General features: G+C 35.5%; 1 protein-coding gene across 1 annotated transcript; it reads right to left on the bottom strand.

Annotated features, from left to right (window-relative positions):
- Nucleotides 1-14,630: 14,630 nt before the first annotated feature.
- Nucleotides 14,631-82,144, bottom strand: LOC123560682 (fibrocystin-L-like). The gene is made up of 20 exons (XM_053516952.1): nucleotides 82,141-82,144; nucleotides 80,409-80,581; nucleotides 78,665-78,806; nucleotides 76,049-76,212; nucleotides 71,236-71,361; nucleotides 68,545-68,659; nucleotides 65,868-66,128; nucleotides 63,425-63,561; nucleotides 60,206-60,466; nucleotides 50,718-50,815; nucleotides 48,316-48,445; nucleotides 38,078-38,192; nucleotides 37,320-37,502; nucleotides 32,185-32,276; nucleotides 26,081-26,159; nucleotides 21,147-22,646; nucleotides 20,356-20,499; nucleotides 18,321-18,486; nucleotides 16,858-17,011; nucleotides 14,631-14,822 (listed from the first exon to the last, which is right to left on the bottom strand). The coding sequence occupies exons 1-20, from the start codon at nucleotides 82,142-82,144 to the stop codon at nucleotides 14,631-14,633; spliced, it is 4,236 nt and encodes a 1,411-aa protein (XP_053372927.1).
- Nucleotides 82,145-121,896: the final 39,752 nt, after the last annotated feature.

Below are 121,896 nucleotides of genomic sequence, written 5' to 3'. Positions count from 1 at the left end.
TGAACAATATTGGTAGAGGACCACAAGGCAATGCTACATACCACATATCAAAGGCCTAGGTCTTGTGGTTTATGTCAAGAAGATTTTTAAAGTCTTTTCCTATATAAGTCTATGTAAAACTTGGGATCCCCGGGGTGGGGCCTCTTTTCACCCCAGAGGCATAATTTGAAAAATTTTCATAGAGGACCATTAGATGATGTCACACGCCAAATATCAAGGCTCAATGCCTTGCAGTTTTGGACAAGAAGATTTTTAAAGTTTTTTCCTATATAAGTCTATGTAAAACTTGGGACCCCCGGGGAGGGGCCTCTTTTCCCCCCAGAGGCATAATTTGAACAATCTTCATAGAGGACCATTAGATGAAGTTACATGCCAAATATCGAGGCTCTATGCCTTGCGGTTTTGGATAAGAAGATTTTTTAAATTTTTCCTTTCGGTTGCCATGGCAACCAGAGTTCTGTGTGGAATTCAATTCATTGAACAATTTTGAAAGGGGGCCACCCAAGAATCATTCCTTTGAAGTTTGGTGTAAATCTGCCCTGTGGTTTTGAAGAAGAAGATTTTTTAGAAATTGTTGACGGACACACGACGCACGACCCACGAGGGACGACTGACGATGGACATCAAGCGGTCACAGAAGCTCACCATGAGCATGTGGCTCAGGTGAGCTAAAAACTTATCCCTTCCACTAGTGGCTATGTATAATAACGACAACAGAATACATTTATTGACCGGCAAGGTATTCTATCAGTGTTTTATTACATTAATTCAGAAATATGTTTTCATATTATTTACGTTATTTTGCCGGTGCAGCAAACACGCCTGACTGCGGACCTGCCATTTAAACAAGAGGTCATGGAATAATGAATATTATGAATGCCGGTCTATAGTTTGTGCTATATGACTGGTCAATATACATCACATGTTTACTTGGGTAATAAATAAAGAAGTTAGAAATAAAACTGTGAAAATTAATTACTTATGTCATGTAATAAACATTAAATTTTATTAAATGGCTTGCCAGTGAATAGTCAAAATTATAAACCGAGGTCTGAATCTGGTCACTTGGAGCTCTATATGATATAATTTCATTTTCGTAGTTATGCAATGTGTTAATCTAGCAGTCATTTACTTGAAATAACTAGAAACGTGTCCATGGGACACAGATGCCTCAACTGCATGACATTAAAATGATAATTTTTTCCCAGGTCAGGGGCCATAACTCCTACAATACTGAATGAACCCGGACGCGAAACCCCAGGTGCACAACTACATATGCTGACCAACATTCCTGTAAAACTTTGGTGACTCCAGGTCAAATACATTTGGAGCTACGCGCAACACAACATTAAAATGACCAATTTTTAACTAAGTCAGGGGCCATAACTCCTACACAACTGAATGAATCCGGACGCGAAACCCCAGGTGCATAACTGCACATGCTGACCAACATTCCTGTAAATTTTGGTGACTGTAGGTCAAATACTTTTGGAGCTACGCACGACAAAACATTAAAATGACCAATTTTTAACTAAGTCAGGGCTATAACTCCTACAATACTGAATGAATCCGGATGCAAAAGCCTAGGTGCACAACTGCACATGCTGACCAACATTCCTGTAAACTTTGGTGACTCTAGGTCAAATACTTTTGGAGCTATGCACGACACAACATTAAAATGACCAATTTTTTACTAAGTCAGGGGCAATAACTCCTACATGACTGCATGAATCCGGACGCGAAACCCCAGGTGCACAACAACACATGCTGACCAACATTCCTGTAAAGTTTTGTGACTCTATGTCATATACTTTTGGAGCTAGGCGCGACACAACACTAAAATGACAAATTTTTACAAAGTCAGGGGCCATAACTTCTACAAGATTGAATGAATCCGGACGCGAAACCCCAGGTACACAATTACACATGCTGACCAACATTCCTGTAATGTTTTGTGACTCTACGTCAAATACTTTTGGAGCTAGGCGCGACACAATATTCTCGGAAGGACGGACAGACGGACAAGGGAAAATCTATATGCCCCCAGCCCCCAAAGTGGGGGCATAAAAATCAAATATTGACAACTGAATGTCTATGTCAACAAGAAGATTCGATAGACATGTTTATAATAAACTTGTGAATGTTGCTATAAATGTATTGTCATTAAGGTAGTATTCCCATAATGACACTCGGCAATTTCCATGATATTCCGTATCTCAAAAACGGAAGGAGATTGGGGACGTGAGGTATGGGAGCGGGTGACGTGATATTAAAAGAAACACAAAAAGCTGATTATAAGAAAAAATATTTGAGGAGGGAAAGTAATGTTGGCGGAGTTGGATGATGAAATACTAAGAGACAATACTAAAAACACAAGAAAGTAAAATCAGAAAATAAACAATGGTCTCTGTAATGATATGACATGCAGTACCATGGTTCAGTAATTCTATTTTGCATTTTTACAATGTTATGCCCCTTTCTTTGATTTAGCAATTTTTGGTTAAGTTTTGTATGTAAGCTGGTGTCTCAGTATCCGCTAATGGAAATTGATTGAAATTAACACATTAGTTCACTGTGGTGATCTGACATGCAGTACCCGGCCAGGTTCAAAATATCTATTTTGCATTTTTACAAAGTTGTGCCCCTTTTACAATTTTTTAAAGTTTTTGTATGTAAGCTGGTAGTGCAATTTGAGACATAACTTTAACTTTCCGTTCATTTCAGTCTGATATGTCTATGGACGGGCCGTCAAAGGAGGTAACCAGAGTCATGGATTGGGACTAGTAGGCTGGTATCTCAGAATCCACTGAAACTTCATGCAGTGCACAGGATTCATAACATTTTGTATTTTTTTTCACAAAGTTATGCCCCCTTTTTCAACTATTTCAGCCATTTTTTTGTGTTACCTGTTACCTCATTAAGCACCATAAGAGGGGAAAGATGTTGCCGCCCTTTGTAATTTTTTATGTCTATATTTTCATTATTACCCCGCCCCCACCCCAATCCAAAACAAAATGTTTAAAATGTTATACATTAGAGTCCCTTTCTGCTGGGGCCTAAATCATTGTCTCAGATGTAAGATAAAACTAAGTACAAAAAGGGAAATTAACTTCAAGTTATTCAAGCTACGGTAGTAACTGTTATAGTTTTTGTTCTTTACACCTCTAGTTATTGTCTACTATCATTGTTAATATTCCACTCTTGGAGGAAAAGGAACTGTCAGCATAGAGCTGTACACTACCTCACATATTTGCATTGTATCAAATAGAGTTAAGGTAATGGACCCTTAATAGTGTACCTCCTTTTTGAAGATCGCGAGTATTCAATTCCTACCATAAACCTACTTCAGATAATTTTTCAGGAGGGCGAAGGTTCAAGCCCCACTAGGACCAAACTGTTTTTCTTTATATTTCTTTTTTTCTAGTAAGTTAAACTGTTTTTGCAAGACTTGCTATTGATTTAGTGTACGAAAACCAGCATTTTTCATTTGATGTCATTTTTCGATGTTTAAAGTGAATTTTACCTCTAATACAGAAGGGTGCATCTTTGAAAATACTGAGTTACATGCGGTAAAAGTTCTTTATTTTGCCTTTACCCTTTAGTTTACATATTGTAGAAGGAATACAGGTAGGTTTTACTTCTGGCCCATGGTTATTTTTCAATGTAGAGAGCAAAATTTACAAGAGAGTCATGATGACCCTGGATCGATCACCTGAGTAATATGAGCTACATAATTCAAATGTCAAACTGATGATAAAATATTAAGAAAGTCAGTAGATCAGATTCATGGTCAATGAAATTCAGTTTTACGATTTGTGTGCAAAACTGTGTATGTCATCAAAATTTCAAGGACATAAAAACAAGAAAGTAGGCCAGTAGGTCAAGGTCACAGTCCAGTGACATCATATTACTTGGGGTCATCAGGTAATTATAATTAAACAGTCTTGGAAATAGGATCAGATGATTGTTTAAGTATTTTTTTTCTATATAACTCACATAATAACTAAATGACCCCAAAACCTTTCAATCCCAGGGGCATAATTTGAACAATTTTGGTAGAAGATTTCTAGACAAAGCATCATACCAAATATCAAAAGCCTAGGTCATATGGTTTCAGATAAGAAGATTTTTAAAGCTTTTTCCTATATAAGTCTATATTAAACTTGGGGGATAATTTGAACAATCTTGGTAGAGGACTTCTAGATGATGCTACATATCAAATATCAAAGCCCTTGGCCATGTGGTTTTGTACAAGAAGATTTTCCGTATACAAGTCTATATAAACAATATGACCCCCGGAGCGGGGCCATATTTGACCCTAGGGGGATAATTTGAATAATTTTGGTAGAGGACCACTAGATGATGCTACACACCAGATATCAAAGCCCTAGGCCCTGTGGTTTTGGATAAGAAGATTTTTAAAGTTTTTCCTTTCGGTTGCCATGGCAACCAGAGTTCTGCATTGAATTCAATTATTTGAATAATTTTGAAAGGGGCCCACCCAAGGATTTTTCCTGTGAAGTTTGGTGTAATTCTGCCCAGTGGTTTTCAAGAAGAAGATTTTTTTAGAAAATGTTGACGGACGCACGACGCACGACGGACATTGAGCGGTCACAAAAGCTCACCATGAGCCTTTGGCTCAGGTGAGCTAAAAACAGTCTCAGAGGACTCGGCAACAATTTTTCAGTGTTGGAGCTAAACTTCTGTCCGATTAAATCCTTTTACTTGAGGTTCCCCAGAAAAAAATGATATCAACAGTTTTATTTAGTGTTTTATAATTTTTAACTAATACTTTGAGGTTTCTTTTATCAAAATTATTGGTATAATATATTTTCTGCAATCGTTTTACACAGTGATTATCAAATTCAAAGTCTCTATTTAATCTTGAGAAAATATCAAAGATTATATAAAATTTTGAAAAAAAACACCACATGGTAAAAGTTGTTTAAAAATTGCAATACAGTGCAAAACAATGTTAACTTTAAGACTGTATCAAGTTAATGCAATTTTTAAACATTACTATTACGGGTCCACTAGCTTAAACAGTCTTCATAGAATTTAAGAATTAAAATTTAAATGTCTATTTCTGCAAGTATAAATTAGTTTGTGAGATAGAATATTCATGATGTATGGCCAGCTTTTGTGGAAATACACCCGACCCCATCCACGCTCTATTTGACCACAGCTTACAGAACCCTCCTTTTGATATTTTCAATTTTATCCAAAGTTTCACTTAATTTCATTTGAAACTTGATAAATATCACCTTAAAGAGTGTTATGTATTTATTTTTTCTCACGGGTTTTATGATCATTATATTCCTTATTTCTCATTTTACAGTTTAATTGTATCAACTTACATTAAATTCTCTTCAATGAATTAAAATTGAAAGACTTTAATGTGGAAAGCCAAGTACAAAAAAGAGAATATTTTTATAAACATCATTCCAGATACAATTATGGTGATTGTGCTGGACATTTCCCCTCATTTCCATCTTCATATTGTCAAGCAACGTTAAATTCCCCTTAATGGATTCTAAGTTTTTATCTTGTTAAAAATTAAGTAAAAAAAGGGACATAACTCTCAAATAATTCAAGATAGAGTTATGGTTCTTGTGCACAACACAATCATTACTATGTTACTAAAATTATATTATATTCCATTCAGCGATGTCAAAATGTTTGTCTTAAATGTTGCTTAATCCTTTAAAATAACACCCCCATCCCTCAAATATTTTTATGCTGCATATATCTCAAAAAGTATTTAACCTAGATACTTAAAACTTTGTAAGTGATTACGGAGAGAGGTAGAGGTTTATAAATAAACCAGAAGGAGGGTTTTTGTACACACCACACTACAGATTCAAGTTTGCTAAACTTTGGCTAAGAACAGTTCTAGTTAGAGAGCGGACAACTTTATGGCCGCCGCCTGCTGCGGCTGATGCCATATTATTCCTGTTTCTCGAACGTATAAAAACGAAACAATCTTTGCAAAATATGAGCTTAAGTGTAATGTAACTAACAGTCAATTGAGGTACTATGACATCAAAGACATGTCTGAAGTTTGAATGCAATTTATCCAGTAGTTTCTGAGAAACCTGCTTACATGCAAAACTTAAAAAGGGAGGCAATGTTCTTCTTATGTTAATTCCATTTGCCAGGATTTCTTAAATCTTTTAAAGAAGTGAAAGAATTGTCAAAATTGGCTTAAAAATGAAAAAATGTTAGCATCAAAACTGGCGGCCATTTTGTTTCCGTAGCCATGAAAAACAAAATGGCAGACTTATTAAATTTCCAGATACATATTTGAACAGTGTTTACTTATTTCTGTAGAGTAATTTCTCTACTAGTTCCAGCTATAATGAAAGAAATTACCATGTTTTACATCTTACACTGAAGAAACATGTGAATTTAATCTTATAAATTATTTGCTAAATATAGTATTCAACAGTGTGTAAATGACGTCATAAACACACTAAAAAGGCTGCCTCCATAATCAGCGATTTTCTTAAATTTCAAACTGTCATATCTTTTTCAACAGTGGTCTGATTTTAAAAACTTTTTCAGCGTTATGAAAAGCTTGAGAATGGCCTTCATATCAAATTAACTCATTGTAAGGCATTCCTTGTCCTTTAAGTGTCACCACTGTGGATACTGACAAAAGGTTGAAAAAATAGCTCTTCCTTTTGAAATATGCACGGCCTGCCTAATACTTGCGGACATTAAACGCTACTGTGAGACAAGTCATGAGGCAATATCTTAAAGGGGAAAAATGTTGTAGGAAATTTTCCCCCATATCAATATTTTCAAGGTGAGTGGGGGAAGACTTCCTGGGAAATCTGCCCCCGTGGGGAATGTGTCCTAGGAAATTTCCCCTCCGTAAGTGCGGGGATTTTAAGTGGGGGTAGGGATGCTTTCCTGTTACACCGGTTCCAGTTGGTTTAAGAAACAAGAGGGCCATGAAGGCCCTGTATCGCTCACCTGACCTATTGACCTAAGATTATCAAGATTAACATTCTGACAAAGTTTCATTTAGATATGGTCATAAATGTTGTCTCTAAAGTGTTAACTAGCTTTTCTTCTGATCTGACCCGGCGACCTAGTTTTTTACCCCACATGACCCAAATTCGAACTTGACCTAAAGATCATCAAGATTAACATTCTAAGTTTCATAAAGACAAAGTTATAAATGTGGCCTCTAGAGTGTTAACAAGCTTTTCCTTTGATTTGACCTAGTAACCTAGTTTTTGACCTCACCTGACCAAGATTAAAACTTGACCTATAGATCATCAAGATTAACATTCTGACCTAGATTCAAGCTTGACCTAAAGATCATCAAGATTAACATTCTGACTAAGTTTCATGAAGATAAAGTTATAAAGATAAAGTTATAAATGTGACCTCTAGAGTGTCAACAAGCTTTTCCTTTGATTTGACCTAGTAACCTAGATTTTGACCTCACCTGACCCAGATTAAAACTTGACCTATAAATCATCAAGATTAACATTCTGACCAAGTTTCATTAAGATATGGTCATAAATGTGGCCTCTACAGTTTTAACTAGCTTTTCCTTTGATTTGACCTGGTGACCTAGTTTATGATCCTACATGGCCCAGATTCAAACTGGACATTGAGACCATCAAGATAAACATTCCGACCATGATTCGTGAAGATACAGTCATAAATGTGGCCTCTACAGTGTTAAGAAGCTTTTCCTTTGATTTGACCTGGTGACCTAGGTTTTGATCCAAGATAACCCAAAATTGCACTCCTCTAAGATTTAATTCTGTGTAACATTCTGAACAAGTTTCATTAAGATTGAACTAAAATTGTGACCTCTAGAGTGTTAACAAGCTTTTATATTTCATTTGACCCGGTGACCTAGTTTTTGTTTCCAAATAACCCAATATTGAACCCTTCCAAGATTTAATTAAGAGTAACATTCTGACCAAGTTTGAATAACATGGGGTCAAAATTGTGACCTCTAGAGTGTTAACAAGCTTTTCCTTTGATTTGACCTGGTGACCTAGTTTCTGACCCAAGATGACCCAATATCGCACTCCTCTAAGATTTATTTGATAGTAACATTCTGATCAAGTTTCATTAAGATTGGGCCAAAATTGTGACCTCTAGAGTGTTAACAAGCTTTCCTTTTATTTGACCTCGTGACCTTGTTTTTGACCCCAAATGACCCAATATCAAATTCGTCCAAGATTTTATTGAGGGTAACATTCTGACCATGTTTCATTAAGATTGGGCCAAAATTGTGACCTCTAGATTGTTAACAGTCAAATTGTTGACAACGGACGGACGGACCACGACGGACGACGGACACAGGGCGATCACAAAAGCTCACCTTTGAGCACTTCATGCTCCGGTGAGCTAAAAATGCGTGCTTATATGGACTTAGGTTCAGGAAGTTTTAAGTTTTAAAAAAAAATACCTGCATTAAAACCCTCTGGACATTTTTCTATTTTTGTTTCCCAAGCGTCTTCACTGCTGCCTTTAACCACCACATTTCTTGTGAGTAATCCGACTTCAGCTCTGTACTGTAGCTTCACGCTGCTCCCGTCTACATGACTGACAAGAGATAAGGATTAAATTACCAGATTTTCTTCTCACAGGCTTAACGTCAAAACAAGATATCTCCATCTTCTGGGGATAAAAATTTAATGGTATACTAATAAAAAGAGACATGCCTATGGCAGGATAGTCAACAACATGGTTAAAAAATATTTTACCTCGCTTGAATCCTTTACTCTATGAATTTGTCAGAAATGGTGAAAATTGATACGTTATTTCAATTATTAATCGATACCATCATCAAATGAATTGCATGAAAATGATTAAATTAGTTTTTAAAGCACATTTGCTCGTTAGCAACTCAATATGTTTGGTTAGTTGACCCGGTCTATAATTCCATTATTATTATGAATATATTATGATTATGAATTTCCAAAATATTGACAAAAATTATCTTTAAAGCTATCAAGGATCTGACATTGAATTTCTATTTTGCTTGTTGTGTTTATTCTGCTGAATAAAGTTCAGTTAAGAATCTACTTTATAAAGAACGTCCTTTTCTTAAAACGAAAAAGACATTTCACTGAAGTTTCTCAGACAATAGTGAAAGCACTCACCTATACTCTTCCTCACTCCCCAAATGCTTGAAGTCTAAAGCCTTGTCCAATGTTATTTGTCCTCCAGAAATTTGCATTATCTTCCGTTTTTCGTTTTGATTGAAAGAATTATGTCCACCAGTAGTAGCAATAACAATTTCGTCATTAACCTGCCAGTCATCGATCGATCCCTAAAATTTTGAAATTTAACTGACAAAAGGCACTTTTTGGAGAAGTCTGCTCCAAATGTTAATTTTTTTCGTCTGTTCATTACTTCAAAATGTTCATGAGACTCCCACAAGTCACCTAATTTCACTCTTTTTTAATATGATCAAAGAAGCCGTTAGTTCTATAAATATTCCTATTGCAGTGTATTGTACATGTATTAAGTTTTTTTCTTTGATTGCGTAATAAAATCTTCTTTTTCATAAAGTACTCAATTGTGGCAAAAATCGATCCATGCAAAAATTGAAAAGTTAATCATGTAGTTCCCTGATAATTATATAAAAACATATATACCATCACTTTGATAGAAGTTGCGCCTTTTTGGGCTGTTTCTGCTAGCGTCGTCCATGTATTTTTAATCTCACGACCTGAGAAAAAAAATGTTGTTTTCATATCACTATTTTTATCATTTACACGTAGTTATAAAATTTTGCAAATGAAATCAGTATAATCTAAATTTCACTAGAAAGTAGGAATGGCGAAATGGTGAAAAAAGAAAATATTACCATGGAGTTCTAAACTTCCATTTCTGACTCCCAAAACCTTAGATCCATAGACAGGAAGCTCCATCTCCCTAGGGTGACCATGCAGCTCAATGGTAGCTTTCTGAGTATGTGGTTTATCCTCCGTTCCAACCTAGTAGATCATAATGAGTAAGAAAAGCGAAGTTCATCTCTTGCTTTATTCACATTTTACAAATTATATCAAGATAAAACAAGAGGGCCATGATGGCCCTATATCGCTCACCTGAAAACCATTGCTCTTAATGATAAGATCAAGTTTTGACAAAGATCATATAGGCATACACATTAAATATCATCAGGATAAATATTTTCTTGTAACAATCCCTTTTTTATTGTTGTTGAAGATATTTTGCCAGTTTGTATCAAATCAAACCATAAATGAAGTCTCTTTATGGCTGCAAAAGCCAAAATAGCAAATTTTGGCCCTTTAAGGGGCCATAACTCTAGAATCCATGATGGGATCTGGCCAGTATTCGAAAGGAACCTAGATATTATGCCAATACAAGTTGTGTGCAAGTTTGATTAAAGTTGATTGCAAAATGTTGTCTCTATCGTTTTCACAAGCCAAAAGTAGCAAATTTTGGCCCTTTAAGGGGCCATAACTGTGGAACCCATGATGGGATCTGGCCAGTTTTTGAAAGCAACCAAGATATTATGCCAATACAAGTTGTGTGCAAGTTTTATTTAAAGTTGATTGCAAAATGTCGTTTCTATCATGTTCACAAGCCAAAAATGGCAAATTTTGGCCCTTTAAGGGGCCATAACTCTGGAACCCATGATGGGATCTAGCCAGTTTTCGAAAGGAACCGAAATATTATGCCCGTACAAGTTGTGTGCAAGTTTGATTAAAATCAAATACAAAATGTGGTCTCTATCGTGTTCACAAGGAAATTGTGAACGGACGGACGGACTAAGGGCGATCACAAAAGCTCACCCTGTCACTACGTGACAGGTGAGCTAAAAACACTGATGCTGGTCTTTTTCCACCCGTACAGGTTCTTAAAGTTATATCAAGACAATTAAAACATTTTATTTCCACTTGTCAACATTATTCAATTAACAGAATATCATGAATCATATTTAGTAAATGTATGTCCACCTTTTCTAATGTCTATATTCAAAACAGTATGCCATGATTATTGGGAACTGGATGTTCAGTTTTTCTGCCTGTCGACATTCTAAACAATATGCCGTGCTTATTGAGAAAATGGGTATATAGTTTTCTACTTGTCAACATTCTAAACATTTTGTCATGATTTTGGGAAAATGGATGTTGTGATTTCTACTTGTCTATACTCTCTATATTATATGAAAAACGGCGTTAAATCCAAAACAAACAAACAAACAAACAAACAAATATTATATATATATTACTGAGAAAACGGATGTTCAGTTTTTCTACTTGTCAACATTCTCAGTATTATGCCATGATCATTGACAGAATGGACTTTCAGTTGTTCTACCTGTCAACATTCTAAACAATATGTAATAATTTATTATTGAGAAATCGATGTTCAGTTTTTCTGCCTGTCAACATTCTAAAGATTATGTTATAATAATTGAGAAGATGGATTTTTTCCAATCTGTCGATATTCAAAACGCCGTTTAATGACTAATGAGAAAACAGACGTTCAGTTGTTCTGCCTGTAAACATCCTGAACATTTTACCATGATTATTGAGAACGGCAATCTGACTAAGATACTCGATCTTCCTAAAAGTTACATCTGATAACAACCCATTCAAATGCATCTTTCTGTATAATTGGATTTCTAGTATTGCTCTAGTCTAGGAGGTAAACTGCCTTAATTAAAAAGCTTTATATTTAACCAACCGTAAGTGGCATACTGGCCGAGAACGCAGGAAATTTTTATTGCCGCGGCGGCCCTGGTTCGATTCCAGACTCGGGCGTGATTTTTTCTTGATTTTACATTAATATTTTACACTTATTCTTCGGCCATTTCGGTGTTGTAGACAATGCGGAGTAGATTCAGAAGGTCGATAAATTGAAAAAAATAATCGACCCAATTAATGATTATTAATGTTAGTAAACGATTTAAATAAATACTAATTTAGATTATTTTTAATAAAAAGTAGTCATGATTGGTAAGTAGTAACATAGTATGGTATCATTTTCTAATATGATATACCTGTAGTTTTCCACCATTTGTGATTAAAATACGCCGTGCTTTAAGTGTCACATCTGCTTTATCCGAAAAGATGAGGTCACCTGTGAAGAAAATCTTTCGTGAAAATTTATTTTTTAACTGATTTTTCCTACCTGTGCTTCATTATTGTTTTCAAAAAACATTCAAATAAATATTACATAATATTGTTAAACCATATTTATTTATAACATTTTCATGATAAACTCGTCCAACAGGTGGTACTTCATCCTCTACCAGTACAGATACAGTGCGATCTAACCTGAGGGACAGCGCGAGATTAAACATTCGCCCTTCACCCTATCCCAAGTAGAGATAGAAAGAGAGGGTGGGGGCTAACTCAGCCTAGCTATTTGTGAATTGACAGCATGGTACTTTAATGTACCCAGTGTAGACATCTGAAACCCAGTTCCTGGGAAGAAACAGTACTCTCGTCTTTGTTGGTCGGGAGCCAGTAAAGAACTTCTTTGAAATTTTCAGTGCCTGGATCAGGATTCTGATGCATGCATTTTATATTAATCGGCCGATCGTCATCTTAACTAATGACAATTTTACGACACACCTGGCAATTTGATACATGCATTTTGCAGGAAATTACGTCACCGTTACTGCCATTTCTGTTTACGTTACACTTGGCAGTTTGTATGCATTTTGCAGAAATCAAGTGATGTCACCACTGCTTGTCATTGTAGTTTTCTATATACTTGTTATTTGCAGTAATCATGTGATAACGCTTTTAAGACTGCCTCTGCAGTTAACAATGCCCTTGGCATTTTGTTGCACGCATTTTGCAGTAATTAAGTGATGATGACATTACTTACCATTACAGTTAACGAGACACTTGACATTGCAACATGCAATGGTTGCACCTCAAAGCAGTTATAATAAGACCACTTAATCAGAAGTATACGGAGAGGTATCCTACTCATCCTGGCGTCGGCGTCTGCATCTACATCTTGTTTAAAGTTTTGATGCATTTTCTTTTTATCTCTATTATTTCTTGATGGATTTGATTCAAACTTGACAATATTTGTTCCACATCACCCACCACATTACAAGACGCAAGGTCCATAACTCTGTCACACATTTTTAATGAATAATGTCTCATTTCACTTAGAATTGTAGGTTTATTTTGATGCATTCTAATAATACCACTGTTATAACAAAGGGATTTGATTCAAACTTAACACAATTTTTTCTAAATCAACATACAGTCCCCAGACTTGTTCGGACATACGAACAATATTCGAAATTGCATAAATATTCATTTTCAGCGCACGCTGTTTTAGAAATTGTTCGAAACTTTTTGAACATTTCTCAAATGCATACAGTTCCCAGATTTGTTTGCACGTACGAACAAATGTGAGAACTGAAAAAGGCTGTTTTAGAAATTGTTCGGACGTCTGAACATTTTTCAAATGCATACAGTCCCCAGATTTGTTCGTACGTATTCAAATTTTCATAAAGATTCTTTTTCAGTTCTCACGTTTGTTCGTACGTACGAACAGCGCAGGCAGTTTTAGAAATTGTTCGGACGTCTGAACATTTTGCAGATGCATACAGACCCCAGATTTGTTCAGACGCACGAACATTATTCCAAATTGCATAAAGATTTTATTTCAGTTCTCAAATTTGATCGTACGTACGAAAAGCATAGACTGTAATAGAAATTGTTCGGACGTCTTGAACATTTTTCAAATGCATAGTCCCTAGATTTGTTCGTACGTACGAACAAATGCAAGAACTGAAAATAATCCATGCAATTTGGAATACTGCTCGTACGTACGAACAAATCTGGGCTGTTCGTACGTTCGAACAAAATGTGAGAACTGAAAAAGAATATTTACATATAAATAAATTATTTCAAATATGAGCAAGAGTGTATTAAAATTTTTGATTTTATGTTGCCATGGTCTGCGATTTCTTCGATTTTTGCTGTGATTTTCACCGGCAAAAACCCCCATATATTGGCAAAAAAGAGGGACAGACCGCAAGATCCTCTTTTATTCGGGAAGCAGATTATTTCTCTTGCTTATTGCAGTAGGTTTGGTGACTAGGAAGCCTTACTAGGTAAAGTTTCAATTCAATACTTGCACCGAAATGTGATGCGGCCAACAACGCCGGATCCAGGGTGATTAGAATAACTCGTGCTGTTCTTCAAATAGTCCATCAAAAAAAGTAGAACGGCACCTCTCTTACTTCAACACCAGTACTCCTCACGATTGTCCTAGACATGGCTTTTAGTTTCCTGTGGTAGCACTGTTATTGCTAGTATGGTACCTTTCCTTATAGTGCAGTAAGGATGTGGTAAGGGAATGTAATACAGACTATGTTACTTCAAGACTTAAGGGTTTGGGACAATGTATTTATAAAAAGAATTGGACCTACTGCCTTACATGTGCATGACCACATTAGGCAATTAACAGGGTCTGCATACTTGGTTTTGTTGTATCTCTGTGAATCAGCAGGTACAGACGTCTTCATTTCATACTTCATATAAATGAGATGTGGAAATAAAATGTTTAGTCCTTTTTGGCGCCATATAACCTGTTATGTGTTGGTGTGTCGTAAAACCAAAATCAACAAATCAACAGCAAGACTGTCAGAAATGAAAATTAAGGGCTTTACCTTGTATCAACAACATTTCCAAGATGTTTGTATCAGTATCAAGAAGAATGCTCTGTCCCTCAGGAATGACTACCATTTCACCTTCGGCCGGAACCGGTCCACCACCCCATGTAAAAGTGGAGTTCCAAACATCCGCATAAAGAAATCGGAGTATATTATCAGTAGCCTGTAGATATCAAATATACATTAAAAAACACAGGATAGATACCGTAATAAGAGCTTTCTGTGTACTTTGATGCCATAATATTCATATGTGCACCAGTAAGGAGTACATGTAAACAATGGACTTTTTATCAACTACAATTATAGTTAGTCATAATACTGAATACTGATGATTTTGTGTGGAGCAGGGACGCCTTACAACTAAAATTCTATGAATGTTAAATTTTAACAAACAACATCGTTGTTTCACTGTCCGTCTTCTGTTAAAAGGGCAACTTTAAAAGACTCGGTATAAGTTATATTTGACTGGTACTGCCTGTTAGTAAGTTCATACTCTAAAAACGTGTCTGTGAAATTTGGGCAGTTTTGGCCCATTAGAAATGTTGGAAAAACTAGATTATACATTTTGTTTACACGAAAATTGCCATAAGCTAACACAGTCAATAAACCACTAGTACGGAGTACCCTGAAAAATTCACTGAGAAAGATTGTTCCAGTTCACTTAACCATTAGCCTGCTGGCGGCCACTGATTATGCCTTTGCGGATGTGCAGGCTGATCTTGGTCTGCGTTGTTCGCTATTCAGTCAGTAAGTTTTCAGTGAACACCCCTTCGAATAATGAATGGTATTGTCCAAATTGAATGACGGACCAGGCAATTTTAGAAATTTAGCAGGGTAAGGTTTAATATAGTTTTGTAAAGTTTAGGGGTGCACTCGCACTTCCTAGCTATAGAAACTGCTGTTATGAGTCAGAGTGGGTGCGAATTGCGGTCAACCCTTAACTATTATATCAGACTGCTCCTCTGTTCTATGGATGCGCAGGCTCGTCTGGACCCATGCTGGTCGCAAATGCATTATGTTGGTTTTCTCATGGTGCGGCTCAAATTGTGTGGCCACTGTTTTATGAATTGTGAAAATAGAACAACTTTACTTAAACTGGCAATCTTTTGTAAAAATATCATGTCTAGTTCTAGATAATTTGCTAGTTTTGGGGTAATGGACCCGTAATCAAACGTGGTAATAACCAAGTGTTTGCTTGTTCTTCTTGGGTGGCTCGGCATTATTTGGGTGTAGAAGTTGGATTATTTAGAGAGTTTATAGTTTGCCAGTTGTGGTTACGGGTCCACTACCTTAATAACATTTCTCATCCTCCTCGTACATTGTTAACCATAATTACATCTTGTTTAATATGCCATGTTGTTGTATGATATGATGTTTATGTCAGATGCCCATAAGGGCCTTGACTTCAAATAACTTTGTTCAACAATCCAGATCACTGCTGAATGAAAAATCAAATACATCAAAATTGAAAGTATCCAATATATTATGTTCGATACATGTTTCTGTTCCACTTGTTAAGAAGAGTTAAAATGCCTTGATCACAACATTTTCTGTTATATTATATCAAATATAAAATGCTTATAACTAAGTAACTATAGATTTATTTCTGAGAAATATTACACATCTGCAGAAATTTCAAAGCTTTTGAACTTCATACCTTTGACTTGTAAAACTTAGGTACTGTATCTACATGGCAGAAGTTTTAAAAGATTTTGATACATGGAGTAAATAAATTGATTTTCAAAATGATAAATGTCTGTTGTATTGACATGATATATTTCAATGAAAATGGAAGTTTCATGAATGATTTCTAGAGTCTATCTACATACTTGCGAAAAGTGTTATGAGTCTTATAAAAGATGATACAATATATAAAAACATTAGTAATGTTTAGCCTCTCAAAACAATCTGGTTTTTTTTGTGGTACAGATGATTCTAGTTATTCTTTTTTAAATCCTTGACTGCAGTATAGCAAATATATAGAACTTTGCATTTTGGACAAAAAACGAAGTTACTGATAGAATGAGCTCCCACAGTACTGTCCCATAAACTGATCAGGTTCCAAGCTGTTTGTACTCTGACAATATTTCTTCCAATTTTGGAGCAAACTGAATGAACTTTACAATTTTAGCAGACGACATTTCCAGCAGACGACAATTTATCTAGCATGCTAAAGGTTAAAATAAAACGGTACTCACAGCAGTTGCTCGAAGGTTATTTACAAGCACAACGACTTCGGAGAGTTTAGTTCCATTGTGTGCTCCTGTACTGCAAACGATCTGCGTTAGTGTCGATGACGTCACTTCACAAGCTACACCGTCAACTTCCACTGACACTTCCGATTTAGTATCACTGTCATAAGATTTGATAAAAGAATGTACTGGAATTGCTCATTGCTTTAGTGTGTGAACTATTTGTGACGGTATTCACTTTTGCTTATTTATAAGGAAACATTTATCTTCGCTACCTTCGGTACTGAAAAGTCATTTTTGCATGCAGTACTTCAACATGGCGTTATAAACAAATACAATTATCATTTCAAGTCGTAAAATTATTTTCTCTTAAATGTTGTGTGTTAGAATCCTGTACGGACTGCAGTGTTTTTTCAATGGATAAATCTCTCCAGTTAGTTATTGAAGGCCAGTGGTTCTACCATGTTACCCGATATTCTTGAAATGATACCAGCAGAGGCGCCTGGCCTCTTCTCCCATTATTTAGAAATAACCTGAACTCGTCCCATATGACTCCAAAAAAACACAGCACCAAGAATGATGTTTGTACTTAATGACAAGTGTCACTTAAAATGCTGATATAGATCTAATGAATACAAGCCAAATATGTATATGTTCACTTTATGTTGCCAAGGGAAACCAAGTTCCACTTGAATCGGATTGAACCTGTAGGAGAAGTTGAGTACACGAGGTAAAATGGTTAAGCCCAAAGAGGGGGCATTATTAAAAAATAACTATCGGACTTGGATGTCCTTGCAATATTTGCAGATTCACATCATATTGATGACGTATACAAAGTTTCTTTTAATTTGGATGAATACAAATGGAGGAGTTGAGTACGTCGTGAAGTATGCCAGAGGGACAAAAAGACGGAGTGACTAACAGCATAACAGTTCAAATAATATATGCCTCTCAGCTCTTCAACTCCGAGTGCATAAAAAATTAAAGTGGCCAAAATAAGATAATTTCAATTCAACCAAGTTAAACCTGTACCTGCAACAGGAAGTTCCTGAAACTCTTTTTGTAAAATGAGAGTAACATTCATACACTACGTTATGACAGAAATATCATCATTAAATTATTCTCCGTTATCTCCTGACGATAGGGTATCCTTTTAGTCTGAAGTAAGTTATAATGATAATTATCTGCAAGCTGAGGGTTCTTAATTCAACATTCGAACATTACCGGAATCAAATAAAGTATATTCCATACATATGCAAAAACCAATACTTGACTTTCGATAGTGGTTTTTGAATAAACGGTAGTTAGATTTTTTTACTGTGGCAGTCATTTGGCGCCATTATGCTAGTCAGCATTAAAGATCGGCCGATTAATCGGGCATAACACACAATTTTACTTCAGATACTTGGAAGTAAGTTAAAATGATAATTATATGCAACTTTATTGGTCATTATAGATTTGTGCGTTACCTAAATCGTTCTCCTGTTATAGTCATGTCTGTATTTCCTCCAGTGCCTCCGCCGGATGGATCAATACCTGTCACCGATGGTGATGCATTATTAACATAGATGTAATCTGTGGGCGCTTCTACGGGGCTAGCACTTCCTTCTGTCACTTTAACCTTACATTGTCCAGCTGTCGAAAAAATATTTTTGTATAACCTCACTTCAAGTCAGGATAGATTATATTTATAGTGCAAATCTTAAAACAACAGAAGTACTACGAATTTACGTATATACGAGTACTATTACAAAAAATTCTATTATAAAATTACTTAAAGTAAATAAATACGAAACAAAAATTACTGACCAGCTTAAAATAGATTTATAAATTAATACTATTTCATGTGACAAATAACACAGATGCACATGAATGAATAAGAACAGGAAAAAAGGATTGATGAAAACATGGTTAAGTACTTAAGAACCCAGATTATAATTCCGTATGCAGTTTTTTAATAGACTGCCACGTTTGTTTGATAAAAAATAGCGTTGGCCAGCATCAAAAAAAGTTTATTACTTTTTTTAATCTTCTTTTTCAGCCGTTTAGAAATTTGTAATAATGCCGCATGTTCGCAAAAATATTTGATATCCTGATATCCTATATGTTGTTTTTAATTGTCCATGTATGTGCACTCATTACCGAAATAAATCTGTCTTATCTATCTATCTACCCTATCCAATCAGAAAGCTGCAAAATTGTCATGTGACAGATTCGTATAAATGCCATGATTCCTTTTTGTATCTCTAAAACCTCATATATTTTTCACAGAGATCGGGTCACCAAACAAGAGAACTAAGTATGATAAAGTCGAAAAAAATAATTATACCCCGAAAACATACAGGTTTACATAGTAGTTAATATTACCACTGGCACCAGATCAGAAAGAAAATGCCTCCGTACGTGTTATACCCTACCCCTAGGTATTCTATAAGAACCATGGTCATGAACGGGAAAATATACTAACCCGTTTCAATCGCGCATTTCATACCTAAAACACGCAGTGCGGTAAATGTGTACTATGGATATCAAACAAGTGGTAATTTATCTTCCATTGAGTACCGGTCACATTTCTTTAATACATCTTATCTTAGAAAAACAACGCGTAGTTTATAGTAATTTCAACGTAACACAAAAAACTTGCTTGAACTTCCCTGGTGAAGTTCCGTTCTAGATTAAAAAACCATTCCGATTGGCTGTTGTGAAAATGTATGTCAATCGTCACTTTACTACACGTGTTCGCTAAAATGTGAAAATGCAGCATTAATGTGCAAAATGAATAAAATAAACAGAACAGATGCAGACCAATGTACGATTTCAAATTAAATATCGTATACAAGATGAATTTCATTCATCATTTCGAGTTTTAGTGTAAAATTGTGATTTTTTTTAAATTCTGTTTTTGTTTGTTTACGTTTCGCCAAACATGTGCACACTGTCGTGACCTCTAGACCGGATGTTCATTAGGGAAGGTCAAGCAAGTTTTTTCTGTAACGTTGACGAAAGCATAAAATATGTTGATAATCTCAGCAATATGGAATATTGAGACAATGTGTCTGGTGCACGATGGAAGATAAATTATCGCTTGTTCAATTATGCTACATACCCATTCACCGAACTGCGCGTTTAAGTTGAGAAATGTACGATTGAAACGGGTTAGTATAATTTCCCGTTCACGACCATGGTTCTTATAGAATACCTAGGGGTAGGGTATAACACGTACGGAGGCATTTTCTTTCTGATCTGGTGCCAGTGAATATTACTACATGTAAATGTCTTCGAAAATCTCGCAAAAGGTCATTTTGTTCTAATTTTTAATCCAAAACAGTCGTATATCACGTATATGTCATGTGTATTTCATTTTTTATGTCGTTAAGGTATACTAAGTATCAGAAAAAATACTATTTGATTGTCTCAAGATATTTGCAAAATATCAAATGGCGGGCTAGCTGTTTTGATCAATACTTTAATTCTTTTAATCGAGAAAATTATATATTTATATACCTGTGCCTTTTGGTGTCACACACAAATATTGGCTGGATGACAATAATTTGTGAAAGCTGCAGACATTATCACACACTGTAACCTTCATGGACGCAGTGAATCCATTTCCATTTAACGTTAACAACTGGTTTCCGCCCGAATCCCCTGAACAAAGATAAAACTTTGTGACTTGTTCAACCATACAAAATTTATACGCAGGAATATTATCATTCTTGTTATACAACAGTTATTGCATCCTTAGCACCATACTTACATACATGTACATACAAAATAAATTCAAGATGCCATCTCCTAAGTTTCTTTCAATATCTTGATCCTATATCAGACTTATTTTGAAAATAGCACGGTATCTGTCTCACTCTCGGTCTCTCTCTCTCTGTTTTGAATCACTTGTTCTTCACCTCTCTGTGTTCTAAAAACTAGCTTAGGGTGTAGAGGAAGGAATTCACTTACAGCTGGCATAAGAAGTGGATCTGGTTCTAGCCAGGTTACGTTAGTGCCCGATCAAAATCTAGAAAGTTGCAAGGTTCCTAAATTGTGTCAGTTTGACAAAACTCCTAACAAAGGAAACCAACCAAAAAATCAATCACGGTACAATAAAGTGAATTAATGATAATACAATCGAACCAAGTCTGTTACGGGACCAGTTGTATTAAATAATGAACTGTTCAGTTCCTTTTCGTCTTTTGGACGAACAAATTGTATTGTATTAAACAGCGCAGTTAACAATTGTGTTGCAAGACACAAATTTATAATGCAAGTTATACTGTGACTATATAAAGCATATTTACCTGTCAGAGGGTTAAATGATGTTACCGTAACCTCGTATGTAAAGGTGGTAGTGTTAGATCTTCCTTTACCAGTCACCTGAACTACGGTGTCATAGGTACCACTCGACTGAGCACCCGTTGTGCAAGTTATGTCGCCTTCTGATAAGCTAACGTCTATGCATTCTGCATCACCAATGTATACTTTAATATCAGCGCCATTTGTTCCAAAGTGATTTCCACTGATAGTTACAGTTGTGTCAACCGCTCCGCTTGTTGGATTAATAGAATCGATAGTTGGAGAGCTGGCAGCAGAAAATTCAAAATCAACAGCATCGTAAGCAACTCCATTACTTGTTACAATAATTGTGACCGCTCCTGCACCACCATGGGCTTTTGTCACACATGTAGCAGTGGTCAAACTTTGAACGTCTGTTTTCTCACAAATATCCACACCATTTACTTGAATGCTTAGGCCTTCAACAAAGCCATGGCCTGTTAAAGTCAGTTCTGTGTGTCCATATATACTTCCAGTACTCGGAGATACTGACGCAGATGCGTCGCCAGTTACTTCCACATCAGTTGAAGCGTCTCCGACACCAGAAACTGTAAGTTTAACAGCATTTTTACCGGCAGGAATCGCATCTACATAACAGCTGACACTTGTTTCATCGGTTACTATATTGATGCCGTAACAGTTCTCGCCGCCAACTGTGACTGATAATTTACTGGAATCTGTTCCGAGTTCCTCACCGGTAAACGTAAGACTAGTTTTTGCCGATACTGCGGTTGGTGTTACCGATGATACAGTTGGTGTTATAGAGGCATTGTAATTAAAGTTGCATTGGATGTTAGAGTCACACACGGCCGAGACTCCATCAATCCTCACGGCAATAGGCGCAGAGCCAGTCGACGATTTATATGGTGTTGTACAAACAAGTTTTGACTTTTCAACATCACTGCAGTCTGCATCTGTTCCGTCAAAAGAGACTTGGACTTTAGTTGCGTCATTAGTAAATGCCTTTCCCGATATTGTGACAGTAGTTCCACCCTTTGCCGAGCCGGATTTGGGGGTAAAACCTGTTATCAAAGGCAAGAATGCTACGGATCGATCGATCGTTTTCTCAATATTCACAAGTGCGTATCCATACTGATTAACCCTCAGTGACAATGCTTGGTAGACTCTAGTATCATATTCACAACTGGCTATCGGGGTACACACGAATGATGTGGAAGTTGATGTATCTACGTTACAGGCGCAATCCCCAATTTTCGCTTGGTTAGCACAATCACTGGAGGCAAACCCCTTCCCGGAGAATGTTATAGGTGTCGTCATAAGAGCAGAATTTTCAAGAACGTTATCAGCTTTCTGGAAAGTTATGGCATTAACAATAGGTGTTTTGAGGCATGAAAAACGAAAACTGAATTTCGAAGAATCAGGAACACTTGCTGTTTCAGTGTCACAACCCACTATATCAGCGATGGCTAGACTGCAGCCGGAAGTGCTAGTAGGATCGTCTTGTCCTGAAAGGTATAAATGTGTACTTTTAAGAAGAAATTCCTCTGAAAGCATAGCATCGCACGTATACAATTAAATGTGTTAAGAATATAAGGTACTTTCACTAGGTGTAGACAGGAATACCGACTCGAGGACAGTCTAATTGTTTGGGGTGAAGCTATATATTGAAGATTTGCATGTATTGAATAATTATATGTCTGTTAAAAGTTTGCATGAACACTTGTAAATTAATATATTCAGCAACTTGGCATTCTGTTCCAATTGTTGAAATATCCTAAAATTAAAATGCAAATTTAAAACAAGAAATTACTTTGAAATAAAAAGAAGTACTCAGTTCTTTTAACTGATTTCATATCAAAGTCAAGTAACAAAATTTTATAAAACAAGAGCTGTCGGAGAACAGCAACGCTCGACTATTAAACAGCCTTGTCAATTGAAAGAATACAAAAGCTAATAGGTAAGGGTAGATTTCTCGGAAGCACAGAGTACCAAAAACACAGCCCCAGAGCCACGCATTTGCCAACAACAAAAAGAAGATGTAATGGAAAAATATTTCAGACGGATTGCTTCAAACATCGAACAAGTACATATTAATTCATGCAAAATATTGATGGAGGGGAAGGAAATGGTATAGGGCGAAATGGGGTCGGGGTGGGGGGAAGGAACCTAAAGGGGAAAGTTGAACAAGGACGAATATACAAGGGAATGCCATGTTCTTTAGAAAAGGTCGCACTACAACGTAAACCACAATAGCGCAGACACTCATGTACCAAAGATAAACATACAACTACGGTCAACTGAACAACATAGAAAAACGACCAAGCAACACATAAGAAAACAGTAGGACACCGTTATAGACTCACAAGCATACAAACGCACCCACATAAGTAGGAAAAAACAATCAAGTACCATCTTAGGATTCGGCTGCCAAAACAAAGGGGAGACATCAAAACTTACTAAAAGTAAAAGGGGAGGGGATGCAAAAAGTAACGTAAATGCAAAGGAAAGGAGCGGGCAATAAGGGGAGTGAGGCGCAGGGAAAACGCTTACAACAAACAAGAAAACTTATGCAACAGACAATTCAAGACAGACAAACCAGTTGAAAATAGGGGCACCGCCTTGATACGGTCAGTAACCTACATAAAGGAAACTGGGGGTTTAAACATGTTTAGGACAGACCAACCTCGCACTTACCCTATTTTCAACAAGTTAAACAACACAATGTAAGTCAACAAGGGGCATAATTTTGAAAAAATGCAAAACAGGGTTATGGAACCTGCACAGTACTTATCAGCTCACAGCAGTGGAAAAATGTTTGAAGTTTCAATCCACTCCCATTAGTGTGTACTGAGATACAAGCCCACATATAAAAATTTAACCAAAAACTGCTATGTTGAAAAAGGGGCATAATTTTGTAAAATGCAAAGTAGAGTTATTGCACCTTGCACTGGATGTCATATCATGACAGTGAACAAGTGTGTGAAGTTTCCATTCTTACCAGTGGATACTGAGATACCATCTTACATACAAAAACTTAACCAAAACCTGCTAAGTCAAAAAAGGGGAATAATTGTGTAAAAAGCAAAATAGAGTTATGGAACCTCTGCAATGTAAGTCAGTTTATCATAGTGAATAAGTGTGTGAAGTTTCAATCTATTCCTGCTGGTGGTTATTGAGTTACAAGATTACATACAAAACCTTAACCAAGTCTGGACGCCAATGCGGACACCGACGCGTACACTGGCACAAGGGAGAGTCCAATATCTCTAATATTCTATGAATATCAAGCTAATAATAATAGAACAAATTCTAGCGTTGATCTAATTCTGTGTAACCTGTCATTTCCCCTTTAAATTAATCTCTAACATAATATGCAAACTATTGCTTAAATGTGAAGTACCACCTTGAATAACTAAATGCTTTTACATGAACTAAATCACTGTTTGTTTGTTTTGGGTTTAATGCCGTTTTTCAACAGTATTTCAGTCATGTTACGTCGGGCAGTTAACCTAACCAGTGTTCCTGGATTCTGTACCAGCACACACCTGTTCTTCGAAAGTAACTGCCAACTTCCCCACATGAATTATCAGAGATGGAGGACGAATGATTTTAGACACATTGTGTTTTATCAAATCGTCAAGAAGAACATACGCCCAGCCCGAGGATCAAACTCGCGACCCCGTGATCTGTAGACCGATGCTCTCCCTACTGAGCTTAGCGGGCGGACTGAACTAAATCAATGTTAACTGCTTTGAGATTATGAAGTAACGTCTCTTTATCAATTGTTTTTTTTTACTCATTATGAACTGATACTCTATGAAGAGTTTTAAAGAGAATTCCTACAGTTTTTTTCTTTTCATAGAATTTTTTTTAAATTCACATATATGATAGGAAAATGTCTGCTAAAAACAATGAACAAATAAAAACAATAGCTCAGCAGGCTTGTTTTTGTGAAAAATTGTTTTGAACACACCCACTGTTGCTGAAACTGACAGCGATTTTCAACATTTTCATAATTTTCTGCTTTTTTATTAATACCAACCAAAATATACATCCAGGCAGCACAATATGGTTTTTTCTTTTTACAGATTTTATTATATACTTATTTGATATCATAGTCATATTTGTAATACTCTATCATTACAATAATGGGTACAAATGAAAAAAATACTGTTTCATATTTACTTTTGTGAACTTTTTTCAATGAAAAATACACATAGTGAAGATTTTTTTTTTTAATTTTGAAAAAACTCTTTCATAGAATTTTTTCATTTTCTTCTTGTGTATAGATAATTGTATTTTGAGCATAAAAATGGCTAAAAATGTATGGGTCACCAGGCTAAATTTTATGTTAAGACCGCTAGAATACAACACCTGTTCTGACGGAAATGGCGCGAGCCTGGCCAAATTGATTACATGTATGTCTGCTAAAAGTTAAAAAAAAAGTTTTAAAAATTCTTAATTCTTTCTGTAATTGAATACTAAATAATCTGAAAGGTGATATTGTCTTATCAGTACTCAGTCAATTATCTTACATTATATGAACAACAGTCTTTGTACTAAAATGCGATGTGAAAACAAAACCACAAAAATAGCAAGATACCTGTCAGGCATGATACTTGTCAATACAACAAAAACCAGTATCAACATTTGATTACTGATATAACTTATCAAAAATGTTAATTCATTCAAAATTCCTCATATTTAAGATTGTCTGTAACATGTTTCAACAAATGTTGACTTCAGTTCAGTTTTCCATAGAAAGTGTAGGCTGCGCAGAAAGATGCGCATAAAAAACTATAGGAATTCCCTTTAAACAAGTTTTTGAAAGATGGAAATAAAAACATGTTAAGACATTTCTGTCTTGCTTTACATACTCGTTACTTGTCACACTGTTACTTGTATAAAAATCTTCAGTTTAAACTAATGAAACACGCACCTGAACTGACATTATAGAAAGCCTCTTGTCCAGCAACAAACACTGATACGGACTTTGTTTCCGCTGACCGAGGTTCAACCTGAATAAGATATTATAAAAATTCGAAATATGTAATAAAATGCAGTTGGGTATTTGTTCAATTATTCTCACTATCTGTAGATCTAATATGAAACAAGTAAAAAGGAACAAGTGCATATTCTTAAAGGAATTACACTTTGATTTAAACCTTAAAATATGTTTCTATATGCACTTTTATTGCTAACAGTTGGGCCTAAAAAATTCTTTTTCCCGGTAACATGCTAAAACAAATTAGGGTAGGTCGGAATTTTTTTTTTCATTAAGTGAGACTTATCAAAAAATGAATACAAATATGGGGGTTATGCCTTTAGAGCATCAATAAGATGATCTCTAACATCACTGGCCATGTTTAAAGCATAAAATGTGCAGTTTTGCAACTTTTTGTTAAAAAGTTGAAAAAAATACTCTCCAAGGCCATAAAACATTTAGGGCCGGACCAAAAATTTAGAGTAGGTCGGGATACCGTAAACAAATTTTTTTTTACACCTTTGGGATCAGCTATTATGCTGATACTTAGTTACTGTAAACTTGTTTATGCATTCATTTTTATCGCTTACAGTTAGGGATAAGCTATTATGCTGATGCTTGGTACCTGTGAATTTAATAATGCATTATTTATTGCTTACAGTTAGGTATCAGCTATAATGCTGATACCTGGTACCTGTAAATTTGATTATGCATTTTCATTGCTTTCAGTTAGGGATCTGCTATTATGCTAATGCTTGATTACTGTAAACTTGATCATACATTTTCATTTATTATATATATAATATAAATGCATTGTTAAAGTAACTTTCATTATTGCAGGGATTCAGAAATGATTTTGATAATATCTAGTTGCGCCCTTATTTAAGCTTAACACATTCAACAAGAAGCATTACAAAAATAAGAGCGTCATGATGACCCTGGATCGCTCACCTGAATAATATGAGCCAAATATACAAGTGTAAAAGATCATGTAAGAAAGTCAAATATAAGTAAGAATGGAAATCTTTTCACAGTTTTGTGAACATGTATCAAATATCAAACGGATGCTAAAATATAAAGAAAGTAGGTCAGTAGGTCACATTCATGGTTATTGAAAGTCAGTTTAAAGATCAGTGTGCAAAACTGCATATGTCATTTAAATTTCAAAGCTGTTTCAACAAACAAGAAAGTAGGTCAGTATGTAAAAGTCGCAGTCAAATGATCCCTTATTACTTGGAATCAGGCGATTATAATTAAATAGTCTAGGAAATATGATCAGATATTTTTAAAGTATTTTTTCCCATTAATCTCATATAAATAATAAGTGGCCCCGGGCTGGAGCTTTAAATGGACCCTGGGTTATGATTTTAGTAAAGGACCAATAGACACCTGGGTAGAACCACTGACCTTCCGTAAACCAGCTGGACGGCTTCCTCGCACGAAGAATTCAACTATAGGGAAGATAAGCCTCGCACCCTTGCGGCCATGTGTTTTTACCGAAATAGAATGACATAAGCTATTTTGGTAGAGATTCACCAAATGTCCATCCAATAGGCAACCACAGTTCTGAATGGATTTTAATTCTTTGGGCAAGTTTAAAGGGGACCCACCCAAGCATTATTTATGTGAAGTGTATGTTTGCCCGTTGGTCTTGCAGAAGAAGACTCTCAAAATTTACAACATAGCGAAAATAAGCCCCGCTCCCTGGTGGCCATGTTTTAACCTAAACAGAACCGATTAAGCAATTTTGGTAGCGTCACCTGGAGATCTTTTCCGCAAAATATTTTGTAAATCTAGCTAACAGTTTCTGAGAAAAGGATTTTTTTCCCTTTCGGTTGCCATGACAACCAAAGTTCTTCAATGATTTCAATTCTTTAGGCAGTTTTGAAAGGGGGCACCCTAGGATCATTTCTGTGAAGTTTGGTGTAAATGTGACTTGTGGGATTGAAGAAAAGATTTTTTAGAAATTGTTGACATACATTGGATGACAAAGGATGATGGCACACAATGGGCGACGGACATCGAGCGGTCAAAAAACTCACCTCAAGCCTTTGGCTCAGGTGAGCTAAGAAAAACAATAAATGGACCCTGCGCACAAAAACGATTAGATTTTACAAGATGTTGATATGCATTTATGCTGTTATGCTGGCAGGCAGCCGATACATTCAATCAGTGCTTTAAAAACTGTTGATACAATATTTCTCTTTTATAGACATTAGATTTACATTCAAAGGACGTTTTTTTCCAATCCTTTTTCAAAAAGATATTTCTAGACATTTGGGGGGAAAATCAAATGCCAGATTTAAGTTTCGAAGTAACAAATTACAATTTAGGGCTAAAACTATTCAATTTTTTTTCGGTAACATGTTAAAAAAATAGGGTATGTAAGTTGTAATTTTTTTTTTGAATTTTTTTTTTTGAAATTTCTTATTAAGGGACTTTTCGAAAATTATTTTTGTCTCCAAAAATTTAAACAAAAAAAGGTTATGTCTTTAAAGCATCAGTAAGTTGATTTCTAACATAACTGACCATGTTTAAAGCATAAAAAGTGTAGTTTTGGAACTTTCTGTCAAAAAGTTGAAAAAAAATCCAAGGCCATAAAACAAAACTTTTAGGGCTGGAACAAAAATTTAACGCAGGTCTGGATACTGGAAACAAACAAAAAAATATTATACTGAAATGAAATTACTTTTGGCATTAATAAATAATGCATATATAATACACTGTTTAAAAAGAGATGATTTTGAGAAAAGCGCATGTCTCCCACAACTGCCCCTATGAAAAATGTCTAAGGACTTCGGACACTTTCTATATGAATTTGCCTACTCCAAGAGTGAAAAATAAACCACTGAGAAATAAGTATTTAATTACATATACCATCAAAATACATATTTGAGATTATTTCTTAAAGTCAAATTTTTCAATATTTGTTTCATAAAATGGTAATTTTTGCTCTAAATAGAATTACGTACCCTGTTATATACATATAAAAGCTATTTTGCTTTAAACAACATTGTTCCCCCCCCCCCCCCCCGTGCATCAAAACCATATTTGGCCAGCATATGTAGATATTAATTATACACATTATCTGTGACTATTGTGTTGATGCAAGGGGTGGAGCAGTACTTTTAAACAAAAAAATATAACTACAGGGTGTTCCCAAATGTAAAGTAACCAATACTTTTTATATTCATTTTTAATAATTTGATAGTCACATATTTTCACTTCTGTTTGTAACTCAAATACTATACAAATGTTTGAAAGGGCACATATAGGCATGTTATACATGTATAGTAGTGAGAGAAGCAAATACTGTGAATTCATTATTATTCGTTGGGTTAAATTTTCATTGGCTTATCCTGGTTGTTTGTTGCAGTAGATTGGCAAATGTGTGCTGTAAAATACTAGCAACACACCAGGTAATCTTCTGCATGTCCTCCTCGCAACACGCACGCCACTAGCGATGATGTAATTTGCTTTCCATTTTGTTTTTATTATTTTTTGTATTTTTTTGTATATTTTTCTTTTCTTTATTTCTTCATCTTCTTCTGTGCATTTATATTTATTTCTTTTAGACACATACTAAATGTCACACGCATTCATTACTTCATGTTCTTCTTTTAGACACATACTAAATGTCACACGCATTCATTACTTCATGTTCTTCCTACTGTGAAAACTGAATTGAAGATTGTTCTTTGCAGCGGACTAGGCCTAAACACAACAAAAAAGAGGCAATATGTGCACAGCAGTTAATCTGATCCTGACTATAGTCTATCCAACAGAAATAACGCTTGGCATTGATATGCGTAGGTCAAGAACATTAGCTTCTTGGCAGGTCATATCGGTGACGGTTTCACACACAGTGTGATGCCACGAAAGTGATGTGTCAAGTCGCTTTCCATGCAGATGGCATATACAAATACGGCTAGATGCAAAAACGAACTAAACGGTCCAGCCGAGTTTCAGGTGGAATTTTTATGCAGAGACCTGTTTCTACTTTAGCCCTACAGATGACACATTTCGAATATGTTTTGCCAACAACTTCAGCCCTGAATAGACAACATTATCTATAGATGGGTTGTTGTCAGACTTATCCCGATTTAACTTTTTCCGAACCAGCTTCCTTAGGCAAGCCTCAGAAAGAACTTTCATTTCGGATACATTTTTATTACATGTTTAAGCGAAATGAGCCGTGCCATGAGAAAAACAACATAGTGGCTTTGCGACCAGCATGGATCCAGACCAGCCTGAGCATCTGCGCAGTCTGGTGAGGATCCATGCTGTGCGCTTTCAAAGCCTATTGGAATTAGGCAAACCGTTAGTGAACAGCATGGATCCTGACTAGACTGCGCAGATGCGCAGGCTGATCTGGATCCATGCTGGTCGCAACTGCACTATGTTGGTTTTCTCATGACGCGGCTCAAATATTATCTTTGCCACTGGTACTTACCCCAAGCAAGAACGCACCCTACGGCCTTGATAAGATTACTGCCTTTTCTTAGTATTAATGTTATACAGCACACAAATATCTGCCATCACTTATAACAGAGCTATACAGACATGTACATGTACTTAAATAACTACCTGAACCACTGTAATAAAACTGACCGGTCACTTATACATGTATACCTATTCACACATGTAATGCATCAATAACTTTACATTACGAACAATGTATAGATAAATCAAGTACAGGTTGTTTGCAAAAATATCGTTCTCTTTTTTATTTATTTATAGGATTTTAATCTTAAAATGTTATTTTTCCTTAAATAAACAGATTTTATCACTTTTTTCGACTGGAATTCATATATTTAAAACTTCCGTAAAGTGATGACATTATATTTTTATGGAAATTAAACATTTTATTTTTTCAAGAAAATATACCCTGGCCCACATAAAATAAGAAAAACATCTTCATAGGAACAGATGCAAATCAGTTTCTGCTGTAATAAATTAACTAATACATTGGTTTATCATTGACTCGAAACGATTTGGGTATTGTTCAAATACTTAATGAGAAATTTGCATTTAAAATGTAGGCTAAGAGCATATGATAGTGTCCGAAGTCCTTTCTCTAGATGGTTTAGACGAGTGGATCCAGTTAGATGGTCTGGATGGGTGGATCCACTCAGTAAATCAAGGGCCATAAATCAAAAGTGCCTGGGCCGATTTGGCTAGTTATCGAACTTGGCTATGGTCTTATGGCCAAACACATTTTGTTCAAGTTTGGTGAAGATCAGATGAGAAATGTTTGACTTAGAGAGCGTACAAGAGTAAAAAGGTGGATTCGGTAATTCATTGGCCATAACTCCAAAATATCTGGACCGACCTGGCTAGTTACCAAACCTGGCCGAGGTCTCATGGTTAAACACATTTTGTTCAAGTTTGGTGAAGATCGAATGAGAAATGTTCGACTAGACAAGAGTAAAAAGGCTGATTTTTGGTAATTCAAGGGCCATAACTCCAATACGCCTGGACCGATTTGGCTAGTTATCGAACTTGGCCAAGGTCTCATGGTCAAACACATTTTGTTAAAGTTTGGTGAAGATCGGATGAGAAATGTTTAAAAGTACAGACAAGAGTTAAAAGGCCGATTTTTGGTTATTCAAGGGGCATAACTCCAATACGCCTGGACCGATTTGACTAGTATTGGAACTTGGCCGAGACACACAGACTGGAGTAAATCAATATGTCTCCCACAACACTGTGTGGTGGGAGACATAATAATACATAATATTTAGAACTCATGTAACAGGTTGAACTGTAGCGGTAGCAACCCTGGTTCGATTCTTGGTTGCGGCTGATATACTAACTAGTGTTCAGACTAACTAGTGCTCAGTGTCAGGTGATATACTTTCATCAGTACTGTTTATTGCACTTTCATCCTAGATTAATCGCTGGCTAGGTTAACATGATACTTGCCACGTGCTCAGCTAGAAATAAGCTGATACATTCATTCAAGATTGGTTCGTCCCCAACCTACATCAAATACAAATACTTTTCCTTTACATATATTTCCAAAAATCACTTTTCAACAAATCATCTATAAAGTTTACCTTGACAGTCATTCGATAGAATTTTCTATTGTAATCCACATATGTCCAGAAATAATGGTCTCGAAGTTCAGTGAATGTCTGGATGAATTGTCCTGAAAAAGGAAAACTAAACAGTTATACGTTTTGTGATAAACTAAAACTGCTGAGACAAAACTGTAATATGTTACTGCACTCGTTGTGGAGATTTCTTTTTCTTAACATTTAGCCTGCTGGCGGCAAGTGATTCTGCCTTTGCGACCAGTGCAGACCAAGATCAGATCATGGTCTGCACTGTTCACTATTCAGTTAGTAAATTTTCAGTGAACACTAGGGCTGTGTATTGATTGGAAAAAATCGATACGATATGTATTGCAATAAAGAAGGATCAATACACAATACGTATTGATGATTCAATACTACAGCTAGTAGGACCTATTACTTCAAAACTGCAATACGACTGGTCCAAAATAATTGCTTGTTTCGGAAAAAATGACCGTAAGAAACTGAAACTGTCTAGTTGTGTGGGCTCAACAAAATTTGAACTCATTTAGATTGTTAAAGAAACATTAAGGCACGTTTTTTTTTTATCTCATACATGTATCAGTCTATATTTCAAAATTATACGTCAGGAAAATGCATAAATTTCTGCTTTAAAGTCGTAAATTTCGACTGAGAACTTATGCAAGGCCTTTAGTATACCAGAACTTTACGTTTGTTTCATATTTACTTGCTTCTTTTATTATTAAGATTGTTGAAATTAAAACAGCATACATGCGGTAACAACATCTGTGTAAATTAAGTAACAGGTGCGCCCGAAAAGGAAAACTACCAGCGTAACTTATGGATTTCATTTCATTTCATTTTAGCGGGTAATATCCAGTCAGTGCAAAAATAAAAACAAGAGGGCCATGATGGCCCTATACATCGCTCACCAGAGTTGATCTGGCCTACTGACCTAGTTTTTGACCCCACATGACAAAGAGTTGAACCTGACCTAAAGATCATCAAGGCAAACATTCTGACTAAATTTCATGAAGATTTGGTTACAACTGTGGCATCTACAGTGTTCACAAGCTTTTCCTTTGATTTGACCAGTGACCTATTTTTTGACCCCACATGACCCAGATTCGAACTTGGCCCATAGATTATCAAAACAAAACATTCTGAATAATTCCAATGAGTTTCAAACTTAAATTGTGGTCTCTAGAGTGTTGAAAATAATTTCCTTTGATCTGGCCTAGTGACCTAGTTTTTGACCCCACATAACCCAGATTCATACTTGACCTAGAAATGATTAAGACAAACATTCTGACTCTGTTTCATAAAGATTGAGTCACAAATGTGGCCTCTCAAGTGTTCACAAGCTTTTCCTTTGATTTGACCAGGTGACCTAATTTTTTACCCCACATGGTCCAGATTCAAACTTATCCTAGAAATCATCAAGCCAAACTTTCTGACTAAGTTTCATAAATATTGGGTCACAAATGTGGCCTCTAGAGTGTTAACAAGCTTTTCCATTGATCTGACCTACTGACCTAGTTTTTGACCCAACATGACCCAGAATCAAACTTGACCTAGAGATCATCAATACTAACATACTGATTAAGTTTCATAAAGATTAGGTCACAAATGTGGTATCTACAGTGTTCACAAACTATTTATTTGATCTAATGTACTGACCTAGTTTTTGACCACACATGACCCAGTTTCGAACTTGACGTAGAGATCATCAAGACAAACGTTCTGATAAAGCTTCATAAAGATTGGGTCACAAATGTGGTCTCTAGAATGTTAACAAGCTTTTCCTTTGATTTGACCTACTTATCTACTTTTTGACCCACATGACCCAGTTCGAACTTGACCTAGAGATCATCAAGACTAACCTTCTGACTATGTTTCATAAATATTGGGTCAAAAATGTGGTTTCTAGAGTGTACACAAGCTTTTCCATTGATCTGACCAACTGACCTACTTTTTGACCCCACATGACCCCGTTTCAAACTTGACCTAGAGATCATCAAGACAAACGTTTTGACCAAGTTTCATAAAGATTGGGTCAAAAATGTGGTTTCTAGAGTGCTCACAAGCTTTTCCTTTGATCTGACCTATTGACCTAGTTTTTGACTCCACATGACCAAGCTTCGAACTTGACCTAGAAATTATCAAGACTAACATTCTGACTAAGTTTCATAAAGATTAAGTCACAAATGTGGTATCTAGGGTGTTCACAAGCTTTTCCTTTGATCTGACCTACTGACCTACTTTTTGATTCCTAGAGATCATTAAGACTAACATTCTGACTAAGTTTCATAAAGTTTGGGTCACAAATGTGGTCTCTAGAGTGTTCACAAGCTCTTCCTTTGATCTGACCTACTGACCTAGTTTGTGACCCCACATGACCCCGTTTCAAACTCGACCTAGAGATCATCAAGACAAACATTCTGACCAAGTTTCATAAAGATTGGGTCACAAATGTGGTCTCTAGAGTGTTCAAAAGCTTTTACTTTCATCTGACCTACTGACCTAGTTTTTGACCCCACATGACCCAGTTTCGAATTTGACCTAAAGATCATCAAGACAAACATTCTGAACAAGTTTCAGAAAGATTGGGTAAAAAGTGTGGTCTCTAGAGTGTTCACAAGGCAAATTTTGACGGACGACGCAAGACGCACGTCGACGGACGCCGGACAATGACCGGTCACAATAGCTCACCTTGAGCATTTTGTGCTCTGGTGAGCTAATAAATAGCCAATGAAAAGCGGGATTGCCTTAAATCATGTGCTTGATTTACATGAGATGTCATGCATGTCGGTGGATGTCTTTGAACTTAGCTGTCAAAACAAAAAGTGGCTTACACAATGACTGTTTTGGGGTATAATGGCGGCCCGGGGTTACAGAATTGTACTTTTCATAAATTTTCTCTTAATACTTAATTGCAAAGTCATACAAAATGAAGAAGTATAATTTTATTTTGTGATACACGAAGGAAGTCGATATACGTATTGGTGTAAACATGAATATTCAATTCATATCGATATACCGGTATACTTATCCAGCCCTAGTGAGCACCCCTTCAAATAATAAATTGTATTGCAAAAATTGAATGATGGACTAGTCCATTTTAGAAATATAGCAGGCTAAAGTTTAAATACGAAATTGTTTTTTCCTTTCTACAAATATTGTCGCAATCTGTGAAACGTAAAGCATGTCTTGATAACAGTTAAAATAATAAACGCAAACTATTCTGCATGAATGATAGCACAAGATTACATAGTTAATACAAACAACAGTACCGGCCTTCAATAGTAGAAAGGTACCGGGGAGATACCCACTTCATGATAATATGGTTTGAAAATTGTTTGAAATTTGTACACTGTACTGTAATATTTTGATAATAACCCAGCAAGCAGAAACATTTCAGACCAGTCTAATTTTTAATATCGGCCAAACCATCTGTTTTACATATTTATCACATCGACAGATAGGGCTAGATGTTGATGCCTGATTTGTGATAAATGTGGGCCAATATCATATTCTTCTTCGAATACTGGTCCGGTATAGCAATTGTTTACTAAGAAACTTGCTAAGGTTGCTCACTCACATGAATGTTGCAATGTAACAAGGGACAATACTTTCATGAGAAGAACGTTTTATTCTAACTGATTTATTTTCCAACTGATTGATGTTCTGAGGAACAGTGGGAAGGACCGTAAGGAGAAATAAATTAAGTTGTAACGACTAAAATGGTTTGATGGGATGTGGAGGAGGATGAAAATCGAGTTATTATAAAAACTACTTTGTTTCATAAATATTTTCTTCTTTGAAAAAAAAAATGACTAGAAGTACATTGTCTTGTGTTTAAACTGTATGGTTAACAATTTGCAACAAGGGTTTTGGTTTTCATATGTACATATGACTTTTAGGGGGATTTATCAAACTGGGAAAATCTTGCCTTTTGGAGAGGGAACAGGACAGAAATTTGGCCTTAACCACAGCCTCAAATAACTGTCTGAAACAAGAAACAGATTTCTAACTCGGGAAGCTATAAAATTTAGGAATTAAATCAGAATCTATTGGGACATTAAAGCATTTTGAGGGATAAGGAATTTCAAGTTCACAGTTTGCGTATCATTTAATCGTAGCATGCATATTCCTAAGGACCAAGCTTTTTAAATGAAACAAATGAAAACGATGACTTTGCTCCCCAACAGATGTTTCCCGAACGGTAAGTTTCCCATACCCAACAATGTTTTCTAAATTTATCAGATACTCTCATGAAGGTTTAAATGTGTGCTTCTTGTTAAATGAGGCGCAACATGAGAAAAACAACAAAGTGCATCAGCCATCAGCATGGATCCAGACCAGCCTGTGCATCAGCACAGTCTTGTCTGGATCCATGCTGTTGTTTTCAAAGCTTACTGCAATTAGAGACACCGATAGCGAACAACATGAATTCTGACCAGACTGCGTGGATGCACTGGCTGGTCTGGATCCATACTGGTCGCAAACGCACTATGTTTGTTTTCTTGTGGTGCGGCTCAAGTTTTGTTTTGAAGAACAATTCCTTTAATTCAACGTCACTGGGGGACTTCAATCTGTGAAATATGACAGAAGAAAGTTACTCATACCTTTGAAATGTATGTGTTTTTACCACAGGAGTGAAATAAAGCAATTACATTAATTAAGTATTACACTGGTGTAATAAAGCTTTGATGTTGACGTCTAACTTACCAGGTCTATAGTAGGTAATGAAAGAAGAAATACAATGTACTTAGGTTTCAGTGGCTAAAGCATACATGTAATAAAAAGGTATTACAGTTGTGTCCTTCCACATTGAAAGTATTACTCTTGATGAATAAACTTGCTTAAATGCAGGACAGAGTCTTGCATTTTATTATTTTATTCAACTTGTATGTTAAATTCAATATGAAAATACACGCATGTAACATATGTAGATTATGTTTTATAGAAATATCATTTTCAAGAACTAAATTACATTAAATACCTTAAATCATAATACCAGTAACTTAGCAAATCATCGCAAATCTGTAAACGACAACTTTAAGCTTTTAGGTCCATTTCAGATTCCTCAAACTTTATCGTTAATGAGTTATTTCGTTAAACATTTGAACTTGTTCTCATATTCTTTGAGTTACCTTGTTGTGTTTTTTCACCACTAGAGATCCCTCCTTTCTTATCTTCCACGGAGTCCAGGGTTTCGGTCTCGGCAATTCCGTGCTTGACGTCTACTAACCAACTCGGTGTTGTCCATTGCCATTGGACAGCATCCCCCTGTTGCACTTTTACAACTAACTTGTCGAATGAGTACGGGTATTGCTCTAAACATTTAAAGATATATTATTACTAATTTTTCATTAAGATATTTTATATTTAGATATTAACTTAAAATGCAGATACTCCGTGTTGATATGTAATTTTCTTTCGAAAAATTCTGTCCGAAGAGAAAATCTAGGAAATCTAGGAAATGTCTAAATATAATGTTTACAAGGGGTTGAAAATTGTAAAAATAACTATAATACATAAGTTGCATAAAGGTATCAAAGAAAAACCTTAAAGTGTTAAAATCACGTTTGACATTTTGTAAACCAAATGACTGTCATTTATTTGCATAATATCAACATTTAACAAAATAGTAAATATTTGAAATAAGATTATGGAAATATTTGGAGTCCATAAACATTTGGATTAAATTGTTGGACTAAGGGGCCTCCGTGGCCAAGTGGTTAAGGTCGCTGACTTCAAATCACTTGCCCCTCATCGATATGGGTTCAAGCCTCACTCGGGGCGTTGAATTCTTCATGTGAGGAAGCCATCCAGCTGGCTTACGAGAAAGTCGGTGGTTCTATCCAGGTGTCAGTTCACATGACATCATAACGTTAAAATACTTGCTTACCTCCCGTTGTACCATTATTAAAGACATAATGTGTTTTGACTGTAGATTCAATATCGCACTTAATTTGATTGTCCGTCACACTGTCCACAATACATTTGTAGTCGCCAACAGATACCTAAATTTTAGCAAATAAAAAACATTATAATTTACTCAAGAAATAATATATAGAAGAACAATATTTCATGATATCAAGAGATGTTTATATGCTGTAAAGGATCTCTGAACGCGACCATCAGAAAATAAAAATGACAATTGTTAAGTTACTGTAGCCAGAACTAGGCTAGTGTTTAATTATCCATACAGTCTGTTTGCATTAAGTTTAATGTCATTCTTTTATTTATCATTTTGAATCTTGAATAAACATCTTTCTTAAACACTATTTTTAGGTGACTGTATGTCGCTAAACAATATGCTAAAGTGACGTCATTATTGCCATGTTTAAAAGAAATTGTGCAAGTATTTTTTTTATTAGAAGTCCTGTTTCATTCTTTAAAGTTAATTTCCCTTAATCTACACAAATATGCTTCACCTAAAAATGGTAGCAATGCATTTAGGTAGTCACTACCAAAATTTGGTTGAGTTTTGGTAGTCACTATCAAAATACGTTACACTCAACACAATTTGGTAGTTTACAAAAATATAGTACCAAAATGCGTTGGATATGTGCACATCCAATGCAAAACGTAATTACTAATAATCTAATGATATACAAAAAGAATATTTTGTGATAAATGGACAATATTATTTCAAAGAGAGATGGAACTTAGTCACTCATCCGACCTTGACCTTTTGACTTAGAAAATATAATGGACCTAGATTCAGTCAAGCTGGACCATGGAACATACGTGAGAGAGATCAATGCAACTCTAACTTTGACAAACATCGAGAGCTATTGAACGAACTTGGCACAACACTTACTGTTCACCACATTTTTTGTTTTGTCGTTCAGATGACCCTGGTACAGGTTTCATAAACGCCCATAATTAAGTATAGACAAATATTTCAATGTTGTTTAATATAGTGAAATACAATTAGATAATCCAACCCGGTAGTCAATTTAATTCAGATGGTTATTGATAAATATATTCACCGAGACTAACTGAGGTTGGTCGAGTAACTATCAGGCACTCGTATTTTTGTTTAATGGACATAACTTTCTTGTATTTTCACCTGCTGTATTTATACACTAAAATAAAAATCTAAATCTAACGATGGAGAATTTAGTTTATAGAAAATTATACAAGTAAGCCCATGCCAACATTTTACAATGCTTTTATGTTGTTTTTCAAAGACCCATAAAACATGCACAGAATTCACCATTTATGTTTATGTGGGATATTTTAATAAATATCTAGGTGGAGGACCTACCTGCTATCCTCACATTTATACTTCGTTTTACAGAATTCAACATTTTGTGCTTTAAAAAAATATTGGTGGGCTATCCCTCCTACAACATTAGCACATTAAAACAATAAAACAACTCAATGTTATTGTATAATAGCACATTAAAACAAGAAAACAACACACTGTTATTGGACAGGAAGAGACGTTTGAGACCCCTTTCACACACTCAAGAACCTACATTTTGCTTTTTTATATGAAATCAGAAGCTACATTTTGCGTGTTTTTATATGAAATCTTTATCTTGGGAGGGGAACTCCTAACCCCTTTCCCCACCATTCCTTCCTCTTATTTTCCTCTTTTGTACGTAATGTAAAATGTGTAGAAAAACTAGAATGTGTCTGTAGGATACAGGGTGTGCCCCCACTGGTACATTTGTCACAAATAAGTGGCAAAAACTCAAACGTTTGCAATCGGGGGCACCTGGGGGCTTTTCCCACCTCAAAAGCCGGAACATTTAGGATACATCATTATTTTTTGTTTGTTTTGGGGTTACTGTAAAATCATTTACTTTCGTGGGCATGAAATTTCGTGGTTTTGGTCCAAACAGCAATTTCGTTGGGATATGAATTCGTGGATTACAACTTTTGAACATAAAATGAATGGGAATTTTACTTGTTCGTTGCGATTAAATTTCGTGGATTGACTCAACCACGAAATCCACGAAAATTAATCCCCCACGAATATTAATGATTTAACAGTACTTTAAACCCAACAAAATAAAATGAATATATCCGTTCTGTTTTCTGTTTCTTTTTAATTTAAATGAATACATAAAAGGTATTTATTTGTTTCCTTGAACGCCGTTAAATGCTTCTATCAAAATCAAATGGAACTTATTAAACATTTTACACATGAATTGAACATGCTCATGTTGTCAAGACTAAATGTATTTTTTTTTGTTTTGAGTATTGGCCCGTTTTAGCTCACCAAAGCAATGCTCAGGTGAGTTTTTGTGATCCATCGATGTCCGGCGTCCATTGTCTGTCTGTCGTCTGTCTGTCAAACCTAGCTTGAATACATTTTGAGTAATTGTAGGATCATATATTTCTTCTAGAAAATGTTCACTGTTGGAACACACTTTTGTGTGTCATTGATATTTTAGAGACATTAACTTCTTTTTCATCCCCGTTTGTTTCTAGTGTTGTTTCGACGATATCAGTTCTACATACGAATCTTACATTGTCAAAATGGCCTAACCCTTAATACACAAGGTGCATATGTAGTTGCGCTTATCTAAAAAAGGGCATTACTTAATAAAAATAACCAGACATGCACTTCCAAAAAATATACTAACGTTCACTTCATGCTGATGGCATATACAAAGTTGCATTTTAATCGGATGGAAACTGTACAGAAAACTGATGTAGTTAGTTCAAAAGGGATATAACTTGAAAAAGAAAAGTACCGGACATTTAAGTCTGAACAATATGCCTTTAGGTGCCGATGATGCATGCTAAGTTTCACTCAAATCAAGCTTTAGGTGCTGATGATGCATGCTAATTTTCATTCAAATCAAGATATGCAATCTTTAGAAGTTGAGTACAAAAAGTAACACTATAATTATAATATGGTAAAGACAAAAAAAACCGCAAACTTCATGAACAATAATTGGACAAGACAGTCCCGAAGATATGCGCATGTCCAACCAATATAAAGGATGTATACCGAGTTCCTTCTAAATTATATTAAAACTAAAGTAGAAGTTGAATACAATAATGCTTGGAGGCAGTTGTAACATTTTCAAATCCTAACAAGAGCACCGCCAAGCGGGGCAATATACGCCCGAAGGGTTACATCACAGGATGGGAGCAAAATTTAAAGAACATGACTGTTGAAGACCAAAGGACAGGAACAACAAGAAGAAGAAATTCAAAAAAAAATAATAAAAATTATGTCCACAAAAAAATTCTTACCAGGTAAAGTTATGTCAAAATACATCTAATAATTGGATGTACCATCCATGTTGTACCACAGAAAAGTGGTCTCGGTTTTTCCCTACAGCCAATAATAAAAAAGTTTCAAAATAAGCTATATATAGTAACAAAAAAGGGGAGTAATTAAAAAAAAATATTGTAAGAGAACAAAACGGGATCTGCCAAATAAAACAAGAGCACTGCAGTGCATAGCAATAAATACAAAGCAAAGTCATATATGACCTTTGACCCCTAAGTGTGACCTTGACCTTGAAGTTAGTCATCCAAAACAAGCGCATTGCACGTCGTCTCAGTGTGGTGAATATTTGTGCCAAGTTTCTTTGAAATCCTTCAAGCAGTTCAAGAGTTACAGAGCGGACACAGCAAAGTCATATATGACCTTAAACTCCTAAGTGTGACCTTGACCTTGAAATTAGTCATACGAAACAAGCGCTCTGCACGTCGTCTCAGTGTGGTGAACATTTGTGCCAAGTTTCTTTGAAATCCTTCAAGCAGTTCAAGAGTTACAGAGCGGACACGAAACACACTCATATGACCTTTGACCTCCAAGTGTGACCTTGACCTTGAAATGAGACATCCAAAAGATGCGCTCTGCACGTCCTCTCAGTGTGGTGAACATTTGTGTCGAGTTTCTTTGAAATCCTTCAAGGGGTTGAAGAGTTACAGAGCGGACACGAAATTGCTAACGGACGGACACCGGGACCATAACATAATACGTCCCTTCGGGCGTATAAAAAGGTGCATAACTAATATACTTAGAATACAAGTTTTAATGTATGCATGTCGACTTTATATTGATAGTTTCATTTGAACTGGATGGAAACTGTAAGCTGAGTTGAGCACACGAGTTCAAATGTAGTTTTAATATAATTGTCTGGTTCAAGAAAAGGGGCATAACTCCTATCATAGAAATAAAAGTAAGAAATGAAAGTACTAGTAATATGCATATCTCGTTTTCAGATGTTCAGTTGAATAACGTATGTCAGCTTACAGTGGCATCCAGTATGGAAATGTTATAAATTCTCATGCATCTAATACGAAAAATCTAATACAACAAGAGCACCGCCTTGCGGGTGCTGACGCTCATCTGACTTTTTTTTTTGTATAATAGAAATATTGTCCTACCCATGATTTTCTAAGTCTATAAAGGGCCATCATTCTTGCAAAAAGTAGGATAGAGTTATGTTTCTTGATGTACAGCGTCCGCTTATAATGATGAAAAACTGCTGCAAGTTTTAAAGCAATAGCTTTGATAGTTAATGAGAAAAGCTGACTTAAACATAATACTCAACCAAGAAAACTGATTTTCTAAGTCCAAAAGGGGCAATAATTCTTGCAAAAAGCAGGATGGAGTTATGTTTCTTAATGTACAGGGTCAGCTTATGATGGTGAACAAGTGTTGCAAGTTTCAAAGCAATAGCTTTGATAGTTTCGGAGAAAAGTTGACTTTAACATAAAACTTAACCAAGAAATCTGATATTTTCTAAGTACAAAAGGGGCCATAAATCATGCAAAAAGCAGGATGGAGTTATGTTTCCTGCTGTACAGGGTCAGCTAATGATGGTGAACAAGTGTTGCAAGTTTCAAAGCAATAGCTTTGATAGTTTAGGAGGAAAGCTGACCTAAACATAAAACTTAACCAGGCAATGCCAACGCTGACGCCGATCAAGTGATGACAATAACTCATCATTTTTTTCCAAAAAATCAGATGAGCTAAATATGTATAACGAGATCATTAATGTGTAGAAATTACTAATCTAGGGTTAGGGCAGAAATTCACAAATTCAAGGAAACCAAAATGTATCCGCATATAGACGCCTAAAATGCTAAAGCGAAAGAATGTGTGAATTGAACTCATATTTAGGTAACCGAATTCAGCCCGAGAAGGTGAAGTTGTTATTTTATTTATTTTTATTTATGATCTTTTTTGCTAATAGTAAAAGTCCTACAGGATCCTCGCACAATTCTTAAACAAACATGTCATATTCCCCAGGTTGTAGAGAAAATCACATTATACCTTTTTAAATCTCCGATAGAAATTTAGGCATGGTCATTTCACGTGTAGCCTTATTTTTACCTAGCAATTCGAATAACATTTGGCATACATGTGAAAGCCCTAGCCGATTCCGAAATGACAAAGAAGAGATAACTAGAATGTGTCTGTAGGACACAGGGTGTGCCCCACACTGGTACATTTGTCACAAATAAGGGGCAATTATTCAAATGTTTGCAGTCTAAATGGGGTAAAGCATCAACAAACATTTTATGAAAAGGATTCATTATTCTAGGCCATTTCAGGGGTCATAACTTTAAAAATAGGGGGTGAAGCCAGCCAAAAAATAAGAGGTGTGCAAGTTTATATCATAATAAAGACTTATGCAAGTTTTGAACCACAAATAATATTAAAAACCTTTTTAGCTAGGTGCTCACTTTTTGTCTGGTTGGGGGAGAGGGGGTGGGAATGGGGGTGACCGGGTGAGGGTACAAAACATCACATGTTGATTATAAATATTGATGGAAAATCAAAAATGAAAAAAAAAAACAAGAGGGCCATGATGGTCCTATATATCGCTCACCAGCTGATCTGGCCTACTGACCTACTTTTGTACCCCACATGACCAAAAGTTGAACTTGACCTAAAGATCATGAAGACAAACATTTTGACTAAATTTCATAAAGATTTGGTTCCAACTGTGGCCTCTAGAGTGTTCACAAGCTTTTTCTTTGATTAAACTGGTGACCTAGTTTTTGACCCCACATGACCCAGCTTCGAACTTGACCTATAGATTATGAAAAGAAACATTCTGACTAACTCTCATGAGTTTCAAACTTAAATTGTGGTCTCTAGAGTGTTGAAAAGATTTTCCGTTGATCTTGCCTAGTGACCTAGTTTTTGACCCCACATGACCCAGATTCAAACTTGACCTGGAAATGATTAAGAAAAACATTCTTACCCAGTTTCATAAATATTGGGTCACAAAGGTGGCCTCTAGAGTGTTCACAAGCATTTCCTTTGATTTGACCAGGTGACATAGTTTTTAATCCAACATGACCCAGTTTCAAACTTGACCTAGAAACCATCAAGGCTAGCAATCTGACCAAGTTTCATAAAGATTGGGTCACAAATGTGGTCTCTATAGTGTTCCCAAGCTTTTCCATTGATCTGACCTACTGACCTAGTTTTTGAACCCACATGACCTAGATATCATCAATACTAACATTCTGATCAAGTTTCATGAAGACTGGGGCAAAAATGTGGTCTCTAGAGTGTTCACAAGCTATTCCTTTGATCTAATTTACTGACCTAGTTTTTGATCCCACATGACCCAGTTTCAAACTTGACCTAGAAATCATCAAGACAAACATTCTGACCATGTTTCGTTAAGATTAAGTCACAAATGTGGTCTCTGGAGTGTTCATAAGCTTTTCATTAGGTCTGTCCTACTGACCTAGATTTTGACTCCACATAACCCAGTTTTAAATCAGATCTAGAGATCATCAAGACTAACATTCTGACCATGTTTCATAAAGATTGAGTCACAAATGTGGTCTCAAGAGTGTCCACAAGCTTTTCCTTTGATCTCAACTACTGACCTAGTTTTTGAGCCCACATGACCAAGTTTCAAACTTGACCTAGAGAACATCAAGACTTACATTTTGACCAAGTTTCATAAAGATTATGTCAAAAAATGTGGTCTCTAGAGTGTTCACAAGCTTTTCCTTTGATCTGTCCTACTGACCTAGTTTTTGCTCCACATGACCCAGTTTCAAACTTTAACTAGAGATCATCAAGACTAACATTCTGACCAAGTTTCATAAAGATTAGGTCACAAATGTGGTCTCTAGAGTGCTCACAAGCTTTTCTTTTGATCTGAGGTACTGACCTGTTTTTCACCCCACATAACCCAGTTTAAAACATGACTTAGAAATCATCAAGACTAACATTCTGACAAAGTTTCAAAAAGATTGGGTCACAAATGCGGCCTCTAGAGTGTTCACAAGGCAAGTGTTGACGGACGACGCACGCCGAACGACTGACAACACACGACACACGCCGGACCGGACAATGGCCGGTCACAATAGCTCACCTTGAGCACTTTGTGCTCTAGTGAGCTAAAAAAGGGTGGTGGTGGTGGGGTGGATGCATGATCCGGGTGGTGGGCATGACTCAGCGGGGTGGAGGAGTGAAGTGGGGGAACAGTACAACTTTGCATGTTGATAAATATTCATGGAAGGTTTGAAAAAAATAATAAAAAGGAACGAATTTTTTTTTGAAGAATGGGGAGGGGGGGGGGGGGGGGGGGGGGGGGGGGGTCGAGGATGGGTGTGACCAAGGCAAGGTGGTGAACAGGTGTGGGCACACAACTTCACATGTTTATAATAAATGTTCATGGAAAAGAATGGAAGAAACTTAATGAAATTCTACCAGTTGGTTGGTTTGTTATGTATAAATCTGTAGATTTTTAAACAATTAAAGGGCAACAACTCTAAGGAAAATTTACCAATTAAAAAAAAATAACAGGCATCATCGAAGTATGTTGGTTCATATTTATTTCAAGTTTCATAAAATTCTACCAGCTTGTTACTGAGAAATGGCTGCAGAAGTGGATTTTTCATTAAATCAAGGGAAATAACTCTAAGGGAAGTTGACTAATCAAGAAAAAAAATTGACGGGCATCATCGCAGTAGGTTGATGCATGTTTATTTCAAGTTTTATGAAATTCTACCTGATAGCTACTGAGAAATGGCTGCGGACGGACATTTTAGGGCAGTTTTCATTTAATCAAGGGTAATAACTCTAAGGGAAATCGACTAATAAAAAAAAACTTGACGGACATCATCGCAGTATGTTGGTCCATGTTTGTTTCAAGTTTCATGAATTTCCACCTGCTTGCTACTGAGAAATGGCTGTGGATGGACATTTTTGGGCATTTTTCATTAATCAAGGGCAATAACTCTAAGGGAAATTGACCAATCCAAAAACAACTTGACGGACATCATCGCAGTATGTTGGTTCATGCTTATTTCAAGTTTCATAAAATTCTACCTGCTAGTTTCTGGGAAATGGCTGCGGACAGACCCACGGACGGATGCACGCACGAATGAGCACACGATTGGAACCTTAGGTGGTAGGAGGTGTGGCCTAGGAAATAAAAATCCTTTGTATTCATTCCGTAACCACTTAATTCTTTTGTTCTTAAGTAGTCATTCTATTGTTTTCAAACAATGGAATGACAACCTAATACATGAATCGTATGGCCACACCTCCTACCACCTAAGGTACCAATCGTGTGCTCATTCGCACTGACGGATGGACAACGCCATTTCAATACCCCCTCGCGATTTCATCGGCGGGGGATAAAAATAGGAGGTGCCCAAGTTCATATCATGATTAAGACTCATGCAAATTTCATGAATCTATATCATATACTTTTTGAGCTAGGCGTGTCACAAGGTGAAAATGTGCATTTTTAACTATTTCAGGGCCATAACTCTGAAAATAGGGGGCAGAGCCACACGAAAAATAAGAGGTGCGCAAGTTCATGTCATGATAAAGACTCACGCAAGGTTTAATCAATTTATATAAAATACATTTTGAGCTAGGCACTTCACAAGATGAAAATAAGCAATTTTGACTATTTCAGGGGCCATACACAAAATGAAAAATAAGAGGTGTGCAAGTCCATATCATAATTAAGACTTATGCATGGTTTCATGAATCTATATCAAATACTTTTTGAGCTAGGCATGTCACAAGGTGAAAATGTGCATTTCTGACTATTTTAGGGGCCATAACTCTGAAAATTGGGGGCGAAGCCAGACGAAAAATAGAAGGTGTGCAAATTCATATCATGATAAAGACTCATGCAAGGTTTCATCAATTATATCAAATACTTTAGAGCTAGGCGTGTCACGAACTTCGGACGGATGCACAGATGCTCTGACGGACGGACGCCAGACGCCAGACAAGACCAAATCTATATACCTCACCACTCATGTGGGGTGGGGGGCACAAACTTGACTTTTCTGAGTGCATGACTCTGAATTAGAGCTTTGTCAGTAAACAAATGTTCAAAGTTACAAGGGACATTACTCTCAAAATTCAAATCAGAGTAATGGGGATTGTTTCTCCTGGTGTAGACTTTGATAGTGAATAACTATTTTAAGTTTCAAGTCAAAAGCTTTCATAGTAACAGAGATATTAGACGTTATCAAAAAATTTAACAAAACATTCCAAGTTAAAAAGAGGCATAATTCTGTCAAAATTCTAATCAGAGTTATGGGGATTGTTTCTCTAAGTGTAGACTTTGATAGTAAATAACTACTTTTAGTTTCAAGTCAAAAGCTTTCATAGTAACAGAGGTATTTGACTTTATCAATAATTTTAACAAAACATTCCAAGTTAAAAAGGGGCATAATTCTGTCAAAATTCAAATCAGAGTTATGGGGATTGTTTCTCTAAATGTATACTTTGATAGTAAATAACTATTTTAAGTGTCAAGTCAATAGCTTTGAAAGTAACAGAGATATTTGACTTTATCAAAAACTTTAACCAAAAATTCTAAGTTAAAAAGGGGCATTTGTCAAAATCCAAATCAGAGTTATGGGGATTGTTTCTCCTGGTGTAGACGTTGATAGTAAATAACTATTTTAAGTTTCAAGTCAATACCTTTGATAGTAACAGAGATATTTAACTTTATCAAAACCTTTACACCGACGCTGACACCGGGGCGAGTGCAATAGCTCTACTTTTTCTTCGAAAATTCGAGCTAAAAAGGTTTCTGTTAGCACTCATTTCCCGTCTGGTGTGTATGTGAAACCTTGGGCAATATAGTGAATATACATGTATTTGACGTCTGACTGGCAAGCTTTCTTATAAAATGTATGATATAAACTTACAACTGCATCTGCTTTAATACTTCCAAATCCTTCCCCAATAATAGTCAATGGCGTTCCGCCGAATTTAGAACCAGCAGTTGGGTAAATCTTAGAAACTGTAAGTATAACATCAACCGTAGGGATGCTATTTCTAAAATACAAAAAGAATATTATTCAGTAAATCATGCATGCACTTAGCAGCTTTAATTGTTTGCTGTAGTGGAATTTCTACAATAATTTATAAAGAATATTAGATAATTAGTAATATTAGTAACAATTTTCGAATAAATAATATAGGGTTAAAAAATCTTAAACAAAGATCATGATAACTAGAAGAAAAATGATACACTTTCAAACAATATAACTATCAAGGTAATACAGATCAAAAGCCTCATAACAACCATCAAGAGCATTTGTTTTGATTTTTCTAAATATGCCGTGTTGACTTTTATTTTTACACAGTGCTAGGCATCAGCTGATCAATAAGACTGTGACTTCAAAGCTACGTTATCAGAGTAGGAATAAAACAAGAGGGCGAAGATGGCCCTAGGTCGCTCACCTGAGAAACAAACCATAACAGTGTAAAAATGTTTGACCTAGTGATTTCATGGAAACAAATATTCTGGTCAATTTTCATTAAGACTGGTCCAAAAATGTGGTCTCTTGAGTTTAAAACAAGTATTTCCTTAGATATGACCTAGTGACCTAGTTTTTGACCCAAGATGACCCATATTCAAACTTGACCTAGATTTTATCAAGGCAATCATTCTGACTACATCTCATGAAGACCAATTGAAAAATACAGCCTTCATCACATACACAAGTTTTTTCTTTGATTTGACCTAGTTTGTGCCCATTGATGACCCATATTCAAAGTCATCCTAGATTTCATTAAGGCAATCATTTAGACTAAATTGCATGAAGATCAACTGAAAAGTGTAGCCTCTTTCGCATACACAAGGTTTTTTTAGATATGACCTAGTGATGACCCATATTCAAAGTCATCCTATATTTCATCAAGACAATCATTCTAACTAAATTTCATTAAAAATAATTGAAAAATACAGCGTCTATTGCATACACAAGGTTTTTCTTTGATTTGACCTAGTGACCTAATTTTTGACCCCAGATGACCCATATATAAACTTCATCTAGATTTTATCAAGGCAATCATTCCTACCAAATTTCATGAAGATCAAATGAAAAATACAGCTTCTATCGCATACACAAGGGTTTTCTTTGATTTGACCTAGTGACCTAGTTTTTGACCCAAATGACCCATATTCAAACCCTACTCAGATTTTATCAAGGCAATTATTCTGACCAAATTTTATGAAGATCAATTGAAAAATACAGCCTCTATCGCATTCACACGGTTTTTCTTTGATTTGACCTAATGACCTAGTTTTTAATCCCAGATAACCCATATTTAAAATCGGCCTAGATTTCATCAAGGAAATCATTCTTACTAAATTTCATGAAGATCAATTGAAAAATACAGCCTCTATCGCATACACAAGGTTTTTCTTTGATTTGACCTAGTGACCTAGTCTTTGACCACAGATGACCCATATTCGAACTCGACCTAGATTTTATCAAGGCAATCATTCTGACTAAATTCCATGAAGATCAATTGAAAAATACAGCCTCTATCGCATACACAAGCTAAATGTTGACAGACAGACGACAGACAGATGGACGCCGGACATCAAGCGATCACAAAAACTCACCTGAGCTAAAAATAAAATAAAAATCACTTACTGCCAGTAACACAGAATCGTATGTCAAAAAATGAATAACTGTTATCAAATTTGTTCTCAATTTATATGCTTAAAAAAGTTTTCTTTGGATTTTTAGTTTATTATTCCAATCGGGTACTTTCCGATAGTATTGGCAATACTTTATAATTTTATAATAAAACTAGAGATGCTTTTGAGAAAAACGCATGTCTCCTACAACTGCCCCTATGAAAAATGTCTAGTTTCTCTAGATGGCTTAGATGAGTGGACCTAGTTAGACGGCTTGGACGAGTGGACTCAATCAGTAATTGAAGGGCCATAATTCAGAAGTGCCTGGGTGGATTAAAAAATTGCTAGTTATCGAACTTGGCCGAAGTCTTATGGGGAAACACATTTTGTTCAAGTTTGGTGAAGATCGGATGAGAAATGTTCGACTTAGAGTGCAGTGGGGACAAGCTTTTTGACAGACACACACACAGATTGACACACAGACTGGAGTAAATCAATATGTCTGCCTTTACAAAATGCTGTAATTTTCAAATCTTTTAAGGAGTCAATATCTTTGCAAGAACAACTAATTGTTTAAACGTACGACTTTAAAATGACACCGCTGGTTCCGATGAATACAAGAACTGGAAGATTTTTCCCACTCTGCAAACCTCGCGGTGTTTTTGCTTTTATTACTGTATCATTTCGAAATATAATTTCCAGTTTAGTCTTTCCAATAAAAACATCTCCTGTGTTGCCCATCCCATTACCAGTGATTGTAACAATTTGACCTCCTGAAAAAGGCAGAAATTAACATAAGAAGTTACATAATTTGGTAGAGTAAAATGAATATATCCCTATATCATTATCTTTTGTGTAACAAGAGGGTCATGATGACCCTGGATCGCTCACCTGAGTAATATGAGCTACATATTTTTAAAGGTCAAACTGATGCTAAAATATTAAAAAAGTAGGTCAGTAGGTCACATTCTCGGTCACTGAAAGTCAGTTTTAAGATTGGTGTGCAAAACTGTATATGACATCCAAACTTCAAGACTGTATCTTAAAAAACAAGAAGGTAGGTCAAGGTCACAGTCAAATGACCCCTACTTTGGATCATCAGGTAATTTTAATTAAACAGTCCAGGAAATATGATCAGATAATTTTTGAAGTATGTTTTCTTATATATTAACTCATATAACGAGTAACCCCGAGCGGGGCCTCTTTTCACCCCAGGGGCAAAATTTGAAAAATTTTGGTGAAGGACCACTAGGCAATGCTACATACCAAATATCAAAAGCCTATGCTTTATATTTTCAGGCAAGAAGATTTTAAAAGTTTTTTTCCTACATAGGTCTACGTAAAACTTTGGACCCCTGCGGCAGGGCCTCTTTCCACCCAAGGGGCATAATTTGAACAATTTTGGTAATGCAAGGCAATGCTACATACCAAATATCAAAGGCCTAGGTCTTGTGGTTTCAGACAAGAAGGTTATTAAATGTTTTTCCTATATAAGTCTATGTAAAACTTGGGACCCCCGGGGCGGGGCCTCTTTTCACCCCAGGGGTATAAATTTGAACAATCTATATAGAGGACCATTAGATGATGTCACATGCTAAATATCAAGGCTCTACGCCTTGTGGTTTTGGACAAGAAGATTTCTAAATTTTTCCTACATAAGTCTATGTAAACCATGTGAACCCCCAGGGCGGGGCCATATTTGACCTTAGGGGGATAATTTGAACAATCTTGGTAGAGGACCACTAGATGATGCTACATACCAAATATCAAAGCCCTTTGACCTGCGGTTTTGGACAAGAAGAGTTTTTTTTAAGTTTTTCCTTTCGGTTGTCATGGCAACCGGAGTTCTGTATTTAATTCTTTTCTTTGAACAATTTTGAAAGGGTACCACCCAAGGATCATTCCTATGAAGTTTGGTGTAATTCTGCCCAGCGGTTTTTAAGAAGAAGATTATTTTAGAAGACGATGGACGACTGACGGACGACACACACCACACGACGGACATTGAGCGGTCACAAAAGCTCACCATGAGCCTTTGACAAAGTCTGATCATTTACAATGAGGCAGATTCTACAGGGATAGGATGAACTGTCTCAGTTTATATATATATATATATATATATATATATATATATATATATATATATATATATATATATATATATATATATATATATATATATATATATGAAACAGTGTACATGTAAAGACAGACAGGGTTTATAAAGAAATCTACGTATGCATAGACAATTTTTTTTTAAAGAAGACTATGTTGATACGCTAAATCCATTCCTCTCACAGGTCGTTTCAATTAGAGATTGTCTATATATGTTTATACCATATATGAACAAGAAATATCTAACTAGAATGTGTCTGTAGGGCACAGGGTGTGCCCCCACTGGTATATTTGTCACAAATAAGGGGCAATAATTGAAATGTTTGCAGTCTTAAGGGGGTTTGGCCTCAACAAACATTTTATGAAAAGGATTCATTATTCTAGGCCATGTATTTTTGAGCTATGAGCATCACAAACAAAATATCCACTATTTTGGCTATTTCAAGTGCCATAAATCTGTAATAAGCACCAAACTCCAAAGAAGAATGCCAAGTGTGCAAGGTCATATCATAATAAAGACTAAAGTTTAGGTTTCATGAATTTACATCAATTACTTTTTGAGCTAGGCACATTATTGGGGAAAAATGTGCCTTTTTGATTATTTCAGGGACCATAACTTTAACAAGAGGGTTTTTATGACCACATATCGCCCACCTGAGTAATATGAGCTACATTATATATCAATGTCAAGCTGATGCTAAAATATTGAGAAAGTAGGTCAGTTGGTCACATTCATGGTCACTGAAAGTCAGTTTTAAGATCAGTGTGCAAAACTGTATATGTCACACAAATTTCAAGGCTGCATCTCAAAAAGCAAGAGGGCCATAACGGCCCAATATTGTTCACCTGTTATCATTGCACTTAAGGACAAGGTCAAAAAATCATAATCAGGATCAATCAAAAGAACTATGAGAAAATATACTTGAAAGTTTCTTAAAGTTGCTTCAAATACAATCGTTTTCAAATCAGGCCAGTAGTTTTATAAAAGAAGTTTTCTGAAAATCCTTATAGGAAAATGAACCTCTCCCCCAGGCGGCTACTTTTTCAATGGATCAAAATTATTTGAAGGAATTCGGTAGAGGGTCACCCAAGAAACATTTGTGTAACATTATTTTGAAAATGGACCAGCAGTTTCTGACAAGAAGATTTCCAAATTTGTATACAGGCATATAGTCTATGTTATACATGCCATACTTTTTCAGGACATTTCCGGGATTCTGAGTTAAAATTTCTGGGATTTTCACCCTTTGTCCGGGACATACACCGTGACATTGGTATTCGCCTGTTTCATGCAAAAATATCATAAAATTACATGTAGTTTCCTGAGATAAACATTATTCACTCGCTTATCGTAAGTTGCTGCAAATGTCGTCTAGCTTTCTAAGGGAGGCAAATACGGGTCATACACATCTATAGTTCGGCACGTGAATTTACTGCAAGGTGAACAGAAGTAGGCGATGTAGTAGAGTTACTATATACGAAGAATTAATCTAGTCATCGTGATTTAGAATTTAGCTAATTGGATATCATTCTAAAGCTTAAATGTTTATCTAATAATACAAATTGAATCCTTAAAGAGAATTCCTATAGTTTTTTTCCTTTCATAGAATTTTTTTAAATTCACATATATGATAGGAAAATTCGTGCTGAAAACAATGAGCAAATAAAAACAATAGGTCACCAGGCTTGTTTTTGTGAAAAATTGTTTTGAACACACCCACTGTTGCTGAAACTGTCAGCGATTTTTCAACATTTTCATAATTTTCTGCTTTTTTATAAATACCAACCAAAATATACATCCAGGCAGCACAATACGGTTTTTTTCTTTTTACAGATTTTATTATATACTTATTTGATATCATAGTCATAATTGTAATACTCTATCCTTACAATAATAGGTACAAATGAACAAAATAATTGTTTCGTATTTACTTTTGTGAATTTTTTTCAATGAAAAATACCCATAGTGAAGAATTTTTTTTTTAATTTTGAAAAAACTCTTTCATAGAATTTTTTCTTTTTCTTCTTGTGTATAGATAATTGTATTGTGAGCAGGCTAAATTTTATGTTAAGACCGCTAGAATACAACACCTGTTCGGACGGAAATGGCGCGAACCTGGCCAAATTGATTACATGTATGTCTGCTAAAAGTTAAAAAAAGTTTTAAAAATTCTTAATTCTTTCTATAATTGAATACTAAATAATCTGAAAGGTGATATTGTCTTATCAGTACTAAGTCAATTATCTTACATTATATGAACAACACTGTCTTTGTACTAAAATGCGATGTGAAAACACAACCACAAAAATAGCAAGATACCTGTCAGGCATGATACTTGTCAATACAATATAAACCAGTATCAACATTTGATTACTGATATAACTTATCAAAAAGGTTATTTCATTCAAAATTCCTCATATTTAAGATTGTCTGTAACATGTTTCAACAAATGTTGACTTCAGTTTAGTTTTCCATAGAAAGTGTAGGCTGCGCAGAAAGATGCGCATAAAAAACTATAGGAATTCCCTTTAAAGGAATAAACTAAATCCTCATGATTACCTAATAAAATAGTCAGTGGTAAATAAATGGATTTTCAAGAAAAATTTGCATAATTTTTTATCATTTTTTTGTTATTAAATGCACCTTACATGTCTGCATGATTAAAAAAAGAAACAAATCCTATTTTCCACATAAAGCCGTAAAAGATGAGAGGAAAAAATAGGTCTGAAAAATCTAAATAATAAGTCAAAATAAAGAATAACCGTTCTACCACTGCTGCAGACAAAAAAAAGTTCAACATGTTCCAGCATATTCCACTCAAAACATTATTTTCAGTTGAATAAATGAGCAATTGAATATCAAGCAACACAAATTTTAACAAAGTGTGTGAAGTTGGCGAGAAGTTCGACATTTGACATTGAACATTGGATAAGAGAACGATATTAAACATTTAAAGCGTGAAGTTGGCCATCAGTTAAACATTCGACATTGAACATCATATTTCAGAATGACAATGGACATTCGAATCAAAAACAACATTGGGTATTCGAATCCAAAACGACATTGGACATTCGGTTTCAGAACGACACTGAACATTCGAACACAGAACAACATTGGACATTCAAATCAAAAACAACATTGGACATTCGATTTTAGAAAGACATTGGACTTTCGATTTCAGAACGATATTGGACATTCGATACCAAAACGACATTGGATATTCGATTTCAAAACGACATTGGACATTCGATACCAGAACGACATTGGTCATTCGAACCCAGAACGACATTGGACATTTGATTTCAGAACGACATTGGACATTCGAACACAGAACGACATTGGACATTCAAATCCAAATCAACATTGGAGATTCGATTTCAGAACGACATTGGACATTCGATTTCAGAACTATATTGGACATTCGATACCGGAACGACATTGGACATTCGATTTCAGAACAACTTTGGACATTCGATACCAGAACGACATACGACATTCGAACCCAGAACGACATTGGACATTCGAACCCAGAACGACGTTGGACATTCGAATCATAAACGACATTGGACATTCGAATCAGAAACAACATTGGACATTTCAGTTCTCAGAACGACATTGGACATTCGAACCCAGAACGAGATTGACCATTCGAACCCAGAACAACTTTGGACATTCGACACCACAACGGTATTGGACATTCAAATCAAAAACGACATTGGACATTCGAACCAAGAACGACATTGTACATTCGATACCAGAACGACATTGGACATTCGAACACAGAACGACATTGGACATTCCAATCCAGATATATATTGGACATTCGATTTCAGAACGAATTTGGACATTCGATACCAGAACGACATTGGACATTCGATTTCAGAACAACATTGGACATTCGATACCAGAACGACATTGAACATTCGAATTCAAAACGACATTGGACATTCGAACACAGAACGACAATTGACATTCAAATCCAAATCACCATTGGACATTTAATTACAGAATGACATCGGATATTCGATTTCAGAACGACATTGGACATTCGATACCGGAACGACATTGAACATTCAAACCCAGAACGCAGTGGACATTCGAACCTAGAACGACATTGAACATTCGAACCCAGAACGACATTGGACATTCGATTCCAGAACGAAATTGGACATTCGAACCTAGAACGACATTGGACATTCGAATTCAGAACGACACTGGACATTCGAACACAGAAGGACATTGGACATTCGAATCCAAATCAACATTAGACATTTGATTTCAAAGTGACATTGGACATTCGATTTCAAAACGACATTGGACATCCGATACAGGAACGACATTGGACATTCAATTTCAGAACAACTTTGGACATTCGATACCAGAACGACGTTGGACATTCGAACCCAGAACGACATTGTACAGTCGAATCAAAAACGACATTGGACATTCAAACACAGAACGACATTAGACATTCGAATCCAAATAAACGTTCAACATTCGATTTCAGAACGGCATAAGACATTCAAAACCAGAACCACGTAGGACATTCAAACCCAGAACGACATTGGACATTCGATTTCAGAACGACATTGGACATTCGATTTCAGAACGACATTAAACATTCGAACACAGACCGACATTGGACATTCGAATCCAAATCAACATTGGACATTCAATTCAAAGTTGTTCTGAAATCGAATGTTCAATGTCGTTCCGGTATCGAATGTCAAATGTCATTCTGAAATCGAATGTCCAATGTCGTTCTAAAATCGAATATTTAATGTCGTTCTGAAATCGAATGTCCAATGTCGTTCTGAAATCGAATGTCCAATGTCGTTCTGAAATCGAATGTCCAATGTCGTTCTGTGTTCGAATGTCCAATATCGTTCTGGTATCGAATGTCCAATGTCGTTCTGGTATCGAATGTCCAATGTCGTTCTGAAATCGAATGTCCAATTTCGTTCTGAAATCGAATGTCGAATGTCGTTCTGAAATCGAATGTCCAATGTCGTTCTGGTATCGAATGTACAATGTCGTTCTGGAATCGAATGTCCAATGTCGTTCTGGTATCGAATGTCCAATGTCGTTCTGAAATCGAATGTCCAATGTTGTTCTGAAATCGAATGTACAATGTCGTTCTGAAATCGAATGTCCAATGTCGTTCTGGTATCGAATGTCCAATGTCGTTCTGTGTTCGAATGTCCAATGTCGTTTTTGATTCGAATGTCCAATGTCGTTCTGGGTTCGAATGTCAACTGGCGTTCTGGTATCGAATTTCCAAAGTTGTTCTGAAATCGAATGTCCAATGTCGTTCCGGTATCGAATGTCCAATGTCGTTCTAAAATCGAATGTCTAATGTCGTTCTGAAATCGAATATCTATTGTTGATTTGGATTCGAATGTCCAATGTCGTTCTGTGTTCGAATGTCCAATGTCGTTCTGAAATCGAATGTCTAATGTTGATTTGGATTCAAATGTCCAATGTCGTTCTGAGTTTGAATGTTCAATGTCGTTCTGAAATCGAATGTAATATGTCGTTCTGGGTTCGAATGTCCAATATCGTTATGGTATCGAATGTCCAATGTTGTTCTGGTATCGAATGTATAATGTCGTTCTGAAATCGAATGTCCAATGTCGTTCTGGTATCGAATGCACAATGTCGTTCTGAAATCGAATTTCCAATGTCGTTCTGAAATCGAATGTCCAAAGTCGTTCTGGTATCGAATGTCCAATGTCGTTCTGTGTTCGAATGTCCAATGTTTATTTTGATTCGAATGTCCAATGTCGTTCTGGGTTCGAATGTCCAATGTCGTTCTGGGTTCGAATATCAACTGGCGTTCTGGTATCGAATATCCAAAGTTGTTTTGAAATCGAATGTTCAATGTCGTTCTGTGTTCGAATGTCCAATGTCGTTCTGGGTTCGAATGTCCAATTTCGTTCTGATATCGAATGTTTAATGTCGTTTTGGTATCGAATGTACAATGTCGTTCTGAAATCGAATGTACAATGTCATTCTGGTATATAATGTCCAATGTTGATTGGATTTGAATGTCCAATCTTGTTCAGTGTTCAATGTCAAATGTCGTTCTGAAATCGAATGTCCAATGTCGTTCTGGAATCGAATGTCCAATGTCGTTCTGAAATCGAATGTCCAATGTTGTTCTGGTATCGAATGTCCAATGTCGTTCTGAAATCGAATGTTCAATGTCGTTCTGGAATCGAATGTCTAATGTCGTTCTGAAATCGAATGTCCAATGTTGTTCTGGTATCGAATGTCCAATGTCGTTCTGAAATCGAATGTCCAATGTCGTTCTGAAATCGAATGTACAATGTCGTTCTGGTATCGAATGTCCGATGTCGTTCTGAAATCGAATGTCCAATGTCGTTCTGGTATCGAATGTCCAATGTCGCTCTGAAATCGAATGTCCAAGTCGTTTTGAAATCGAATGTCCAATGTTGATTTGGATTCGAATGTCCAATGTCGTTCTGTGTTCGAATGTCCAATGTCGTTCTGGGTTCGAATGCCCTATGTCGTTCTGATATCGAATGTCCAATGTCGTTCTGAAATCGAATGTCCAATGTCGTTCTGGTACCAAATGTCCAATGTCGTTCTGAAATCGAATGTCCAAAGTCGTTCTGAAATCAAATGTCCAATGTTGTTTTGGATTTGAATGTCCAATGTCGTTCTGTGTTCGAATATCCAATGTCGTTCTGAAATCGAATGTCCAATGTCGTTTAGGATTCGAATGTCCAATGTTGTTTTTGATTCGAATGTTTTATGTCATTCTGAAATCGAATGTTCAATTTCGAATGTTTAAATTATTGCCAGCTTCACGATTTAAATGTTCAATGTCGTTCTCTGATCCAATGTTCAATGTCGAATGTCGAACTTCTCGCCAACTTCACACACTTATTTTAACAAGCAAATTATAATTAATTGGTATCCCCCGCAAAATGAATTTGTGGAGAGGAACGGCAAAGAAATATGTCAGGCAAATAGTTAAGAATGTTACTAAGACGGACGGACGAACGGTCAGGACAATCACTATATGCCTCCCGCATCAGTAGATACTGGGGGCATAAAAATTGTGGAGTGCGGAGGGGGAAGAGGTGAGACCAGGGCGTGGGGTGACCATGTACACAACTTCACTTATTGAAAATAAATGTTTATGGAAAAAAAATGAAAAAAAGTGTAATGAAATTCTATCAGTTGTTTGGTTTGTTATGTACATATTTATGTGGAATTACATCTTAGATGTAATTCAAGGAAATATTTATATCTGGTTTTCTAGTAATTTATTGGATAGGAAGACAAAAATTGGCTTACATCTTTGGCACTCACAGTCGTATAGACAACTTACGGATATACTTCGGGACCAGTATTTATGTTGCCTTTTAGTCATTGTCCATCTTACTGTTTTAAGCAAGCATAACAATAACTGACGTTCTAGTTATAACATATCGAATTCGCAAAAAGACAGTACTTGGTTATTAGACTGCCACAAATGCATTTGTTGTTTTAAATTTAAGGAGTGCTTCCAGTCAGTCATTCCAGGATCAATATTCCTGACTCAAATTCACCATTCTTCCTCTATCCACTTAAGATAAGAGACCACTAATTGTTTTTCCTCTAGACTTGCATTATAACATACATTATAACATGGCGTGTACAGCCTTCCCTAAATCGAAATATGTACATGTATATCAAATTACATGTTTCTCAAGCATTATCTTACTTCTATCAAAATATTGGATGAAAAACATAAATTATGAATAATGATAGTACTTTATTTAAATAATTTTCATATGAATGAGATGATCCCCTGTTTACACCGTTGGCATGGCGGGAAAATTTGTTTGATAAAACCTCTTAGCAGTACATATAAAATATAGCAAATTTTGTAAAAATGTATGATACTCAGTTCACTGTAAATGCAAATAAATTAAAAATCTCAATTTTGAAAAAAATATATCACTTTTTGGGTTTGTTTACAGTTCTGACCGATCAGAACGCATAGACGTTACCTTATTCCCAGGTATACACATACCTTATTCCAAGTAAGGAATTTAACGTTGAAGTAACTGTTTTCTTTTTCCGGAAATGCTTGAAAGAATAAACCTTTGAAGAACCTACCCTGGACGGTGAGTTTAGCGGCTGTAGATCTTTTTCGTCTTTGTCCTTCGCCAGCGCTGATTAATATATCGGAAATCTCAGCACTGGTGTAAGCATAGGTAAATGTAAAAGTTGATGTCGTCTGAACACCCTTCGTAGTTGCAGAGACGATCACTGTCTGATTGCTTGTTACACTCTGAATATTACATTTTTAAGAAAATGTTAATACAGTTACACTCTAAACAATTTCATTGAAATAAATTTATTCAGTTACACTCTAAAAATAATTTCATTGAAATAAATTTATTATTTTCTCAAAATATTCCAAAATGAAAAAAAAGTAATATTTGCAGAAGTGCTTGAACTATTTTATCACCTCTAGACTGGACTAGCCGCTAATCATATTTAAATTCAAAGATATTATCTGTTTACATACAGCATCTTTACAGGAATTTAAATCTTGCATACCTTTATCAGATACATTTAATTCAATTGAAACAAAACGGATTCTTTGATTTTCTTCTCATGATTTTTGCCCGCAAAATAAGTAAATAATTTGCTTTTCATTTTCCATAAATATCATGCTTCAGCTTTATTTACAGACAATGTAAAATGCAGTTATAACGCACAACTTTTTCCTGTAATTTTCATTGGCAGAGCGACAAGTAGTCGACTGGAGCAATTGCACCAATGTTTCCCGAGAGTTTCTGCAAACGCAACAATGTGATATCTTTTATTGCATAAAATGCGTCAAAAACTGAAACTTACTTTTATATTTCGTTGACCAGCTACAGTTAAGTGTTCATTTAATGTATCTGTTCTTCAACTTTTTCTGGGGATGTCAAGTGTACCACGTAATAGACCCATGATACTAGCATACAAACATGCTAGTGTAAAATCGTTCTTATGATTTGTAAAATGTGTAAATTATCCTGGGATATATTCGTCGATGTGGCATATATTTACTAACTTGAACAAAATAAGCGCATCGTTTACATTGTAACAAGGAACACGAAAATGTTAATAGGTGGGTTAAAGAATTTCAGAGAAAAAAGCAGCTTGTTTAGATTCCTATCAATATTTGTATCTCATATACTGTTACATAATCAAAATGTTCTATTTGTAACTTAAAACTGTTTCCAAAACTCTACGGCATACCCAGATTATACAGATTTAGATTTCCCGTGGTTACGTCGATCCGCTTTATAATGACTGTTTAATATCTCAAAAAATAAAACTAAATACATTTAGATTACAAAATATTTTTAAAAAAGAAATTTTTCTACAAAATTCAGCACGTGAAACATATAAACAAGCATGATTAGATGAAATATTCAAGGATTATGCTCCTTTATGCCCCTATATAATTTTGATACGTCAATCTAAAGACATTGATTTTTGTGTACATTTGAACTTTACGCACGGGCAATTCACCGTTTTGTCACAAATAATTTGACTTTATTTTTTGTCACCATTCATAAAAATATTAAAAGAATGCAATGTAATTAATATTTTTCAAATATCATTACTGGTACTGATGATAAATCCGGACAGATGATAAAGTCGACCACCTTGGAATTATTCGATTGCAATCGGCTATTTAAAAAATGGAACACACCATCTAATAGCAACCACTTACAACACAAACTGGTGTAAACAAAACCAAAATTGGTAAATATTCTGTATAAAAATGACTTACATTTATCTGTATAACAAAACATGTAGCCAAAATTACTGGGGAAGAGGATGTTTTTTACGCATGGCCACTGGCAATACATAAAGGCTTGACATTTTATATACCCCTTTCAGGGCCTCGCTTCGTGTGAGTTTGCTTATTAAATATAAATTTGAATTATGTGAATTTTTCAGCAAATGTTAAGCTTTATTTACAAATCATAAATAACAATTTGCAGAAATAGACAAGTTACAGGTAAAAAAGCTCATTTTCTGTCTTGGTTTATCATCAGTACCAGTAGAAGAAAATTAATTAATGTATATCTATGCAAATGTATTTTCTTTTTTTGAAACTGTTATTTCACAAAAGCGATACATTAACATATAATGGATAATTTTGGCCTTTTAGATGATTTCTCGACAGTAAAAGCGAAACTAACATGAGGATATCTGAGATATTTTGTTTGAATACTCTACTCAATAAAACAATAAATGTGTGCCAATTCATTGTACCTACATAATTACCTATGCATACTTTAACTATTATTAGGTTAATGTCAGGGACCTCAAACATCACTGAGGTCAGGTTTTGTAACCTCGAATAACTGCATTTTCTTCCCCCCTCATTTTACACTCTGTAGTGAGTACTGGGCCCTAGAGAACTTGACCTTGAAGAAATGAGTATGTTTTGGAATAGTGTTAAAAATATAATGTACTTATAAAATCCTCTAGTATAAGTCTAACTGCCCTTTGGTGAGACACTTCCTGGCAGTGGCCTCGATTACATTTTTCACATTGTGTCCTAGTGATATCTTATATCGTTTCTTGGTTTCCCTCTGTCGCCCAATTTATGTCCCCATCCATTTCTTACATTAACTTCTAACTTTTGTTTAAGACTACATATACGCCATCATCCAAGTTTAAACTCTTTAACCAACGCGTCCACCGACGCCTAATCCCTCCTCCTCCTGTTTTGTTACATTTCTCATGCAGTTCATATTTTTACTATCTCTCCTACCCTTCTCTCAAACTTCTATCTCCCGCACTTTCCCCCCTTACATGCCCTTCACTACACCTGTCCCATTCCCATCATCCTTAATATCTTTCTTAACATTTCTCTCAGAATGTTATCTCGCGCATCTCACACTGTCACGTTCCAACTTTCCTTCATATTCCATTTTTATCAACCAACCAACAAAAATACACTTCGCATACGAACTAAAATGACATAATTATTATTTCTCAGTATCTCTGACACCCATCCCACAATTCATCATTGTATCCGCCCTCAGAGCACATTCGCTCCGCACACATTGTATCCCTCCTCCCAGTACACTCATAGAAAGAACGTTTCGCTATGGAACACAAATATATACATGTAAAAGCAAAAGAATTGTTTAAACAACAAATGAATTCCTTTTCATAGAACTTCTGTTTTTAATGCTAGACGTAGAATAAGAGCAATTGTAAAGGAACATACAAGATCTGTATAAGGCGGGACTTGGCAGTTTATTTCCACGGGTATTCTAATATCTGTTTTAATACACTCTTCTGTTCCAATCATCACAACAGTATCATCTGAAAATCCCTTTCCGATGACAGTGAGATTTACATAGCCTGAAATAAGAAAGAAATAGAACAGAGTATTACATAATAATCACAGCCAATAGCTGTGCTACTGGCCGGCCTATAAATCAATACAAATTCTTATACTGGCTTTTCAGGTGCCATAATTCTGGAATCCATAACGAAATCTGGCCAGTTTAAGAAAGGAGCTGAGATCTTATGGTGATACAAGTTGTATGCAAGTTTGGTATCATGTATCAAATCATAAATAAAGCTGCTATTGTGCAGACAAGGTCAAAATAGCTAATTTTATCATTTTCAGGGGCCATAACTCTGGAACCCATAATGGGATCTGGCCAGTTCAAAACAGGAGCCAAGATGTTTTGGCGATACAAGTTGTGTGCAAGTTTGGTTAAAATAAATCTATAAATGAAACCACTATTGTGCAGACAAGAAATTGTTGACGGGCAGACGTACATCCGGTCGAAATGAAAGATGGGCTTTTTCTTTTATTTTCTTTTGTTTGAATAGGTGGGGGGGGGGGGGGGGGCTGGCCCTTTATTCTATTGTTAACGGATTGAAGCTGTTGTTCTCTTTTGTTCTCTTTAATGTTAGATTTCAGTTGCCCGGACGCACGCACGGACGGACGACGGACGAAGGGTGATCTCAAAAACTCACCTTTTCCCTATGTGACAGGTGAGCTAAAAATGCAAGGCAGAGTTATGGGACCTATGCATTGCGTGTCATATCATGACAGTGAAGAAGTGTGTAAAGTTTCAATCCATTCCAATTAGTGGATACTGAGATACCAGCTTACATACAAAAACTTAACAAAAAAAAAACTGCAAAGTCGAAAAAGGGATATAAATTTAAACAAGAGTGTCATGTTGACCCTGGATTGCTCACCTGAGTAATATGAGCTACATGTTTCAAATGTCAAACTGATGATAAAATATTAAGAAAGTCAGTAGATCACATTCATGGTCAATGAAATTCAGTTTTACGATTGGTGTGCAAAACTGTGTATGTCATCAAAATTTCAAGGCTGTACCTTAAAAAAACAAGAAAGTAGGCCAAGGTCACAGTCAAGTGACAACATATTACTTGGGGTCATCAGGTAATTATAATTAAACAGTCTTTGAAATAGGATCAGATGATGTTTTAAGTTTTGTTTCCTATATAACTCACATAATAACTAAGTGACCAAAGGGCGGGGCCTCTTTAAACCTCAGGGGCATAATTTGAACAATTTTGATAGAGGACTATTAGACAATGCACCAAACCAAATATCAAAAGCCTAGGTCGTATGGTTTCAGACAAGAAGATTTTTAAAGTTTTATCCTATATAAGTCTATATAAAACTTGAGACCCCCAGGGTAAGGCCTACTTTTCACCCTAGGGGTACAATTTGAACATTTTTTGTCGAGGACCATAAGACAATGCTACAAACCAAATATCAAATGTCTAAGTTTTGTGGTTTCAGACAAGAAGATTTTTAAACTTTGTTTCCTATATAAGTCTATGTAAAACTTGGTAGAGGACCACTAGATGATGCTACATACCAAATATCAAAGCCCTAGGCCGTGTGGTTTTGTACAAGAAGAGTTTCCTCATTTTGATCATTTGTATCAATAGATTTCAAAATATGCCAATCGATGAGGACGTTAAAGACTGTACAAGCAAGCTGTATTGTCCCCATTGTTTTACCTCTATCCTCTAAGTTTGCCCTTGACCGTTCATTTAATTATGTGGTTTTGCTCGTGGCACCTTATCTCATTGTGATCATTTAAACCAAGTTATTTTAAAATCTTTTAATTAAGAGGATGCTGGATACTTGGGTTTCATGATTCCGACAGATATTATTATTGGAAATTCTATTCCAACAGTAAAGAATGTCTCATAGAATTGTGTGAATATGTCACAAATTTGTGAAATTTATGTTCCTATCAAAGCAAAAAAGATATAAGTCACATCTCTGATATTTTTGGCCGTATTTGTAACGAATGTGTAATCAATTCGCATGAATTCTTCCCTCGTGTGACGAATTTATTTCTGTGAAATTTACGCTACAACAGAGCTTGCCATAAAACATTAAGATGAGTCAGTCACATTTAAATTGAAGAACACATACACTTTACAATATACATCATGTTCCTTCTATATTTTGGTCAATATTTTCATATATCAGCACAAACTGTTGGCAGTTTCAGTTACTATATAATCTATACAATGCAGTTCTGCTCATTGAATTTCTTAAATTTGTTAATTTCTTTAATAAGTTCTGCCAAATAAAACTTTTAAAAGACGTAAAGTAACAGACACAAACTAACTCATTAAGGAAAATATTACTGTCTTACCCCCAAGAGTACTCCATTCTGGCGTGATGTCAGTCATGTCAGTTGTATACGTGAAATTTTTATTCCCGGAGGCTATACCTTTTCCAGCAACCGTTACTTTTACAGGATAAGTATTTAGCTGCCCTCTTCCAACAGTGCATTTTATCTTTGTTTCAGATGAAAAAGTCACTTCACATGGAACGCCACCTATTGTCACTATATTATTAGTACTCGTAGTACTGAACAAAGTTCCTGATATTTCCAATGTATCGCCTTCATTTCCTACAAAGAAAGATATTTACTATTATATGTGTTAACGTATCTCAGGATACACAGTGGTCATCTCCTTCAAACTCGTGATCTGATTACCAGGAAGCCAGAGTCACATAAATTAATATTTATATTCACTATATATTTTGTTTAGAAAGACAAAAGCTTATATTCTTGTACAAAAAAATATTGGCATAATGAGATCAAGGAAGGCCCTGTCAGCAAGCTTGCACACACAATCTCATCTCATTGACATTTCATTAACAAAATGGTGTCGTTCGAAAATTTCTTTCAAAATTGGACATCAAAATTTCAAAAACAACAGTAAATTACATGTATATCTAAAACTATTTTTTCTGATGGATAAGATCAAGACTGAATAAAATCTGAAAAGTAGATCCCTCGGAAGCACCGAGAACAAGGCAAACAGTGAAAATTGCAGACTCGGTTTGATTGAGTCTGTTCATGAGCAGCAATGGAAAATGCAACAATGCCCACGCCCCCAAGCACCGGCTTAAGCAATATTCAATCTTCAAATCTAAATGAGTTAAAATCAATGCTCCCGAAGGACCAGACAATATAAGCCACACATGTATATGATTTTTAACTTGCTTTAGCGCTATCTTTAATTAAAGTAAGGAATTGTATTTTGTTGGAAGGAGAATTGCGGGTCTGTCTGGCAGTTCTGTATAGATGTTGAAAAATTTCGATATCTGATGTTCATTTAATATTCTGGTTCTCACAAAATGAAAACCGCTTATTTTTGTGGAAAGCTACTGTAAAAGATGCAACACTATTCATGGATACAAGAAGTGTTCTTTACACCTGTATAAATGCACAAAACAGCATATAATTCATTAATAAGACTAACAGGAAGTTTGATTAATGTACTGCTAGAAGAAGCATTTTAATAAATGTACTCCTAGAGGGGGCAATAACTGTGGGAAGTTTGTTGAATATACTTCTAGAGGAAGCATTATATTTGAGAAGTTTGATGAATGTACAGCTAGAAGAACTGTTCACTGTGAGAAATTTGATAAATGTACTGCTAAAGGACATACTCACAGTGAGACATTTATTAAATGTACTGCTACATAAGGCAATCACTGTGAGAAATTTTATTAATGTACTGCTAAAGGAGGCAATCACTGTGAGAAATTCACTTTGGAAAGTTTGATTAATGTACTTCTAGAGGTGGCCATCGCTGTGAGAAGTTTGATTAATCTACTGCTATAGTGGTTGCAGACACAGTGCAAAGTTCAACAAATGTACTTAAAAAGTTTGATAAATGTACTGCTAGTGGTTGCAATCACTGTGTGAAATTCAATTAATGTACTGCTAGAAGTGGCAATCGCTTTTAAAAGTTTGCATAATGTACTGCTAGAGGAGGCAATTACTGTAAGAATTTTGCATAATGTACTGCTAGTGGAGGCAATCACTGTTAGAAGTTTGCATAATGTACTGCTAGAGGATGCAATTACTGTAAGAAGTTTGCATAATGTACTGCTAGTGGAGGCAATCACTGTGAGAAGTTTGCATAATGTACTGCTAGAGGAGGCAATTACTGTAAGAAGTTTGCATAATGTACTGCTAGTGGAGGCAATCACTAGGAACATTTTGATTAATGTATTGCTAGAAGAGAAATCACTGTGAGAAGTTTGCATAATGTACTGCTAGAGGAAGCAATCACTAGGAACAGTTTGATTAATGTACTGCTAGAAGAGAAATCGCTGTTGAAGTTTGATTGATGCAATGTAGGAGTAAATAATCACTAAAAGTAGTTTATTTCAAGTACTGTTGAAGTGGCAATCACGGTGAAAATTTCATTAATGGACTGCTAGAGGAGACAATCACTCTGTGATGTTTCAGTAATGGACTGCTAGAGGAGACAATCACTCTGTGAAGTTTCAGTAATGTACTGTTAGAGGGGGCAAGTGTTCTGTAAACTTTTAGTAATGTACTGCTACAGGAGACAATCACTCAGTAAAGTTTCAGTAACGTACTGCTACAGGAGACAATCACTCAGTAAAGTTTCAGTAATGTACTGCTACAAGAGACAATCACTCAGTAAAGTTTCAGTAATGTACTGCTACAGGAGACAATCACTCAGTAAAGTTTCAGTAATGTACTGCTACAGCAGACAATCACTCAGTAAAGTTTCAGTAATGTACTGCTACAGGAGACAATCACTCAGTAAAGTTTCAGTAATGTACTGCTACAGGAGACAATCACTCAGTGATATTTCAGTAATGTACTGTTAGAGGAGACAATCACGGCCATTTCTAGCCAAGATATGGTGTCTACTCTATTTAAGGCCTGTTAAACTGCTGAAAGAAACATTTCCTACAGAGCATACCCCTGGTTAATTCAAAACTGAGTACCGGTATTTATCAGGTATCTTTATTTGCTTATGAAATTTAAGAAATACCTTCTGTGATGCTAAGCTGGGTAACTGTTGGTGTTGCATCCGTCGACCAGGTGACTGTACAATTATGACCTGTCAGCTCACATTTTGTTGGAATACCATTGATATATACACGAACCTAGGGTTGAATTTTAGTCAGATGAAACGTTGTTTTCACAAATCAGTATTTTAATTTACTTAATCAGCAAGAGCTCGTAGAATGCAAAATGCCCCCCTTGATGCATTCAGTAATTGCACAAGGAACAGAAATGATTTGGTCACTGTACACAGAAGTTCTACTATACTGGGTCAATGTGACCTTGACCTATGACCTACTGACCTCAAAACCAATAGGGGTCATCTGCTAGGTATGTTCAACCTCCCTATTAAGTTTTCTGATCCTATGCCCAAGCATTCTTAAGTAATCGTCCTGAAACGGTTCAACAGTTCCAGAACACTTTGACCTTGACCTTTGACCTAACGACCTCAAAACCTATAGAGGTCATCTGCAGTTTAGTGATCCTAGGTCCAAGTATTCTCAAGTAATTGTCCAGAAATGGTTTAACTGTTCCAAGTCATTTTGACCTTGACCTTGGACCCACCAACCTCAAAATCAAAGGGTCATCTGCTGGTCATGACCAACTCCCTATCAAGTTTCATGATCCAAGGTGCAAGCATTCTTGAGTTATCATCCGGGAACCGTTTAACTGTTTCGGGTCGCTGTGACCTTGAACTTTGACCTACTTTCCTAAAAATCAATAGGAGTCATCTGCTGGTCATGATCAACCTTCCTATCAAGTTTCATGATCCTAGGCCCAAGTATTCTTCAGTTATCATCCGGAAACCGTTTAATTGTTACTGGTCACTGTGACCTTGACCTTTGACCGACTGACCTCAAAATATATAGGGGTCATCTGCTGGTCATGGCCTTGTCAACATAATTTGACACATTTTCAATATCCCTTCCAGTTTAAATATGATTTTTGAAGAGGTGAATGGAATAAATAGCGTACTGGTAAACATGCTGGACTAAGTACTCTGTCCTGTGATCTGGGTTCGATTCTTGGTCGCAGTTGATAACCATTCAGTGATTTATTGAAATTGGTACTATTTCCAGCAGTATTGACTAAGACCAGATGCTGGAGAGGTTAATATTGTACCTGTCGTGGTGGGCCCGACTAAAAATCCATTCATCAGTTACCCACACTAAATAAGAAACACATACCTTTTAAGGAGCTGGAGTTTAACATTTCTAAAACTTCAGATATACTTAATCAAAATTAATCAAGATTGTAAGGCTTATGTATACTGCTGCCAAATATATAAAAGATTGTGTCTGTCCAAAAAATGGAAAAAATTAACGAAGAAGCTGATTTTGAACAGAGGCTGATGAGACACTAAGACTCTTGCCGAGTGTTTCATGTTCAGGTGAGCTAAAGAACAATCAACGGTAATATTTATCTTCATGTATGTCTCCTCAAAACTACTAAGAAGTCTTCATATACCAGGCACCTGTGAGTTCTCTGTAAAAATTTAGATTCATGTCAAAAATGTATGCCAACTAGATCTAATTTTCATTATTTATGTGAGGCTCAGTGATTTATTAAAAGATACTCATATACTTTACCTGAAACTCTGATGTGCCATGTAGATGCAGTGTCAAGGCATTCACCCGAAAATGTATGTGCAATGTAGAAACTGTCAAAGCATATACCCGAGGCTCTAAGTGCAAAGTAAAAACAACTAGAGTTGTCACAACCTCCCTATCAAGTTTCATGACAATACGGCCTTGTCACAGAGCTAAGCCAATGTTGAAGCCAAACTTGCTTGACCTTTAACCTACTGATCTCAAAGTCAATAGGGGTCATTTGCTGGTCATGATCAATCTCTCTATGAGGTTTCGTGATCCTCAACCCAAGCAATCAAAAGATATTGTCCGTAAAAGGTTTAAATTTTCAGGGTCACTCTGACCTTTGACCTTTTGAACTCGAAATCAATAGGGCTCATCTGCTGGTCATGTGCAGCCTTCCTATTAAGTTTCGTGATTCTAGGCCCAAGCTTTCTCAAGATATTTCCAAAAACTGTTTAGATGTTCCGTGTGACCTTGACTTTAGACCTACTATCCTCAAAATCATTAGGGGTCATCTGCTGGTCATGACCAACCTCTCTATCAATTTTCATGATCCTAGGTCAAAGCGTTCTGAAGTAATCATACGGAAACTGTCTAACTGTTACAGGTCATTGTGACCTTGACCTTTGACCTACTAACCTCAAAGTTAAACTTGCCCTGCATTTAATCATGTTACACCTGTGTACAAAAAATTATGATTTCAGACCCAAGCATTCACAAGTTATCATCCAGAAACCGTTTAACTGTTGTGACCTTAACTTTGACCTACTGATCTCAAAGTCGATGTGACCTCTATTTTCTGATGTTTCATCTGTGTACCAAAAATATCTAAATCGGTCAAACCTTTCGATGAGTTATTGTCCGGAAGCCATGAAAATCAACGGACCGACTGACTGCCAAGCTCACTCCTATATACTCATCCCCCACCACCACTAAAATTTGTTTTGTGGGGGTATAATAATACTCTTAAGACCGTATCGAAACACTGATTCAGACTCGGTGTGAAACAGTAACTTTGGGATCTGCATCCAATGTTCTAACAAGGAGACTCTATTTGCAATTTAGAATAATTGTTAAACAATTACCTGTGGCTCACTGAAACATGATAAAGCAATATCACCACCAATCGGGTCATAAGAAAGAAACCCGTCTCTTAGAGTAATGATTTCAGCTTTAGCACCGGCTTCTGGCCAAGTCAGTTGACTGGTTATCTGGAAATAAAGATGTCAAGAATTAGAAAAGTATGGAAAGAATGTCAAGTGTGAAAACTGAAAATGAACGCTATGTGATTTTTGTTAAAAGTGACAGAATATTGTATGTTCTCTTTTGAACCATTTAATGATCCAAGGTCTGGTTTATTCACCACAATAAAACTGCTTCCGGTAAAAACATCATTCCCATGCAAAAGTAAGTATTTCCCAATTTTGAACTAAAACCTTCCACATTGACTGTAAACTTCATTTAGGGTTCCTACTGTTCAACAATTGTGTTGCTATTTTATTAGGTTTTCATGTGTATTTAGATAACACATACTGTTTAACAATTACTAAAATGCCATTCCACTTAGATCCGAAAATATGTTTCTGTAAATTATGTCAAGTTTCAATTTTCTCCAATTCAATGATATTTTCCCTAATTTAACCACTTCTGTTTGCGTGCCAACATGGATGGTTAATTGGCCTGTCAAAGTCTGAGACCACCGTAAAAGATAGAGGATATATTATCGGGCTGCTACCGTCACAAGCAAATACGGATTACCTTGGATATATTACTGTGAAGCGACGGTTGCAAGCAAATACAGATTACCTTGGATATATTATCAGGCCGCTACCGTCGCAAACAAATACATATTACCTTGGATATATTACCGAGCCATGACTGTCACAAGCAAAATCAATACGGATAACCTTGGATGTATTACCAGGCCGAGATGGTTACAAGCAAATATACGAATCACCTTGGATATATAATTACCGGGCCGTGACCAGCACAGGCAAATAAGAATTACCTTGGAAAATTTGTTGAGTCACGATGGTCACAAGTAAATACAGATTACCTTGTATATATTATTGGGCTGCAATGGTTACAAGTCAACATGGATTACATTGAATATATTACCAGGCTGTGATGGTTACAAGCAAATATGAACTAGAAATTGCTTTTGTAAAAAAGCGCATGTCTCCCCAAATGCAAAGTCCTATAGGAAAGAAGTCAATAGGGATCAGGAGCGAAAGTCAAAGAGACACTGATGGTTGGCTGCAATAGGGATCATCTACTTGGCATGTCAAGTCATCCCGCTGAGTTTCAACACTCTTGGCCTAGTGGTTCTCAAGTCACTGTTCAGGCTCCTGTGACCTTGACCTTTGATCAAGTGACCCCAAAATAAATAGGGGTCATCTACTCTGCATGTCCAATCATCCTATAAAGTTTCAACATTCTAGGTCAAGTGGTTCTTGAGTTATTTTCAGGAAATGATTTTACATGACCAGGCCCCTGTGACCTTGACCTTTAATAGACTGACCCAAAAATCGATAGGGGTCATATATACTGCATGTTCCATCATCCTATGAAATTTCAATATTCTGGGTCAAGTGGTTCTCAAGTTATTGATCGGAAATTGTTTTCCATGTCCAGGCTCCTGTGACCTTGACCTTTAACAGAGTAACCCCAAAATCGATAGGGGTCATCTACTCTGCATGTTCCATCATCCTATGAAGTTTCAACCTTCTAGCTTGAGAGGTTCTCAAGTTATTGATCGGAAACGGTTTTCAATGTTCAGGCCCCTGTGACCTTGACCTTTGTCGGAGTGATCCCAAAAACAATAGGGGTCATCTACTCTATATGACCAATAATCCTATGAAGTTTCAACATTCTGGGTCAAGTGGTTCTCTAGTTATTGATCGGAAATGGTTTTCAATGTTCAGGCCCCTGTGACCTTGACCATTAACGGAGTGATCCCAAAATCAATAGGTCATCTACTCTACATGACCAATCATCCTATGAAGTTTCAACAATCTGGGTCAAGTGGTACTCAAGTTATTGACCGGAAATGGTTTTCAATGTTCAGCCCCTGTGACCTTGACCTTTGACAGAGTGACCCCAAAAATAACAGGGGTCGCCTACTCCAGCAGCCCTACAACCCTATGAAGTTTGAAGGTTCTAGATCAAATGGTTCTCCAGTTATTGATCGGCAATTAAGTGTGACGTACGGACGGACGGACGGACAGGGCAAAAACAATATGTCTCCCCCAGAGGGGGGGCGGGGAAGACATAATTACTTTGGATACCATGGTATTACCGGGCCGCGACGGTCACTGGCAAATGCGGATTACCTTGATTTTCCTATATTAGTAAAACAAGGAACTCCCTGGGTGTGGCATATATATTGATCACAGTGTCATGATTTGAACAATCTTGGTAGGAAACCCCTAGTGCATGTCACATACTAGATATCTTAACTCTATGCCTTATGGTTTAAGACAAGAATATTTTCTCTAAACAAGTCTATTAAAACCTTGTGCCCCCTGGGGCGGGGGCCAGTTTAAACACCAACAGTCTTGGTAAAGAACTACTACACGACACTACATACCAGGTTCACTAGATTATACTTTATTTTATGCTCTTCAGTGGAATACTGAAATTTATCAGTGAAATAAAATTGATATTTTGACTGTTTCAAACAGTGAAAATAGAGAGATCTATCATTTTTATTTTTCACCGGTACGGAGCTACGCTTGAATGCGAAAGAATATGAATTATATAGATAATAGGTAATTCCTTGCAAAATATACTTCAGTAAAGATATATAGATGTATAGAAATACTAACAAGATCATTAATATATACATTCTATCATAATAAAATATAAAAGAAATCAGGAAATGTAGATTCTCTAACAGAACTATTTAAAATTTTTCTTCACAGATATCCTGACGTCACGACATAATGACGTCATGATGCAATGCACGTGACATTGCGCGGACAAACTGGATATAATTTTGTTAAAACCATTTAAAAAAGAAACATAAAATAAACAGAAAATGTGTTTGTTTCAGTATAAGATCGAAATATAGTTCACTCGTGAACACCATAATTTACATTTTCACTCGTGAAAATATTGCATTATAGTGTTCACTCGGTGAAATATATTTCGATCTTACACTAAAACAAACAACTATCCTCTATATATATCAAAAAGCAAAGCTCTAGGCACTGTGGTTTTGAACAAGAAGATTTTCAAAGTGTTTCCCTATATAAGTCTATACAAACAATATGACCCCTATGGCGGGGCAATAGTTGATACTATGTAGATAGTAGATTTTTAAAGTTTTTCCTTTCGGTTGCCATGGCAACAAGAGTCCTTATGGAATTCAATTCTTTGAATAGTTTTTAAAGAAGACCGTCAAAAGCAATTCCTTGTGAAGTTTCATCAAGATTGGCCAGGTGCATTTAATTACATTAGCTTACACATTCTTTTTTGACCTTTAGAAAGTATCTTACCTTGACTGGCTCAGTTATTTCCTTAAATCCACTTAATTTTACTCGTATTTTTCAAAACCCAGACTTAGAAATATAATATTATCACTAACACTTTCTGTGACTAAAATAACCTAACTTAAATTTAGGCAAATGTTTGACACCTGCCATCAGAAACTGGGTTTAACCTGTTTGACAATTGTTTCTTTAAATGTGTGCCGACACCAGCAAATCAAAGAAGACACCGGCAGATCAAAGAAGACGTGCATGTATTCCATGTGATGTCATAGTGATGTCACTGCTATTGACAGGACCAGCATAACACACACCTTTGAGTGCCCTGGAAGCTTGATTTACTTTTTGCTGATATGGAATTAACCTTTTTGATTGTATTCATATTTAAAGGGTTTTCTTTGTTTGGGCAATCATTGCACATGTTGCAAGAGTGAAAAAAATTAATTTGCAGTTTAATCACATTAGAATGATTAGATTCACAAGGTTTACAAGGATAAGAAAATAGAATCACTGACATTTTCAGTGAATGTGTTATTAACAGACAAAGACAGGAAATAAGAAAAGTAGTAACATTATATTAAGCATATTTAGTTCCTTTTTCAACTTGCATGTCATGGCGCTAAAATCTTTCTACGTTTTCCTTAAAATCTTGTCACTTCTCCGTAAAATCTCTCCACTTCTCCTTAATCTTAGCTGAGAGAGAAGTGACCTCCCAAAAATCTTAGCCTAACTTAAGCCCTGACCTTCATCACAAAAAGTAATGATCATTCTTGACAAGAATTCACAATGGGTCATGTCACTTACTAAAATGGTATTTTCAATGACATTTGAATACAAACAACTGAAGATATGCATAAATGTATGATTATTCAAAGTCTATGATAAATATGAATAATGATAATGAGGAAATGTTGTTTAAAGTGAAGTGTAGACGGACAGACGACAGACGGATGCCAGGCGTTGAGTGATCACAATATCTCACCCCGAGTATTTTGTCCTCAGGTTAGCTAAAAAGAAATAACTACAGAAAGTATGTCCTTTTCCTGCAACCTTGACAGTAATGACCTTGCAGTTATTGCAGTTTTATCATTTAAGAGAAAATTTAATGACTGAATAGCGAACAGTCCAGACCATGATCAGTCTGCATGGACGTGCAAAAATGAAATTTGGGTCTTTGATACTTTTAACTAGAGACAATTTGATACCACAATATTTAAACTATCCTTACAACGATTTCAACGCTTTTGTCAAGCTCCCGATCAGTTATACATTGTTTCCTATAAACAATTGTATAACATGATAGAATTTGTATTTAGATACGAAAATCATATGGTAAGAAATCAATCTAGAAATAAACTTTTTCTCAATATCTGTCTTTGATTTTTTTTTATGATTTTAGAATACTTACCTGTAATTCTGGTCTGTTACCCGGAGAACTATCAAACTGAACATTATATTGCTGATTGGCACATGTAGATTCTTTTGTCTGTGTTACTGTCAAAGATCCAATGTCTTGGAAAAGTTCTAATTCTTTCTCAAGTTTACCAGCGGTTGAATTGAATACTTCAATATCTGGCAAAAACATAAACAAGTACATAATTAGAATATATCCAAATGAGCCACACCATGGGAAAACCAACATAGTGCATTTGCGACCAGCATGGATTCAGACCAGCATGCGCATCCGCGTCGTCTGGTCAGGATCCATGCTGTTTGCTTTCAAAGCCTATTGCAATTACAGAAATCGTTATTGAACAGCATGGATCCTGACCAGACTGCGCAGACTGGTTTGGATCCATTCTGGTCACAAATGCACTGTGTTGGTTTTCTCATGGTGTGGCTCAAATGTTAATTTCAGTAGCGTTGTTTTTGCTCTGGATATTGCTACACAGCATCAGAAGCATCAGTGGTTCAAGCAAGTATTGCTGTCCCTGGATATACATTGTATTTCTGATGTTTTATGCTTTGATTGCTGAACAACTTAAAAGTTTTCCTCAGCCCACTGCCACCCCAGGGCTCTGTGTTATATTGTTTGTTACTGTTTGATGGAAACAAAACCTAATTAAATGATTTAAATGTACATGACGACCATTCTTGATTTTTAATTTCTCCTTTTTGCTACTGAAAGAAAAACATTCAGGAACCAAAGAATACAATTTTTGCTTAATTAATATAAAATAATCTGTGTCTGTTGTCCTTGCGAAAAAATGCATCACAAAATGTAAAAAGAAATACAGACATGAGTCCAAGACACTGAGGAAAGACCTTTAAAAATATGCATAATTTCATGATTAGAAACATTTCTTCAATACTTAAACATAAAGATTTGAATTCAAGGCATAAGAGAGAGGTAAGAAAATAATGGGTAAAAACTTCAAACTTAAAACATTCAAGCATATGTCAAATATTGAAAATTACCAAAAATTAAAAGAGCTATAATAAGCTGTTGAAATACACTGTAATATATATTTGTTGCAGCTAGATTGTAAACACAGTTATCTCTTTATGGGGATAACGTACCATTCTCTTATTCAAACTCGTTTTCACATTTGATCACTGACAATGTCATTTAATTCTTTGGTAGAAAATACGTGGTTTCAACAAACAAGAGGGCTAAGATGGCCCTAGATCACTCACCTGAGAAGCACACCATAACAGTGTAAACATGTTTAGTTTATAGTTTATACATAATTTATTTTAGGTCAATTGTGAAGGAAGTTCTACAACCTATATTAATCACACTCGACATCTCATTCCTGATGGAATCCATCGCCACGAGGGTATGAGAGAAGAGGCCAATTTCCCTTTTAATGCTGAGCGCCAAGCAAGGGATGCTACTGATACCATTTTACACGTCTTTGGTATGACGCGGTCGGGGATCGAACCCTTGACCTCCCGCACTCGAAGCGGATGCTCTACCACAAGGCTATCATGTTTTACCTAGTGATTTCATGGAAACAAATATTCTTGCCGATTTCTATTAGGATTGGACCAAAAATGTGGTCTCTTGAGTTAAAACAAGTATTTTCTTTGATATTCATGACCCAGTGACCTAGCTTTTGACCCCAGATGACCCATATTCAAACTTGACCTAGATTTCATCAAGGCAATCATTCTGACTAAATTTAATGATGATCAAGTGAAAAATACAGCCTCTATCGCATTACACAAGATTTTACTTTGATTTGACCTAGTGACCTACTTTTTGACCCTAGATGACCCATTCAAATGCAACCTAGATTTCATCAAGGCAATCGTTCAGACCAAATTTCATGAAGATCAATTGAAAAGTACAGCCTCTATCGCATACACAAGGTTTTTCTTTGATTTGACCTAGTGACCTATTTTTTGACCACAGATGACCCATATTCAAACTCGACGTAGATTTCATTAAGGCAATCATTCTGACCAAATTCAAGAATATCAATTGGAAATACAGTCTCTGTCGCATACACAAGGTTTTGCCATAATTTGACCTAGTGACATAGTTTTGACCCAATATGACCAATATTCGACCTCGACCTAAATTTTATCAAGACAATAATTCTGACCAAATTTCATGAAGATTAATTGAAAAATACAGCCTCTATCACATACACAAGATTTTTCTTTGATTTGACGTAGTAACCAAATTGACCTAGTGACCTAATTTTTTAATCCCAGATGACCTATATTCGAACTTGGTCTAGTTTTCATTGACGCAATCATTCTGAACAAGATTTATGAAGATCAGTTGAAAAATACAGCCTTTATCGCATACACAAGCTAAATGTTGACAAATGACAGACAGACAGACAGCGCCGGACGCCCGACATCGAGCGATCACAATAACTTACCTGATCATTGCTTAGGTGAGCTAAAAAGCTAATTTACAGGAGACAGATATTTGTAAAACTTGAATTTTAATGACAAAAGAAGTAAACATTTCCCTACTTGCGGGAAGTAAATTTCTCAGAGTGTCACAACAACGAAAATTACGAAACGAAGCCCCCCGCTAACACATATGATTTATTTCCAATAATACCATTGCTTTCCATTCCATTGTAGGTGAATTTGAGCTTTCCTTTGAGAGGTTTTTGACCAGACGTTATCCTTGTTGTCACCATTTTCCCGCCACCAAGGGTTGATGTGACGGTGTCAGAATCGGCAGAATCTGTCCCAGTTATCTGTTACAATATATTAAAATTTGTTCTTTTAAAAATTAATACGCAGCCTCAACTTACAGGTGATCTTTTTATACTTCACAGGAGAGTTACACATACCTTCAAGCATTCTACTGAATTTTGCTTGTTTTTGTTTTGAAATTGTACAATATTACTATTGCTAATTTGTAAATATAATAGTATTTCTTAATATACTCATAATGTACACTCCCAAAGTACGTACTCTCTATAATTTATGCATCTTCAGCATTCTCCGATTTTTATTGAGTCACGTGTGCGTTCAGAAAGCGCAACTGCCTATAATATGGAAATTGCCGAGGGTCCATACGGGCTGTCTGCTTTAAACTTATAGTTATTATTTGGAATTAATGCATGACTCTTTATCTAAATTGCTGCTAATAACTGGTTTTTAGTCCAACACAAAATTTTTATGAGCTAAAATCAAAAGCATGGAAAAATGAAAAATTTTTTCCTATGTCAAGTAATAAAACACTTATTTTTCCACTCAGCAGTCCTAGATAATACAGACCAAGGCAAAAATAAATTGACTGGAAAGTCATTCCATAATTATGTAATGAATCTAATGACAAACAAGTTTATTCCGTTTTCAACATAAGGGAAATGTTAATGCATAAAGTCTTCTCGGCGTTTGGGAGAGGTAAAGTTGAAACATAACAAAACATGTAAATAACTGCATCTTTCTAAAGCACTTCAATATTTTGAAAAATGATATAACTACTATGTAAACAAGTGACCGGAGTGTTGCAGTGACAATACAAAAGTCCCCTTTCTGTGAAAAACTTTGTTAAAGTGTTCACCCCTTGTGATCGTTGGCAACACTGTTAGGACTAAAATGCTTCAAGGCATTTTAGAGCCAAGAGACGAAAACTAATTTCACTTAACTTGACCTACAAGCATAGATCATGTACCAGACACATTGTTGCATCTTGGGGAACTTTTTTTATACAATACAAACGCATGATCAATACACATAAAAGTTATGGAGTGGAAACAATTTTACTTGACATTCAATAGTGACCTTGACCTTTGGCCTACAACCATGGGTCATGTGCGCGACACAGTCTAATCATGAGGAACATTTCTGTGTAGTAATAAACAAGCCTTCAATGCAATTAAAAGATATGAAGCAGAGATAATTTTTTACTTGACCTTAAAATGTGACCTTGACCTTTAACCAGAAGCACAGATCATGTGTTGACACATTGTTTCATCATAGGGAACATTTACATGTAGCACTAAGATAATCCATCAATGCAGACAATTTATCTTGACCTTCAATAGTGACCTTGACCTTTGACCAACAAGCATAAGTCATATGCGTGCATAATTTACATATTGTTTTCTATTTACATACCAAGTGTTAGAATTACTTTTTAAGTAACTGCAGGATCTAGATTTGCGGATGGCAGACGGAAGGAGGGCCATTCATATAGTCCCCTCTGGTGTTCCATCAACAGAATCAGCAGAATTCCTCAGGATACATGACTAAAAGACTCAGGGAACATATCATTCAAAATTCTGTTGATGTTAAAACATGAAAAACGTGCGTTATCCCTAAAACACAGTTTCTGAAAGTCTACTAACTGTACTCCCAGCAATTGTTAATAACTTGTAGTCGTATCCGCAATCAAATGGTACCAGCGTTACTTTATACATATCGTCTGCGTATTCAACCTCCACCCGATCCATTGTCGTCGGATAATCTTTGTTTGGATACGCAATAGGAATTCTAAGGTTTTTAAAATCCGTGTCAGTCTCTGAAATATAATAATATGTTTCTACTTAAATGTGTATGATATGATGATAATAATAATAATAATACAGTCAAATTGTGATATCTCGACTTCGGTTAGTTTGATATTTCAATATGTCAAGTTTCCTAGTCCCTAGTAATTTTTGTCCTTCTTAGTTTAAATAAATTAACTATGGATATCTAGATTTTTTATTTCGATTTTTTCGTTATCTCGACTAAATTTTCAATCCCCAACTTTAAAATTTACTCTATTTTGACATCGATTATCTCGAGTTGACATCATCTGTCTGCTAAACGAGGAACGAAATACAGTACGCACTTGTATTTGCTCATTTGTTGTCTGCTGTCGGAGGTGCCAAAATCAACATGTGCGGTTATTCACTCAATGATCCTGATTATGACCCGAAACTAATTAACTGGGGCTCATGTGTCATTAATTATTTGTAAGCTGTGTAACACATGAAATGAGTAATTTGTATTGAATTGTGTCAAAATTGAGCGAATCTAATCGCATTTATAAACACCAAGAAATACGATTCTGTCCGATTAACATCGTTCTGACACATCAGATATTCTTCACGAATAATCACAAAAACAGATTAGATATATCTCTCAGTATTGTCAAACTGCTGAGTCATGTTAGAGGGCAGGAGTCAAGAACTTGCCCAAGCCCCCGTCGAGCAATTCAAAGAAGGGCTCGACAACCAAGCCGCGAGGAGTTCTCTGTATGTGAGTGCACGGGTTTAACGTCTTTTTCAACAATTTTTCAGTTATATAAACAACGGTGTCTACTTGTAGCAGTGAGCACAATGCCCAATTTTATATTGCTGCCTCACTGGAATATCACGCCGTAAACACTTGTCATGATACCCCACCCAGTCACATTATACTGACACCAGGCTGACCAGTCCTAGCACTATCCTCTTAATGCTGAGCGCCAAGCACCATATTTTACGTCTTTGGTATGACGAGTTGGCCTGAACACCGAGAGTTCTAGAGAAGGAAATGTGATTGTACAAATATACAGTTTTTTTTCTAAAAAACGTGTTTTTATCAAAACAAAACTTCATTACCCCACCTACCAACCTACGTTAACCTTACTTCAGTTATCTCGATTTTACGATATGTCGACTTTTTTCCATGGTCCCGAAGAAGTCGAGATATCGAGATTTGACTGTAATAACAATAATAATAATAAACATAATAATAAGAGTTACCTGTTTATAAATCACATATGTCCCCATTACGGACTGTCCCATATTCAGTTCCGTACTCATCCGATGAAGTTCAAAAACTACCTTACTTGTTTTTTCGGAGGCCACTTTCAGTTTTGAGATCACTGTGATGATGACTCCCTGCAACTTATCTCAAAAGCAGTAAAGGCCATCTACTGTCCACAGACAATCATCCTATGAAAACTGACTTTTGTGAAACCAAGCATTCTTTAGTTATTGCGCATTTGGCTTAAATTCTAGCATTGTGGCCCTCAAATACAAACCATAATTTAGGGCGACAGGACACACGGCTGAGTTAAAAATAAAAACGCTGATAAAATAATGTTACCCATATGCATACACTAACATTTGGGTTTTGCAGATGACTGTATGTTTAACTTTAGTTATTCTTTCCTATTTGGTATGTGCAGATGTTTGTTTTCCTTGGTGTTCTGCATGGCTTATTACCCAGATAGACTGGAAATGTTTTACAATTAAATAATCAATAATGCTATATCCTTAAAATGATCCATATCAATAGTTTTGCCTTCTATACTGTTAGCTTGACACCCCATAATTCCAAGAAGTATGGTGTATTGCACGCAAATTATATTGCTTGTGTATTGGGGGATGCTATGTTCAGCAAACATGTAAAATTGTTTAAGTTGTTTCATACATATATTGTAAAGTGTACAGAATGTTAAGGCATGAAAATCCATTTATTGTTATTAAGTAGGAGTAGTCTGAAAATCAATCTATCCATCAATTCAGTTTATAGAATTCAGTAATCTAGTTTCTCTCAATATTTGAATTTCACATTAATAATTTGAGTACTATACCTGGACAGAAGTAAATTAGTCTAAGTAAGATAGAAGATTCCGACTGCAAGATCAAAATATGTTATTTCTCTTAGCAAAGAACTGATTAGCTTAGTAATTTATGCTATAAATTTGTATCTGAAGAGGTTTCATTTATACACATATTTCTGTAATGCACAGATTTGTAGTTCTTATATCACAAGTTTTTTTCTTTACTTACATATGTTATTTAAGAAGAAAGAGCAGCATGAAAATTATCAGATTCAAGTTAGGTTTGAAATATGACAAATGCTTCGGACAGTACTTAGATAATGGGTGAATTAAAAATTTTGTCTTTGAATTGCCGCGGCCTGAATGGAAATGACAAGAGAACTGATGTTTTTAAATACTTGAAAGACAAACAGTATCATATATATTGTCTTCAAGACACACATTTCACAAAACATCAAGAAAAATTTATTTACTCCCAGTGGAATAATAAAGGTTACTTCAGTTTTGCAACCTCAAATTCGAGAGGGGTAGCCATTTTATTTAATAAAGAATTTGAACATACAGTACATAATATACATAGAGATGATACTGGCAATTTCCTAGCTATGGATGTAACAGTTGATTCAAAAAGAATTTCACTTGTCAATTTATATGGCCCAAATCAAGATGAGCCGTCTTTTTTTAAAAATATTTTCAGTTTAATTGATAAAATAGGTAACGAATCGTACATAATTTGCGGAGATTACAATATGGTTTTGAATCCGTCTGTGGATTATTATAACTATAAACATGTTAACAATAGCAAAGCTAGATTGAAGTTATTAGAATTCGTTGAATATCGGCAACTTTTTGACCCATTCAGAGAATTTTATCCAACCAGACAAAGATATACACGGCATCGTTCAAACCCATTACAACAAGCACGCTTAGATTTCTTCCTTGTTACGGAAGACTTGTTACCAAGTATTGGAAAAAGTAATATTGAATCCAGCTACAAATCAGACCATTCTACTATAACTATGAGTATTAAGTTTACTACAACAGAACATGGAAAGGGTCTATGGAAACACAACAATTTACATTTACAAGATACAGAATACATTGATTGTATTAAAAGAAAAATAAATGAAGTTAAACAACAATATTGCTTGCCTGTCTACAATTTAGCAAATTTAGATGAGATTCCCCTTGATGAAATTCAATTTGTAATAAATGATCAGTTATTTTTAGAAACTTTGCTAATGGAACTCAGAGGAGTTGCAATCTCATTTGGTGCCTACAAAAAACGAATGTCTGATAAGTTAGAAACTGAATTAAACTCAAAAATAAACAAACTGGAAGAAAATTTAAGTGAACATAATATAGAAGAACTTGAAAATTTGAAAACTGAGTTGAAAATTATCAGAGAGACTAAGTTAAAAGGACATATAGTGAGGTCAAAAGCCAAATGGGTAGATGAAGGTGAAAAACCATCCAGTTTTTTCTGCAATTTGGAAAAGCAAAATTATGTAAGCAAGATAATTTCAAAGATTGAAAAAGAAGATGGTACGATAATTAATTCTCAAAGTGAAATCTTGAGTGAAATAGAAAACTTTTATAAAACGTTATACTCTAATCGTGACGATAAACTTTTGAATGTCAGCCTTGAACAGATTTTTGAAAATGTGCCAGTTAATAAGTTAACTCCAGATGATAATATTAATATAGAGGGTAAAATAACCTACCAAGAGGTAAGTAAAATACTCTTAAATATGAAAAATGATAAATCCCCTGAAAGTGATGGTTTTTCTGCAAACTTCTTTAAAATGTTTTGGAAATATCTTGGTCATTTTGTAGTTCGCTCTTTGAACTATTCATTTGAAATAGGTCAGTTATCGGTTACTCAGAGACAAGGCATAATAACTTGTATTCCGAAAGCAGACAAATCAAGACATTTTCTAAAAAATTGGCGACCTATCACCCTTTTAAACACTGTATACAAAATTGCTTCTGGCACTATAGCAGGCAGAATAAAAACAGTTTTAAATAAATTAGTCAGCAGTGAACAAACAGGATTTGTAAAAGATAGATATATAGGGGAAAACACAAGACTTATCTATGATATTATGCACTATGCTGAAGAAAATCACATCCCAGGCCTATTATTACTGATTGATTTTGAAAAAGCTTTTGACTCTGTTTCTTGGTCCTTCATAGAAAAAACTCTTCACTTTTTCCAATTTCTGAAAGTCTTGTCGAATGGGTGAAATTATTTTATACAGATATACAATCTTGTATATGCCAGTGTGGTTTTTTTGACAGAATTCTTCAGTATTGGCCGCGGCTGCCGACAAGGAGATCCCTTGTCGCCTTATCTTTTTATTTTGTGTACTGAGATTCTCATACAGCTTATGAAAAATAATAAAAACATTAGAGGTCTAAGAGTCAATGGAGTGGAACATTTACTGTCACTTTTTGCGGATGATACATCACTTATATTAGATGGCTCTAATGAATCACTAAATGAAGCATTGTCAGTGTTAGACTTTTTTGCAAGTGTATCTGGCCTTCAGATCAATTATGAAAAAACTCAGGTGATCTAAATTGGTTCTAGAAAATTTAGCTCATCATCCATCAAAACCAAATTCAAGCTAGATTGGGGAAAAAGTAGTTTTCAACTGTTGGGAATAAAATTTCATGTGGAATTAGAAAAAATGATTGCACTTAATTATACTGATAAATTAAAGAACTTAAAAACTGCAGTTAATTTTTGGAAGAGAAGAAATCTAACTCCAGTTGGAAGAATTACAGTTATAAAAAGTCTCTTATTGCCATCGTTCAATCATTTATTCCTTTCCCTTCCAGATCCAGGTGATAAAATACTGAAAGAACTAAATAATATTTTGTATGACTTCTTATGGAATGGACCAGCAAAAGTTAAAAAATCTGTTATAACTAAAGATTACGTTGAGGGAGGACTTAGGATGACAAATGTTGAGTGTTTCATTAAAAGTTTAAAGATAACTTGGATTAGGAGAGCAATAAGAACTGAAGGAAAATGGATATCTATGACCAATCATATGTTTGACTTACACAAACTTATAAATTGTGGTAAACATTATGCTGATAAAATGATTAAAAAAACCACCAACATGTTTTGGAAAAATGTTCTAAAATCATTTTCAGTTTTTATTGAAACTGTCCCTGTTGATGACATGCAGGCCTTTTTAAAATGCCCGCTCTTTTACAACCATAATATTTTGATTGGAAACAAGAGCCTGTATTTTAGATCATGGTATGAAAAGGGCATAAGGTATATCAATGACTTGTATAAAAATAATAAATTATTAACAAAGGAAGAATTTGAACGTAAAACAAATTTACAAATAAATAGTTTGAATTATCTTGGTTTAACAAAAGCTGTACAAACTTTCCACAAAAACTGAATCTTAATCCAAAGTCACTGAAAGATGAAGTGTATATTCATTATCCATTGATACCATTACCAGCAAAGACGCTACTTAAAACTGCAGCCGGGTGTAGGGATATATACACTTTGCTTAATATAAATAAAGATTATCCGACAAGTCAAACTAAATGGATGGTAGATTTTTCTTTTGAAGATGACAAACGGAAGAGTATTTATAGTAATCCTTTTAGAGTAACGAAAGATAGTAATATACAGTGGATGCAGTTTCGAATTTTACATCGTATTCTACCAGTTAATAAGTATTTAAAAACCATAAACCTTAAAGATTCAGATCGTTGTACTTTCTGTAAAACAGACATTGAAACAATAGAACATCTTTTTTGGAGATGTAAAGAGGTTAGAAAGTTCTTTGATGTTTTATGTACCTCCCTTGAAAGTAAACATGTAGAAGTAATTTTTGACGAGACTAGTGTGTTATTTGGAGTTGATAATGTTCCCAAAAATATAATAATTCTTTATCTTAAGAAATTCATATTCACCTGTAAACTTTTAGACTGTAAACTGTCATTGGCTGGATTTTAAAGGTTTTAACAACATCATTTTAATATACATAAAGCGATTGCAGTTAAAAATCAAACATTAGATTCTTTTGCCAATACTTGGCAAATAATACAATCTGTAATAAGCTAAGGAATCTCAGATAACTATGTATTAAAACTGAAAATTTTTCAAACTGGGCTTGATTATAGAAGTTAATATATAAGTCTGAAATATGCTCTTTCTGATAAACTAAACATTATATATAATATAGGTTCATGTGAACGAAGTTTTGAAGTTAAGTTGTCATTTGTACAGTGTCGTATTGGAATTATACTCTTTGAAATATTTGTTTGTATCCTGTATTAAAAGGTATGACATTATGTGAATATTTTGAACTTGGCATATTGTCAGTTCATCAAGACATAACCTTTGACAAATTTTTAATATGATGGCTTGTATATGTAATATATATGCTATATACATGTTATATGTATATGATATGTAATATAAATGTAATATATAATGGTATGATATTATGCTGTATGAAATATTGTAAGGTATGGAGGGGGATGGTTCCCCGACCCTCACATATCAGTTTGACGGGGAGAATAAAGTTCATGTGAACCAAAAAAAAAAAAAAAAAAAAAAACATTTGTTCCTATCACATATACATGTAACCCATTTTACCATTTTCAAGGCAACATATAACATACCATACAAAAAGCATTTATCCTGACATTCAACACTGGACATGTGACAATATCAGCAGACAGTCATCAGCTATAGATTCAATATGAAAAATTTTTTCTTAAGGTTGGAAGTGCCCACGTCAAACCCACTCCACCCCAGAAAACTGTCAGCGCTTTCAAACGAATAAAATATTGGTCTGGATAATAAGAACATGTTTTGATACAAATTAATGCACAAGCTCTATCTAATTCAAAATTAGCATTTTGTGTTATGCATGTCATAGGCCGGCAGTGCCGGGTAGCAAAATTAATACTATGTAAACTGTCCATCTGTGACAAGGCAGGAAGTAATTATCCGGTTAAATGTAGTTGAAAACGAACTAATTTTGGTATTCAAATAAAAAGCTCTTTTAACACTTTCAGCCACGAATATATGGGTATTAGCACATTGAAACTCTTTAATAATTTAATAAGTGTGATTTATTTCAGATTTGCTTAAATCATTTCCCAGGGACCTGCGTGGTCGGGTTGTCAAGACCAATTACTTCAAAACACTTACCTTTCTCCACTGGGGTTAACAACCCCCGTTTTTGGGAGACTTCATCTGGCTTAAGAAAGGCCAGCTGTTAAATCTATATATCCAACAAACCCTTACATTAGACCTGGAGAGGTTCCTGGAGTATTCATCGACAATAAAAACTGACAAATAGTTTATACATAATTTATTTTAGGTCGATTGTGAAGGAAGTTCTACAACTTATATTAATCACTCTCGACACGTCATTCCTGATGGAATCCATCGCCATGAGGGAATGAGAGAAGGGGCCAGTTTCTGCCCTTTTAATGCTGAGCGCCAAGCAGGGGAGCCACTGGTACCATTTTTCACGTCTTTGGTATGACGCGGCCGGGAATCGAACCCACGACCTCCCGCACTCGAAGCGGACGCTCTACCACTAGGCTATCGAGGCGGTTAAACTGACAATTCGCCACGTGACCTTAACTTGAGGCGATGTAACTCAAACTCAAATAAAGCACTGATGATGATAATAAAAATCAAATAACAACACACTCACGAATGTTTGCTATTGGTGACGTCTGTGCAACCTTCAGTTCATCCACATAAAAGTCAACAGTACCATCTTGATTATGAACATATGCTTCATATAATTTGAATGACATAACATTATCATTAGGCCATCTAGTCTTAAATGCTGCCTCCAAATCAATACATCTATACGCCCAGTCGCCATCCCTTGTGGAAAAAAAACAAACAGAATGTAAATTACTTTTGAAATATCTCTATGGCGCAGTTTTACTAGGATTAGGTGAAAGTCTCAAAAACTATTATCATGGTAACCCACTAAAACTATTACAGTCCTCACAGGAAACCAAACCCCGCAACATCTTATACCTAAGGTAATAGCAAGGCAGTATCAGTGTAGCAATATCAACCCTAATACTCTAACAAGATTAAGGTTTAGGAGTATATCATTAAAACACAGAAATATTTGATAAACGAACAACATTTTTTAATTAGCAGCAATAATATTTATCTGACCATTACATATGGTGCCATATACTGTCCTATACAATGGGCACTTTTAAGTATTCTGAAAAAGTTTTCCTTTAAAAATGAATATCATTTGTAAAGAAATAAAAATAAAATATGGCTGAAAACTACGTTCAACATCGTTATGTGAAATTTCAGCACTGAAATGAACAAACATATTTAACAGATGTTTGATAATGAAGAGTTTTAAAGGTTTTTAACTGTCCAAAATGTGGACTCTTTTTGCAGACTTTTTCTGGAATTAAATGCATATATCAGTACAATGATAATGCTTTTATAGAGCAATATTTATGTTTTAAATGCTGTTCAATTTTCATGTAAAACAGCCCTTTCTTTCTATGACATGGTGTCGTTTGAATTTTTTCTCAAAATGTAAGGTCTGGTCTTGCGCATGCCTTATCACATCATTATAGGGCACATTTGTTATTTTAAAATCCCTTGATGAATGGCAGAGTTATTGACCGGACAAGAAACAGACTCTGTTAACCTTTGATTTCTACATGTGACCTTGACCTTGAAGCTAGGTGTCTCCATCTTGCACATGACCCGTCGTCTCATTATGGTGAACATTTATGCCAAGTTATTCCAAATCCCTTCATGTATGGCAGAGTAACAGCCCGGACAAGAATTTACACGCACACACGCCTAAACTGACAGACACACAGACGGATAGACAGTGCGATTTTAATATGCCTACCATCGGGGATTGAAAAACGTAATGGATTATTAAAAAGGAAGTAAGTTTACTAGTAAGTGTTTATTTAAATAATTCACAATTTTATTGTTAATTACTCACTTCCTTATAACTGACATGGTGATCCATGCATGCCTCAAGTTTTCGTTGTTGTCCTTGAACTTAAAGAGAATGTTGTCATGGTCAAGGCCTCTAGCAGCGATGCAAAACTGAAATTGTCAGAAATATCAATTTATCAGCAGTTTGCTTGACGCTAGTCTTTACAACGTCAAATCAAAACTAAAAAAAAAGATATTGACTGAAGTCAAATTATCAGTATTTATTTCGAAAGCCGAATGTTGACAATAATTGTCCTCTTATGTTGAGATGAATATTAACTATATTTGACATCAGTTTACCAGCCTTCATTTTGTAAGATTGATATTGACTATATCTGACATCAGTTTACCAGCCTTCATTTTGTAAGATTGATATTGACCATATTTGACATCAGTTTACCAGCCTTCATTTTGTAAGATTGATATTGACTATATCTGACATCAGTTTACCAGCCTTCAGTTTGTAAGATTGATATTGACTATATCTGACATCAGTTTACCAGACTTCATTTTGTAAGATCGATATTGACTATGACATCAACTTCGTGAGATAAATATATACTGTAACTTACATCAGTTCAACAGCCTTTTAAAAATCAATACCTAATAGAATTGGCATCTAGTTCGTGCTATGAACTTTGGGGACCTCTATGGCTAAGTGGTTAAGATCGCTATCTTCAAATCTCTTGCTCACTGATGTGGATTTGACCAGCACTTGGGATGTAGAATTTGTCATGTGAGGAAATTGTCCAGCTTGGTAATGGAGAGTCATTGGTCTACCGAGGTGCCCACCCGTAAAGAAATAATGTTCGGAGTGGAATTTAGGGTCTTCCTTAACCATGAAATGCTGAAACGTTGCTATATGATCTATAATTGTGTGGGTGTAACGCTAAACCAAACAAAAGTTGGCAACAGTTAAGGTGTCTTTATTTCGTGAAATTAATATTGACTTTAACAGACATCCATTTCGTGAGATTAATATTGACTCTGTCTGTCATCAGTTAAACAACCTTTATTTCGTGAGCTAAATATTGTCTATATGATATCAGTTCACAAGTCTCTAAATTCGCGAGATTAGTATTGACTAGAACTGCCATCAACTTCATGAAATGAATACAGACTGTAACTCATAACAGTACACCAGTCATTATTCCGTGAGAAGCTGTACACCTGGGGTTTTGTTTTGTTTGGGATTTCTGTTTGTTAGACCAGAGTAATGACCCTTCATTTAGTCAATTATATGAATAGATCGAGGGCATATAGATTTGTAACGCATGTATCTCAAAAAGTAATCGACTGTGATTCGGAAAGCATTAAAGGATTGTTACACAGAATGTGAAGTTGTGCACCTTGTGTTCTCTTTGGTTTTTCCCTCAGTCAGACTAGAGTAATGGCCCTTGGCTTGGTAACATATACACATTTGATGTTTAAAAGATTGTGTTGCACTTATCTTAAATATCATCTGACCCCCAAAAAAAACAAAACAAAGTAGATTTAGTCGAAATATACAATAAAGGTATAAATGTTTGTTTTCCATATATATAAAAAATTATTTGATTTAGAGTCATAAAATGTCAGACAAGTGTAAAATTGTGAACCTGGTGTTTTGTTTCGGGATTTCACTTAGCAAGTCCAGAATCATGGTCTTTGACTTAGTAAAAAATATAATGTTTCACCTAGAGGCATTCCTTACCCTGGAAGACTTAAATAACATTTAAAACCAATCTCATTAGAAGCTGCTAACATATATTCATTTACATAAAAATGGGAGGTAATTTGTCATAAATTCAGTCAATATTTTCCTAAACTGATTGTCCAAGTCCATGTGATGGCATAAATGAAATTTCAAATCAGTACCTTCACTAGTTACGGAGATATACATATTTTAATTTGAAACAGAGGGAGGTAATTTGACATACAATCCGTCTATAGTTATCTACCCAGACTGTCTCAGTCCAACTAATGACAATAATATATTTTCAAATGAATCCTATAAATACTTACTGAGATAAATCAATTTTATTAAAATCAGGGGAGGTAATCATGCATTGGTATTTGCATGTAGAAGATACAGAGTACAAGCCTTTACAACAATATATTAGAAAAGTAAGTAAAGTATAAATTTCTTACCATGGAAGACATAAATAACGTTTCAAACCAATCTCATTAGAAGCTGCTAGGTGTATATTCATTTACATAAAATAAAGGGAGGTAATTTGTCATAAATTAAGTCATTTTTATATTCCCTGATTGTCCAAGTGCATCTGATGACATAAATGAAATTTCAGGTCAGTATCTTCATCAGTTACGGAGATATACCCATTTTAATTTGACATAAAGGGAGGTAATTTAACATAAAATCAGTCCATAGTTATCTACCCTGATTGTCTTAGTCCAACTTATGTCTATAATGAAATCCAAATGAGTCCTATAAGTACTTACTGATATTAATTCATTTTGATTAAAATCAGGGGAGGTAATCAGATATAAAATAACTCCAGAACCTATGACTGAATCTGACAGATTCATCATGGAATCCAAGATTTATTGTTGTTGAAGATATTTTGAAGTCTCTGTGGCTACAAAAACCAAAATGGCAAATTTTGCCCTTTAAGAGGCCATAACTCTGGTGCCAATACAAGTTGTGTGCAAGTTTGATTAAAGTTGATTGCAAAATGTGGTCTCTATCGTGTTCACAAGCAAAAAAATAGCAAATTTTGGCCCTTTCACATGATGGGATCTGGCCATTTTTCGAAAGGAACCGAGATATTATGCCAATACAAGTTGTGTGCAAGTCTGATTCAAATTGATTGCAAAATGTTGTATCTATCGTGTTCACAAGCCAAAACTGACAAATTTTGGCCTTTTAAGGGGCCATAACTCTTGAACTCATGATGGAATCTGGCCAGTTTTTAAAACATTGGTGCAGGAGTTATGCACCTTGTGTCATATGATGAAGGTGATGATGTGGAACAACTACTTCAAGTTTGAATCAAATGCATTTCGTAATAACTGCGATATAGTGAAAATGCATCAAAATTAACCTTAAATTCTAAGTAAAAGGGGGCATAATTTATGAAACATTGGTGCCAGTGTTATATACCTTGTGTCATATGATGTGGGTGATGATGTTGAACAACTACTCAAGTATGAATTAAATCCATTCAGTAATAACAGAGATATAGTAAAAGTGCATCAAAACTTTAACCTGAAATCCTAAGTAAAAAGGGAGAATAATTCATGAAAAATTTATGCCAGAGTTACGAACCTTGTGTCATATGATGTGGGTGATGATGTTAAACAATTTTTTAAGTTTGAATCAAATTCATTCAGTAATAACAAAGATAGAGTGAAAGTGCAGCAAAACTTTAACCTGAAATTCTAAGTAAAAAGGGAGAATAATTCATTAAAAAATTGTGCCAGAGTTGTGCACCTTGTGTCTTATGATGTAGGTGATTATGATAACAATTATTTTAAGTTTGAATCAAATTCATTCAGGAATAACAGACATAGAGTGAAAGTGCATCAAACTTTAACCTGAAATTCTAAGTAAAAAGGGAGAATAATTCATTACAAAAATGTGCCAGAGTTGTGCACCTTGTGTCATATGATGTAGGTGATTATGTTGAACAATTATTTTAAGTTTGAATCAAATCCATTCAGTAATAACAGAGATAGAGTGAAAGTGCATCAAAACTTTAACCTGAAATTCTAAGTAAAAAGGGGGAATAGTTCATGAAAAATTTGTGCCAGAGTTATGAACCTTGTGTCATATGATGTGGGTGATGATGGTAAACTATTATTTTAAGTTTGAATCAAATCCATTCAGTAATAACAGATATAGAGTGAAAGTGCATCAAAACTTTAACCTGAAAATCTAAGTGAAAAGGGGGGATAAATCATGAAATATTGGTGCAAGAATTATGGCCCTAATGTCAGATAATTGGGTGATGATGAGGAATAACTATTTTAAGTTTGAATCGAATCCATCAAGTAATTACAGAGATATGGTAAAAAAAAAACGTGTTAAAAAACTTTAACCAAGGTGGGGACGCTAATAGTCGAGCAAAAAACAACAGGACAGGCCTTTGCTTTGCAAAAATGTAATCACATAGAAATATATGATTACCATCATGAAACCACCGCCTGCCCATCTTTTCACTTTTTATGTTATCCTCAGATCTGGTTTAACTAAAAAATCATCATCAAGTATATCTTACTTGGCTAGACGTGCATTCACTAGTGAGAAGACATTTGTTCAAAAAAGCATTCTGTCATATTTTCAAATACGAATTTTGATACAAACCCATTTATATATTCTGAAAAGCAGTGGGTCTTGCACTCTTCCAGGCATTGGCCACAACGTTTTGCAGTTCAAGCAGCTATATCTCCCACAAAAAGCAGCTACTTGCGCTGTTACTAGCTCTTTGACAAACGTGCTTGGTCCACTTTCAAATCCTTCATGATATGCATTGACTTCTGAAGTAAATATTGCTGGACATCGTACCCCAGACATTGTTTCTAAAGCGACCTTTATCTAAAATTCAAATACCAATTATATTGTTTTGTATAATAACTCTACATTAGTTGAGGTCAACCCTATTTCATGTTATGATTGGCGTGAGAAAGCATTCAACAATAAGACTGGTCTTCTAAATTATCTCGTGCTTCTTACTCTTACTGATGAGATATTTATAGAATCTGTCAAGTTGACGGACATTTTATCCTTACCGTGTGATCGTTAACTAACTTTATATTTGACGCATGTAAACATTTGAGCTCATCAAAATACTAATCACTTATGCACCGGTATTACAACTAGAAATTTCTGAACTATCAGTGTATTCTCCATATGCAATTTTGGCACAGAAAGCCAGGTGTTCTTATAAGATACATCATTATCCGAGGAATGCCAAAACGCTATACAGTTATACCTTATCACACAGAACTTACAGACGGTCCTTGTGGATGAACTGCCATATATATATTTACAATGGCCATATTTTACAAAAAAAATAGCTTTAACTATTTACTTCAAATGTATAAAATCCTCATCAAATGTACTTACATTTATTCAATATATAAATTAAATTTGCATACAAAATGACATTCATAAGTGAAGTAACAATAACTGTAAAAATTTGAAACAACCAATTTCTAGTGGAAGTACACATTATCTATACAAGTATACAGTGTATACTATTTTAGTACTGTTATTACACATAAACTTGTGAGTTACATGTAAACATGAATTATTAAACGTGAAATTTGGATCTAATAGATATATACCTTTATAATTTCTGATGTAGCATATGGTACTTTGGTAACAAATTTAGAAGCATTGACAGTAGCCTTCACTTTTAAAACTTTGTTTATGGAAGAAAAACAATATATATTAACTCTATATCTTAATTTCAACAAGGATACATTCTCCTGGACTGAATCCCATCCCTATGTTTGTTCTGTCTGATTTCTTACATATAAATTTTCTTCATTAACTGTGCAAGTAACTAAAGCAGGTTCTTTCTATATTGACATTTTTACTGAACATATGTATCTGCAGTATTTTCAAAGAAAAAAAAATAGCATGCAGCCAGGAAGGCAGGCTAACATTCTCCAGCCAGACAGTTTTGTTTAATTTAATACACAATTTTACAGGACATAAATATACACAAATATATACCGTATTTTCCGGACAATAGGCTGCGGCCTACACGTTAAAAAAGTGAAATTTTCAGGGGTGCCGCCTATGCGTCGAAGCGGCCTATACGTCATTTTTTTTATAAATGGGCCTTTCATGCGGCCTGAAGATAATATAAATATTACATCTCGGTATGGGAAATAGATCTTAACACGAAATCAATATGTTTTATTTTCATAATTTAAAGAATTCCCATCTTCAAGTTGGTAAAATCTCCACGATTTCGGCGTGTATTTGACAACAAAAGACAAGCTGTGAAATAAGCCCAGTTGTTCCGCATCTTTCAGGTTCTGTAGACAAAAGATGAATGGACGCAAATAGACGATTACCGGTATCGCCGCAAATATGTGTAATCTGATTACCATGTTTATAAAAATTGTTATGCAGAAATTTTAAATAAACAACGGATTTTCATCTTTAAATATTTACAACTGACATATATATATATATTAAACAATTTTCTTTTTCTCGTCGGAGAAGCCATATTTTGCTTTTTCGATCGAATCAAGTAAAAGAATGGACAATTTTGCCGAGAGGGCCTTTGAAAACAGCTCACGAAAACTTACTTACCAGTAAATACGACCGACTTCAATGACTATTTATCGAGACAGCTGTCTTTATACAACATCGTCAAGTTGCTGCTTTGTGGAGTATAGGCCGCGGCCAATATGCCGGTGCAGCCTTTACCATAAGTTTTATTTCTGATATAGCTAAAATATACGGCTGTGGCCAATACGGTGCAGCGGCCTATTGTCCGGAAAATACGATACATTTGGAATTATGAATCACACAAATTACATAATAGGGGAGAAATAGGGTATATTCAATGACTAAACTGTGTTAATATATCGAAGTAAATGCATGTTTTGGTTTCTTAGGTATGGCAGATTAATGCATAATTTTGTTTTAACAATGCTTTCATTTCCTTACCATGAATTTCATTTTTAAAAACATCAATGCTTTATGCATATTTTGCTATATATGGAACAGGTTTTCTTTTTGTTGTTGTTGTTGTTGTAAAATGGACAGAATATTACCATTCTATTTAACTATATTTATATATTTCACGCCTGGTAAACTACAGAGCTACCTCTGTAAGAGGTATACAGTAAACTGCTCTGTCGCAACTTCCGAGATAGTGAACGTCACGATACAAGTGCACGTCGCGATAAAAGAACGTCAACAAAGGTGAGTGTCATCATATTTTTTGCATTTTTACAAGCAGTGTATTGAATATCAAAAACCGGGGAATGGTAGGTGATGTAAATATGATTTAATTTTACAGAGAACTTTAAGTTTGCTAATTCATTCTTAATTTGTGGTCATCGTGATGTTTACTAACAAGCTGATTTAAAGTTCTCTGTAAAATTAAATCATATCTACATCGCCTACCATTCCCCGATTTTTGATTTTGCTTTTAAAAACGCAAAAAATGTGATGACACTCACCTTTGTTGACATACTTTTATCGCGACACGCACTACCTCGGAAGTTGCGACAGAGCAGTTTACCATATACCTCTTAAAGAGGTAGCTCTGTAGTTTACCGCAGGCCTGTATTTATTAAGATAATGATTATACGAAAAATACATATATCAAGATTTAATGTTATGTAGGGGTTATCTCCCATGCAAATATATATCTCACATCATAACCAGTCTACAATCTACAACTGGACTCTGTTTTTAAACCTCCTTGTTCACTTAATTAAGCCAGACCATTAGAAAACCAACATAGTAGGTTTGCGACCAGCATGGATCCAGACCAACCTGTGGATCCGCGCAGTCTGGTCTGGATCCATGCTGTTCGCTTTCAAAGCCTTTTGCAATTAGAGAAAACGTTAGCGAACAGCATGGATCCTGACCAGACTGCGCGGATGTGCAGGCTGGTCTGGATCCATGCTGGTCGCAAACCCCTTTATGTTGGTTTTCTCATGGCACAGCTCATATTTCAGTTGTGTATCATGTTCACAGCTATATATCAGTTAATACTGGTATCTTTTGTATGTCTCAAATAACAAACGTGATTTCATAATCAGTAATGAAATAGAACAAGAAAGCACATCCAAAGTGTATACATGCAATCTTACAGTTTAAGATAAATAGTATCATTGTAAATACATTATACATAATTTTTTATCCTGGTATTCAATTTGAAAACAAAGTACACACTAAATGAGAGCAGCAGAAAATGTTTTCTGCTGGCATTTTTTGATAAAATGGCCAACTTCCTGTAAAAATGTTAAATAAAGTGTTAATAACGGTATGTTGATGCTTGATATCGGAAAGAGCAGTTTAAAAATATTTTAATATTGTTGCTTCTTATGTGTTTCTTTTGGGTATCTTTTTCTGAATAATCACGTACTCCAACCTTGGTAAAAAATCTTACCGTATGCATTTTCCACTAAATAACTAAATAACTTTTACCGTATCTGCAAACGCGGTCTTGTTTGAAGTGTCGTATGTAACCAATGGACCCCGCATGTCACCAAACGCAAAAGCGAAATCTAAGCCAGATGATATGCCATTTTTGACTATTTCCACTGTGATACCTTCAGATGGCACCGTCTCAATTTTCGGGATATCTCCTAAAATATTAAATATTCTAAGGTTTTAAAAGAAAGGGGAACAACTAAATATTATTTGAATATTTTAAAGATTTATTTCCCTTGAGCATGACTAATCCGACGCATACAGTTACACTGTGATAGCTCTGGCTACCATTAATTAACTGTTGCTGTATTTATTTTCTGATGGTCACATCAGTTACAGCATATAAACATCTCTGAGCTGAAATGTTTTAGCTAATATTGTGATGGTCAAACTGAAGCGCCTGGCTGCAAATGTCAGAAATTAATTAGTAGCAACAATAACCTTGTCTGGAACAAAGACAAGACCATAAACAAGGTATACTGCATTGACTGTCTTGAAGTATGTGTACGACCTTTAATTTATTTTTTTAAATACATCTATAAAAAAAACTAGAGTTGTCACAGGAGCGACAAATTATACCCCGTCAATATAGCCTTGTCACAGAACTAAGCCAATATTAAAGCCAAACTTGCTTGACCTTTGACCTACTGACCTCAAAATCAATACAGTTCATCTGCTGTTTATGATCAACCTCCCTTTGAAGTTTCATGATCATCGGCTCAAGCGTTCTAAAGTTATTGTCCGGAAAAGTTTTAAATGTTCCGGGTCACTCTGACCTTCGACCTTTGGAACTCAAAATTCATAGAGGTCATCTGCTGGTTATGACCAACCTCACTATGAAGTTTCGTGACCCTAGTCCAAAGTGTTCTAAGTTATTGTCCGAAAATCGTTTTAAATGTTCAAGGTCATTGTGACTTTGAGCTGGGACCTACTGACCTCAAAATCTCAAAGGGTCATCTGCTGGTCACAACCAAACTTCCTATCAATTTTCATGGCCCAATGGTTCTCATGTTATCATCCAGATAACGTTTAACTGTTACGTGTCATTGTGACCTTGGCCTTTGACCTACTAACTTCAAAGTCGAACTTGACCTATATTTTAGCATGTAACACCTGTGTACAAAAATTTATGATCCTAGACCTAAGCGTTCTCAAGTTATCCGTATAACTTTTCTTAGTCACTGTGACTTTGACCTTTGACCTACTGACCACAAAGTCGAACAACTTGACCTGTATTTCATAATGTTTCACCTATGTACAAAAATTTATGAACCTAGGCCCAAGCATTCTCCAGTTATCATCCGGAAACCGTTTTACTGTTCAAGGTTACAGTGACCTTGACCTTTGATGTACTGACCCAAAAGTTAAATCTGACCTGTATTTTATCATGTTACACCTGTGTACAAAAAAGTATGCTCTTTGACCCAAGTGTTCTCAAGTTATCATCCGAAAACTGTTTAACTGTTCCGAGCCACTGTGACCTTGACATTTGATCTACTGACCCCAAAGTCGAACTTGACCTGTATTTTCTGATGTTACATCTGTGTGGGTAAGGACAGGGGCTATTTCTAAGTACATTCTTTTAATAACCTAGGTGACAATTCATCTGGGCCAGAGGCTTTGCCTTCGTCAAGGTTTTAAAGGACCTTTTCTACCCCGTCCTGGGATATGTTGCCATTGGGCATGACTGGTTGATTTGCAGGAGTTAGCAGCTGTTTGCATGACTGAGCAAGGCTAAGGCTGAAAGAAAACTGACTCAAATTGTCGATTGAGTATATTAGCTTTTGCTATCGGATCTACAAATATTTGACCCTTACTGTTGAGAGGAGCAACACCACAATTTTCTGTCTTATTTGATTTGACAGATGAGTAAAAAAAATTGTTTTGGTCTGGTTTGGTGTCGGCAGTTAAGATTATTGGGTCTAAATACTCTCAGGCATGAAGTGGCCTCACATCTCATGTCAGGGTTGTAAAACATCTTCAATAACCCCCTCATTGATTTGAACCCAGTTATGCTCCACATTTCTGGATAGTTCAACACTTTTAAAAGCTCACAACTCTTTACAAAAGCGTCATGATGACCAGGGATCGCTCACCTGAGTAATATGAGTTACATGTTTCAAATGTCTATAAGATGCTAATATATTAAGGAAGTAGGTCTGTAGGTCAAATTCATGGTCACTGAAAGTCAGTTTTAAGATCAGTGTGCAAAACTGTATTTGTCATCCAAATTTTAAGGCTGTATTAAAAAAAAGTAGATCAGTAGGTCAAGGTCAAAGTTAAGTGACCCTAATTACTTTGGTCATCAGGTAATTATCATAAACAGGCTAGGAAATACGATCAGGAATGTTTTAAGTATATTTTCCTTTATAACTCGTATAACAAGTGACCCCCGGCCAGTTCCTATATAAGTCTATAAAAAAATTGGGGCCTCCACGGAGGGACCTCTTTATATCCCAGGGTAATAATTTGTACAATCTTGGTAGAGGACCACCAGGCAATACTACATACCAAATATCAAAGGCCTAGGTCTCGTGGTTTAAGACAAGAAGATTTTTAAAGCTTTTTCCAGTGTAAGTCTATGCAAAACTTGGGACCCCCGGGCGGGCCTCTTTTGACCCCAGGGACATGATTTGAACTATCTTGGTAGAAGACAACTAGATGATGTCACATACCAAATATCAAAGCCCTAGGCCCTGTGGTTTTTTAAAAGAAGGTTTTCAAAGCTTTTTCCTATGTAAGTCAATGTGGCCCCAAGGACAGGGCCATATTTAAACAAAGATGGATGATTTGAACAATCCTGGTAGAGGACCACCAGATGATGCTACATAGCAAGTATCGAAGTCCTAGGACAAATGGTTTTGGACAACAAGATTTCCAAAGTTTTCCCTATATAAGTCTATGAAAACCATGTGACCCCTCCCTCCCCACTACCCCCTCCCGCCAGGACGGGCCATATTTGACCATAGGGGTATAATTTGAACAATGTGGTAGAGGACCACTAGATAATGCTACATACCAAATATAAAAGCCCTATGAACTGTCGTTTTGGCCACAATATTTTTACTTTTTTTCCTTTCGATTGCCATGGCAACCAGAGTTCTGCATGAAATTCAATTCTTTGAACAATTGTAAAGGGTACCATCCAAAGATCATTCCTGTAATAGTGTATATAGTGGAAAGTTTAAAAATCTTCTTGTGTGAAACTGCTAACCCGATTTTAAAATAATTTTACAAAAATGGTCATTGAGTGACCCTCAACCAACATTGTTCAAATTATTTTGATTCGTCAATAAACATGGCCGCCAGAGGGCGTGGTCACTTTCCCTATATGCACATAGTGGAAACTTTAAAATTCTTCTTGTTTGAAACTGCAAGGCCGATTTTAAAACTATTTTACACAAATGGTTGTTGTGTGATCTTCTATCACTTTTCTTCTAACATAGAAGAAACCAGTATAATAACTCTGTACTTATACAAACACACTTGAAGCCTTGTACACAAGTGAGCGCTTTAGAGTCAATGACCCTCTTGTTTTAAAACATGTTGACAGACGGACGACGCACGACACACGACGGACATTGACTGGTCACAAAAGCTCACCATAAGCGCTTGGCTCAGGTGAGGTAAAAAGCTGTTACAGGTCTTCATTTTGATGCATTTGCAACAATGTAACAGTGCTTACACTTTACATTACTAGGTTAAACATTGGCAATTGTCCACAATTTTATGTTTGTTTATTTAAAAAGGCATTCCTTTTTACTGCGGCCATCTTTTTAAGAGTATTTCAAGTATCCATTCTATGGGATGGGATAGGTTTTCTTGTTGTTTTTTTTTATGGCAGACGACGGACTTATCACATTGTGTTCAGACGAGCTGTAAAATGGTATTGCAAGATTTACAAATTTATGAAAAATCCTTATCAGCAGATGGAAAAATTAGTGTTACTGACCTCCTTTAGATTCCAAAGTTACTTGAATGCAATTGCTGTTAACTTTTTCAACTGAGAAAGTTTCATCGTCTCTTAGAAAAGGTAGAAGATTTAGCGCCTTTTTCACAGCATTTTTGTCGTTTAAATCAACAGTTGCTAAAATAGAAATATTCTGCTTGTTTCTAAATTTATAACATTTTATCATACATAATATCCAACAGGTCATGCTACATTATAGTTCTGTAAACTTTGATGACAGTTAAAAGGGAGAAAGAAAAAAACAAAATATAGTACAGCTTCCAGTTTTCTGTTCGTATCATTTAAGAGATATTTCAAATATTATACACTTTGAACAATACCGCTGTATACTGATGGTTGACAGTGTTCTTCTAACTTCCTTAATCTGGAGTCAGGAAACAATGACAAACAAAATGAACACTTTAGCATGCTGACTTGGGGACCATTGGTGGGGTATGAGGTACCAATAAAAAAACTGATCACCACTAGTTTGATCTAAAGTGTGTACGTCACTAATAATTCGTTCTTAATTTTACACCACTGGTTAGATCCCAAGTGCAGCTAACTGGTTTTATCATAAATGCACAACACTGGTTTCATCTTAGAGTGCACATCACTAATTAGTTTTGAAGTACACACCACTTACTCGACCTAAAAGTGTATACACCTAGTTCGATCTAAAGTGCACATCACTTGTTCAATCTATAAACGACTATTATTACCTAAAGTGGACACAACTGGTTCGATCTAAAGGTGAATACCAACTAGAGATGCTTTTGAGAAAAGCGCATGTCCCCCACAACTGCTCCTATGAAAAATGTCAATTTTCTAGATGGTTTAGACGAGTGGATCCAATTAGATGGTCTGGACGAGTGGTAATTCAAGGGCCATAATTCAAACATTTTTGGCTAGTTATCGAACTTGGCTGAGGTCTTACGGTCAAACACATTTTGTTCAAGTTTGGTGAAGATCGGATGAGAAATGTTTGACTTAAATTGCAGACAAGCGTAAAAAGGCCGATTTTTCGGTAATTTAAGGGCTGTAACTCTAAAATGCCTGGACCAATTTGGCTAGTTATCGAACTTGGCCGAGTTTTGATGGTCAAACACATTTTGTTCAAGTTTGGTGAAGATCGGATTAGAAATGTTTGACTTAAATTGCGGAAAAGAGTAAAAAGGCCAATTTTTCGGTAATTCAAGGGCCGTAACTCCAAAATACCTAGACCGATTTGGCTAGTTATCGAACTTGGCCGAAGTATCATGGTCAAACACATTTTGTTCAAGTTTCGTGAAGATCAGATGAGAAATGTTTGACTTAGAGTGCGGACAAGAGAAAAAAGGCAGATTTTTGGTAATTCAAGGGCCATAACTCCAATATGCCTGAATTCATTTGGATAGTTATCGAACTTGGCCGAGGTCTTATGGTCAAACACATTTTGTTTAAGTTTGGTGAAAATTTGATGAGAAATGTTGGACTTATAAGTGCGGACAAGCTTTGTGACACACACACATACACACACACACACACATACAGACTGGAGTTAATCAATATATCCCCCACACCACTGTGTGGTGGGAGACATAATTAAGTTCGATTTAAAATTGCACACAACTGGTTCGATCTACAAGTGCATACCACTTGTTTGATCTAAAAGTGTACACAGCCGGTTTGATCTAAAGTGTGTACCACTAGTTTGATCTAAAATGTACACAAGTGGTACGATCTAAAAGTGCACACCACTAGTTCGATCTGAAGTACATACCACTAGTTCGATCTAAAAGTGTACACCACTAGTTCGATCTAAAGTGCACAGAACTGGTTCGATCTAAAAGTGCAATTATACCACCAGTGCGATCTAAAGGTGTTCACAACTGGTTTGATCTGGAGTGTACACAACTGGTTCGATTTAAAAGTGTACAAAACTGGTTGATCTAAAGTACACACCACTGGTTCAATCTAAAAGTGCGTACCACAAGTTTGATTTAAAAGGGAACACAACTGGTACAACCACTAGTTCAAACTGAAGTGCATATCACTGGTTCAATCTGAAAGTGTACACCACTAGTTTGATCTAAAGTGCATACCACCTGCTTGATCTGAAAGTGCATACCACTTGCTTGATCTGAAAGTGCATACCATTGGTTCGATCTAAACGTGCTCACCACGCTCTGGTGTATGGTATGAACTATAATTACAAGTTTTTAAAATTCAACCGAAGGAACCGCTAAATAGTATCAGCATTCTGTGAATCTAATTTTATTCATTGTTTGTCTTTTAAGATGCATGCTTTTACTACGCATGAATCCACTACCTCTTTCGACCAAATTATATTCTAGGGGACAAAACTTACGTGTTGCAGCACCAAGTAATTTAAGTCTGACACTGCTGATGCTATCAGGATAGACGATCTTCTGCTGCGAGTTCACTTTAGTTTGAGATGAAAAACTGGTAAATTTTAGAGTCTGTAATATAGTCAAGAATTCTTTTTTTGAATATTTATTTTACTTAATCTAATTTTGTGATATGTTTTTATTATATTCATATATAAATTCTGTCAAAAATTGGCTTGTATTTCACAATTAAATGTGAACAGGAAGAAAAACAAGAGCTGTCTGAGGACAGCAACACTCGACTATTCATCAGCCTTGTCAATTGAATGAATACTTAAGTCGAAAAAGGGAAATAATTTTGAAAAAAAAAATCTAAAACCGGCTTATGGAACCTGCACAGTGCTTATCAGCTCAAGACAGTGGACAAGTGTGTGAAGTTTCAATCCATTCCCATTAGTGGGTACCAAGATACCAGCTTACATATAAGAATTTAACCAAAAACTGCTAAGTTGAAAAAGGGGCACAATTTTGTAAAAATGCAACGTAGAGTTATTGAACCTTTGCACTGTATGCCATATCATGACAGTGTGTGAAGTTTCAATCCTTTCATATTAGTGGGTACTGAGATACCAGCTTAAATACAAAAACTTAACCAAACACTGCTAATTAAGTCGAAAAAGGGGCATAATTTTGAAAAAAACAACAAAGTAGAGTCATGGGACCTGCTTAGTGCATGTCAGATGATGACAGTGAACAAATGTGTGAAGTTTCAATCCCTTCCCATTAGTGAATACTGAGATACAAGCTTACATACAAAAACTTTTCCAAAAACTGCTAAGTTGAAAAAGGGGCATAATTTTGCAGAAAAAATAACAAAGCAGAGTTATTGGACGGGCTTAGTGCATGTCAGATGATGACAGTGTGTGAAGATTCATTCCATTCTCATTAGTGGGTACTGAGATACCAGCTTAAATACAAAGCCTTAACCAAAAACTTTCTAAGTCGAAAAAAGGGGCATACTTTAGTGAAAAAGCAATATAGAGTTATGGAACCTGTGCAGTGTAAGTCAGTTTATCACAGTGAATAAGTGTGTGAAGTTTCAATCCATTCCCACAAGTGGTTACTGAGATATTAGCTTACATTCAAAAACTTAACCAAATCAGTACGGGGACACGGACGCCGACGCACGGGCGAGTTCAACAGCTCTACTATTCTTTGAATAGGCGAGCTTAAAACCAAAATGTACCTTTTAAATTCCGTATGGTACCTTCCGTATTATATGCTGCCGGACTATTTGCATTATTATGCTTGACCTGACACAGTTCTATAAATAGCGCACATAAAAACTTCACTTACCGTAGTGATAATGATTGAAGATTTTGTTCAATAAGAAAAAAAAAGTAGAGGTATACAGTGCAACCTCTGTAGAGCAACACCCTTTGGAAGATAAAAATATTGACCGTTATGGTTGTTCTAGAGCAGTAAATCTGACAGTATATTTCAGCTAAAGGTTGTTATAGACAGGTTTCTGCTTTAGAGAGGATAGCTCTGGAGAGGTTGAACTGTATAACAAAAGGGTCATTATAACATAACCTAGATCTGTGATTTTGTATTCCGCTCTCGTGGATTTTGCAAGGTCGGATCACACTTAGCGCTTGTGCACCTAATGATATTCGATCTGGCAAAAATCCACTCAAGCCAAATACAGCATCCCACATCGAGCTACTGTTATAATAACCCTATTATTTGTAAGATTTCATCTGTGATAAAACTAACTCTGTTTTCTTTAAGTTGTACGCATTGTGTGTATCGAAGTCCAAAATGCACATGACTCTAAATGATTATCAGAAAGTCAGTTTGATTACGAATTGTGTTTATGTGATTTTGGGCTCTGTGCACATACATAACCTACGGTCAAATATTGCCGAAATAGCAGACAAGAAAAAGTACAAAACAGAAACTGTTGATTATCAGTTTGGTTCCTTTAGAACTTTTATTTCAAAAGATGTTTCTATTATGAATTTATTTTCCACACAAATAAAAATAATCTATTACAATAAGTATAAACTGTGACAGTGGCGCCTGTGGAAGAATGAGATGGGTATAAATACACGGTGTATGATAAATCCTATATTGTTGGTACAAAAATCGCGTCTTCAACTCACTGATGCATACAAGCACCTAACTTTTTCAATTAGTCTTGGATAAACAAGGTAAGTCGGAAGTGTAGTGACCTAATTTTTCATCCCTTTATTCTTAGATTCGTCTTTATTTCATAACTTGGGTGATGTTACGAAACAAATCGAAGATGTATAAATGTACTCGACACAGTATTTTGCTAAATTTTGTATCCGTTGTATGAAATAAAATGTGTTTTCAGTTCCATGTCATGAAATAGTTGTTCTTGGGGATGGAGAAAAGGCGCTAGTCGAAACATCTTTTCGTTCAAACCGCCAAGCCAAAATGTGCAAGCAAAACATTTATTTTTAGTCATTCTGTCAAGGGTGAAAAAGTGCTGAGCAGACACATGTTTCATTTGTTCGTTTGCGACAGAACCACAGAGGAAAAAGATGCAAGCAATATTTGTTCTCTTTCAGTTCTTTTTTGCGGGCTCCATGGTGACATAATAAATGAAGTAACGACAGAATAATAATATCTGTCATGTGTTTACTAATCGGATAGAAATACCAATCCGATTCGTAAACACATGACTGATATTTTTTCTTGCATATCACATACATGTTAGCATTTTATTCTGGCAGATTATTTTTCTTGCATACCATATTTTACAAATAACCGGTAGAAATACTTTCTTTGTAGCACTATTTTTTATAGCAGAGAATGAACACTAAGCACTGGAAATTAATGTCCGTAAGCAGAAGTGAGGTCATGCTGTTTTGCGTTACGCACAATAACAAAGTTCCACTTTAGTTGTATCGTTTGTAGCTTAACGTTATGTTCTTACAGTAAATTAACATATTTTGAATCGAGAAATATAGTATAAGGTACGGAGAGAAATCATCAAGGTACCTGCTTTTTTCGTATTTTTACATAAACAATATATTGTCAATGCATGAACCACTAGTTGTCATTAACAGCACGAGAGTCATCTGGCATGCGGGGTGCCAGATGGGTTTTGCCGGCATGGGTAAAATCACCGGAAATTCCAGTCTGGTGTGCAAGAATAAACTTTGCAAAAACTAACTATCAATATAAATGATAACTCTATGGAAGTAAGTAAAGTATATGTAAGTAAATTTATATTGTACTTACAAATTTTTCATCTGTTTCATTTGATGTGATTTTTACAGCTTGTATTTCGGGGTATGACTTTTCAATTTTTAGTGAGGATATATTCGTGTCTCGATGGTCTGCCTTTACATGGACACACGCATCGTTACTTGTGCTGTGTTTTCCAACTGCTACCATTTTTACTCTGTGTGTATAAGAAACAGTTTAAAAAGGTATTTGAATCATCGTGAAATGATGTTTTACTCTATACTTACAAAAATGCTCATCCTAGGATTCGGATTTGGCATTTTTATTATATTTATGTTGTATTAACATATGCAAGTTAAATCTAATGACAGATTCAAATAATCTAAAGTGCAGACAAATTCTTTTAAAATAACATCTAAATTTTGGTCTTTTGTTTTAAAGTGCAGAGAAATTTCCACTGGTTTTTCTTTTTTTATTGTTAAAAATGAATTCACTTCGTAATTTTCATTTTACATTGGTAAATGTGAATGTATGCAAGTGTCGGTGTACGTACAAGTACGTGACTGAAAGACAGAACATACTGGATATACCTTTACAAATACAGATGTCCAAACTTATGTGATACCATAAGGTATTTTTCAGTGTAAAATGAGCCGCACCATGAAAACTAACTTAGTTCATTTGAGACTAGCATAGATCCAGACCAGCCTGCATATCCATGCAATCTGGCCAGGATCCATGCTGTTGGCTGACGGTTTCTCTAACTGCAATACGCTTTGAAAGCGAACAGCATGGATCCTGCCCAGACTGCGAGGATGCGCAGGCTGATTTGGATACATTCTGGTCGCAAATGCACTATATTGGTTTTCTTATGGCACGGCTTAAATATATCAGTCTTATGGAGATGTGTCTCAATGAAAGCTTTCAGTTTTGTGAATATATGAAGACTATAGCAAAGAAATATTTACACTCACTTTTGTCCAGCTTTCAAAGTTTTCCTGCCAGCATATGCCCATTTCCAGTCACCAGGAGATTCTCCGCTATCGCCCTGTTAAATAAAACAATGTTGTGTTGATATATGTATGAAAAGTTTGTGACAAAAATAGGGACTTTTGCACAATCACATAACGAAAATAATTCCTTTAGAAATGCATTTTTTTTTCCAGAAAGAAATGGAAATGTGAAAGTGTGAATTTATGTCATCAAAATAGAGGAATTTTCCCGAAATGTGTGAAGAATACATATGAGCCGTGCCATGGGAAAACCAACATAGTGGGTATGCGACCAGCATGGATCCAGACCAGCCTGCGCATCCGCGCAGTCTGGTCAGGCTCCATGCTGTTCGCTAAAGCTAGTTTCTCCAATTCCAATAGGTTATTGAAATGTAGCGAACAGCATGGAGTCCTGACCAGACTGCGCGGATGCGCAGGCTGGTCTGGATCCATGCTGGTCGCATACCCACTATGTTGGTTTTCTCATGGCGCGGCTCATATATATGAACCTGGTATGTGAACATGTATAAAGAATATGATTGTATACTACATATCTGTGAAAAAATTGATTTGTAAAGAATTTGGCATTTCACGGGTTTATCCACATATAACTTTTAAAAACCAAACAACTAATTGTAATTAAAGTTACAGAAATAATGTATGATTTAACTTCAGCATCAGATCAATTTGGCCGACCTCATAATTTAAAAATAAAGAGGACTTCCTCAAGAAAAATATGTATGTCTTTTTTTTTCGAAGTTCTTACGTCCCCAATGTCAAGTTTTGCATTCTCCTTGGCTTTAATGTAGAAGTCCCATTCCCCGTCATCAGAAGCATCAAATACAAATTTCATTCTTGTCCAAGTGTTGGTTGCTAGTGCACAGTATCGCGTTTCAGGGTACCACGTGACATTGCTTGGAACTGCGGTGGTTGTAATGGCTCCGTCCAAGGTACTGAAAGGCGGGCTGTCAAAGGATTCGACCAGAACTCCGTAACCACCTATAGAAGTCGAGTTATATTTCATTAAACATCACAGAAAAGTCCTTACATGTAAAACCATAATAAAATATAAACACTTTTTAATTTGTCAAGCGGAACCATTTATTACAAAAAGAAAAGTGAGAACAGTCTATGCCAAGGAGGCTACAAATAGGTTGGAAGATTATCCATTAAGTCATTGATGAAAAGTTGTTAAAATGGTTTTCTGTTTTTACTCTGTAGCTTCCTTACTGGGACTTAGAGTGGAACCATTTGACACAACTTGAGAGAGAGCAAGGATGTTTCAGACTAAAATCGGTGAAAGTCCTCAGGCAGGTATTTTGAAGTTGTTTAAAGGTCTGGTGGCATCTAAAAAGAAGGGCCTAATGAAATCATTTTAACAAATCTAAGAAAGGTATATACAAGCATTCTAGATCTTCAGGCTAAATTTGGTAAAGATGCGTCAAGTGGTTCATGAGAAAATGTTGTTTTAAATTTTAAACTTTTAGCTCTATTGACTGTTAAAAGGGGTCAAACAGACTCATTGGTATAAACTCCGAAGATGTAAAATATCACGGCAGTATAGTTATGATAGTTATTAATAAGGGGTTCGCACTAGGGGGTTTGCAACCATTTTAGATCAAGTGTAATCAGAGGCAACAGTTGTATCAATATACGCAGCGTGCTGATATTAATCATAATTATAAAATGTCACTCAGAAATATTGATTATACATAAACAGATTTTAAAAACTTCATTCAAGCTTCAAGAGAAGAGCTTGCGAAAGGTCCTTATGATGATGATACAGACCAAGCTTAGTGGGTTCATGAGAAGAAGCCGTATAAGATTTTTAAGAGATTGAAGTAACGTGAACTGGATGATTTTATTGTGTAAATACATTCGAATATGAACTATTTCATAACAAATACAAAAATACAGTTGTTTGTAATAACTTCTGGACATGTCGAAATAACCCACTTATTCTTACTTAATAACAAACAGCTATCTTACTGTATCTTAATACTCTAATATTTTATTAATCTTATGTGATGCCTGATCTTTTGTTTAATGCTTACTAAATAGTTTATTCACAATGATATTTATGCTCATTTATGTCATGTGTCATTTAAAATGTCTTAATTTTTGTCGTACTTTTTATGTATTTGTAAAACGCCATTGAATATGTTTTACGTAAAAATAGGCGTTCAATCAAATAAAACAGTTTCAGTTTCAGTATAAATATATTTTTAGCCCTAGTGACCCCTTACAAGTACTGAGTAACCAAATTTAAAAATTCTTTGGACAAAACATTTTAATCATACTGCACACCAAGCCTATCGAGATCCATCAAGTGATTCACGCGGAGATGAAATAAGATCTGTAAAAAGATCCTGGAAGCACAGAATGCAACCAAGCAAAATAATAGCAGACTCTGATCGAGCCTGTTCAAGAAACTTGCTTAAAGTTTGTCTGTTTTTTTTTTTTCCTCATTTCAGCACTGGCAGCTTGTACAAGGGGCCAAGTTGAACTTAAAGCTTGATAGAGGTCTTAGCCTGGCTGCTACTACCAAAGTTTGTTCTGACCGGACAAAAGACCATGCACGATAGACGCCCGAAAATCCTACTATACTAATAGCTCACCCTGACCAAAGATCAGGTGAACTAAAATGGTTCTGTTCCGCTGGGTTTGTCAGGTATCTTGGTTCGAATGTGAGAACACAAGAATTATATAGTTCTTAAATGTGCCGAATGTTATAGATGTAATGAATTTAGATTTTTAATATGTTATACATGATTGTAACTTCTAAAATCTGAAATTTTGGCGAGCTGTGTTTTTTATGTTTCACCGCTTACTGGCTTTTTAAGCAAAACAATATACTCTCAACAGTTCTTTTACAGTAATCTTGCTTCCTGTAAAACTAGAATATCTAGTTTCTTCAGCGATGCAAACTAATTCCAATGTTAGAAACGGGGAATTTCTAGCTAACCAAACTCTCTGGCTCGACAGAACAATCCTGTGTGTCGTACTGAATTATAAATTGTACTGCTCATGTTGGTAAATAAATGTAATATTTTCAAGCTTTATTCATTTTAAATAGTCTACAAAATCCATGAGAACATAAATCATACATTGCAGTAGAATTTAGAAAATTATCTTGATTCAGCTTCTAAATGATAAACAAGACTAAACAAAACGTTAATCTTGTTAATTTATTTCCATTAAGCATCAAGGACTGTTATGGCGAAAATAAAATTGTCAGAAAAACGTAAAGCCGAATGAATGACCGTCAAATTCTTTGCCTGGGAAATGCCGATTAATCGAGAACATCCCTGTTGGCATTACCCCTACAAACTTAAAGATCAAGTTTTCTGAGGAAGTAAATTAAGTTTTACCTGCATAAAAGTCTGGGGCTTCCGCTGGTTTTGCTGGTACTCTACAACTGACCGACTTATTTCGCACCAGTTCGACAATGTCACATTTCATATCTGCAAATGGTAAGAACATTAATATAAATTATGTTATCATATGATTTTTTTCTGTTTGAGTGAATAGACAGAGAGGGTAACTCAACCCTTATTGCAATCAGCACTTTCCATCTGAGTATTTGTTTTAGAATGTTATTTCATTCCTCCTCAGCTCCCTTGAAATGATGGCTTTCTCTAAAGACTACTGAAATTTTAAAAGGGTCATACGTTTTCTGACCAAAAATGCCAATTATCCTAAGGTGTGCCTTACATCCAATGAAAAAAAAGACATAGTAAGTTGAATATTTTGCCTCACAATTATCTTGCCATTTGACATAGATACATTGTTGCGTTAATTAATGCGTGTATATCGTATGCTTCATTGTACTTTGCTATATAGCCATGCATTTAAGAATTCCTGTCACTTAGTTGTTCATACTAATGAAAATTGTAAGAACAAACAAAAGCCTTGAATTTGCATATCTCTGTGACCACAGATTAACCAACATGTTATTACTCAGTCCACAACGAGAATTATCATGGTACTGGATATTTATTCCGTTTTATGAAATAAATTATAAATTACTACATATTTATAACATATATCTGCTACTATATATATAAGTCGTAATACGTCATTTACAGCACGAGAGTCATCTCACAGCCCAGAGTGTATGATGGAGTTTTCCTGTACAAAAATAGGACCTGTTTTACAGCTGTAAAACATCTATAAAAGACCGCTAGGCCTGTATTATGAAGTTACAGCTGTAATAGACCTGTGAGTGGAGAATTACAGGAAATACAGTTGAAATTGAAAAGCAACTAGTGTAAATTAAGTGTAGGTCTCAAAAAATACAGCTGCAAAAACTTAAGTTGAAAGTTACAGCTGTAAAATGGTCATGTCTCATAATTAAAACTGTAACTTTTTTTGGAGGGAAATATGAGTACTGTCAGCCATCTTTAATGCATTTTGGCGGGATATATCTGAAATTCTCAGAAGAAACACTACATCATCTAAATATTGGAATTTTAGCCATTATGGAGTAAGTGCAATAATCTAATTATCTAGTACAGTTGTAAAAGGACAATTGTAAGCACATGCATTAACATTTTACACTTTATTTGAAACTGGTAAGTTTAAAGGAAATAATAACAAGATTGTCATATGCAAACCTGTCAATTTGGCCCTAGATCATGCTCACACGCCTACTATTCCAAGTCACACGCATTTCAAAGAATAAGACAATCAAACTTTGTTTCGTAGAAAATCATTGTCACAAATTGACATACGGGCCTTATTTTATATGTATTGTAAATGCAGGTATTGCATCATCTTTTTGTAAATTTTTGAGTTATTGAGGTAAATGTCAGATTTCACGCATGAAATACCTCTCATATTTTTCTGTATTTCATAACTTAAATTTCCATGTAAATTTCATTAAATTCTGTTCAGTAATAAGAAAGTTGATATTTTATAAACTTCAGTAATTTATGTTTTTATCCCCAAAACCACTATAATGGGCCTCAAATTGTCAATTTAAATCCGCGCCAAAGTAGTTAGATTCCCCGGCTATATCGTGAATCCCGTGAAAATGACAATAGTCATAGCTCACGGCTTACCCGTGAATCCCATGAAATTTAGTATTTGGCGGGACATTATCCTTTAAATAGACTGGACTAGATATGCCTTGCGCACACCACCTTACGACTTTATAGACGAATCTATGTCTGAATTATTTTCTTGCTAGAAATTTATGCTCGATCGAGGTAAGAAATTTATTTGTTAGATTTTTGTATGATTTTTGCATTACGATTTTTATTTGATAAATTTTGTGTTCATTCTACAGAATTCTGTAACATTTACTTTTCGGCATATGATTTTGGCTAGTTTCGGTATGTCAGGATGATTTATGAAATTTTTCAGACTTTTGTAAATTATTTCGAAAGAGGAATCTAAAATGTTTCATTTATATAAGATGTAAAATTGGTACTGAAATTTGTAACATGATATTTATAAAGCACTGTTTCAAAAACTTATGTCAAACATTTTGTTAATTATGGAACGCCATTACTGCATTGTATTGTTATGTATAAATCTATATGGCAAGTCTAGTGCCATGTATGTAATATATTATTGTAATTTGTAATTGTCTTGTGCCAGTCTATAGCACATCTAATTAATGTCCGTTGTAGTGTACGGCATTAGATATTATATGGATGCCAACTATCATATAACGTTTGATTTATATTGAATTTTGTTAATTTGTAGTTGTAAATAATAGCTGCAGTTTATCATGTCCGTATCTATAATGTTTCATCATAAACTTTTCATATCTTTTTCATACTTTAACTTTAGTCTTTTAAGTAAGTAATCTTTGTAATAATGGAAGTAATAAGTGACGTATTTTAATCATGTGACGTTTGAACTTAGTAGCACATATGTTTTGTATAAGTAGCACGTATTATTTATGGGAGCCTACGGAGGTATGGTGTACCCAAAGGAGCAGTTTTATGCCCTGACTTTTTGTTTTGCTATGGTGCTTACCATATGTTATATATTTTAGCTTCTTCCGCCAGACGATTTTACCTGGTGATGTCATAACCCGGAAGTACAATGCCCGAGGTTCACTTGTCTTCACTCGCCTGGATGTGATATTCCCAGCGCAGAGCTTTCGTCCCATGGTTGTGCCGTAAACCGCAAAGACGATGATTTTTGTTATCCTCTGAAGTCAGCTCAGGGATGCAATCACCTACCACCATAGGGAGCCAATACGGAATCAACGTATTCACGGTTTAAAGGGACTGTATTTTGAATTTAGAAGCTATGTTTTGTTTGTGCTACTTAAAGTTCACAATTACATTAAAGACCTGTGTCACGTCAGATTAGAATGGAAGTATAAGAACTTTTGTATCTAGAGATACTGAATTTTTTTTTTTTTTTTTTTTCTTTCTTATAATCAGTTTTTTTTTCTTTTCATATCTATTCATTGTAAATAATCATCTTATGTAAATAAATTTGTAAATATTGTAAAGGGTGTTGATTTGTTTTGATGGTTACTGTCGCCGGTTCGGCCTTTCCTGTCACAATCATTGAATCAAACTTGAGATGCTTTTGAGAAAAGTGCATGTCTCCCACAACTGCCCCTATGAAAAATGTCTAGTTTCTCTAGATGGATTAGATGAATGGACCCAATAAGACGGCTTGGACGAATTGACTCAATCAGTAATTCAAAGGCCATAATTCAAAAGTGCTTGGGCGGATTTGGCTAGTTATCGAACCTGGCCGAGGTCTTATGGTCAAACACATTTTGTTCAAGTTTGGTGAAGATCGGATTAGAAATGTTTGACTTAGAGTGCGGACAAGCTTTGTGACAGACACACACACACAGACAGACAGACACACAGACTGGAGTAAATCTATATGTCTCCCACACCACTGTGGGAGACATATTAATGCACGGAAGGGCACCTGGGGTCTTCCTCCACCATTAAAGCTGGAAAGTCGCCATATGCCGTATCATGTGTCGGTGCGACGTTAATTCCGACCAAAAAAAAATCAAACATGCCTGGGGATGTTAACAGTGTGTTTTCATACAGATTCATACGTAAAGTTCAGCTTTTGCATTCACCGGTGCAATGTGTATTCTCTACCGCATAAATAAACATCACAAAAATTAAATAAGGAGGAAGACGATTCAACACCAAGTCCATTTTGTGTTGAAAAATCTAAATTGTCTATGTGAGGGCGTCTCTGGCTTCTAGGGGTACCCTTAGGATAAAGAACTGCTCAATTTTTCAGTCTTCTTGCAGTGAAACAGCAGTTTTTCAGAAAAAAAACGGCCTTTTATGGATTATAACTGCTCAAAAACAATGTTTAACACAAAATGTTAAATAATTGATAACAACTGTTTTAATGAAGGTAACCAAAAAAGCAGGATTAAAGTGTGAAACTCGTGCACAGACTGATTGGATTTATAGTCATTTGGTGGAAACTGGTGAAAATATGCAAATTCAAAGGATTTTAAAATTTACAAGACAAACGGACAAACCAGTTCATAACTTGTATAAATGAATCTGAGGTTTTGTATTTGAATAAAAATACAGCTCATTGTACATTTTATGGCCGGTTAAATCATCAAAGACAGTTTAATATTCAAAAGAAAGTATAGAATGAATTACTCCCCTTGGACAAGTTGATGCAAGTTCTTCTGCAGTTTTTTTTTGTGTGATGTCATTTAAATGGTTGAAGCAAGAATTGTAGTATTTTTGCAGTGTTTTATGATGACATTTAACTGCATAAAACTGATCCTGCAGTTTTGTTGAAGGTTTTTGTGACATCATTATATTTCTTAGCTCATTTACATATTTCGGCCAATTTAACTCCTTTTCACTACATTTTCACTGCTTTTCTATCAAATATGTTAATGCAGGCATCTGAAGACAAATTACTGCTAAAAAGTGCATTTTGAATGTCCTGAAATATAATGCTGAAAAAGTAAAGTTTTACTGCCTTCCTTTTTCCTAAGGGGGGCTTCGCCTCCCAGACCCCTCATGACGGTCAACTGCCCCTTTAAACCCGGATCACACTTGTGGCCTTTGTGGAGAGCCTTGACAGCTATGTATGTTTTCATGACAAAGAATTTTTTATAAACAAGATATGATGTATAGTTTCTACTTTGTATCCTACTCTTGAAGTTTGCAATTGCTATACTAGAAACATATTTGATATTGTTCTTTACTTACTAGGTCATTTATTTTACCACTTGTGTAGTATATTCTAATGCTACTCTTTCTAGAGAATAACAATTCTTCCTAAACCTTTTTGTACTTATTTTTGTAATAATGATCCTTTTTCAGCACCTGTTTTATTATGACAGCTGTAACATTTTCATTTTTACAGCTGTATCTCATTTTGCATAAATCGACTTGTTATACAGTTGTTCTACAGCTGTAAATTGGAAAATAAAGCTGTAAAATCAATGTTATTATATAAACTCTACAGGTGTAAAATTGAAGTAATCCGGACTGTAGCTTTGAACAAAAATACAGGTCTTTTACAGCTGTAAAATTTCATACAGGTTCCAGCACGGTGACTGACCAGAAATCCCCGTCTAGTATGCAATAAAACATGCTCCTACAAAGCTTTCAACTACCCTTTGTGTCCATACTTGTAGAACAAATCAGACGTACACAGTTTGTTTTATATTGTGAACGTCAAACTGCGGTGGCTGCAAAAGTCAGAAATTAAAAAGCAGCCTCTCAGCGACAGTAAGCTTGCCTGTTACGTGTCTTGTTCAGTACAATACCAGAGTGGAAACAGAAGGGTGAGATAGAATTCTTTTGCAAGAAGAAATTTCGAAACATTTATTCACACCATGCTTTCCTCCCTGTATACAGGACAAATACACCAGTAAACGTCTGAATGTCTGTAAATGACGCCAACAATGAAAGAAACAAGTACATTCATTCACTACTATGTAAAGGAAACATTATGCATACAGTGACTAGGAAAGAATCTTTGTCCATAGGACAATGGCCCGTCATACACAATAAATTATGTGACATTTAAAATTTTTATGTGACATTCAGAAATTTCTATGGAACAGACGCGACTTGTGTACTAGGAATTGGCACTGTAGTATGTATATATTTCTTAATTAGATACAAGTATAGGAACTAAAACTGTAACAGCTTCACAGCTTTAATGTCAATAAAGTTCAAAGCAGTTTACATTTGATACTGGGTATTAATTCAGAGTTAGTTTACTCTACTTGCCTGGTAGAACTGAACAGTACTCCTTTATACCACTTATAATAAATGTATGTCTTCAGAACAATGCTCTAATCATACCCTGGATAACATTCTTAAAAGAATTTTATAGCAATGTACCTGTATGTGACTAAAGTAAAATTTGTCAACATTTAATAATTTGGAAGAAGAAGCAGACTAAGTGTACCGGTACTTCTATGAACAATCATTTTAAAACACAGAGAACTTTACACGTAGCAGTAGACATCCACTCAGTTTAAGACTAGGTATTACACTAAGAGCACATACTGCTTGTTTAACTTCAACAAAAATAAATATATTTAAAAATAAGGTGTTGTTATTTTCATCGCAGTCAATTCTTCATTATTGTTGATATCCTATTTCGTAAAACTTAAAGGTAACTTTTTTTGCCTTTTTACTATATAGCAACAATTTCCTCTTTCTTGCAGAAAAATATTGAAAACTGACATAAAAATCAAAGTCTGGAATAAAATACGATGTTAACACGTTTTTTAACACTGGAAGCACTTTAAATCTGCACACTGGTTACATTCCTTTACATAAGATTTGCACTTTTTAATAGTTTCATCCTTTTGCATTCAATATACAATTAAGCCATGTGACACAGGGCTCATCAGCACTTAAAATTTATGTGACATTTTTTATTTTTACGTGACTATGGCCTAAGTCTCATGAGTTTCCTAGTCACTGTGCAAAAGAAAATCATTTGTTTTGCTTCCCTTTTTACATAAAAATGAAACCAGCAAGAAAATATGATATCACTGAACATTGAAATAAGGCTTGTACCTCCAACATAGACTTCCGCTTGACTATATGTCTTATTCTCGTCATAGACACTTCCTTCAGCAGTTAAGATCCATCCACCTTCAGTACTACCAACTGCATTTATAACATTCTGGATGTCTGCAAAAAGAAAACCTTTCTTTGTTAATTTATTGTCATCTTAGCATATCTGTAACAATTCCAATTCTGTGTTGTTGTTTTTTTAAAGAGTTAGGGCCTAGTTCCATGTTTCGAAGATAAAAAGCTTGAACATCACCAAATCATACAAAAAAGCATTTTTTAACATCAAAATTAAACATCATATAAAACTTGTAATTATTCTTCAAAACCATTGTCAATTTACTCTTCTATAAAGGGACTGCATGAAGGGGGAGACCATATTTCTGGACAGTTCAGCGCCTTTAAAAACTCACCATTTTTAAAAAGCTAATACTTGTCTTCGTTTTGATGCATTTGCAACAATGTACCAGCGCTCAAACTTAACATAACTTGGTAAAACGTCGTTTTTTGACAATTGTTTATATTAATTTCTTACAAATGGCATTCTTTTTTAAAGGGGGACAACTCCATTAGAATATTTCAAGTATCCAATCCTATGGGACAGAACAGTAATACATATATTGGACAGACAAGTCGTTTGTCAAGATGTTGTTCGTTAACTGATAATTTCCGTTGTTTTGTGGTGTACTCCTAAACCTTAAATTAATGAACGGAGGTTCTTATCTATTGAATTTTCCCCTAAATCTGAGGGATGGTTAGAAACCGTCCTAGGATGATCAGAGTGCCCAATCACGTGATCACACTACGTCATTTTGAGCTCGAAAGTGAAAGTGGAAAAGGTAAACAAAATTTATAGGTCCCCTTATTCAGGTCGTATGTTTTTATTCAAAATATTGTGTAATATCATGCACATGATTCGAAACCTATCTGAAAATGTTACACCCGGTATTACGATTTCCCCAACAAATCCTGCTCGTTTTCTATCTATCTTCCGTTGACGTCAAACCCCTTGCTTTGCGCGTCAAAATCAAAAAGAGAAAGAATATAGTGATAAAAATTTAGAGTGGAAGAAACTTAAAATAACTTTGGTGATATAGAAAGGTTAAAACTTGAGTTTGCAGGATAACTAGGGCGAGGCATGTTCAAGGCTGCAAACTGCAGCACTGAACTGCTCTAGAGTAGGGAGGTGGGCGACACTGGGGGGAAGTTGGTTCTAATGGTACACTGTTCTCGGAAAATAAGAAAACTTATAATAGTCAGTGGTTGCAGTAATTAACATATAACTTAGGGAATCGCCATAGCCGACACATCGGGTCATTGGGGTCAGGTGATCTACGATTGGGATAGCAACCAGATCATGATGAATCTTATAGAAGAGTGATAACCTAGAATCTATACGCCTTAAATCCAGTCGACGAAGGTTAAGGGAATGTAGCATATCTGTTACATTGGAAGTACGGCCGTAGTCGGTCTTAATCCAACGGTCGGTTCTCTTTGGATGCTTTCAATTTGGTCAATTTGAGTTTGGGTGTGGGGCGACTATACCTCGGAGGCATATTCGAGCTGGGGTCGGACTAGAGTCTGGTAAGCAATGGTCTTAATGGGTTGGGATTTGACCTTAATGTTTCTTCGTAAGACCCCTAGGGTTTGGTTAGCTTTCTTGGTTGACCTGTTTATGTGATTGTCCCATGATAGGTCATTTGAGATATCCACGCCTAGGTATTTAGCTGAGCTGACCGATTCAAGTTGGACTCCATGTAGGTAATACTGGGCAGGGATAGGATGTTTCCTTCTAGTGGCGTGGATCACTTGACACTCCATATCCCACTCCAACTCCCACTTTTCTAGAAGTTTTAGGTCATTTTGGAGAGTGACAGATTGGTCTGCAGATGACAAAATTAGATATATTGCCGTGTCATCTGCAAACAATCGGACTTGACGTTTTGTGGGAGGTCATTTATGTAAGCTAGGAAGAGCAGGGGACCACGTTTAGACCCCTGCGGGACACCTGATGATACTGGGATGGCATCAGAGGTAGTGTCATTTAGGACTACTGATTGGATCGTATTATCTAAGAAGCCTTTGACCCATCTTAGTGTGTTACCTCTGACTCCATATTCGTGCATTTTTAGAAGGACTTTCTCATGGCTAACCTTGTCGATAGCCTTACTAAAATCTAGTAGTATAAGATCTACTTGTTTCTTACTGTAGACTGAAATGACCAGATCATTTACTAACATAACTAACTGAGTAACGCATGACCTTTTTTCCCTAAATCCGTGATGTAGGTCATACATAATACCATGGTTGGTGAAGTGCTTAACAATAGATGAGGAAACAGTGTGTTCAAGAACTTTGCATAGGACACGTGTTAATGAAATTGGCCTATAATTTACTGGATTTGACCTATCACCTTTTTTAAAAATGGGGGCAACATATGCGGATTTCCACTGGGACGGAAGTGATCCTTCCTCCTGGGATTTCTGGAATACGACCTCGTTTTAACGCTATTCCTGTTCAACTGACTTGCAGTGAGAACACCTCAGAGCGCACATTGCACAACTGCATTTAAAACTTTCCGAATGCCTGCAAAATGAAGACCTTTCTTTGTTTCTTTTTTAGTTTCCTAAACATATCTATAACAATTCAGGTTAGTTGTAAAATAAAATGAACAGAGTTTTTAATTTAAATTGAATTTTCCTTTAAATCTGAAGGATTGTCAGAAATCGTCCCATGATGACAGCTTTGATAAACGGGGCACCGACAAAAGTTTTTAACTGTTTTTATTCTGATCATTAAACTTGAGAAGTAATTCTAATTCGAAAATGGCAATATTGACTACAGACCTGTGTAAAATTGAAGCGCATATACTTCTCCCGTCCTTGAGATGTGTTTCAAGTTGCCGTCAACTTCACTCCTGAAATAAAGACTCCAATTTAAGTCTTAGGTAAAATTTCGTTCAGAACAGTTTAATAAACAGTTTTATACATGTTTGCATCGAGATGACCGATTCTTACAATACTGACTGGAAGTAGGCTAGATCAAAATAGTTTCAGGAAAACTTCTGTCAGTTTAAAACTGACGTTAAGTGAATGCTAGAAAATTTAGAATATGTATTTGGTCTTGCTTATGAATCAGTGTCTAAGGAAATATTAGAATATATGGAAAATTATTTTGAGAACTTAAGATAGGCACATTAACCCTACGATAGCGAGTGGACGTAAATAAATCGTGATAATAACGGAACAAACACAGGAAAACTAGGGAAGACTTACTTAAAGTTTAATTTATAATCTTGCGCGCTATAACTGCTCATAATAATTTAAGAAACGGGATTAATTTGTTTGTTTTTTTTTCTTTTAAGAACAATATTCTCGAATCATAAAATATCCTAGATATCCCTGGCATGAACATATGAAAGGTCAATATCTATTCAATAATGACTTACAGTCCGTACGGAGATTCTAACAGGATAGATGGGAGAATGCTTCCAACAGATGTGCCTTTCACTTTGCATTGATATGTGCCATAGTTTGAGGAATTGCTGTCTAGTTGATTATGGTAGCTATAATTCAAAACAACAATCATTAACATGTAGAACACGAACCAGACAAAAACTATTGCCGAGTTCCGAAGAACCGGTGGCTAGGTTTTGGGGA

This window comes from Mercenaria mercenaria, chromosome 10, assembly GCF_021730395.1.
Source record: "Mercenaria mercenaria strain notata chromosome 10, MADL_Memer_1, whole genome shotgun sequence".
Taxonomy (NCBI): Eukaryota; Metazoa; Mollusca; class Bivalvia; order Venerida; family Veneridae; genus Mercenaria; species Mercenaria mercenaria.
This window is presented reverse-complemented; position numbering and strand designations above follow the sequence as displayed.

What these genes read in the sequence shown, in the direction of transcription:
- LOC123560682 (XM_053516952.1), bottom strand. An exon ending in CATGTTTCAGTGAGCCACAG is followed by an intron (nt 68,660 to 71,235) that starts GTAATTGTTTAA and finishes ATTCAACCCTAG; the next exon opens with GTTCGTGTATATATCAATGG. An exon ending in TCTATCGAATGACTGTCAAG is followed by an intron (nt 26,160 to 32,184) that starts GTAAACTTTATA and finishes TATCTTATTCAG; the next exon opens with GTTGAACCTCGGTCAGCGGA.